We start from the raw sequence: 139384 nt of genomic DNA, 5'->3' as shown, positions 1-139384 counted from the left end.
CGTTCACTAACTTCTCCTGTCATTTCAGATCCTGATGGGCTGAGGGTTAGGGTTTTTCAGACACTGTGACATGACAAAGCAGGAAGACCGCAGATGTAATTAACAGCATCAATAAAGGTTGCACTTCACTTGGCACGCTGACACGGCTCACATCAATAACACCTGCACTTTTACTGCTATTACAAGTTAAAAAAAATATGTGCTGTGTAAAGCTCCCTGTATATATCTGTATTAGGGTCAGTGACAAATAAGGATTGGAAAGATTAGCAATTCAAAAATATCTTTAAAAATGGTCTTAAAAGCAAAATTAGGTTTATTAAAATGTACATTTTGTATTTATGTTGGTTTTATGTCATTTGAAATGACATTTGCACCATTTTTTAACCAACTGTAGGACTGAATGTATTCTCTCAAAATGGATTAAAAGCAGAAATGTTATGCTGGGTCCACAAAAAAAGAATGTGTGCAAGTTATTCATATGCTTATTTTCACATTTGAACCCCTTTAAATTTGACTAAACCACATGGACACAAAAAAAAAACATTACCCATCAGCCATTAAGCCCTTGTTTTCTGCCAGACTGACTGATGCATCAGTGTTCCCACCCTTGTTTTCTTGAATCTGCCTTCCTGTTTTTTTGGATTTTCCAGCCCAGCAAGTTTTTGGACTTTAACATGCCTGCCTGACTCCTTTTGGTTTTGTTCACCACAGCTGAGAGCCTACCTGTTGTCGGCTCAAATCTTGCCTATTGTGTAAAGCCTGCTTTAATCCTACTGTTCCTGTCTGTTGAATCTACATGTGGGTCTCAATCCAGAATTGTTAGAGGAAATAAATGTTGACAGCAACTCCTTCTTCTATGGACACTGAAATAAAGGTCCATCATATAGCATTATTCCTAAAACTTTCTTCACATTTTCAGTAGATGTTGTGCAGCAACAAAAACACTAACCCCCAGCAGCTCCACATAGTGTAAGCTTTATGGGTAGATGGATCAAACAGAGGACAAAAACATTTCCATTTTCAGCCGTGTGTTGACCACTCACCATATGTTTCCAGTTTGAGCGTGTATTGCTGACATGCTGAAAGCCATATCTGAGACCACCCCGTGATGATGTAATTATCCAAGACAGGATGTGTAGCAGGAGGGATCGTGGCCCAGGGGACTCTCCCTCCATGCAGTAATGTAATCACCTGACTGGAGTCATCAGAGTGAACTCTAAATACACTCTGGGAATCCAGTAGAAAAGCTTTGACTGGACGCTCAATTCTTTAGAGACAAGATTGGTTCAAAACTGAAATAATCAATTTATTTTTCATTTTGACAGTATATATTTCTGTACTGTAGTTTATTTGGCCATATTCATGTGTATAGGGTGTATTGACAGCTCTCAAATGTAAAATAAAAAAAATAAAAAATTGGAATTTGAGGCCACAAATTTGGCATTTTGTCCTTCGCCATCCTAAATCTTTGGAGTTAGAGGTGATCAGATGTGACCATATTTAGAACAGAAGGTGGTTCTGACCCTAGCTACCCTTTAGCTTGGTTTGCACTTTGTATTTACGGTCTGTGTTTACTGTAATAATGCTAATGCTAATTTGCTTCCATAAAATGGGCTTAAGACCATTCAAACAAACATAGTTACCAGAAAAACTAAGGACGCTGAACAAGACTTTTAAGGTGACCAAAATTATTTTTATGAACTGAAAACATACTGAAATAGAGACACTACGGCTACATGTATACTCAGTTAATCTGAGGTTACCCATGTTTATGTTACTTAATCAACATTGTCACCATGGTAGCGAATTGTCAATCACAACGTAGCTGCGCCCTAAAGCATACACTATTTTATCATCAACTGAAAATTAATTGGACCATAATTAAGAAAAATGTGAAGATGACTTGAAACTAGCCATTGAGACCATAAACTCATTAGGAAATCTGACGCCCCCTGCTGGCCATAAGAGGGAAATGCAGCTTTAAGGCAGTTCTGCTTTGGCCTGCTTTTGGTGCCATACCCAATGGTAATTCTCCCACTGTCCCTCTTTCCCACAGCTGCAGTTTTCTGAAGCTTACTGAAAGAAATATCTTTTAATGCTTATATAATGTTGAATGTTGTGTAAATGCTCAACTATAGACTTTGTGACCTTATTCCGACTAACTTTCCATCTCATAGGCCTACATATAGCCTACGACTAGATACAAGGTATCTTACAAAAGATAAGAAATGTAGAAATGTACAAGCTTCTATGTGGTTTGCAGAGTTCCAGAGGTGTGGAATGAGCTTGATAACACTATAAAAATGTAATAATCTGTGTCTGCTTTCAAAAAGAGCTTCAGGCAGCAGAAGTAAGAATATCCTGAACGACTGGGGACCTCTGAACCAGTCTGAAATCCCTTTAAATTGTTATTTTCACTTGCCATATGTCTCTATTTGTATCTTACCTATTTAATCAGTATTTAACCTGATGGAATAAATGTACTGGGAACATAGTACTTTTTAGTTTCTTAGGTTAGTCTTAGGTGTTTTAAAGGTTGAAAGTGTTACTGTATGCAGTGTACCTGTATGTCAGTAAATATATATTTTAAATACTATCTGCTTAGTATCTGGACCATTACTCTCAAACTTCAGACAGCTTGTCAGGGTGTCCCATTTCACATATCTCCATTATTGTGGTTGTATTTTACCTGATTTTTGAATAAACTGAAACAGAACAGACCTGTACACTTGAGACTTGAACTCGGGTTAGAATCAAGTCATCAAAATGGCATTTAGACTTGCCTCCTCCTCTGTGTAAAGCAGATTTCAGGCAGGCCTTAAACATGTATGATGTCCTGTCATTGGAAGGCAAAATGCTATATAACTTTAAAGGAAACATAACACTATATAAGGACAATGTTTAGAATGTATTATTTGGAAACCTTTAAAGACGACAATCTTGACTCGAAATGTGCATATTAAGACTTCTGTTGGACTCAACCTCAAAGACTAAAAACATGACAATTGAAGTTATCTCAAAACCCTCAAAAACAGCTTATTGCACTGTAGTGTGTAATGTAAATGAATATAGTGTATGTTATTGCATTTTGACTGAGATTATGTTTTTTAAGCCCAGTAAAAGTGTCAGAAATTGAGAAGAAATCGAGATTAAATTCAAATATAGGCCTAACTGCTGATTATTATAGTATATGATTGAATGAGGAAGACAAAATCCAAATGTCCCACTTTTAATTCAAACTCTCAGTTATGTTGTGAGTCCTGCCACAAATATACACTGTAGCTACAACAACATATTATCTAATTGATCTTGTATGAACAAAAGGAGGAGCAGCAGCCTCGTGGCTCTGAACTGACACTGGTTGGACTAACCAGGGGACTCCAGGGGCCCTCCTCACTTTAACAGGCAGTCTGTGCCTTTTAGGTGACGGGGGGCTGTGTAACATGAGTCGGGATGAAAACTGTGCGCTGGATCCGACAACCAGTGCAGATGCTCTTCGCCAAAGAGAGAGGAGGTGCATGATGGATCCCGTCCCACTGCTGCTCCTCATTGTCACATCTTTGCCATGTTGTTCGGCAGTCTACACCGGGCCTCTCCAAGCGGAGATCTCCAATGGTACTTTCCATCACTTCTATGTCCCGGACGGAGATTACGATGACACTGAGGACCCGGAGAAGTGCCAGATGTTGTTTAAATTTTCAGACGTGTTTCCGTGCGGGTTCAACGAGGAGAGCGACTCCGCGGTGCGGGATGACTTCATCCTCACCAAGCTGCAGGCGGAGGACTCGGCGCGGCTGCTGGAGAGCATCGGCCGGACTGTGGCGCACGACCTGGACGGAGAGGACAGCTACGGCAAGTTCCTCCGGAGGGAGATCGCACAAATCGACGATGCGTTTTCAAATGTGGACAAATCCCTGGTGGAGCTGGAGGTGAAATTTAAACAAAGCCAAGAAACTGAACTGAGAGAGGAGCAACAGCTGAACGGCCATGTGGTGAAACAAGTGGGTGACATCAGGGGCACTCTGAGGGAAACTATGGACATCTCTCTGGGACTTAAAGATAAACATGAGCTGCTGTCTCTCATCATTCGCAGTCATGGTACCAGACTGAGCCGCCTGAAAACAGAGTTTCTTAATGTTGGATTATAGTAGGGTTATGACAGCTTTAGTGTGTATGTGTGTGTATCTGTGTGAGGGAGAGGGAGAGAGAGATGAGACCCTCCAGTTTAACAAACAACTGGAAAGTTCATTGTGGCTTATAATATTACTCTTTAAGTATCTTGAATATCTCTGACCTCTGGTTTTCCCCATTTCTTGGAAATGTGTCATTAAAGGGGCGCTCTAACAAAAACACCAGTACATTCCACTGAGTCAGGAGGGGAAAAGGAAATGTGTTCATAAATTATGTCTGCACAGACCCTTCTGTGCCACCTCTGAGGAAGACATTTATTGAGAAGAGATGATAAAAGTCTTTCCAAGTGGATTTATTGGTCTCTAAATCAATAATAGAGCCACATTTCTGTCTGTTTGATTTAAATTATGTTGTTTGCAGTCATAGGTTATTACAACTGATCAAATAAAAGCTTGATATTCATCTTAATCTTCATTTTGGTTGTCCAATTCATGAATTTTCTGTTTGATAACTTAATATTTGTCCTGAAGCACACAATGTTATACAGCAGCGTTTTGTAAAAGTGCTTCCATTCTTTGAAGTTTGAGGTTTGCAATGAAAACTTTGAAATCTGAACATTTTAAATGTTCAGCGGTGAAAAGTGACCACTCCTCTCTTGTCATGTCTTTAAATCACCATGTTTGTTGTTGTCACTACAAGTGGCAGGCTTGACTGTCCCTTCAAGTGGCCCCGGTTAATTGGCGTCTGAAATATGTCACTGCCTCCCGCTTCCATCTGGTAGTAATCTACTCAAGTATGAAATATGTTTGTCCGAAGGCAGCCACTGTTGGTATTATCTATCCTTTTTCTCTGTCACACTCTCAAAAAATGGTGGTTGATATGAAATGTTGTGTTGAAACTCTCTATTGCTTTGGATGATGTCATTTTACTAAAATTAGATGCATAAAAGCTATACAGCTTGTTTAAATTGCTGTCAAAATACTCCAGTTTGGCTGTTTTTACTGTGTTGAAATACAACATCCTGTGTGAGAAAAGTTGCTTGGAATTCCTTAAAGGCCCTGAAGGGTCACACAAACCAATCTACTGTCAGGCTGTTTTAATTTGTGGTGCCTTGAATTTAATATTTTGAATGCCTGTGATAGTTATCTGTGTATTTACAGTCTTTAACTACAGTTTAAAATGCTCTTGTTCCAGCCAGCGTCTGCAACAACCACAAAAGAACTGCCATAAGCGTGCCCACTCTTTACAGAGATAATGTCTCCGCAGATGTGAAGGAGCCAGATGGGCTGCCTATGGGCGCAACTGGGTGTGATTTCCTCTGTCTGGTTTTCCTCACAGTCCAGCTTCCCCTGAGGGACCCCTTTTTGAAAACAGCTCTGTGTAGCGCAGCGCTGTGTAGGCCAGCCCTGTCAAAAAACCCGGAGCTGCAGGAGCTTCATGTGCACAGAAACCCTATATGTCTATAAGGTCTTAATTTTCAGGGGCACCGCACAGGGTTCCCAAGATCTGATTAAAAGATTTAGTTAAAATTTCCACTGTGGAAGTAAAGGTAGTGAGGCTCACAAAACCTCTCAGTGAGTCCCACCCATCCTACCTAATTTGTGTTTTTTGGCTCAAATCATTAATTCCTCCTATAGAAAAATATTGTTTCTGTGGATGGGATTCAAGGTCTGTTGCTTTGGAAGCAGGAAGTCCTGCTGTTCGAAGAATGAATTTTCCTCATGGACATATTTTAAGGACAAACAAAGAAAGGTCAGGAATGCAGACCAGAGTTGACCTGCGAACACAGTGATCCCTCTCTGTGCACATGCCTGTGTGGAGTTATTATTAGAAAGATCAGCGCTATTTAAATACTACAAATGCTACTAGTTCTATTATTATTATCACTGCATTTATTACTACTATACTACCTTCAGTAACTACTATATATCTGTAACTTTTTATATAAGAGTTGCTAGATTGAAAGACAGAAACTTAAATTTAATAACAACAGAATGACTTTAATCATTGAGCAAACTCCATCTACTGATGAAGATGATAGGATACGGTTGAAAGCTCAGGAAAAGGTACGAACATGCATCAGTTCACATGTAAAGATAATATGAGGCTTCACTCTGAGTTAGTCAAATAAAATTGTTATCTTCCATGTTATAGTTCCATAGTCTTTTTAGTAAATTTCTGTTCAGCTTTTTTTCCTGTTAAGCCAATGTGGAAGGATTGTAACAAAGAGGGGGAAAAAAGCATAACAAAAAAAGATATTGACTTCATTTGACTAGTTTGGATGGCTGAAGCTGTATATTTTTAAATAAACATTTTTACAAAAAAATAAATTTTTGCACAAAAAGAAGCTTGTGGATTTTGGCCCCCATTGCTTTCATTTAAAGTGCATTATGAAGGGATCTTATGATATTTAGTATGAACACGGGGAAAGATTACAGCAAGAAAAACACATGTCAGTGTTCATTTTGGCACCTGATTGTTATTTTATGACAAGCTTGAAAAATTATGAACATGTGCTCAAGTGTAGAGTGAAATGACTTTATATGTTTAACGGTTACTGATGTTACAAAACAACATAATAATATATTAGATTATTTAGTCAGAGATAACAATGGCCAGTTTTGAGGCACTGGCCACTGTTACCTCCCTACATTTCAGAGGAAAATACATACGTTTTACTCCAGTCCTTTTATCTGACAGCTGTAGGCTGTAGTCACTTTAAAGAGTCGGGTTTATGTGCAGAGCATGCAGCGAGCTCATAAAATGTCATTCACTATTTAAGTTCAAACCGTAGACTGTATATAAAGTATTTTATATGCAACCTAGGGTTCGAACTAACCAGGCGTAATTGGTGTAATTAGACCACTTAAAACTATTATAATAAACACATAGTACAGGTGTGTGTGTCATTTGTACCTGTGGATACTTTAATAGGAACCTTTGTGGTGAGTTTTGAACTTTAACTGCAACATTTTTTATGTATCATTTTAAATCCCCCTGCTGTGGTTTTTCCTCAAAAAAATATACATCTATAATGACCACATTAAAATCCTTAAAATCAATATTCTCTTTTCACTCATTGAAAATATGCAAAAAAACAGAATCAGTCAAAGATTTGGACACAGTTTCTCAATCGTTCGTGGGCAGGTGTGTCCAAACTTTATATTTCAGAAGTTTAACTGCTGGATACAAGATGTCTCCCACTTCACTGTAAGGTTTGAATATCAGTGTGTACTGGAGGCCTCATGTTTTCACATCACACTTGTCTAAGTTGAATATTGGACCAGGATTCACTCTAAACTATTTACGATCTCAGAAATCATGCACATAGGTCCACTCAAAATCTTAAAATCTAATCTTTTATGAGAAAAGAGAAACTTTCCACTGTCAGCAGATAAATATGAGTGACTGTAGGAAGAAGGAAAAATATTTGCTATTGGGTTAGTAACTGTGTCCCACAAACATTCAAATAATGAAAGGGTCAAGATGATTATGATGAAAGACAAGTTCTTGACAAAGTGCCTCTCTGCAAGACAGAGCCACAACACTGTATAGTAATGCATGTTAATAATGCATATTCCCAAATGCATTTGCAACTAATTAAATTAACAAACAATTAACACCCCTGAGGCAGTCACCCATTTTGCCTCGCCCAGTGCGTGATTCAGCTTTGCTCCCTCCTCTGCACTGAGTAAAAGTCCTTCATGAGCAGTATGCAGCAGAGATTTACTGCTGCTTTTGCTCAAACAAGAATATCATTGTTTCATTTAAAAGCAGCTCATGTTTCAGCTTGTCAGAGAGTGCATATAATTTCATTATAAAATTTATTATTATGCATTTATAATACACAGCATATAATATCATGAACGTATTATTATTTGCAAAACCAGTCTTCAGTGGCCAATGTGGTTTTGACCAACAATCAGGGTTTCTTTCTTTGCTCCAGCTGCAAATAATAACTGTGAAGAAAATAAATATACTTTGAGTAACACAATAGTAAAGAGGAACTGCTTAGGAAGAGAGAAACTCCAGGAAATGAGTGAAGCCAGCATTTGGATTAGATGTCAGACAGATTTAATTTCTCATAGAAGTTGTGGGAAAGTAATTACAGCCCACAGTGGCTGGTATGCATGCTGTCAAAGGAAAAAATATCATCCTTTTAATATAATCAATCGTAACACAAGTGTAAATCTGTGCTGTTGTCAGAGTGTCTGAAGTGCTTGATCAGAGTTTCAACGTATACGGATTTCATTTCTTTTTTCTGAATCATTGTAGTTCAAAGAGGGGGGTTTTATACTATTGCTTCACTTTTTCCTGTTCTATTTTATTTGGATTGTTTTATTTTTGCCAGTTTTGGTCACTGACTCAAGTTCTGGTCTCTGACTTTTGCACATTTAAGTGTTCAGAAGTGGTGGTATAAAACAGAGGCCTGCAAACAGCTGCCGTTTAAAAACGATGCTGTAAAAGTTTTGCCTCCATTAGCAAACCTCTCTGCCTGCTGACATACCAGCGAATTCAAGTCATCACATGTGAGAAAAGAAGACAACAAACAGGTTTAGATCATTTCTGTTTGGTGGCACACACGGGGGAAAAAATAGTTTTGCATGGCTGTTTTATTTTTCAAAAATATTTCGATGGGGGTACGACCTCAAGAACATCAAAACATTTCCCTCAAACACAGTTTGGTCTTAATGCTCATATTTTTCCCTTGAATAAACACAAATGCATCTGCATACATACAATTCAAAAAGTACATGTACATATCTTGTTTTGAATGAGTACATAATGATACACAGTTGCCCTTTGAAATGTGGCGGTACACATCCAGAGTTTCATCTTCAATATAGATTTCAAAGTTGTGCTATTGATCTTCTGCCAGTGTTTTATTTTTCTCCTTTTTTTTCTCAAACTAGCATATTTTACAGGAAGAAATGTTTACTATTCTCCTCTTGAAGAGCAAGCAATAACACTGAACAGTTCATTCATAAAGAGGGACAGAAAAAAAGCACCAGAGGAACTGAAATCATCTTCAGTCAAACGTCTCCCCTTTTTTCTTTTTCATGTGAGTGAGAGCCAGTGTCCTGTGCTTTCTCTTTGCCAAGCTGTCTGTGTGAAGTCTCTCTCTGCTGAGTCCCTGGATAAAAACTGTCCTCTGAACAGGGCTCGTCACTGTTTCAGGATGAGACAGGTGTCTGTTAGATGTGCGGCAGCCTGTCACACACAGCCGTTCTCCTGCCTGGGCTTGTGCACGACAGGGGTGTGTGGAGGGTAGAGGGAAGGAGCGAGTGTGCACAGGAAGCCAGCCAGCAACGTAAGGCCCAGTCCACCCCACGCGCAAAACATGGACCAGCCGTAACCGTGACTGATGTCATCTGGTATTCCAAACATGTAACGAGGATAGCGGGACAGTTCAAAGTTGATCCCGGCCACACATGTGCAAAGGGAGATTATGCAGCATGTCCCTGCCAGAGAGGAAGAAAAAAAAACAAGTCAGACAACCCAATTGCATCTCCTCTGATGCATCATTAAACCACTCTCATTAACAAAGACCTTACTGCCCCTCTGTGGTGATACAAGGTAGTGCTCTACATGTAAAGTAGCGCTTACCTCCCATGAGGAAGAGCAGTCCAGCGACATACTGCATCAGATCATGCTCCTTACAGCATCCCAGCACACCAATGATCCAGCCGAACAGGATGATGGAAATGGCCATGCCTATGAAGCTGACAGTCATCCTCTGGAGGTCTACAAAGTGCACAGGAGAAGTGGCAGTGTTTTATTGAGGGGGGCCATGCCAAGTTTCACCACATTAAATCATCAGAATATGAAAAAAAAGCGTTTTGGGAACTCACGGAGAGCGTGCCACTCATCCTGCCTTATTGTCTTCGTCAGATTGATTGGCAGATTTCTGGGGAGCGCCGATGATGAGTAGTAGTATTTTATTGGTGTGCAGCGCGGAACCAATCCTGTGGATGTAAACAACACAAAGAGGATGTCACATAAGCATTGAAATCAGATGGAGAGGATATCACCAGGCTCTCTGCTGCCACCCCTCCCAAAAATAAAGCACCCAACCCCCTTCCACCACCACCCACCCATCCATCCACCCACACCACTGTGGAGTATTGTACGCATATCGATGCTTCTGTTACTACAGCTTGCCCTTTTGTGCTGGAAAATACATCACGTCGATTGCATCGTAACAGTACTCCGTGTTAATACTGCGTAGGCCTCGAAGGTCTGTGCGCAGCATCAGCACCTTAGCGCATTCGTGCACAAAGTGTTTATGGATGGCGCCTCACACACACACACACACACACACACACACACACACACACACACACACACACACACACACACACACACACACACACACACACACACACACACACACATACATCACAAATGTCCAAAACAAACAAATTAAGATATAGTAGCACACAAATATGTTTTACATAACCAAACCTTTAAAGATCAAATCCTCTGTCTCCAAGTCAAACCCCCCTCGGTGGCACTTTCTCCACAGTCCCGTGATGGTGGAGTTGAAATGCCGACTGCAGAGGGACTCCATGGCCGGGGCAGGAGGCAAGAAGTGCCGCTTTGCGCGCAGCAGCATTTCCCCGCTGACACTGGAGCCTCTTCTCTCCACATTTTTCTCTTTTGGCAACATGCGAAGTGGAAGGTTGTTGTTGGAGATGTAAATGTAGCCGGGGTCGTTTCTTTTGTTTGAATAATTCTTGCAGCGTTCCCGGTGCCTCCTTGCATCAGTCTCATACCAGTTGTCAGTGCTGATGGCCACTGCAATCAGTCCCAAAGCGCAAAATGCCAAAAAAAGACCTGCCACGGTTAAAGTCCTCATCGCAGCCATGTTCCATGCGTATCTCGCCTCGCTGCCGTGATAATTTCACGGGACAGCAGGAATCTGCTCCTGGCTGCTGCTGTCAGTGTCTGAGGCGGGGAGGAAATTCAGCAATACATGGAAATCTGAGATGCACAGGAATCCCCAAAGCTCTCATTTCTTTGATGTGTCAAGCATCGCCGAAAAGAGCCAAATTCCGAAGCAGAGGATAAATAAATTTGGGGGCCTGGATGAGCTATTTTGGTTATCTTCTCTTGCCTCTGAACTCAGTCTAGCCTAGATACTGGTCACTCCAATATTTATTTCCAGTAGATGGAGACAGAGCAAATATTTGAAGGCACAACAAGCCCCAGGCCTGCCTGCACTTACAGCAAATCATGATCAGCAGGAATGGACTGCCAAAGTTTGACAAACTATAGAGGAAGTATCCACTCTCAGGTGTGTTTTTTTTAACCATCCTCTGTATCTTTCTCGGTTGCTGTTTTCCACAGTGTTAAGCTATGAAACACCAAAAGACAGACCATTTTAAACTGCACAGGGGGGCCTCATTTTTTTTGTCTGGCATACAGGAAACTGTTTCATCACATCCAACAGATTGCCTGTGGTAACTTTCCATCCAAGTGAGGACACACATATCTAGAAATACATGATGGCTGGCTGTGTAATGTCAGGAGGAGCAGTGAGTAAACATGACAAAAGGGGAGCCAAGTGTCAAGCATTGGACTTATTGGACAGGATGAGTGGATCTGTGTGGATCCAAGTTTTTTTTGGAGGAAAGATATTACAAAAGCCAAGTGTCAAGCATTGGACTTATTGGACAGGATGAGTGGATCTGGGTGGATCCAAGTCTTTTTGGGGCAAAGATATTACAAAACCAAACAAGTCACGGGGACACAAACTGGCCATTTCAGTCATGTTTTCACTGGTTTCATTCTCATGGTCAATACTTCCCCAATTTAAACCATAATGCCAAACCAAAAGAGGAACAGGCCAGATTCCATAACTTCACTTTTGGTTTCGGCATCTTTGTTCACTCACTCTTGAAAATTCCTACATGAGTACATATAACTAGGTATTTGTTGTGACTGAAACGTGAAGGAAAGAAATTAGTAAATCACTTTTTTTGCTGCACTGCCAGAACAGCCTGATATTTCTACTTAATCGTAGGGTGTTAAATATTTAATTTAACACCCTACGATCATTTTAATCAAGTTTTTATCTTGTGTTAGGAATGTGGGCACGATTGAGGTTATCGTTGCTCTGAAGTCACATCACAGCAACATTAAAACTGATGGGGTGGTGGGATCATATCATAGATGTATATATGGACACTAGCATATTTTTGGTATAGCTTTAGCATACATACACCTGCTGTTCTTACTTTTTTCCGGAAAGAAGGCTGATTGTGAATTTTTCAAACAATAATACATGCAGGAAACGCACGTCAATATGTCATAAGTGACACTCAGCCTTCAGGAACTAGCTGATCGTATCAATTTAACACGATTGATGCAGACTGTAGGGTCCAGCTTATTTCTCACTTTCAGTTCCTAATTTTTTTGGTGAAGTCAGTGCTCAGCGGCATTGCATGTTTGTCAGTGAAGCAACAAGAATTCATCACGCGCCTCGAGAACCTGGATTCTCATGCTGCCTTGTTTACATGATGGACGGATATGTCATATCATCTGTAAGTGTGACTACTTTACCGTATTATGTTTGAGTTTTTACAGAACAAATGTAATTTCATCATTTTATGACAGTAAATGGATTATTACAGTTTAGGCTGTGTGATTCGACAGCAGTTTCTACTTTTGAATTTGAAATATTACAGTTTAACTGTCAAATAAGACCAAAGTGGGAACATATATATTTATTTTTATTTATTTTAAAGACTTACTTGTAGAGTTTTGTTTGTGTTTAATAAGGATATGTGTATTTATTTCCTATGTGGTCTCTTAGGTAACTTTATCCCATTTACTTTGATATCTTTATGTTCTAGTAAAAACAATAAATATAAAGTTGTAAAAAGTATGTGTAATTTAACATTTAATGGTTATATTTCACCTACGTTTGACTCCATGTGAAAAGGGCCTTAAGATAACCTCTGTTGTAATTTGGCACTAGATATATATAACCAATCAATCAAACTTTATTTATATAGCACAAATCACAACAAAAGTCATCTCAAGGCACTTTACACAAAGAGCAGGTCCAGACCGTACTCTTTAATTTGACTTGATCTATTTTTGGACACATAAAGTGACACAAAACGCATTTCCTCATTGTCAAAAATCTAATATCTCCCCTACGAAGGCTTCAGAGGAAATGATTTCAAATGAGCCAGAGAATTATCGGCCACCCACAGAGCTGTACCCCTACCTCACCAATGTGGGGGAAATCTATGAAGGTGAGATGACTTGATTTAACCGTTAATAAGCTCATGACTACATGGCTGAGTGCCTAAACTTCTGTCGCTCTTCAGACCATAGATGGGCCTTCCACTCAGAGCGTGTCCAGCCGACTGATTTTGACCACTCTCCAGTAAATCACCTCACAGAGCTTCAGGCTGTGTCTCCGCAACTGCTGACGCAACCCTACCGCTTCAGCAGCGAGTCGCTGCCCCTCCACCTGGATCCACCACTCGCACCTCTCTCTGTGTCACCACAAGTGAGTTCATGTGTGAAAATGTACAATGGAGATACTATAAAAAGACAAAATCTCTACTTATGTGATCTAAAAAAATAGATATGCACCCATATTGACTAAGAAGTGTTGAGTATGATTATGTACATATAAAATCCAAACCATCATCCTAAAGCAATCAACAAGGCCAGTTTTGAATCTGATCTCATTTAGCAGCAATAATATTTTGCACTGACGAAAGTGCATTGTGTCAAGAATGACTACACTTACTGTGATTCATTTGCTCACTGTATTTCCCCTTAATCAAGATACATTTACACACTGCAGTCAAGTCTTTATGAGCATAAAATGACTAATACAAGAAAAATGTAAGGTTTTTGTTATTGTTTAAATGTATTTTTAGGTAAAACTTGTGCTGATTTGACACAAGAAAATTAGAATTATCAGTTAGTTTGCTGATTATTTTCTTGATTAATTAAATCAAGTCCATTAAATGTCAGAAAAATTGTGAGAAATGCACGTTACAGTTTTAATAACACTGACATTAACACTTGAATATCTACAGTTTATTATAAGAGAAGATTAAGACGACAAAGAAAATCAGTCAACTGGGCCTTTTTGCTTTAATAAAGGACAAATGATTAATAATTTGAAAATTGTTGATGATTTATGTTATTCTGTGGATTGACTAATCAATGACTAATCAACTAATGTTAGTATATATACATTTGTGGTTATACGTGCTCCAGAGTTGAATACTGTATAAAATAGAAGGAGGAACATATCTAATGATAACACACTATAATTTTTTGAATCACTTTGGATGGATTTAGACCATTTTAAATCTAAAAACAAAGAACAACTTCACCTACACGAGCACAGGGCATGATGTGGACAGTTGGGGACATTTTCGCTAAAATGTCATCCACACCACGCAGCGTTGCTGAGCACTGGGTTCTATTTTGGCAGAGTTAACTTCCTCTTTTAATACAATGACAGTGTTCAAACAAAAATGTCAGACGATGAATAATAACAGACAGGAAAGTTGCAGCTCTTAACACCTCTTTGTGTAAAAATGACCCGTTACAACCTTTTCTCTTAAAGATCCCATATTACACCTCCTCCCTGTGCTACCAATACCAACCCTCTGCCTCGCCTGCACAATACTACTCAGAGGAGGAACAAAGAGGAATTAGCCCCCCGCTTGAGGTATCAGAAGGGGAGGATGACTTTGAAGACCACAGCCACCCCTCCTTAAGGAAAGACACTAGTACGTATTTTTCATTTCAAAATTAAACTGACATGAAATCCTAATGTGCTAAAAGTCATATTGAAGTTTGGAAAAACTGATAACTGCCAGACAAAACTGCTTGACTGAGTCTAATATTTTCAAATCTAGATAACAAGAAGAAAATCCGCTTGTACCAGTTCCTCTTGGACTTGCTTAGAAACGGTGACATGAGTGACAGCATCTGGTGGGTCGACCAGGACAAGGGCATCTTCCAGTTCTCCACAAAACACAAAGAAGTTCTGGCGAACCGCTGGGGTCTTCAGAAAGGAAACCGGAAAAAAATGACCTACCAAAAAATGGCTCGGGCATTGAGGAACTATGGTAAAACTGGAGAGATTAAAAAAGTAAAGAAGAAGCTAACCTACCAGTTCAGTGAGGAAGTTCTGAGGAACATCTATATACGTCAGTATACTCACTGAGGGGGGAAACAAAAAGGCTGTCTCTTGCTACACTGAAAATCACTAAACATGTCAAGATTATGTTTTGCCTGTACATTTGCAATTTAATTTAGTTTTCATACTTATTTATTTGTAATGCCAGTGTGCTTCCTCTGTGGCATTTCTTAACTTCCACATAAATGGCTTCATTTCAGACTTAAGTTTGTGTTTGTATACGAAGATAAAGGAGATTTAAGATCAGTCACACAAAATTCAAATGTTGAACCTTTATGTCATTTATGTTTCGAGACTGTGTAAGTTAAAAATTATTTTTTACTCATTTTATCAAATTACTTCAATGAACTGAATCTATTTTGAAACCAGCACATTAGGGCTGGGAAATATATTGATATGTTGATATTGTGATATTAGACTAGATATTGTTTTAGATTTTGCATATTTTAATATTTTGAGATGGCATAAGTGTTTTTTTCCTGGTTTTGAAGGCTGCATTTCAGTAAAATTATGTAATTCTCAGAACTGACCAGACTGTTCTAGCTGTTCAATTATTTGCTTTTACACACTTAGTCATTATATCCACATTACTGATGATTATTTATCAAAAATCTCATTGTGTCAATATTTTGTGAAAGCACCAATAGTCACCCCTACAATATTGTCCAGTATCAATATCAAGACGTTTGGTCAAAAATAAATGCATTGTGTGTTATGTGAAGAATGATATTTGATTTTGTCTGTATCACCTAGCCCTACAGCACATAGGGCATATGTAAGCACATGACTTTCTTCTAGCTCTGCACGGTACAAAAAAGATGCTTTAAACGTTGTTTAAATAGCTTTACAAAAGGATATTCTATGTCATACACAATTGTAACACACAATTCAGGGAGACTGGCAGGATATGCAACAAAAAAACATTCATTCAGCTCTATGCCCTGGAGGCCTGCAGGATCGACCACACATAGCCTACACACATGCCAAACTCAAGCATACTGTTCACACAAATGGGAGATATCAGGTGCAAAGAGTGAGTGATGCAGTTTGTCATACTTGTAATTAACATGTTATGAGCAATAATTCAGTAAGCAGCTGAAAAATAAGGTCAAAGTAGACAAAAGAAGAAGATACATAGATAGATAGGCTACATACAGTGCAGACATAATTATATACAGTGGTGGAAGAAGTGTTTGTCCTTTACTGAAGTAAAAGTACCGAAAGAGCAATGTAAAAATACTCCATTACAAGTAAAAGTCCTGCATGAAAAATCCTACTTAGGTAAAAGTACATAAGTATTAGCAGTACAATATACTTAAAATATTAATGTTAAAGTACCCATTTCATCCCTCTGGCTGATATATTATTATATATATGACATCATGAGGTTATTAACACTGGAGCATTCCTGTGTAAGCAGCATGTTAATGTACCTGCTGGAGGTGGAGCTAGTTTCAACCACTTTATATGGAGTTAGCTTTCCAGTGGTTCCTAAGCTAGGTTTCAGGCCCCTCCAAACGGTCACCAGATAAATCTGTGGGGTCGTAAGATGATTAATTAGAGAGGAAAGAAGAAAAATCAAAGTTTTGATGCACAAATCTTTGATTTTTCATGAAATATTGGATCAAACATTTATTGAAATTAAACCATGTGAGAAGTTTAGAGGGAAAAATCACTATTTGGTGGAGCTTTTAACAATTCATAGACATATGACCCCGACCACACACTGATTTTGTAAGATGTCAAAAGCCAAAAAGGTTGTAACCACTGGTCTCATTTTAAAAAATGTGTTAAGCTTATTATCATTTGTGTCAAATCTTCATCTGGAAAGTAGCTAAAGCTGTCCAATAAATATAGTGGTGTTTCCCTCTGTAATGCAGTGCAGTGCAAGTATAAAGTAGCATAAAATGGAAATACTCAAGTAAAGTACCTTCAAAATTTTACTTATGTATAGTACTTGAATAAATATACTTAGTTACTTTCCACCACTTCCTACATACAAACATTATCCCATTACTACATTGCATTAAATGTTTAATATTTGTATAATACTAGTATACCCTTATACAACAGTTCATTTCGTAAATGTGTTACACCCTTATTATTTAGTCCGATGAACTGCACATTTAAATTACCTCACAGAAAAGCAGAAGGCAGTAACACATCACACTGACGCCTGTAGTTGCTAAAATGAGAGGAAACTTTGTTGGTGCTTTTAATTCACGTTACGTGCCTCTCCATGGTGATTCGAAGCAATGACGTTCCATACAGGGCGGGGCATATAACTAATGTCTACGCGGCGGGGGGTGTTACGGGTGTTTTAGTTGCCTGGACACAGCACCGCCCTTCCGTTGATGTCACCACACTCAGCCAATCAGAGCCCAGATATTGTTTCGGTGCAAATTTCAAACTCCGTGTTCAACCGACGACCGGGGGTAGCTGATAACTGCAGACACACCAGCATTAATAGTGTGTTTTTAGTCTAAACACAGCTTTCGCGTTAAATAATATTGTTTTTAAATACATCTTGGTGGTCTGCGGTGGCAACATGAGAGCGAGGTTGGTATCTTTTTTTACATTTTTGAATTAATTGGTGCGTTAATTATTAAACCATAACACTTCGGTTGGCACACTGGTTATAAAGCTAACGTAAATTAGCTCCGCTGTGAGTAGACGCAGCTTTGTGCCACGCTTTTGGGGGACGGAGTGAACGCTTGCTTTATGTTGCGATGAGTGATTCTAAGTGGTATTGTTGCTTCTTTTTTTTTTTTTTTAATATCATGCAACGTGTGTGTGCTGTTATTGTTTTTATATAACGTTACAGCTAATGCTACAAGTGACACCAGCGTCGAAAGACGATATAGCGTCAAAGGTTGATGCATTGAAGATAGCTACTAGCACTGGCCTAACCTCACTGAACTTAAAATGATCACGCATGATGAAACTGGTTTGACTGGTATTGGGTGTCTAAAGATAGGTTCACAGCTTTTCAAGTCTGTCTTAAAGCAACAGTCAGATACTATCAAAAGATCAATTTTAAATGTGCTTTCAATGTAAATGGTGGTGGGTGACAAAATCCAGGGTGTGTCCACAGAAAAAATACGCCTTTTAAAAGTTGATCTGAAGCTTATATGAGGCTTCAGCCGTCTGAATTAGTCATATCAAGGGGAAATCTGCCAAGTTCCCTCGGACAGTGTTTCCCTGTGTAGCTGAAGTGGAAGTATAGTTACAAAAAGAGGGAATTTAGCAATAAAAAGGACTAATGTTTAAAGGAATCAACTTCATTCGACTAATTTGGACGACCGAAACTTCATATTAGCTTTATTTAAACTTTTAATACATTTTTGCATAGAAGGAGGCTTGTGGATTTGGCCCCCATCTCTTACATTGAAAGTTCATTACAAGTGGATCTTGTTATGGTCTGTGAAAACAGGAGGACAACAAGAAAAAGATAAACCTATTTCAGTGTTAATTTAGGCACCTGATTGTTGTTCAAAGACAAACTTAAAAAGATGTGACCCTGTCCTTTTAAGACTCCACTCTTGACTAAAACACTTTCTTGTCTTTCAGTGAAGCCCATGCAGCGGAGTCTGTTGCCTACCTCAACAGAGCACTGATCAGGTTGCAGGATATTTGGGAAGAAATAGGGATACCAGAGGAGCAGCGTCTGCAGAGAACCAATGATGTTCACAAACACATCAAAGTGAGTCCCACATCAGCTGCTAAAGAGAGTCTCATGCTAATTGTTGATTTTACAGAGCTAACACATTTTTGATGTCCCTTGTACCGCAGGGTCTGCTGGATCTAATGATTGCTGAGGAGGAGGAGCTCAAAAAGAGATTAATGAAAAACATAGAGTCCTGTCAGGAGGAACTTAATAAATTGTGCAGTGAACTTCAGCTGCCCCCATTTGAGGTACAGTCACATCCAGGAAATGTATATGCTTGCTTTCTTATCCCTGTCTAGACAATTACCTAATTATCTGGATTTTTCTGTAGGAGGAGGAGGGCTGCACCATGCTGCAGGTAGAGAAAAACTGCCGCACACGTCTGCAGGTGATGAGGGGGCACAAGAAGCAAAGAATGGAAGAGCTTAAGGGCCTCACTGCCAAAGACAGTGAGCTGTGTGATATTTTGTGCACCACGCCTTTTTGCATTGACCACGAGTCCATTCCGACACTGAATCAACTTGAGGCATATCGTACCTATCTGGATGATCTGACCAAAGAAAAGGTGCTACTGAATTTGCTTTTATTTTTAGCAACTTACTGAGTTGTCTTCACCCTGGTTGTAACAAACATGTTTCTAACTGTCTCTTCAGGAGCGTCGTCATGATGAATTTGTGAGCATGAAGAGGGAGATCATCTCATGCATGGATGATCTGGAGCGGCACCCAGAGACCAGTTTTGAAGCAGATGTGATGTGTGAGGATGAGGAGGAATTTTGTCTGTCAACTGACAACATTGTTGCACTCAAACTACTCCTCAGTCAGGTGATTTTGTGTGATAGATGAATCTAGACTTTTGTTTAACCATGGCTATGATTTAAAAGCCCATAACACACATACATCAATGTCTTTTATGTCTCATTCCAGTTGCAAGAACGCAAGGCTGAGAATGAGCTCCTTTGCTCAGCACTCCGCACTAAGATCCACGAGCTGTGGGACAGACTTCAGAGTCCCCAAGAGGAGAGGGAAGCTCTCTCTGAGCACATGACAAAGTCAAAGAAGAAAAACATTGAGGCAGTAAGAAATCTATAAGTTAATCTTTGACATTGTAAATAGTTATTTCAGACAAAACAATAGTGTGTTGTTCACTAAGGACTTCTAACCTGTTTACAATGTGTTTTCTGTCTATCCAGCTCCAGGCTGAAGTCAAGCGTTTAGAGGTGCTGAAGATGCAGAGCTTGAAGAGTTTCATTGAGGCCGTCAGAGCTGAGATTGCCCTTTTGTGGGAGAGCTGCTACTACAGCCACGAACAGAAGCATGCTTTTTTGCCATATCATGATGGTGAAAAAATGTTGTTGTTTTTTTTAACTGATAAAACTTTGTCTGCACTGAATATACAGTATGTATAGGTAGGTTACCACAGAGATAATGTTTGTCTCAAGGCCTGTTTCTTTCTGCAGATGATTTCACTGAAGAGCTTCTGAACCGACACGAGGCCGAGGTCAGCACTCTGAAGACGTATTTCGAGGACCACAAAGAACTGTTTCAGGGGGTCACAAAATGGCATGAGAACTGGACCTTGTACTTAGAGCTTGATGTGAGTATTATACTACTGAATTTAATGGGAAAGTGTTGAAAACAAACCTTTTTTGGTGTGCTAACGTTGGTGACTTTATGCACTTTGCATCTCAGAGAAAAGCTAATGACCCCATGAGGTTCAACAACAGAGGTGGGAACCTTCTTAAAGAAGAGAAGCAGCGAACCGACCTGCAGAAAAGTTTGCCTAAGGTACGGAAACGTTTGAAAGTGAATTTTAGTTCTATCTTCTGTCTGCTCAGTAAACACATACAGGATTGGTATCGTTGACAGTTATTGGCTTGTAAAATAAGCTATTAGTAGGGGTTAAAAAATTGGTCAAATGGAATCAATTAGCAAGAAGGCAAATGAGGTCAAGCCAATGGGAGGAGATTGGAAACAGTTGAGGTTGTTGGCGCATTATCAGTTTTGGCCAACAGATGGAGATATTCAAACATTCATTATCTCAGGTAGTGGGGGCTGTTTGATTGTTATGCACCAGATTTGACAAAGGAAGGGAAATATGTAATGACTGATGCTAATTCTTTTTACATGAAATAGTCAAATTAGTGTTTCCTGTTTGTTTCAGCTGGAAAAGAGTCTGAAAGCCCAAATTGATAACTGGGAGGAGGAACATGGCAAAGAGTTCCTGGTGAATGAACAGAAATTTCTTGAGTATGTGCAGCAGCAGTGGGATCACCACCACTCTGAAAAGGAGAAGGAGAAACTGGACAGGGTATGCAAATACAAAAAAAATAAAAATAAAACTAATTCCCCTCTCTCACAAGTGTCTAAATGATTATATTTTTTATTGTTTGAAATAGCAAATGAAGAAGAGTAAACAGATTCAGGAGGACATGTTGTATGGGACCTCAGTGAGGACACCATCCAAAAGGCGGCTGGCAGGAACTACAACACCTGGCAAAGTCAGAAGGGTAAGGTCCTGAAGCAGCTCAGTCAGATTTATCACATTTGTATGTGCCGTGTTCAGTGGGGGAGTGAAATAAAACGTTGAATCACCGTTTTTGTTTTGTTGTTTTTTTCTCTCCCCTCAACATGCAGCTCAATGGCACCTCAACCTTCACCACTCCCACCAGCTTCCTGAGCTCAGGCATGGGGGGAACCATGTGCCAGAAATCAATCCAGAAACCACCTCTGTCTGCCAGCAAGGTAACTCTAGGGTGCTATTATTTTCTCCATTTCTGTTTAACTTGCATATTAAAACACTTGTGAATCATTTTTTTTGTAAGCAGATCATTTGGTTATATTGTCTCCCCCACGTCAACAGTTGCAGTTGAACACTTTAATTTAATATAATACACGACCATTTGTTCAGTTTTATCTTGAGATGCACTGAAATTAGAAGATATGTGAAATATCATAGCCACCATCTTTACAGAGGATTTAATAGAGATATAAGTATTCTAAAAATTAACACAATAACATTGTAACTGTTTTTTTAGAGTCTTGGTGTGAAAACTCCTGGACATGGAAAGACTCCACGTGCACTGGATCGGAACAAGGAAAACCTCTCCCATCTTAACAGAAATACTCCGAGTGGCACACTAAGGTCTCAGGATACTCAAGATCACACCTTTACCATAAACTCTTTTGCTGACTCCTATTCGGAATTTGCGGTAAATGCTGTTTTACATCTGTTTGACCTGAACTTGTTAGCACTAGTCTTCTCTTTTTATATCTAAAGAATGCCCCCCCCCCTTTGTATTGCATCAATACTGAGTTTTGAAACAAAGTAAACAATAAACCCGCTGAAAGACAAAAAGAATTGATGACAAAAATTGATTAAAAATCCTTTAGCTATCTTTAATGATGGTCATACAGTATTAGTCTAGATAATCAAATGGAGCTTGCATACACCTCTTCCAAGGTTTAATTTATTTTAAAGTATATTTTTGTAGATACTGTAAGCATCAAAATACACATAGTGATAAAACATTCATGTAACAGATGTCCATGTAACACTTTTTTATTAAAGTGAAGCAGCTCATGAGAAAAATAGAAAATTTTACATCCTGACAAACCAAAAACTCATTGACTCCAGGGGCCAGTTTCCACCAAATTACCCTAAAATGTGGATGTCATTTTGAATAAGAAATCTTTCCAAAATGAATATAAAATGTAATATTGCTATGAAACATGCTGACACGCTTGTATATTTCAAATATGACATTTTAATGCTGTTACCATGAGCACATACTGACAGTAATGTTTGCTGTTTCCTCACAGAGAGAGCTGTCGAAGGCTTCTAAATCAAATGTGAAGCTGAACTCCACCGTCACTCATCATTGATGGATCAAAAGGAGCCGCTCCGCCACCGAGTCATCCAGTCATCTAGTTTGGCGTTAGGGATAAGAGGGAACTTGAACTTCTTACAAAAAATGTAAATATTTTACACCATGTTGACATTTTGAGACTCACTTGATTCTGTTTTCGTTCAATTTTATTTCAGTGTAAGTGCTCGGGCGGTTTTCTCTGTTGTATATATTTTTATGTTAAGTTAATGATAGGTGATTGTGGCTTCTTATTTGATAATGTTCCTATGAGGATAGTCTTTTTAATTGAAGCTGATCTATAATTCACTACATTTAGATATAGTAATGTAGCAGTTAAAGCATGAATCGATTCATCCAGCTGGAATGACAGCTAAATTTGCTTTTGATAGACTTGCTGCTTTTTTTAAAAGTCAACCTGTAAATAAAAATTTTAAAAGAACATCCTGACTAAGTGTAATTTATTTTTGTCATTTTGAACTATACTGTATACTATATACTTTATTTTCATTGTAGCCTCTATGGTTGCACAGATATCAACGCACAGTCAGAAGGCAGTTTCTGTTTAGTTTCATAAGCAAATTTTTCACACGTACTATAGATGTGTAAATAATCGTTTTCTCCATGTGGACTAGAAATAGAAACATGTTCTGCTTAAGCCATGCGTGTCATGAGTTCTTCAAGAGCCCTCTCACGGTGATTTCCATGAACAAGCAGCACTTCTTTGATTGCACTTTGTTGGAAGCCCATCTCATTAAACTGAGTGAGGAGACGCAGGAACTCGGCAGCCTGAAACAAAAATGTGTGTTAATAAACATCCAGTAAAGATAAGTTAAGTCCTTTATGGCCTTTAGGTGTTATGTATGGCTGTGGTGCTGCTTTTTATATCCGCTGACAAGTAAAATGAGCTGGGATCACCTTGCTCTCACAGTTCTGAAACATCTCCAAGGCCTCCTCTACTTGTGCTTCGTCGTAACCCAGCTGACACAGATGGTCGCTGGCTACCAGGTATTTAAGGATCTGTTGATTTAAAAAAAAAAAAAAAAAAAAAAGAACAAGTCGTTCTGAGGATGACATGCTCGGCCTTAATGAAACATTAACAATGCATTTCCATGTGCAGCACATAGTCTTGACACCTCCTACTTCTCTTAATGCAGGGTTTAAATGTAATGAGTTTATTTGTGGTTAAATTGTGGTGCTTTACAGCTCACTATAAATATGTCACAAAGCATATGTAAGACTTCTAGGCCTACAAACATTGACGTGAAGGATCTGAGGTGTTTGTCCCCTGCAATTTGTCTGACTTCCCTTGTGGAAAACCACTACAGCAAATATGAGTAAACATTTTTAAAGGCAGGTTTGATGAAATGTAGGTTTTAGCTGTCAAGCCTGCTATTAATAAGACAACACAGGTATTTTATTTAGGTGTTATGAGTGCTTGTTAACCATTAAACGGTGATTGACTAACAGCTTATGAAGCTAAATTGGACCTACTTTCTCTGGGCTATGATAGCCTGTCTTCTGCAGTGCCAGAATAGCTGTGCGTAAAGGGTAGCCCTCCTCTGTGATGGTTTCAAGTAGCTCCCTCTCTTCTTGGCTGAGTGCTGACAACAGGTCTGCTGCTGAGTCAAAGAAAACCCCACGGGAGCCACCTGTGCTCAGGGCCTGATGACAGCACAGGAACAGACAAGCAGACTGGGGAATGAGAAGGAAGTAAAGAAGAGGATAAAGGTATGATAGATATTTTACTCAGGCCCAAAACAAACCTTCTGCCTGCGGTTTTTGACAACAGGCCCTGCAGAGGAGGGTCGTTGCTGCTGCAGCCTGGATAGAGATGGACGAACAGCGGATGTGTTTAGGGAGAACTTTCTGCTCACAGTGAACAGTGGGCGCTGCTTCTTCTTGCTGTTCTTCTGCCCTGAAGGAACCGGGCTGCTCTGCTGTGTCCTGTGCTGCTCCTGTGGACGCAGAGACTGTCTGCTGTCCTGCAGAGACAGTAAGCTGCCTCTGAGGCCCGGAGGTGAGTCTGGCCTACAGTGGTGAGGGGAAGAACCACGGTGCATGTCTTTGACTCTGGAGACTCTGTCTCTGGGTGCAGCGCTACGGGGCCGCTCTCTAGTCTTGATGAGGTGACGTGCATATTCAGTGGAGGAGCCTTCATTATCCTCACAATCCCCATCTTCATCATCAGAGTCAGATACGAGGAACTTGACAGTGCGACGGTGCAGACAGCGGGTGTCTGGAGAGTTCAGGCTGTGACTGCGGGGCCGAGGGCTGTGGGCACACGGGTCACTGCCCCTGCGACCAACCCTGTGGCCCACCTGAGGGCTGCTGAACATCAGCCAATAGGGAGGGCAGGATGGGGCCTGGCAGACAGGCTGCTTCCCAGTTACAATCCATTTCTCCTGGTTGAATCCATACTGCAGAAAAAAAAGAATGACTTAAAGCATTTGATCATTTTCACTTGTGTTTTTCTTACTGTGACATGTCAAAAAGTGTCCCATAAAAAAGTAATGTGAGGATAATGTCATTAATTAAATGTGTATCACACATATAAAGGCAATAGCAGTGACCTGTAATCAGATTCATATAACCTGTTCATGCAGCCCTAAAACACTTAACAGCAGGAGTACAATATAGTGTTTTAAAACATGTTGATTGAAATGCATCTTAACAATCAGTCAAATGTAGTTCTGCATATTAGCTGCACTCCAGGAATTGTATTGGGATGAACAATATTGGGCTTATTAGAGACTAGTACAATAAACAATGATTTTTCTAACAAATTAACTGAAGCATGAATATGGGAAGTAAAATAATTAGGTGTTATTGAACAGAGAGTTGCATAAGAGAGCATGTGAGCTATCTCATATTTAAACACATCACTCCTACTGAAAAGCATTTCAAAACAGAAAATATGCATCTGTTCACTTGGAAATGTGACCTCAGTTTCTCGCAGTATCCGTTGGTAGTCTGGTACATTGATGTCTGGAGCAGTCACCAGCTGGACTTCCTCCTCCAGTGGACCCAGCAGGGTCTGAAATGGGACATCTTCCAGCATGCTTATCACACCAAAAAATGTACTGAAGATCCACCTGCATCAGAAGAACCACAAAGAGTTCCTAGGATTTTTACTACAGAACCAGAATTTCATCAAACCTTTACCAGCACTTACCTGTGTCAGGTATTTTCTGTCAGGTCCTCTGAGTGCTGAAGCATTGACAGGTGTGAGAAGTTCATGAGACACACACAGATATTATTACACGTGATAAACCTATTCATCACTAATCCTCTGACATCATCTGAGGAGTTGTTTACAATAACACCTCAGACACCTGCAGTAATCCCGAAGCTACAGTACAAACAATAGAGTATTTAAATAGCCTATGTGAACACCAATTAGACTAAAATAAGAAATTACATTAAAAAAACCTAATAAATATACATATAATAACACACGTCCAATTATTTTATATTTTACTATGATTACATTAATGCAAAATGTATTATTATATTTCAATATTGTATTATTTCTTTAGTTGATAGGAGCTGTATCGTCCTTGTTCAGACACATTTCATACTGTGTGACTTTCAGCGTGGAATCTGGGGGGGGGGGGATTATGGAAACGCTGAGGTATTGGGAAAGGAAGAACAGCACGCTACTTTCCAGAGATTAGCTGATTACATAAAGGTGCAGTGTAGTACAACAGGGTGATGACAGTTGCATTCATGTCTTGTTAGTCTACACTGATTCACGTGTAGCAAACATCTGAGAAAAATTAATTTTATCAAACTGACTTTTGTAACCACATAAATTGAGACCCCTTTTGGTCAAATTCAGAAGTGAAAAAACAACAACAAAACTATTAAAATTCTGTACAGATATACATTTTATTTATATATTTTTAACAATCACAATAAATTTAAAGATTCACAAACATAAGGGTGTTTATAGGTTCTGTAACAGACCTCTGAAAATAGAGAAAAGCCGTTTTGAGAGTGTACTGAAAGAAAAGGAAACTTAAAGCAAAGGGAGAACAGATCTAGTTTAATCTCAGTTTATAGCACAAACAGCTTTTTTTGTTTTTGTTTTAAAGAGTACAGCAGCGTGGTTCATCAGAGAGCATTTAGGTAGAGGCTTGATTACAGACGTGTATTGAGGTACAACTTAGTAACAGGATATTACATCACTAAGGGTGTTTTTTCACTGTTGGAGCGCACGCACACACACACACACACGCACAGGAAATTAAAATAACTGTGTTGTTCTGAGGGGTGTTTACTAAAGCAGGCTTTGAGTGGCAGCCAGCTAACAGTGAAGGAGATTATCTATCTGTTCGATACTGAAATTGAATCTTGGACAATGGAGCTTGTAGGTCAGCTTTAAGGAATACGATTCTGTCAGGTATGATGTGGGTTAGCTGATAAAACATAAAACCTCACTTACACTTTGAAATTCCCTGGGTAACTTGCTATTCCTGCTTTGTGAAACAGACTCCCGATCCAGTCCGGTAACAGAGTGGTCTACAGGTGAACACGTACACATTCCCTAAAGAGTGGGCTAGAGGAAGGAAGCAAAACACTGAAAAATAACCATTTCTGGCTGTTAAAAAAGAGCATTATTCTTCTCTGTTTAGTGTGCTGGTGTCTTACACTTTACAATGTGTTCTCCTAATTAGAGGTCATGTCATACAAACTGCTTACAAGTGCTACCTAAGCAGTGTAGCTCAACATTTACAGTGCTCATGGAATATCATGCCCTTATGATATAAGGCAATACTTGACATGGTAACATCACATCTACACTTTCTCAGCGCCCCATGTTTTCAAGTGTACAGTATGATCCCATAATTTCCATTTGCTTCCCTTGCCGTTACATCCCATCACCACAAAAAGAGAAAACAAATAAACTAGCTACAAATCTGTTCGTGAATAAAATTGCATTATCTTTATATAGATAAAATGTTAACAATCCCCAGAGATTGAAATATTTCATAAAGGTCCACCCTGCGAGTGCACCGCTAGAGAATTAACATCTGATGCACGGGACCGTAGGTTGTTACACTCTCTTAACTTGTTCTTTATGAAAACACTCCTCGGTGAGAACCAGCAGCCTTCATTATATCTGTTACATGTCCACAGCTTAGTTTATCAGGGGCTATAGGAAAACCCAGAGATGGTATCAAAAGGTTCATAGTAATCTAATGATTTCAGACAGCACTGTCTTCAGGTGAAATGAGTGTCGTGGTTCAGTTGTTAGCAGCGTCCGCCTGCCGAGGCCAGTTCTCCTCTTCAATGCCAGAGTCGTACTCCTCCTCTGCAGACTCCTTGGCTGGAGCTCTGAAATTCAAATGGAAACTGATGTTCAGGTTTCGAACTAAACTTGACAAGAGACTCAGTGTGCCGGGCAAACAGGAATCTGATCTCGGACATGCTCTGAGAGAGCAGAGAGACTGACCTGACGTATCTGGGTTGTGATTTTCCTTGGACAACCTCTTTGTTCAACTCAACAGCCATAATGTCGGAGTGCGGCACCTCAAACATTGGCTCTAGCAGGAGCTTTTCCTGTATTAAAAAAAAGACTGGCGTTAGATAAAAAAATTAGGAATAAAAATAAAAGGTTTGATACCACTGGCAAATTAACTTACCATGATGGATCTGAGCCCACGAGCTCCAGTTTTTCTCTCCAAAGCCATCCTAGCTATGGCCCGCAAGGCATCTGTAGTCACATTGAGTTCACACTGAAACAAAAAACATTTCCAGTTCATTTCAGTTTTAAGCATCTATCACTCAGATCAAAATAGTTCTGTAGATAAAATTCTAGAAAATATGTCAAGTGCCTGCATTTTTCATTTCCAACACTGTAAAGAAGACGGCACTGTATCAGTGCTCTTACTTTGTCCATGCTGAACAGAGCCTGGTACTGGGGCACCACAGCGTTGCGTGGTTCAGTCAAGATTCGGACTAGCGTTTCTTCATCCAGGCTGTGCAGAGGGACGACCACAGGAAGTCGGCCGACAAACTCTGGGATCATTCCAAACTCGATCAGGTCCCTGGCCTCGACAAGCTTCAGCAGCCTGTCCTTCTCCTCGATCTCTGCCACTGTGTCCGTCTCACCACTGGTGTTGGCCAGGTCTGCTGCAGCTGCTGCGCGCCGCCCTTGGCCCAGGTTGGAGGGAGTTCCAAAACCCAAATACTGAATAGGAATGAAACATGATAATGAAGTTAGAGGTAGCGATGATAAAGAGGAATCTTGGCTAGAATCTTTACTGAGAAGTCAGTATGTGTGAGCTGCGTTTAAAAAATGACCTTTTCATTCTTTCTTCTGCTAATGATTCTGTCGAGTCCGTTGAAGGCACCAGATGCAACAAACAGGATGTTCGTTGTGTCGACCTGCACCGTCTCTCCTCTCAGCTTCCTGGAGTTTTTCTCAGGAACGTTGACAATTGTTCCCTCCAAAAGTTTAAGCAAACCCTGACAGAGAAGATAACAATACAACAATTACTCAACTGTGGGTCAACCAATATAGGACAAAGGGGGAAAAAACAAAAAAAAACAGGAAACAGGTTTACAGTCAATAAAGTAAAATCTGCTGACATGTTTAATGCTGTTATGACGCATTTTGTGGTTTGAATTTCTCTATGAGTTTTTGATTGCATAATGGGTTTTATTAAGTGTGACAGGGGTTGAATACTGACCTGCTGGACTCCCTCTCCTCCCACATCTCTCAGCTGATGGATGCCAGGCACACTGCCAATCTTATCCACCTCATCCAGAAACACAATACCTGCACATAAAACATAAGCACGGCAGCACTCCAGTCAGTCTTTGACATCTCAATGTTACCTGATAAACATGTTCTTATACATGTACACAACGTTTCCTTTGAGTTTGCCATAAATTACACTGATGTTTACGTTTGTTAATCCCAGTTTGATCCCAATATAGCATGTCAGATAAGATCTAGTCAGAAACACATTTTATACCCATGTAAGGAACGGAAAGTGTAAATGTGATAGAAATGTGCAAATCCAAACAGGGAGTAGCAGAGTAATAAAGTCATTTATATTTAATTAATTATTATTTAGTTAACTATAATATAGATTTAAGTCTTACTCAGTTGTTTTCTACACTTTTGTCAAAAAGACTTTTTGGTGATTTCTTAACTTTTCATCTAGCACAATCATGACAAACTGTCAATCAAAATACTTAAATTTATGACCGAATGCCTGCCAAACTAATGACAATCCCATCAGCTATATCTGTACTTTGTGTTTGGGTCTACTTAGTAAATATTAGCATGCTAACAGGCTATAGTAAACAGCCTGTACACACTGTCACTGTGAGTCAGCAGAATAGTGACATGAACATTTAGCTCAAAGTACCACTGTGGTTAAGTTCAGTCTCACAGAACTGCTAACATGGCTGCAGACAACAGTTAAGTCATCTCGGATAAAGAGGCATATTCATTTCTCTTCAGTATTTCAATTATAAACATCTCCTCTCAGCTGCTTCCAAACAGAGGCCATGATGTTCATACTGACTTCAGATTGTGTGCCTCTCAAAAAATAACATTAACAGCTCTCCTGTGTGTCTTATCTTTCAGCTTCATCTTTTTAATACTTCTTGCAAAACTAACTTTACACACGTCTTGATTTGAGTCATTATGAATGTGTTTGCTGATTTTAGAATTTTCATATGGAAAATAAATGGAAAAAAATACCTAAAAATAAGTAAGTGCTCCATTCCTTAAAGGCCTCTCAAAAGTAATTTGTCCATCTTTGATTGAATGTTAATATTAACACATTTTTTAGTTTTAGTTTTAGTGAAGGGGAGAACAGAGTGGATGCTTTGTGATTTATGCTGGTGTTTCTGCTTGTTAAGAGAAATTGGAAAAGAAAATATGGTATGATTTTAACATGGGCAGTGCTTTTAAATTTAGTCCATCTGCCCACCTTGCTGTGCTTTATCCACTGAGTAGTTGGCATCTTGCAGCAGTTTGGCAATGACTGACTCAATGTCTTCTCCCACATATCCAGCTTGAGTAAGTGTGGTGCAATCACAAATTGCAAATGGGACATCCAGACATCGTGCCAGCGTCTGCGCCAACAGTGTTTTTCCTGTGAAAAATTAGAGGAACCATGATCAAATTTCTTTTGGCAAAACAGATGCTTATTTACAAATGAACTGTGCCTGTTTGGTAATTTAACTTTAATGAGGGTCTCTGTGCCATATAACAATTTAGAACAACGCTGCCAAAACATGTACCTGAGCCAGTTGGACCTAGAAGTATGATGTTGCTCTTCTCCAGTTTAATTTCAGTGTGTGTGGAGTCCAGGACCTCCCCGCCCCTCCTCTCCTGAGGCGCCTGCTGGCTCGTCTGCTGCTGCATTGATGCTCCCAGAGCGTTTCCATGAGGGCTGATCCCTGCAATCTGCAGCAGCTCTGCAACAACAAACAAACCTCAGGGTTAGCTTTGTGATGGACTGCTTCTGTGGCTGAAAATAAGAAACTTATCTGGAAATGTATGTCACAAATCAACACAGAGAAGTGACTGAAGCCTTCCTATTAAACCACAAGGTGTGCTGTGATGTTGTTGACTATTTTAAAAAGGCCATTCATTGATGGTAACAGTTTACATGTACAGGCTAAAAATATGTGTGCTCTAGCCTGCATCAGTGTGGAGTTACTAAGTGGGGATGGCTGTACTGAAAATAGCACAATAAGTACAAATGTGAATGTAGGTTACTGGGCTACCTTATCTGATTGTTTGGCCGGTCAAAAGATTAACACACATAATTTTATTACTACAGTTTACAGTATGTAGCTTATCTGCAGGCAGGGTAAATGAGAAATTAAACACATGATAATCAGTCACTTCTCCAGAGCTGTGTCTCCTCAAAAAAAAAACAACAACCCAAAAACATACACTGTATCACATGGTGTCAAATTACTGGAAAGTTCTGAGTAATTATTATTTAATTAATTAATTATTTAGGTTGAGAATCATAACTCCATTGCTAGAATTATTATTATTATTGTTTAAAGAGCTTAGCAAAGCTCTAACTGAAGAGCCACAGAGGTCTGTACATTTTGGCATTTGTGCAACTGATAAAAAATAAAAAAAATAAAAAAAAAAACGCTGATTAAAGAGATGTGATTTTTTCCCCGCTGATGACGATAACAGTATGTGGGACTGATCACTTACTTGTGAATCTGTATTCATCCTCTCGTCTTCTCATCTCTAGCTCTACAGGGAGAGGATGAAAGTACTCAAATCAATATTATCATTACCATTATGACATTAACAATGCAGCTCTGCAAGGAAGCTTATAAAACTGCGTGAGAAATTATTGAACAAATGCCAAATCATACAGATTAGGATTCAAGACAAGTTTAAGACCACAGCTGCAGCCTCTGCTATCAGTTATTTAGGCTGATTTTTTTCAAGACTAGATGGCTCCTCCCTCTGCAACCTCTTAAATTGTAAAATCATAAGTTATCTAAAGCAAAGCTGAATATTTATAGACAGCGACACTGCAGCGATACTGACCACGAGGTGTCAGGGAGGGCTGTTTTTCCACTTCCACCTGCTGTCGACTCCCAGCAGGGATGTTGTTGTAGATGCGCTTGTAGTGATTGTACACTGCAACCGCTAACACCTTTTTTGCATAGGACTGGCCAACAACGTACTTGTCAAGGTAAGCATATATCTGAAATAAAGAAAAAAAAATATACACATTATAAAAGTATAATACAGTAACTATTGACAGGATGTGTAATGTGTGTTTTTTTTGTTTCCTGCTGCAATTTCTCACCTTCTTGGGGGGAGGTGGAGGTTTCTGTGCAAATGCCAGTTTTACAGCCTCCGCAGCAGATTCTGGCTCTTTGTTCAGACCCTTCTTAGAATCCGTTTCGGACAAAACCACAAAGAAGTGATGGCATTTCTCACATTTGACGAATCGTGTTGATGCTACAAAAAAACACAGTACGTTAAAAACTGAAACATTTCACAAACTGCTTCTAATATCTTCTTCACACATTTTACAGCTCAAGAACTGATCTAGTCTGCAGATCATTACATTGACAAAAATGATTCTTGCAAAATGTGAAAGGGGTTGCTCATAAATCTATAATAGAAACTGCCCAAAATCAACCAATACAAGTTTCTGTTGTAGTTATTTATTGTTTCAAGAATTATTTTGTGGCATTCTGCCTTTACTTGAGAGCCAGCGTAGCGAGACAGGAAACATGAGAAGAGAGAGGGCTGTGGCATGCAGCAGGGATCCCCGGCTGGGAATCGAGCCATTAACATATGGCATGCACCGTAACCATTAGGTCACCAGGGCGCCCCTGTTATAGTAATATCTGAGTTCATTGTCACGATGAAAAGAGTTCAATTAAAAAGGTGGATAGAGATGTCACACCAGTTCGGGTTATACTTGTGACTTCTCTGCTAACTCACTAATGGTGAGTAGGTGACCAGTCACATGGCCAATCACTGGCACTAATTTTATGTGTCAGTTTAATGAAAGTTATAAAAACATAAAAGGGCGTCGTTTATCTGATTGTTTCTGACATTGTAAACATCGCTCAGTTTGAAGCACACAGCTGATTGTTGCAACATCTATAATTTGCCATTTTTGGCATGATTAGATTGTTGTGTACTACCATCACATTTTTACCCCTGAAAGATTTTACAGTTTATTTAAAGCTTTAATGGAAAAGAAACACATTTGTACCCAGAGTCACAGACTAAACTAAACATTTGTTCATCCTCTCTATTAGTAGGCTTTACTTCCCTTTTTTATTCAGCCAAAGCACAAACCACCTCTTCCATTATTTTTTCCTCCTGATCACTGTTGCATGGCATCCAGCAATGACACAACCACATTTCTTCTGCTGGTTATTATCTGTCTGACAATGTGTTTTTATATTCTGGAGACAGAGCCAATCTTGTAACCTTTATTTCCATTTCTTTTATGGTTTTAGTTCAGCCTGAGCTCACATACTTATGACTTCTACCTGCATCAACTCCATTAAGTATTGAGCGTCAAATCAACAAAACATCATTGACAGGCGTGCTTCATTTATTACTTCAATGCCATATTCATATACCTGCACGCCTCTTGATTTCAAAATTTCTACATCACTGTTTACCGAAAATGCAGCTCAGTTGTCCTGGAGAATGTTTGTCCTATACATTCTAGTTTACTTACATACAAATGTCTCTACATGTGTGCAGGGGTCTCCACATTTAGGGCATCGGAGCTGACTTCCTCCCTTGCCTGATCCGCCAGATCCGGAGAGTCTCTTCCCCTCACTGATGCTTTTCTGTGTAAACACGACTGCGTCAGCACATATCAAATGAAATTATTAACACCTCTTCCATGGACACAATGGTGTGGGGTATTAGAGTGGAAGAAACACAAACAGGATTTATCCTCCCAGGAGATTACCTTTCCACCATCACTTCCGCCGTCCTTTGTTGTCCCATCTTTAGAGGCATAGCAGACTGCAGTCTCTGAAAACGACCTCACCCGGACCCGGGGAGGCAAATGAGTTTCGCGAGACCCCTGGCGACTCAGAGAAAACAGCTGAATCCGGGAGCAGGATAATCCTGTAAAGACAGCAGCATCTCTTTTGACTCTTATTAACATTGTTGTTTATGAACAGAAGTTTCAAGTGAATGTTATGTTAGTTAAGTGATGTCGTTTTTTTGTTTATCTACACAACAAATATCACACTGAATAGTAATCACACTAGTAACCAAACAGCATTATAGAAAATGATTCAAATGTTTTATAACTGTCTCTATATGTCATGTAACTATAGCTAAAATGATTAGCCAATTAATCCATTAGTTGATTGACAGAATATCAAACATCAAGTTCATTTTTCAAAACAAACATCTGGTTCCAGCTTTTCCATTGTGAGTATTTACTGCTTTCATTAGTTATATGTATATAATATAATAAATATATGGCGCACGAAGACTGAGTCGGCTGTTCACATATGAAACATAAAAAATCAATGAAACCAGTTACTTGGAGAAAGCTGGGGAGAAGAGAAAATCGAGATAAACAATATGAATGTAATAGTTCTTTGTGTGAAAAGGTCATTAGAATTTTTGGGGATTTGTTTTCCTTTTTTCCCCCAACATGCTTCTGTATAAGCTTTGTAAATGTACATATTTTGTAAAATAGCAGTGTCATGTAATCCAATGTGGGATGGGCCAGATGTTTGACATGTACCTCCCACTCCCACTAAAAAAAGACTGATGCTGTCCTTACTATTATAATCCCAGGAACATTTGCACACATGTATATAATCTCACAAACTTCTGCATATTGCACATTTATTTATTGCAGATTTATTTACACAGAGATTGTACACTGAATATAGTATTGTCTGTATTTATTCTTATCACTCCCACCCTAAGGCTGCTACTTTTTTTCCCACTGAACAGCTGTGCCAATTTGAATTTCTCCCAAGGGGGATCAATAAAGATACATCTTATCTTAAAAATATCAACAAAAAAACATAACAGTAATCTGAATATATCTGGGTTTAGGCAAAACAAGACACCACCTTGGGCTCTTTTTCATTATTTTTTGACATTTCATGGAAAAAAAGATTAATCGAGAAAATAAGCCACTAATTAACTGCTACTGAAATGAATCATTAGTTGCAGCCCTGCGTGTATCTTTGGGGCCATTGTTCTTAAATAGTTTACAACAAATCAGATGACTCAAATAAACAATTTAACGGCCTATAACTACGGTATTATCAGTTTAACACACTGCATGTTATCAACAGAGACAAGCTCAGAGAGAATGTCTGCATGTTGTTGTTTTAGTATACTCTATGTCTGTGAAAGGTGCTATACCAAATAAAACTATTATTATCATTATTATTATTTTTATTAATATGTTTGTTGTAGTGAAGCCACAGTATGTATGTCTTTTTCTTGTTTGCTTTCTTTACTTTGTAACCTTGTGCAACTCTCCTGAAGGCTGACAGATGCAACAACTTTAGCTTAACTTTGTATTTTAACCCTTACATACTGTTCAGGGTCCAATTTGACCCTTTTTCCCCCTTTTTTTTTACATTCGGAAGCTGTTAAAACACCCTATACACATTTATTTTAGCTTGACTTGTCCTCATATAACCTGTGTTTATTTAAAATGAACAAATAAATAAGAAATGTAAAAAAAATCAGCATTCAAACATGTTATATTCATCATATTATATAAAATGTTCACCTGGATCATAAAATAGTGACTGTGAATGCCTTTTTTCTCCCTACAAGATTAATCAAACATTTATTAATGAATGATGGCTGAATGTGAATTGGTGTAGTAGAGACTACTTGTGACTCAGTATATGAACAGTATGCAAGGGTTAATGTGTGTGTATGATATATATCATTTGCTTTTAAAACAACAACAACAACTATGTAACAGGTGTGCAACTATGACATGCAAGTTGATGTAAAAGCTTATAACACTGTTGACTTTTCCACCTGCTGTTGACAGTACACGACATGTCACAACAGTCAGACAGACAGCAATCTGGGTTAGCTGGAGACCTACTTTAAGGCTGTAGCAAATAGCACAATGTCATGCAGGCTTTGAGCCAGCTGGCAGGATGTCCCACTATTCCTCTCTTACCTCTATGAGCAGTGTTTAGGAACAACCTGGCAGCCGAAGTGCATGGACAGGACATAACTCTTCTTTTGGCTCAGAATTCCTGAAAACACACAAAGTTAATCAGGGAGAGAAAGGGACAGAGGGAGAGAGAAAGGGACAGAGGGAGAGAGAGGGAGAGAGAGAGGGAGAGAGAGGGAGAGAGGGGGGTTAAACATTTCATAACTTCAACGTCACGGTTAGCATTAGCACAGTAGGTCATTAACTAGTGAAGGTGGTCATGAAACATATATATATATATATATATATATATATATATATATATTAAACATCAACAGTGTTAAAACCCACCTGATGTATATTGTTTCTGGGCTACACACCTCCAGCTATGTGATGCTAATAATATAATAATGCTAAATAAACAATGTGGCTAGCTAGGTTAGGTAAAGTGTTAGCTAGGCCCGAGCAGGTGTTACGGTTTAACTGGTGGCCGTGTTAACGGGTGACTTTCACGTAGAAATGACTTTAGAGTTTATTATTTTTCATGTGTGTTTTAATATCTAAAGTATCTAACCATTTGTTTAAGTTCAACTGTGTCAAGAAGACTCATTCACCTCTTGTAACGTATCCTAAAAATGTGAGAAATCACCAGATAATACGGTCACCAGATAAACCGTAACACCGGAGCCGAGTGGAAAACAACCACACATTTAACAACCCTGACTGGACAGCAGGAACAATGGTGAATACGTAATTATTATGACATGTATAAGTAGCAGTCTCATGTCTATCTTTAAATATAATTAACAAAGCTAAGACAAAATGTACCAAAAGTGTTAGCTTGCTGTTTTTACTCACGGTGGAGAGGAGGAGGAGGGGGGGTGGGGTAAAGATAAAACCAGTCGCGTCTTGACAAAAACAAATTAAGTCAACGCAGCTCTCTCTCTTTTCTCTTCTGTTAAAGTCTTGACAGGTCAGTGTGTCATGCTAACATCGCAGTGCCTATCATGTGAATTTGGCAGCGCTGTGACTCCTTCAGGCCGATATTTCCCAGGTGGGACACGACCCAAAGTGATGTAACGCCTGCTGTTATGAAGTAGGTCGGCTACCCGGCTAACTGTGGGCCTTCAGTGGGCTAGGAGACGTGACTCCAAACATGTAAACACTGTCGGCAACATGGAGGCTTCGTTTAAGCCTCTGTGGGTCACATCCATCCAGATATTTGGAGATCTAGCAGCTCAGAGGAGGAGCCAGCAGGGATAAATTTCTGATGCGTTCAGGTGCTCCGCGTAATGTGCAGGCTGTCAGTGTTGCGTTTGGGAACTCCTCGTAAACTAATAACTTTGGAATATAAAATAAAGATATTTTATGAAAAAAGTCAAAAGTCTGGCATTGGCTTAATTGTTACTATGGCGCAATCTAGGCCTATGCAAGGACGAAATTTTCATTTCAGAAGTGGGGGGGACACAAGTATTTTTTTAATAAAACTAACTCTTTCAGTTCACTGTTTTCTAGTAGTTCTTCTAGTTTTCTATTGCTACTTGGACGTTTACAGTTCCCTTTTTTGGTTTTACTGGTTGTAAAGCATGTAGCAAAACATTGTCACCCAATTCTGTGTTTCATCTTGTTAGTCACTCCAACTCAGTATCACCAATTTCACACTTTTTTGAATATATGGTAAACAGACCTCATAGAACCACCACAGTGGTGGGCTGGTCAAACTGGCAGGAATATCACTGACATTGAATAAAATGTGCATAATTCAGTGTAAGTAGTCAAGTAATCAATTTTATTCGAACGTAACGAAGAACCATTTTTAGGCAGTTATATGGAAGAACATTTTGATGTAAATGAAAAGCAAATGAAAAATGAACACAGAAGGATCTACTTATTTACATATTCTTATACTCATAGTATATTATTTATTGTATGTAAAATTATTATTATTACTACTACATACTGTGATATACTGCTATTATACTGGCCTTAGTATTATTATTATTATTATTATGATGATGTTATACTATATATATATATATATATATATATATATATATATATATATATATATATATATATATATATATATATATATATAACTGTACTATTATTATATACTATCTATCTATCTAATCAATTCATCCAAAGCTTCCAAACACATGTTGTCGCCGATCATTGGCAGAGATAAATTCCTGGCAGAGTTTCTTCCTGTCCAAGGCATCAACCCTTTCTTGGTGTATGTGACAAACTGCCACATTGTTCAGGCGTTTCTGCTTCATGCAGTTGCGAAGCCAAGTCTTTAACCTCCTCAGTGCACTGAAACTCCTCTCAGCTTCAGCAGATGATGTTGGAACAACCAACAACAGCCTCACAAGGACCTCCACCTGATCAAAAAGACCTCTGACTTCAGGCAGCATGCCTCTCAGGATGTCTGCAGCTTCTGTGCTTGACATGTAGGTGTTCTTTGACTTGAACATGGCTAACTGCACATCCAACATCCTCCTATTAATCTCTGGATACTGGTCCACAATGGCATCACTTTTTCCAGTTACAAGTACATTCTCCAACTTCTGAAGAACTTCAAGGCTTGTTTGATGAAACCGCTCTCTGAATTGTACATCTGCTGTGTCAAGCATCTTATAGAACTCCCTTCTGAAGTAATCAACAGAACCTGCTGGGGCATGTGCTGCAGTTTCACCAGCTAGGCGTTTCGGTGGCCTGCGGATACGAGGCATTTCAATTGGGCTGATATTTAGTGAGGTGACCAGCTCTGTTGCACTGTCAAAGATCTGTTGGAATGTTCCCTCTGTTCTTTTCTCTTGCAGAGCTGTCTTGACACAATGTACTGCAGCCTGCATGCCTGCAAATGTGATGGATCGCTTTTGTAAGGATTTGTTGAGGCATTCCATTACCTCAAGAACTTCCATAGCAAGATGGAGTCCCAGCACTGTGTTCCCTTTCTGGAATCTGTCGAGGAGACCATTTGCCTTTGTAGCTGTTTCTGAGCCACCGGTTGAAGCCATCTCCTCCAAACTGAGCAACACTGCCTCATACTGTTTGAGGACTGAATGGACTGCTGCCACTCGCACAGTCCACCGTGTAGGACACAGTGGCTTCAGAGTGGTAAATGATCCGTGTTCAGATGTGGCAATGTTGCAGAAGATGGTCTTGAACTTTCCTGAAAGTCCAAACAGATGCCCCAATTCATGGACCCACTGCAGTGCATCACGGATGACAGAGGAAGCCGTACAAGTTGCCTGTGTTATCAAATTAACACAGTGAGGACCACAGTGTACGAACAGTGCCAGTGGTTGTGCTTGTGTAAGATAGGCCTGTGCACCAGCATATTTTCCGGACATATTTGCTGCTCCATCATATGTCTGGCCTCGGAGTCCGTCGAGAGACAAATTGAGACGTAGGAGCACATCTTTGGCTACATTTGCTAGGTTTTGTCCAGTTGTGAGCGACACTTCATATAAACCAACAAATAATTCATGAGGAATTAGGTCGTGGTCAACGTAGCGAAGACAGATTGATTCCTGTTCGGCCCCAGTTATGTCCTGTGTTCCATCAATGATGATGGAGTATTGCAACTGTGGTTGTGATCTGATTTCAGTGGCTATATCTCTGACAATATAGTTTGCCATTATGCTCAACATCTCATTTTGGATTTTGGGGCTTGTGTAATCATGAGAACGTGAATTAAGCCACTCGAACAGCATGGAGTCATCATCTGATCTCAACTTGAGTAACTGAGAAAGATTTCCTTCCTTGGATTCATTGCCTCTGAGAGCCAGGCCTTGTCTGCCTAGCAATTGCACACAGCTCATGATCTTCATCAAGCATGCCCTTGCCTTTTGCTGTGATGCTGCCAATGCACTAGAAAGCTGGTTATTAATTGGATTTGCTTTATGACAATGTGTGGTAACTGCAAGCTTATGAGACTTGCTTTTTGTATGATCTGTAAATTTCTCCACAGCCTTTTTCCAATTTCTGAATCCAGCAGAGACAAATGCTGAATCAGTGTTTTTCGCCAGTGAAGACTTGTCAAGTTGAAATGCTTTTACACAGTAAAAGCACAGGACTCCATTCACACTATGACTGTAATGAATCCAAGGAAATTCTTGAAACCATTTCTTTTGGAAATGTAGGGTTCTGTTTGAAAGTTTTTGAACTGCTATCTCTGTTGGATTGGGCTGATACAGCTCAGTTATCTGATCTGGCCCTGCTCTTCCATCTTGTTCTCCTTTACTGCCTAAGCATCCACTGACCCCTGGCTGCTGCTGATGCAACTAAGATAAACATAACAAAAGGTAGAATATCTATGAGCAACTTATAATTTAATTAATTACAATAATGACGAAAAATATTGCCAAATAAACTAGTTTATGTCACTCCCTCCCTACTGAGAGTTCCTGACCCAGCTCATGATCTCACTGCTTAGTTGCTTCAATTTCTTACCAATAAAATAATACATTTACACAGACTTTTTAGTACACAGGCCTCAATATAAAACTGTACCTGGCCAGTTTGCTTCTTTCATCTGACAAAATATATAGATGCATGGTGTTTGAACTTTGAAAGCTCTGATACAGATTATCATCACCCTAACATTTGTCACAGTGTTTAATCTCATGGCTAACATATGTTTATTCTTTCAATCTCACCTGTGAGCCCCCAGCTTCTCCTCCTCTACCTCCCCCAGCCTCTTCTCCTCCATCTCCTCTAGCCTCTCCTGCTCTCCTTCCTTCAGCCTCTTCTCCTCTATCTCCTCCAGCTTCTCCTCCTCTACCTCCTCCAGCCTCTTCTCCTCCATCTCCTCTAGCCTCTCCTGCTCTCCTTCCTCCAGCCTCTTCTCCTCTATCTCCTCCAGCTTCTCCTCTTCTACCTCCTCCAGCCTCTTCTCCTCCATCTCCTCTAGCCTCTCCTGCTCTCCCTCCTCCAGCCTCTTCTCCTATATCTCCTTCTGCATCTCTTATATCCGTCACCTGACAAAAATATATTCATGCATGACATGAACAGTGGGACAGTTTGGGGTGCAACAATCATCAATTTTGATGATACAGTTATAGAGGAAAAACTTTTTTCGCACAATTATCATGAGTATTGATGTATAAAATCACATTTGTAATCCAAGGTTTTATTGTATTTTTCTCTAAATCTTTTATTGTTGGTGTTATTTTAAACAGTTGCTGCCTTTCAACATAAAAATAATACATGGAAATAATCTCTTTGGCACTAAATATAAGCTTTTTTTAAATCACTGCATTGTTGAGGCTCTACAGTTATAATAATAGTAATATAATGATAATAATACATTTTATTTATCAGCGCTTTCAATAAAACTCGTTTGGTAACGGGCCGCACAGAAAAAATAAATAACTTACTTATTATTTCCGTTTTATTTATTATCCGAGTCTAAACAATGTTTTATTTTGAATTCTCTGCGTTACATCCATCTATTCTTGACTCACTCCTGATGCATGTCAAGATGCTTGTCTCGGTGATACATTAACGTTAATATTAATCCCACAAGCTGGCAAAATGAGTAAAAAACAGATGTCTTTGGAATGTTATTTTGCAAAGAGGAAAAGGTCCAGTGAGGAGACAGAAGAAGAGCCTATGACCACTAAGAAAAAGAAAACTGTATTAATTAACAGACAATACCTAGATGTCAGTTAATTTTGAAAACACATAGGCCGCCTATGTGTTTTCAAAATTAACTGACATCTAGATTTATTTTCAAAATATGATAAAATATTGATTTCAAAGAATTAAAAACAGCAATATGTGTATTCAGTAACGTGCTAAATATTAAAATAATTAGGAAAAACCCTCCTCCTGAGTAAAACCTTAAAGGTCTGACTTCAGATGTAACCCCCTTATTAATCATCAACATTTACATAAATATCTGTAATTTAATTACAAAGTTTTTCTCAATAACTGTAACGGATTACAGTTACATATATTTTGAAATTAAATTACATAACACCTATATATAGGCTACGAAATGAGGTCAGGCATGATCTTACCTGTTTACCTCAGTGTCCTGGAGGTGTGCAGGTTTCAGCCAATCCCCCTCTCACCATGTTTTGAGACATATAAAAAACCTCTGCTTGGAATACTAAATTATATCCGACACGTTTTCCACCCAAAGTTTCCACATCACACTTCAGTTGCATACTGGACTGAGATTTGCTTCCAAACTAAACTCCAAACTTGGCTTCCAAATCATGCTCCTATTCACAGCCCTTAAAATCTGAATTTTAATGATTACAGAGAAACTTTCCACTTTGAGTGTGAAAACAGCCTTTTAGTGTCAAACTCTTCTCACATATCATTCTGAAAGGTGAAGCTCAAACATTCAACTGTAGGAATAACAAGAAAAACATTTTTATGTGTAGGGGGGGCTTTAAAATAAAATACTCAGCAGGATCACAGCCGACACCAGTATGCTATCTAATTACCTGACCAACTATAACACGAAGTAGATACTGCTGCCAAGAATACTAGGCTAATCATAAACCACTCATTGGTATCATGAGAGACTGAGAGGTTTTAGAACATCTTTCTCCAATAATAACACAATGCTTTAAGGTTAATTTACTATTGTCTTCTATGTAATGCAGTTTAACAACAGCAGGAGAGAGTGAGCAGTCAGTTTATTCTTCCAGATAACTTCAAATAAGAGTGGAAAAATCATTTCTTGCAGGAGTGCATAATATATCTCATTACAATCCTTTAGGACATATTCTACTCCTTTGAGTTTACTGGTGGCATTCAAAGTTCAATATTGCATTAAAGGGAAACAAAAAGATAATTTCCCTGTGAGCTTTACATACTGTATGTACTCTGTTTCATCTCTAAGATTGCTGGTTTTCTCTTCAAACTTCTCACCTGTCACTTTTCACATTTGAATGACAGACATCTTAAACCTCTGGTTAGATTTCAGCATGCCTCGTTTTTCTGATCTCTGAAGCTCATTGCTTGTTTGCAAAACTGGATCAACTGGAGATAAACAAGTTCAAAACGAGGACGTGACAGCCCTTTGGCTGTGTGATCAGAATGATGAGCAGACTATCTTTGTCCTCTGGATATTGAACCAACTCAACAGCCTTTTCCTTTGTTTAGTGATAACTCGTCTGCTGTTTAATCCATTGAAATAATAAACGATAAAATAATCTTATTTATTTGATCACATTTTAACTATGTTTTAGTTGTAGCAGAGAGATCTTTTTAGTTGGTTGAACTCCTTTTATGTCCACTTCTAAATGTACAGCTGAAGACAACTGAGCCCTCCAAACAAATTAAAGGCATTATCTGTCCCCAAAGACCAGACCTCAGCATTAATTCTTGGGCTTTTACTTTAAACGAATCCTATTCTCTGATGTGTGAAAAAAAGGTAAATTGCACCACTTTTGTAATGGCCAGATTATCCTATCAGAGAGCCCCTACTGACTGCCATCTGTGTATTTATGTGTCACCTTCAAGTTTCCATTACGACAGGCCCTCCTGCCAAGCTAATAATGCAGAACTTTCTATAATTGTTTTCATACTTCAAATTCTCTCACAAATTACCAAAAAACTATTGGCAGATAGTGAAACTTGGGGCTTTTGTGGCTCTGACTTGGTCGCCTGCTTTGCCCAGTCAGTAATCCAGCCTTAGCTTTTGTGCAGGCAGCAGAAACTTATCCATGAGCTCGCGGTATGTCGCCTTCAGCTGAGCCTGCTGCTCATTCTTCTTTATGTTTCCGTGCATCAAATATCTACAATATCACTAAAGTTGGATGAATATGAACAATTTTCTAATAATTATTTGAATAAACATGATGAATTATTTCAACCATTTAATGTGGCAAATTTGGGCTAACAAATGTTATCAAAGCAAACATTTTGTACAAAACTTTAATACAAACACACTCTTTTTAACTAAAAAGGAGTCACAGCTGAGAGAATCCAGATGTCCATATCTCGTACCACCATTTACCATATCACACTTTGTAAATCCTTGGAATCGATACACATACAGTCATCTTGATTTGACTGATGGGTCACATCGTTTACCACCAAAAATTTACTAGAAACTTCCTCCTATGTAGAAATATGGTCATGAAATTTAAGTAAACCAAATGAAACTTAAACATTCTTTTATTACTCATTTATAGAAGGTCTATGATTATGTTTTGGTCTGCTTAAATTGAACTTTGCAGGTTTTCACGCTGCTGTTGTCCCACATGTACAAAAGCTCTTTGTTGGGATAATATGACAGCATAGCCAAGATGCCATTAGCCGGCCTCAGATCAAAACTTGCATCAAGAGGACTCTGTGTCTTTAAATCAAAGGCGTATGTCACTCTTCTGTCTGTGCCATCAGTGATATAGAGCACCCCACATGCAATGAAAGCATTTCCTGCTTTACTTGTGGGGTAGGCCGTGTTAATGATAGACTCCACACTGAATGTCTTTGGGTTTAGCTTCGCCACCATCGTATTGTCGTCTGTGTTTGATGCAAAGATGACCCACAGTCCATTTTCATCCACAGCAAACTTGAAATAAGTCTTTGAGTTGTGGAAAAGATAAGTCAGGTTATTGTATCTGCTGCGTGGCATGATCAGAGTTTTTGTTCTCATGGTGTTTAGGTCAAATCTGTAAAATCAAAATATTAGGCAAGTTAAGAAGATGAGTAAAGAAGTTTTGATAAGTCTTATGTTACAGTAACTTACTTTATGAGTCTGTGTGTTCCTGCGTTGTGGAAGTAAAAGGACCCTTTGTAAATCACATGACCACACCCTTGGTAGAACCTCTTGACATCTGTAGTTTTAATGCCTGTATTTTCAAATGCCGAAATGTTCATGTGCTCCGTCAAAAGACGACCTGGGGAATAAAATGTTCATATGTGAAATCCACAGTAACTCACAAACCTCTGTGATGAATGGTGGACTTGTGGTTGGTGTGTAAGTCACCTGAAAAATGTTCGGCCTGCCAGTATCGACCTTCACTCAGCTGGGATGCATCTGACATCCAGGCTCCAAAAGTGCTTCGCATTTTGGTGACTTCCTCCGAACACTTTATGGTTTTAATGAAGCAGTCTAGATGGAATATGTATTTCAATTAAATATTCAATAGCTAGACAGATAGATAGGACTACATACATACATCATTTTAAGTTAAATTTAAAACTCTCTCACCAGTTTTTGTCCAGTTCTCAATAGTCACATTCATCTGATTGTTGGTCTGGAGTGGATATAGGGAGTCTAAAGTAATAAGAATAAAGATGATTCACATTTTCTAACATTATATTATTAATATATATTATAGTAGTCATCACTTTTATAAAACCTTTTCATAATGTGGCTGTAATAACAGTCAATATTAGCTTCTTACTTGATTTAAACATACAGTAACCAGTGCATGAGGGCGGATTTATATTCTTTTTTTAATGCAAGATCATTATTAATCCTATAGTAATATATTTTATTGAACCTTTGATGAAAATAAATCTTAAAACCATATATTCAAGATGATACTTCAATTCAATACTGACAACAAATATGATAGATATGACAGATTCTTACCACTTTTCATGGGTTTATTAATAATGTTTCCACTGTTATTAAAGGCATCGCTCTTTTGAGTCGAATTTGTAGAAACTGAGTCTGTAAAATCACATAAAACATCATTATTATATATTCAAATGGTGTTTGGTGGAGCATCAGGTACAAGAGATGAAGGGATACATTTACATAGTGACTTTTTATATATATTCACTTAAAACATAATCAACAGTAGTCTGTTACCTGATTTGGACACAAAGAAGCCAGCACATAACAGAGGATGTTTATTCTGTTTGTAGCCAAGCAACATTATGTTTTTTAAAGAAGATTGAAAAATAATAAATAATACCATATTTCTTGTGTTGATTATAAATGTTACAAATGTTAGAGTCCTAATTCAATGTGATGGTAATGTCACTGTGGTATAAGAAATGAATCTCCTAAGCTAGTTGATCTATTGACCTTGTTTCAACCTGAGAGTTGTTTGCTGACCTCTGGGCTTAGCTAAAGATATATTTGCCTTAAGCCTATTGTCTTACAAAACTGTTGCCTTACATGAGGTACCTAGACTGAGCTAAATTTGAAGGATGTCCTTGTTTGAAGTCATTGAGCATCTTACGACCATACTATGTGTTTACTGTACTGCGTGTTTGTAAGAAGGTGTAACAGTTTGAGGAACCTGATTTGTTTGTGTTCACAATCTTTAGAGAAAGGACTGGCTGGACAACATGCTTTCTCTCCAAAAAAACAAGATAATTATGTTTTCGTTTCATGTTTTTGTATGTGGATATTTGTTCAATTGTTACTGATGGTGTAATAGATTGGTCAGTGTCTAAAACTGCTTCACCAAGTAACAATGGTTAATGCTCTCTCATGTTCCTGAGTGAGCTGTGTAAAAACGTCCACGGTACATTACAGCAGCTGATTTCATTGTGTTTCAACCAGAGAAAGAAACAAATGAGTGAAGCCATGACACATGGATGGCCTCAGTACAAGAAGAGAAAACTTTAGAATAAAAACTTGAGTAGATAAGTACAATATGAAGTATAATTCAAGTCTGTGTGTCTAAATGATTCATAAACGGGTCCCAGTGTCGCCTACCTGTTAATATGTTAACTGATACCTCTGTGATATTGTTTGTGTTGGTTTCAGTCAAAGTGTCATTCCTGTAGTTTGAATGAGGTGATCCGAATACTGTACGAAATATCACAGAATAGGAAAAAAAAATTAATCAGGCAGGTTGTAGCCACACAGTCACATTGACAGCTTGTATTAGATTAGATTAGCCATTAAATGTCTGTTACTATTGAGAGCCAATGCAGCTGCAGCCGAGCGTGGCACCGCCACAAGTTTATGAGATTAATTTAGATAAAATCATTCTGATTCTGCCGGTCATAATAACTACTAACCAGATTTCATACTTGTGTCTGAGAGCTAAAGTAATGATACATGAAATGGTCACAACTGATACCAGTGACAGTATACACAATATGACCACCAATTCTTACCACTTTTCTTGAGTGTGTCGAATATGTTTTTGATGCCATTGAAAGCATCACTGAATATGTCTGCAGAAATTGGGCCTGTAGAGTGAAATGAAACATTAATTATGTCTTAAACTTGTGTTCAGTTGCTTTACAGATAATTAACAACACCATATTTCTTACCTGATTTTAATTTTATTGCTGCCTCTGTCACATTTTCTGTGTTGGTATCATTCAAGGTGTCGTGGATGTAGTCTTTATCAAATGACGCAGACTCTGAAAATAAAATAGAGCTGGTTTTAACATGTTCTTTCATATAATCAAAATTCAGTTTATATTCCAGCAAAATCCTGAGCTTTAGTTGCACATAACTTACAATCACTGATGATCTTTCTTTCTTTTTTTTTTTTAAAGATCTGTTTTAGGATTTTCCACAAATGCTGCGCTTCGATCACAGTTTAAGAAAATCTTTTCACTAGCAGTGAAAAATCTGTGCATTTTTATATTAGAGTTACAGATAATATGACACATGGATGGCCTCAATAGAAGAAGAGAAAATTTGAGAAAAAACTTGAGTAGATAAGTACAATATGAAGTTAAATTCAAGTCTGTGTGTCCAAATGATTCATAAATGAGTCCCAGTGTTGCTTACCTGTTAATATGTTAACTGATGCCTCTGTGACACGGTTTGTGTTGGTTTCAGTCAAAGTGTCATTGCTGTAGTCTGGACGAGGTGATACCAACTCTGTGGGAAATAACACAGAATAGGAAAAAACATAAATGTATACTTATTCAGGCAGGTTGTAGCCACACAGTCACATTCACAGTTTTTATTACACAAGTTTATGAGATTAAATGAGATTAAATCATTAAAGAGGTTTGTCAGTGAATTCTGCCACTCAACATAATTGCCAACCAGATTTCATACTTGTGTCTGAGAGCTAAAGTAATCATGCATGAAATGGTCAAAACTGATACCAGTGACAGTATACACAATATGACAGTTTCTTACCACTTTTCATGAGTGTATCAATAGTGGTTTTGATGCCACTGAAAGCATCACTGATTTTGTCTGCAGAAATTGGGCCTGTAGAGTGAAATGAAACATTAATTATGTCTTAAACCTGTGATTAATCACTTTACAGATAATTCACAACACCATATTTCTTACCTGATAATTGTATTGCTGCTTCTGTAACATTTTGTGTGTTGGTATCATTCAAGGTGTCATGACTGTAGTCTTTATCAAATGACACAGACTCTGAAAATAAAAGAGAGCTGATTTTAACATTTTCTTTCATATAATCAAAGTACAGTTTATAACCTCTGCAGCCTGAATTCATCTGAACATTACAGCATCTGATTTCATCAAGTTTCAACCAGAGAAAAAAACTAATCAGTGAAGCCATCGACTGTAATGACTGACAAAGTGAAAATCTGCAAAATCCTGAGCTTCAGTTGCACATAACTGACAATCACTGTTAACCTTTTAAAAAAATAAAAAAAAGATTTGTCTTAGGCTTTTTGTACAAATGCTGCGCTTTGATCACTGCATAAGAAAATCTTTTCACCAGAGTTACAGTTAATATGACACATAGATGGCCTCAGTACAAGAAGAGAAAAGTTGTGAGTCTGAGAGCTAACGTAATGATACATGAAATGGTCAAAACTGATACCAATGACAGTATACACAATATGTAAAGTTTCTTACCACTTTTCATGAGTGTATCAAATATGTGTTTTATGCCACTGAAAGCATCACTGATTTTGTCTGCAGAAATTGGGCCTGTAGAGTGAAATTAAACATTAATTATGTCTTAAACTTGTGATTAATTGCTTTACACATAATTCACAATGCTGCATTTCTTACCTGATAATTTTATTGCTGCTTCTGTAACATTTTGTGTGTTGGTATCATTCAAGGTGTCATGACTGTAGTCTTTATCAAATGACACAGACTCTGAAAATAAAAGAGAGCTGATTTTAACATTTTCTTTCATATAATCAAAGTACAGTTTATAACCTCTGCAGGCTGAATTCATCGGAACATTACAGCATCTGATTTCATCAAGTTTCAACCAGAGAAAAAAACTAATCAGTGAAGTCATCGATTGTAATGACTGACATAGCAAAAACCGGCTACAACCTGAGCTTCAGTTGCACATAATTGACAACCACTGACGATGTTTTTTTCTTTTTTTAATAAGATCTGTTTTAGGATTTTGCACAAATTGCTGTGCTTGGATCACAGTATAAGAAAATCTTTTAACTAGATTTACAGTTAATATGACACATGGATGGCTTCAGTACAAGAAGAGAAAAGTTGTAAGTCTGAGAGCTAACGTAATGATACATGAAATGGTCAAAACTGATACCAGTAACAGTATACACAATATGTAAGGTTTCTTACCACTTTTAATGAGTGTATCAAATATGTTTTTTATGCCACTGAAAGCATCACTGATTTTGTCTGCAGAAATTGGGCCTGTAGAGTGAAATGAAACATGAATTATGTCTTAAACTTGTGATTAATCACTTTACAGATAATTCACAACACCATATTTCTTACCTGATAATTGTATTGCTGCTTCTGTAACATTTTCTGTGTTGGTATCATTCAAGGTGTCATGACTGTAGTCTTTATCAAATGACACAGACTCTGAAAATAAAAGAGAGCTGATTTTAACATTTTCTTTCATATAATCAAAATTCAATTTGAGAAGAAAATTGTACTACTTTTTTTTACTATAATGAAAAATCTGTGCATTTATATATTAAAGTTACATTTAATATGAATTTTACATGATACATAGATGGCTTCAGTACAAGAAGAGAAATCCTTTTGGATTTAAGTGTTTGTGAAAATTTACCATTTATACCAACATAATAAGAACATGTCCTCTTTCATGCATTTCAAATTTCATAACAAAAACATTTCACTATTTGTAAACATAATTGTAATCACTTTTTTATTTCATAACTCTTATTCTGTGTATTGAAGCAGGTCAAGAGTTAATCCCAGACATGTTTTTACAATCCTTTCTAATATTAAAGGTGCAGTGTGTGGAATTTAGTGACATCTAGAAGAACTGACATAACAAAAAAGGTATATAATATTCATAAGTATGTTTTAATTAGTGCATAATCACCTGAAAATAAGAATCATTGTGTTTTCGTTATTTTAGAATGAGCCCTTTATGTCTAAATAGGGAGCAGGTCTGATTCAACAGAGCTCGCCACGTTGCACTGCCATGTTTCTACAGTAGCCCAGAATGGACAAACCAAACACTGGCCCTAGAGAAGGTCTTTCCTGTTTTTGGTGAGTTTTGTGGCCACTACAAGTTCTCCTACATGCTGCAGGGGGGGGGGGGGGGGGGGCGTATTCAGTTGGCTGCAATCTGCAACATCGCCACTAGATGCCACTAAATCTTGCACAATGCTCCATTAAGAGATGTTATTGTTTTACAGAATGTACTAAAAGTAAAAGTAAAGATGTCTGCCTATTAGGTTTCTCTGACACTCAGATGGTTGCTTACCAGTTTCCAAATTTGTGTCTGGAAGTTTTTCAGTCTCAGTAACATTTAAGACATCTCCGGCATCAAGAGCTGGATGCGGTGTTGGTAAAACTATGGAAACAAAGATGAGATTCATGTAGATAAATACAGTATGGAGTACAATTCAAATCTGTGTGTCCAAACGTTTCATACATGAGTCCCAGTGTCGCCTACCTGTTAATATGTTAACTGATGCCTCTGTGACATGGTTTGTGTTGGTTTCAGTCAAAGTGTTGTCTCTGTAGTCGGGACGAGGTGATACCAACTCTGTAGGAAGTAACATAAACATAAAAAAACATACATTTGTACTTATTCAGGCAGGATGTAGCCACACAGTCACATTCACAGCTTTTATTACACAGGTTTATGAGATTACATGAGATTAAATCATTAAAGAGGTCTGTCAGTGAATTTTGCCACTCAACATAATTGCCAACCAGATTTCATACTTGTGTCTGAGAGCTAAAGTAATCATGCATGAAATGGTCACAACGGATACCAGTGACGGTATACACAATATGACAGTTTCTTACCACTTTTCTTGAGTGTGTCGAATATGTTTTTGATGCCATTGAAAGCATCACTGAATATGTCTGCAGAAATTGGGCCTGTAGAGTAAAATGAAACATTAATTATGTCTTAAACTTGTGTTAAGTCGCTTCACAGATAATTCACAACACCATATTTCTTACCTGATAATTTTATCGCCGCTTCTGTAACATTTTCTGTGTTGGTATCATTCAATGTGTCGTGGATGTAGTCTTTATCAAATGACACAGACTCTGAAAGTAAAATAGAGCTGGTTTTAACATGTTCTTTCATGTAATCAAAGTACAGTTTATATTCCAGAAAAATCCTGAGCTTCAGTGGCACATTATTGAGAACCTTTTTTCTTTTTAAGATCTGATTTAGGATTTTATACGAATGCTGAGCTTGTATCAGAGTAGGCCTATAAGAAATGTGTACTTCTTTTCACTGTAATGATAAATATGAGCATTTTTATATTATAGTTATAGTTAATATGAGTCAAACTGTACATGACACATGGATGGCTTCAGTACGAAAAGAGAAAACTTTTTGGATTCAAGTGTTTGTGAAATTCTACCACGATTTAATTCTAATAATACATATCAAAAATTGATACCAACATTATAAAAATGTGTCTTCTTTTTATGCATTTTAAATTTAATATCAAACATGAGTTCGTCATTAATGACACAAATGACAGTACACACAATGACATTTTCTTACCACTTTTCTTGAGTGTATCAGTGATGTTTGTGCTACCATTAAAGATTTCACTGTTTTGAGTCAGATCTGGGGAAGGAGGGGCGAGATATATTTATGTAAATCTTACAGATAACATTTACTTTTACTCATAATTCAAAATGCAAAATATTCTACCTATTAATGATTTTATCTGTTCTTCTGTGACATTGTCTGTGTTGGTATCATTCAAGATGTTGTAGCTGTAGTCTGACTGAAAGGATACTGACTGTATTTAGAGAGACGGATAAATAGATATAGATATAGTTAAATCATTTTTGTCTCACCGGTTTTTGTCCAGTTTTTGGTCACATTCATCAGATTGTCGGTCTGGGATGGATATGAAGAGTCTAAAGTAAAGGGAATAAAGCCAATTTCTCATAGTTATGTTTATGTTCATATTTATATTTAACAAAAACTAAATATGGTATACATATACATTAATAAATATCTTACCACTTTTCATGGATGTATCATTAATATTTCCACTACTATTAAAGGCATAACTCATCTGAGTCTGATCTGTAGAAAACATAGGAACTGGTGAGCACAAAAAGCTAAACTAAAAGATACATGTGAATAAATCCAAAGTGAATCATGTTATCGTCACACTAAATGATGGCTTACCAGATTCAATATTTGTGTCTTTAAGTTTGTCGGAGTGAGTAACATTCAGGACACTTCTCACGCCATCAGCTGGGTGAGGTTTTGGAGATCCTGCAGACAGGAAGATTAATACAACAACGATAACAAATTATACACACATAAAATATTAGGAAATAACATTAAAGAGGAACTCGAGGCCATAACATAAACCAGTGCTTCTCAAAGTGAGGACCCCCAGAGGTTCCCAGCAAGAAGGGGAATAATTTATTTTCACTACAATTTCACTCATAAATTACATAGTGACAGGATGTATGTCTATTCAGATCATGAGTTTCACACACTGTTCTGTAATAAAACATCCTAAAGCTAAATTCTTATCAGATAAGAGACCCTGGGACAATCTTGTCAAATGGGGGTCTGTGGTCTAAATCTTGTCAATTCAGGGGTCCTTCATGTGAAATACATTTAGGAACCCCTGATTTGCACAACATATTTAATTAAAATCATGAACTTGTGTCATTACTGTTTAAAACATCTGCATTATTTCTTACCAGACTCTTTACTCGACCATCGGCTGATGTTTTCTGCTCTGGTTTCATTGACGGCCTCGCTGGTCAGGAACGTAAATAAATCTAAACACATGAAGTAAGAGTAAAAAACATAAAGTTAACTTATAATCATTTTCATATTAATCATAATAATTAGAGATTATATTTAGATTTTTATGGACAGACAAATATCATTTTATATACAAACAGAGACAAAAATTGACTATTAAAATGATGCTAAGCAAATCTCAATTTGACCAGTGTCAGTTTCAATGAATTGACCACAGTGACCGGTACATGAGAGAGGAAAGTATTTAACAAGGAATGTTTGGATGACACTGTCCATACAGACGGACATCAGAGAAGTGGCTTATAGTAGAGGAGGAGTTTGAGAAGATTATGTTATTATGATGCTGTAACACTTATTTGCTGGATAATCCTCAAAGACATTATAACGAGAGGGATTAAACCATGAACTTTTCAACCACCTTACAAATCAAGAGTGTTAGATACTCATTTCACGGGGGTTTTTATTTTATTTTTGACACAGTCTTTTTTTATGTCCTATACCAGTTTTTTCATTTCTGTGGATTTGTGTGGATTCTGGTGAAATGTTCTTACCTATCAATATGTTGGTTTGGTGGGTGCGTTCTCTGATGGTCTTGGTTCCTGTTTTCTTGGGGCACCGAGTGGGACCAGGTGGACCGGATGGGCCTGGTGGGCCAGGTGGACCCCTTGGACCAGGAGGACCTTGAAATACACATACACAAACAACTACAAGTCAGACATAGAAAACTGATCTACTAAACAATACTGCTGATCAATGGCGTGGGCTTTTTCATCCTGATGAAAGATAAACAACAAAACGCTCAATTTGAACCATATTAATTATGAAACACTAACCAAAATTTCACAAGGTTAAGAATACACAAGTGGCAATTTTGCTATTTAAATCATCCTCAGTGCATCAGAGAGCTGGAAAAAGGCTATGGGGTCTTTAAAGTCATGAGTGTGTTCAACACATTTCATGGAAGTAAAAATTGTGGCCTGACGATGGTGAAATGGTCCAGACTGGTCTTTCACCACAAATATAAGAACTTATCCTCTGGAAAACATGAATTCTCTCAGCCAATTTTATGGTAACCAATAGTTTTTGAGATACAGCACATGACTTAACTTGATGGTGGTACAAGACAAAAGGTCAGGGGAATCCTTGCATCCAGGAATATCTATACCAAATTTTGGGCAATCGGCGCTATTTGTTAACATTTATTACTTTAAAATGTTCAACGTACTGATCAATTGAACCAAAGGCAACCAGATGTGGTGATGAAAGCAGTAGATGTCATCTCAAACAGTATGTATGATGGTGAATTTAATATTAATATTTTGATAATAATGAGAAACAGAACAAAAGGAAACACATTTTGTTAAATAAGCTTTTCAGATTGAATCTTGTAGTGTAAATTGAATTATCCATATCAGGTTCAAGTACACTGTCGTCACTAACCCTCAATGAAAATGTCGTTGTTGGTTTCGCCTTTCAGTCGTGGAGGCCCCGGGTCCCCTTTAGGTCCCGGTTCTCCTTTTTCACCAGGGGGTCCTATACATTGACAGGTGTCACATTAGTTTAAATCACTGAGCTGAAAATGGAAATCCATACTAAAGACGAATTAATCATAATATGAGTGTAACTTGTCAACAGATGATTTTTTAAAACATGAACTGGACTGTACTAGTTTTCAAACGTCTGCTGCTGTTAAATATAGTCGTGCAAATGTGTAATATAATTGTGTTTTCTTATACATAGTTGTTAGTATACATGTATTTTTGTATTTTCTGTTTTATTATTTTTAAATATTCTGCACTATTTTTGAGCCAGTGCAACGGAATTTTGTTCTTAATCTGAATGACATTATCTATCTATCTATCTATCTATCTATCTATCTATCTATCTATCTATCTATCTATCTATCTATCTATCTATCTATCTATCTATCTATCTATCTATCTATCTATCTAGATCGAGACGCACTTAAATGTTCCAGTAATTGAGACAAAAAGCACAAAAGGATCAAACTACAACAACATAAAGCAAGATTCAAGTATAATCACTTCAGTTACATTTTCCAACAAAGCCACATATTGTTGAGATGGTCGCTGTAGACCAAGTGTCTCGTAAACAGTGAGTGGGATGCTCATGTTATGTAACCTTTGATGAACAATGAAAGACTGTTTGAACTGAAACTAAAATCTGTCCAAGTGTTTTTTTTCTGGGGCACATTTTTACACACGGTATAATATGGGTTATGAGACTTTGAAGATAAAATTCACCTCTTTTTCCCCGTCTGCCATGTGCTCCTGGTGAACCGTCTCTGCCAGGCAAACCTAGTATGTAAAAACATTGTGAATGTGGTAACAAATTCAGCTCTGTTTATGTAATTAATGACTTAAATTGAAATGTATGTTTTTTACCTGGAGGTCCAACTGGGCCTGGGAAATAAGTAAACATAAATAATTTCACATTATCAAAGCAAATACAGTACAGACACCAGTTATTGTCCCACACACAGTGTTGGAGAAGATAATATTAATGAAGCTTACCAGTTAAACAAATTCCTACAGAGCTGTTACACAGATCTACAAAAGTTTTGATCTGAAATAAAGAAAAACAGAGAGAAACAGAAGGTGAATTGATTGTGAGTACACCTGGACAAACTGTCAATGTAAAATGACTGAAATAATACACTTTGGTCTTTTAATCACTTATTTATTGTGACAATGAGAAATCATCTTAGCCAGCAGAGCACTTCTAAAAAGAGAGATTATATATTCCTTACTCGTTAGTTACTGTATTATTTCAATTATTAGTAATACATATTCATAATTACAAAGTGAAGTTATTGAGGGAAATCCCTATTCGTCATGCTAACAATGAAAGTCAGCTGGTCAAATACTTCAGCATCAAGAAATGTGCTTCCTCCCAGTCAAAACATATGGTAGTGCCCTCTGAGGAAAGGCCAGTTCCCAGAGGATGTGAGTACAGTTAAAGGGAAGAGCAGGCAAATATTTACACTCGACTGCTCAGAGTATTTATCCAGGAAACACTCGAAAGGAAAAGCAGACTGCTTCTTAATCACTGCAACAGACTCTTAGATTCTTTGCATTGCACTAAAAATGCTTCTTATCCCAAAAGGGAAAAGAAGGGAAATCTCTCTATTAATTTAAGATGACAGCATAAATACTGTTCATTCCTCCTGTTCTCCCTCATAGGAATCGGTCATAATTAAATCTCATTCTTTATATTTTCACAGTAGTACAGTCAACAGCCTGTAATATTCACACTTTCATGAAAAGAGCCCACATTTAAGCCTCATGGAGTCTTACAGGGACCATGGAGTATGTCATCAGCAACAGCATATCCTTCTCGTCTTTGTCATGGCTTTGTTTTGTTTCTCCACCCTGACTCCTTCTGCTGCGGAGCGTCTTCAGCTGTCCTGCCTCTTCAAGGTCTGTGTATAGGAATCTTTCCTGCGACAACTCCCGCATCTGGGCGTCCAACCTGACAACTTCCTCCGTCAGCTCCTTGTGCTTGGCCAACAGGAACACCACACCTGCTGAGCTCAGGAGCAGCAGCGCACACATCCCCGTCAGCAGCGCCTTCAACGCAAGACAAACTCCACTCTTCCCCTTCATGTTTCTGCTCTGCTGTCGCCTGCTCTTCTTCTGTAGAGTGATCTGTGCTCTGAAATTCACAAGCACATACAGCACATTTCTGAACACCTGCCAACAGATGACACGTCAGAGGGAAACTACGCTCAAGCTGTTGGTGGGAAATAAACATGTCAAAATCTGCCTGTGACTTTGCAGGGAACCATACAATACATTACGCAATAACAAGCATCTGGGAAACAAGTCAATTCTGTAGCTTTGCTCGATTTAGAAAGAACAAATGGACATATTTCCATAATGACCTATCATGCAGACAGTGTAGTGCCTCTCATCATTCTGGTGTCTTTTCTCTCAATATTGTCACCAGTCTGTCCCACGCAAAATTACATGGAAGTGGGATAAATAAGTTCTTGAACAAGGGGGACATTCTTTGGATTTATAAAGGAGCTTTCAGAAGCAGGGCGAGCGTGGGCGTGAGCATGTTAATGTCAAAATCTCCCTTTTATTTATTTTTTTCATGTTTTTCTTGTTTCTGTTCATCTCGATATGCATCTTCAAACATTGATTTTTTTTTCTCCATGTTCTTAAAAGTTGTAAGTGACAAGTTTCTTCAATTCAAAAAAAGGTTTAATTATCCGGTTTATTCTCTACTACAATAAAGAAAGACGGTTTTTCAGCCAGCGTGGGATAAAAGCCTCCACACAAAGTTCTAAATGTGAGGCCAATATCTTAATCAACAGCATACCAGCTATTCACTGAGCTTGACATGTTCATTTTAAGCACGAAACGTCTGCATGAACTCTTTTTTTAGTTTTGCATCCAACCTTTTCTTACTTCTAATGATGCACCGTGACAACCGCATAGATACAATCTTTAAATTTAATGTAAAATGATAAAAAAAGCCATTTTCTCACTCCCTTATTCCTCCTTTTGAACTGCAGGGAAAACCCCGCTCTCTTTGACACAGGTCAGTCTGACCCAGCTAATTAATTTCCCCTTGAAAAGCCTTCTCAGTTAATGAATTGGACAGTGGGGTTTCTTTCTTTTGAACAGAGCTAAATGTGAGGTAAGCCCATCTGGAAAAAAAATGGTGCAGAGAAAAAAAACAATGAAAGACCTGCAGTTTTTTGCATTCCTTTGAATAAAAACTGTTTTTTCTTTTTTTGGTTCTTTCTGAAGCAGCTTTGTGCTTCAGACGTGTGCTGTTGTCTGGCCTCTTCAGTTTTCTGCCATGTACTGGCACTTGTTACCCTAAAGTGGCAGCGTTCCTAAGCAACCAGCAAAGTGAAAGCTCAACTGAGGATTTATAAACACTTGCATCAACATGATTAATTGAGCAGAAGAATGCCGATCATCTTAAAAGCCAGCAGGTAAAGCTGCATCTCTGCAAACAGCTCTCTAACTCAACAGGAGGAGTAAAGGACCGGAGAAGTGAGTATCGTTCTTTAACCATCTCTTTATGGAGAATTTAAAAGGTAGAATAGCAAAGAAATTACATTTAAAGATGCTTTTATGTTTTAAAGATGTGAAATGAGTCTGAACAAACACTAGTTGACATTTTACTCAATTTAAAAATAGACAAACGATGATTTGGATCCTGTACTGAGACACTGTTTTTGCTATTAAACTGAAGCGAAACAGAAATTTGGATCATAAAATGTAACTGAAACCCAAACTGTAAGAAATATCTCTACTTCTTTTTGGCCATTTTCTGTCCCTGACAAACACTTCTACAAAATATATTATATTCTGTTAGTAAAAGTGTTCAGCTAGTATGAGGGGGAAAATTCATATGATCATTTCTTCTGATTGATGAAATAAGTTTATGCAGTCTTTAATATCAAATTTTGGGGCTAGGGTTGATATCACATCATAGATCTCAAGCAAAGTGCACAGCTGAGTTTTTTTTCAGTTTTGCACTGATATTTCTAAATTTGAAGTCATAGTAACTGACCTTTATTATTCTTTTTACTTTGGCTTCAAAATCCTGATTCCATTAACATGGTCATGTTTTCTGATTTCGAACCAATCATACTCCTTTCAATCCACTGTGATCCACTTTGTATGATTTTAACAGATGCAGTAGCTCAGAAGTGTAAATCTCAAAGGGCAGAATAAGAATGAAAAATATGTCTATAAATATATCTTGAAATATAATATATGTATTGTATTAGCTCATCATAAAGGTTTGCGTGGGTGTGTTTTGGGTGCGTTACATCCCAGCGCTCAAGGACAAGAGTATTATAAAGGATGACAATGAAGGTTGATCACAGATTAAGCTTCCTCTGTTTTGTTTTGACTGATAGGTGAGCTTGTTTTTGGTCTGTTGGTTAACAGACAGAATCCACAGTGAGCCTGCTCAGCTGTGTGTGTATTTGGCTTAAGCTATGAGAAAGATGCTGCCGTTGGAGACGCTCACCGTCTGCCCTATGGTGGTTAATTCAGTGTCTGAAGCCGTCACTCTCCTGCTTCTGCTGCTGCTGCTGCTGCTCCTCACCGCCTGGAGCCGAACAAAGCGGTCACACATACCAGGTGAGAGAGTTCAGCTCTTGTTACTTCAAATGTATAGGTCAATCCTCATGTGCAAGTGACTGTGGGTAGATAAGAGAAACATGTATATTTTTAAAGATTTCTTCCAAAGTAGAGTAAAATGCAGAGCCAGAATAAATGTTTGTGCATCACATTACCAATAAAATGACACAATAGTTGACTGATTGACCGTTTTCCTCTAAAGCATCCAAGTCAGCTTCACGGTGGCCCTGAAGTTGATCTCAATGTGTTCCTTTAAGTAGTTTATCATCTTTCGTCTCTGCCAGGTCCTTCCTTCTTGGCAGGACTCGGACCGATACTCTCCTACAGCAGGTTCATCTGGATGGGGATAGGGACGGCATGCAACTACTACAACAACAAATACGGCAGCATTGTACACGTCTGGATTAACGGCGAGGAGACTCTCATTCTTAGCAAGCAAGTCTTTATCAGATAAAACAGTTAATGCAATCACATGAATATGTAAATCCGTAAAAAAGTCAAAGCCTGGCTTCTCTTACAGGTGCTCTGCAGTGTACCATGTTCTGAGGAGCGCCCACTACACAGCCAGATTTGGGAGCAAAAAGGGGCTGGAGTGTATTGGGATGGAAGGGAGAGGTATTATTTTCAACAGTGATGTGCCACTCTGGAAAAAAGTGAGGACCTATTTTTCTAAAGGTGAGAATTTCTCCTCATTTTCTCCTCAGTTTCCAATTTCTAAGCCATAAAAAAGTCAGATTAAAGTCTGGCAGTAACTGAAATGCTGCTTTATGGTGTTTTGAATGACTGTGGATGTTTCACAGCTTTAACAGGCCCCGGCCTCCAGAGGACAGTGGCAATCTGCGTGAGCTCCACAGCCAAACACCTTGACAGCCTGCAGGAGATGACCGACCCCTCCGGACATGTGGACGCTCTCAGTCTGCTGAGAGCCATAATGGTGGACATCTCCAACAAGTTATTCCTCAGGGTGCCGCTCAACGGTCAGCTGCATGTTCAATGTCTGTATATCCTGTCTTTAAAGTGTGTATTTGATGCCAGTAAAAATTATTCCAGTTCTTGTCCTGAATCATGCAGCTCCTAATTTTATGTTTTTTTTAATAAATCAAGAAAAGGATTTGCTGATGAAAATCCACAACTACTTTGAGACCTGGCAAACAGTTTTGATTAAGCCTGATATATTTTTTAAAGTTGGATGGCTGTACAACAAACATAAAAGAGCAGCGTAAGATCCTCACACACACAGCAATTAATTCAACATCTGTCTCTATGTCTTCAATCTAATCTTTGTTTTTGTTTTTTGTGCCATTAGCCAAGAGCTACAAGATGTGATGGAGCGCCTTCTTGAAATTAAAAGAAAGAAAATTAATGAATCAGAGAAGCTGGATGATGATCGTGACTTTGCAACAGAGCTGATCTTTTCCCAGGTCTGTCACAGAGTTGATGCACTAATGATATAATGTGTTTGCTGCAGTCTGATTCCCTTTTTTGACCGTCTAACAGAACCACGGAGAGCTCTCAGCAGATAACGTCAGGCAGTGCGTGCTGGAGATGGTCATCGCAGCGCCTGACACACTTTCCATCAGCCTCTTTTTCATGCTGATGCTGCTGAAACAGAACCCGGACGTAGAGCTGAAAATAGTAGAGGAGATGAACTCTGTCGTGGGTGAGTGCTTCTGTGCTTTGTTCAGTTTCTCTGTACAACAAACTGAAAACCAAACTATTTAACTGATCTGAGGGTGCTCTATTTTCAATTTCCAGGTGATAAAGGAGGAGAAAACATTGATTATTCAAGCTTGAAAGTGCTGGAGAGTTTCATCAACGAGTGTTTGAGGTTTCATCCTGTGGTTGATTTCACAATGCGAAAAGCTCTGGAGGACGACGACATCGAAGGCACAAAGATTAAGAAAGGAACCAACATCATTCTCAACATTGGTCTTATGCACAAGACTGAATTCTTTCCAAACCCCAAAGAGTTTTGCTTGACAAACTTCGACAAAACAGTAAGCCAGCTGAAGGCTGTGCAACAATATATGGCTGTGAAGAAAAAAAAAAAACCTTCATTCTTTATCTCTTCTCCCTGGCAGGTGCCCAGTCGTTTCTTCCAGCCCTTTGGCTGCGGGCCGCGTTCCTGTGTGGGCAAACACATCGCCATGGTGATGATGAAGGCCATCTTGGTCACTCTGTTGTCTCGTTACACTGTGTGTCCTCGCCGAGGCTGCACCCTCAGCAGCATCAAGCAGACCAACAACCTATCACAGCAGCCGGTGGAGGATGACCACGGCCTGGCCATGCGCTTCATCCCTCGAGCGACACCACCTCAACACACTTAACAGTGACACACAACGGCAGCGTTACACTGAGAACGAAAAACATAAATCCTGGTACTTAGGGTTATTATATATCTAATGTAGATTCTTTAGAGTGACTAAATGGTAAATTTGTGATGTTAAAGAAGAAATTAGGCTTACATTGACATGACTTACCTTTACCTAATACAGTTGGAGGTTTCGGAGTAGCAAACAAATGGTTTTCTCACCCCTGTGGCCCGTTATGGAGAGGCAGGGAGGACATGACTGAAGATTTTTGATTTGTCGTCAGGAGGTCACAATATAATTACACAAAACAAAAACACCAGAAATAATCATGTGCATGTCTTCATGTAGTGACACAGTGTCACATGATTTAGTGGCTCATGTTAAACGGGCCTTGTGGAGTTTTCTTGTAAACAAACAAAAGGTATGCATACATTGAATTGTACTCATCAAAACATACAAACATTTCTAAAGAAGTATATTTTAAATCCTGCATTGTTTACAACAGTTTACTAGCTAGCAGTAAACTGTGTATTATAACATGTGCATCCTCTCGATGGCGTGCGGGACAAACAAGGACCAAACCATTTTTTAAAAAAACAACTGTTCCACTGCTCTACTAGAGGTCAGAAACTCCACATGATACCTTTAATCACAGCTTAACCCTGTTTTGGAAGACACTACTATTATGTCACATATTGCAATATTAAATATTAAGTAACACTATGCTACATTGAGTAGTGTTAGTAAACATCGTGTCATAATATCAGCACACAATAGAAGCTATAAAATATTAGCTACATGTACATCTTTGCTTCTTTTATCTTATTAGACTCTGTGAACTGGCATAGTGTATATTCTTTATAGTGTCTGTTCTTTGCAACATCTTTCTGTGATATATATTGTGTTAAATGCTCTGTTTCTGTTGACTAAATAAAGAAGAGAAAAGAAAACATGGGGGAGAAGAGAAAAACACCAGAAAATATATATTATTTATCATTACAATGTTCCTCTTTCGTAGCCTCTGCTGAATGAATGATCCATGAGTCAAAATCAAGTTCATTTACACGTGTTGAATTTATTCATAAGTTAGCAGAATGTAGTGACAGGCACTCTATGAAACAATGATTTTTCTCTGTACCACAGGCACAAATCAAACACGCCACCTTGGCATTAGAACATAAGGCGTTAGGTTAAAGTTTAGACACATTGTAAGCGTCACGCTGCACTCCAAATCAGGACAAACATAAGACAAACAAAAAGGCGAACTTTCCCTTCAGGTTGAACTAAATAACAGGCTGAGACAAGTCAGACAAACTGAAGACCAAACATGCCACAACACAGTCAAACAGTACACGAAGCACAATGATTTTTTTTCTTTCTTTTAAATGAAACTAATATAAAATATTTTCAGTAAGAATATAAATCCAATAAATAGGTTTTTCTTCAATACTGCATTTATACAAAAATATAATAATTAAACACCACTAAAATCCACCTCTCACCCGACTGACAGACCAGAAACATGAGTGCATAGATAATCATATTACACAGAGTGCAGCCTCAGCAAAACACAAACAACTGAATTTACCACATGACAAATGGACAATATGGACATTAACTTCAGTGTTAGATTCAAGGCAAAATATTCCTAAAATACTAAAACTAAGTCTATAACAGAAGTTTAGTACTCTTAAAGATTTCAATATCTTTTGATCAGTGCTTCTCCAAAAAACATCTGATAATGAACTAATCCAATGTCCGAGTTTGTGTTATTCTTTCCATTTCAAATCAGTAGTAATGAACTTGGAGAGACACTGGTGACAGCAATAAAATGTTTTAAGATGCCAAATGAAAACCTGAGACCAAACTTTATGTCTTAGAAAGCAGGACAAAATCTCCCCTGCTGTGAAAATATAATTACTAATTCATGATTTTCATCAGAATGTAATCTGTAATATTCATTTCACTCACATACAAAACTTTAAATTAAACTTTTCAAGTCATTATGGAGCCCTGTCATCATTTTAAGACATTAGTGTTTCTCTGAAACATCAAACACCACAAGAGTTTCAATACATCATCGTTTGGCCTTAAGATAATAACCAGCCATGACTTTCAAACAATTGTAATCCTGTCAAGTATTTTGTTGAAAATCAATGACTGAGTGGACAAAAAAAACCCACAAAATCCTGCTAAGTAACATATTGTGGAAGTGAAAAAGAAATGGTTAACACTGTGATATAAAGATGAGGACGCACACCGTCAGACGCTCTGTGTACCTTCCTCTTCAGTCTGTTGCTCGTGTTGCTCAGTGGTGTCAGTGCAGGTGTTGCAGTTGGGGCTCAGTGCTCCTGTAAAGCTCTCTGACAGTGGTAGAGCAGGCAGTCGGGCAGATCGGGGACCGGAGAGCGCAGCCACACAGCCAGCGTGTCCGCATGCACGCGACAGTGCATCAGACACGGCTGATCCTGGAGGAGCCGGCAAGCCACGATACCCTCCATCCCTGAGGGGGAAAGTTAGAAATGTTACTCACAAATACTGTAAGGTACAAAGTGTGGGTGAAATGAACACATATCAGCCTGTTGGTCGAACACTGTAACACTGAACCTTTCTTGTGTGCATGTTAAAATTCACAGATGAATTTATCAGATGACCCAAAATACGAGTTGATCAAACAAAAAGCCTGAAAGCTACAGAACAAATAGAACTTACTTCATAAAGTGTTTATAAGTTTGCAACTTAAAGCTTTAGTGATGTGAAATAAATCACTTTATTGATGCCTATAAACCAGCAATAAGGGATTAATCAGAACAAATGGGTTTTCATGTGGTGTTTGTCTATAATTAATTATCTATAAAGCATTAATAACTGATTTATTGGCATAATTCAAGTTAATAGTTACAGCTTTAAAACTTTTAATATATAATTTGTTAGAAATTGGTAACAAAGAATAGAATAATATAATTGTACATTTGTGAAAACTAATGCATACACTTAAAAACAGTAACAGTAAAATGTCCACTTACAAGCTTTTTCTGAAGTTTCAGGCACGTCATGGTCTTCATCAGTTGATATTAATATTCAGCTGATGAAGACCATGATGTGGTTGAAATCTTTGGAAAAAATTGGTCTTGCCTTTAAGTTACTTTTCAACATTGTTTCCAAGGTTTCATAGACTCAACTTTCAGTCTTGATGCACACATAATCTAACACATTACAAAGCAAGGTGTTAATACCAGTACTGGTTTTAATATACTTTTACCATCAAATGATACACTCAGTGATGGATAATTTATTCACCTATGATCTCCACAACATGAAGGTGAAGTTTCTTCTTCAGCACATTCAGCGTGGCTGTGAGAGGTTCATGGACGTCACTTAAGAGCGTCAGGTTCTGCTTCGTATCATTAGAGAAGGTCAGCCACATTGTCCCGTACTCCTCTGTGGACACTGGAAAAGGTCTGCGCCAACACACACACAGGAAAGATGTGAAACTAAGATAAGCAACAAACAGTCTCATGACTCTGTAAAGAAAACAGAAAAAGTTTCACCTGATGAAGTTTGTTAAAGGTAGCTTGTATGAGAACTGCACTGCCTGCGGCGTCCCGACAGGTTCGTGAAAAGACACCGCTCCGACGACTTCAATATGAACTGAAGGCCTCTTCACAGTCAGGGAATACTGACACACTGCCACGCTGTGACTCCTCACCTCCTCCACTGGACTGTCAGACACACAGGATGCCTGAAAAACAAAAGTCATTTAATATGAAAAACTAATAATGATAGTATAAGACTTCATTAATGCTTTTCTGCTCAACAATTCACCTCAAGTTCCTCTGAGTCAAACTGCAATAGTATCTGTTGGATGTCAGAGTCAGAGGAGTTGGTCATAAAAACAACTAGCACTAAAGAATCCTCTTTCTGCACATGACAGGCTGAGAGATCCAGACTTTGGTTGCAGCACAAAGGAGTGATTTCTGAGCAGGAGAGCCCAGAGAACTCTGCAGGAAGATGGGAGCTGAGACACAAGTCTTTAGGTGCAGCTCGGTCTTCATGGGGAGCAGGATCAGCAGTTACCATCCCGTTATCCCTGATGAGAGACGGCTTAGTTTCCTTAATGTCACTGTCGGTCAGCTCTCCTACACCACAGGTGCCGTTAGCAGTGGTGAGGCCCTGAGCGAGTTGGGATGTCTGTTTGGATAAAGAAACTTCTGGTTCTGAGGTGACATTGGAGTCCAGTAGATTGTTACACAGCAAGTTATCCACCGCGGTAGAAGACGTGAAGAGGGAGTTGGATATTTGCTCGTTGGCACCTGCAGACGAACCCTGAGCTTTGGCTTTTCTTCTGAACCTCTGGGGCGTCGGCTCAGACTTTCCCATCTGTGGGAAGGAAAACTGTACGTTATTCCGGACATATTTGTAGTGATATACATTTATCGTTATCACAAGGTGAATTTCAAGAGGAACATAATAAAGGGACGCAATATAACTTCAAAATCACTATAGATTCTTAGAGCCAGTAGATCCTGCCATACTCAAATCTGTCTAGTCCTCCCTCACAATGTTTGAACATAGTCTCAAGTTTTGCACGATTTAGATTTTTCTAATTAAGCAACAAGTGAGACTCTGTGATCAACTCAAAATATTCATGTTTGTCACATGGCTGCAGCTGCTTTGCTGTAAATGACGTCCACGTACCATAAGAAGGCGCTAAAATGGTTATATATTCTATATCATCTCATTTTGTCATTATGATATTCCACACATTTATAACACATGGCATCTTTTGTCAATATTGCGCAGGCTATTTAAAAGTCTTTTTCAGCTCACCAAACACACAGCGCTTTGGGAGCCCAGGCCGACAAACAGCGAAGAGGCCAGCTGCTGTTTCTCCTGCTCCGGCTCAGGAGTCGGTGTTGGAGTTGGGGTCTGGCCATGTGGGCTGTCAGCCTCCCTTTGCTGGCTGGGTGACCGGACAGGAGTGGGAACCTCAACCTGGGCAGTCTCCTCCACAGGTTCCTTCTGGGTCTGGGCCAGATAACCCTCCCTCCCCCACACCCTCTTCACTCCCTCCAGCTTCAGAGTAGTTGAGCTGAAACACAAAGGGCAAACAGCCAGTGTGAGTTCAAAGCAATACAAAGGAACATAATTCAGCCGGCTGAGGCTTGCATGTCGTGTCCACGTACCCTCCTTTGTGCGTGATGTCGGTGCTATCGCCTGATAGACCGGAGCTTATGGACAGCAGTGTAGGAGACTGTCTGTCGGCTATGCTGCAGGAGGACATGCTTATAGGCAGGGACAGGCTGTAGGGCTCCAGACTCAAAGCTGAGAAAAACAACACAATAAATACATCAAAACAAGGCAGTGCACATGCTGCCAAATTTGCCACAGTCAAAATGGTTCAATGGCTTTTACCTTTTGCCTGGGCTAGTTCCTCTTGCCGTTGATGGGGAGGCTTGTATGGAGCAGCGCCAGCTGCCAACGCCTCTGACACAAATCCATCCAGAAATGACAGAGAGGAGTCCACCTGGAAACCAAGATAACAAATGCAAGTTTAGACTTATTATTTAATGGGATTATTTAAAGGCATTTGGAAAAATAATGAGTGTTTGCAAATATACCCGTATCTCATTTTACACTTTAACTACTACATGAAACTTTACACCAGTAGAAGGATCTGTGTGTCTGTATATTATTCTGGTTGTTAACCTGACACTGAATCTGACACTAAGCTGTCCTCTGTGTTAAACTGCACCTCATCAGAATGCTGTAGACGAGCCAAAACAGCTGCTAATGCTTCATTTTTATCATTATAATCGCAGCTGCACCTACAACAGTATTGTTGTGGGTGCAGCTGCGATTGACTATAATGATAATACTGAAGGGCAAGTGCATGCAAGTCATTTCCAAGCATTGGATAATGAGCCGTTCCTCTATCTGAGAAGTGGCATCATTCGTTGTGGTTTCAAGAACTGAATGATTTTGCGATGTTTATTTCATCTGATGCAAAATGTTGACGTGTTTCAACAGAACATTTAAAATCAAATTAAATGACTCATGTTGCCAATATATCAGGTTTCTATGATGACAGACAATGATAGTATCCTGTCAAATGTCATTATCATAATTGTGCGTCCCTGACTGTACGTTACCTCCAGGGGCTCCAGGCGGGCATCTCGGGGCAGCACTCTGACTCGTAGCTCAGAGTTGTGGCTGAGGTGCTGCAGTTCCTGAGCCCTCTGTCTCAGCACCGTGTCCATGGAGCTGCTGTATGTTTCAGAAACCTCCTGAGCCACAGATACACCCGACCCACCCTCACAGAGCTTGGTCATTGCCATGAGGACCCAGCTCTTTGTTTCACTGCTGGTGTGCTTCATGTCCAACAGCTTGGTCAGAAGCGTCAGGACTGCGGCTGGTTCGAGGTCCTCCTTTAAATGGGAGTATTCGCCGAGGACCTGTGCAGAGCAGGGACGGGGTTAAACTTCAGTGTTCCACATGCTGTGTAATGAAGTGACACTTTGAAGAACAGGTGAGGGGATGTACTTTGTCTTTCTTCTTAACAAACTGACTTAACAAATGCTACTGGTCATGTTTAAAACTATCTTATCTTACTCTCACTGCAGGCTGCACTGCACTCTTCAATCCTGCTGAGCTGCCTGAGATCTCCTCAACGAGCGCCTCTGATCCCTCACCAGAGCACACTCAGCTTTTATCTTCTGGATCCCGAGACTATTTAAAGCAGTGGTTCCCAACCTAGACTACCAGCCACAAAGATTGGGAATTAGTATTATAAAGGGCCTACCTGTAAAAACTCATGCCAACTAATTCTTTATGATCTTTTTAAACTATTATTGTTTATTAATGGGAGTTTGCTCTTATTTCCTGTCGTTATTTGTACCAACTTGCATTTAAAAACATGTTCTATTTAACTCCTCACATTTAGTGTTCTTATTTTCTGCATGTTGTAAAGTCATTGGTAAAGTCTGTTCTATGCCATTTGCTTTCTTTTCCTTGTTTTTATTTTAATTTTTCAGACCTTTTCCCTTCTCCATGCACTTTGGAATTGGGTGAAGTTGTGCATACTCTGCTTTAATTTCAATCATGTAAGAATTTACTAACTGTTCCTAAAGCTCATTGTGCAAATAGCTCTCACCCAGCTGATGACTTGTAGGAAGCGCTGTGGCAGTTTGCCCAGCCCTCCTTGCAGCAGAGACACATAAGAATCCACGGCGAACAGCCTCAACTTTCTGTCCTCCTCCACGCTGTCAAATCCTGGGCCAATAAAGAGAAATTAAACATTAGAAGATTGCAACTACAATGGGAAATAAACAAATATCACAACATTTGAGCGTTACTGAATAAGCGTTTGGGTTATCTCACCCTCAGAGAGCAGTTTAAGGAAACTGTTTGGGATGTCAGGCTGCATCGTATCTCCACCTACTGAAAACACTGTGTTCATGGTCTCAATGAACCACTCGTTGTCTGGTGCATACGTAAAATGGCTTATAGGAAAAAAACAACACCATAAACATGAAATTGTGTGACATTTGCAAATTGTGTAATCATAATAAACCTGTTTGTGTTGATTATAAACTTTCCATTTTTAAAAATGATTCAATATTAGTTTAATTTACGATTTTCCTGGTGCAGTTGGTCATCAGAGACATCTCTTGCCTCTGCTATCAACACACATAGAAGGATATTTTTCTGCCAGTTCTGCCACCTTCCCCACCAGGTCAATGGTAGTGTAGTCGTCTTTACTGATGCGCAGAAACTCCAGCATCTTCTCAACAATGACTGTGACATTCTGGGCGTTAGTGATCCGAAAGAGCAACTCCAGCACCTACATGGATATAGAGACTCATGATGATGAAAAAGAAAACAACAACCCCAAAGCCGATCCGATGACACTAAAATCAAGACTACATCATGGTCCATCTCACCTCACGCTTGATGATGAGGTCAGGGTGATCTAGACACTCTATGATGGTCATCTGATGCTGCAGGGCCAGTTTAGGATCCTGCTGGACTACATATGTGAGGGCCTTCAAGCCTGCAGTTACATCAAATTAACAGAATTACTACATTGAATATCTGAAATCTTGATTGGGGAAAAAAAAAGGATGTCTTTCTTACCCAGATATTTGAGATTAATCTTAGGTGATAGCACAAAGTTGCCAATGCACTTTGCAGCTTTTTCCAAAAGTTCAGATTTGGGATGAATTGTGTAAATACATTTTACACACTCGTATAATATTGCTGGAAGTAAAGAGAGATTTTCATTAAGTGGTTGATATTTAAATGATTTCAAACAACTACACTAATAGGAAACAGTATTTTAAATTGAACATACCATAGGTGATATTATGGTTCATCTCTGCTCTTCGTAAAGACTCGTCAAGGACTTCATACATGATCTCACTTGTACTGTCAAAAACAAAGAGCAGACTCAGAAAATCTGCTTGCAAGAAGGGCACAGAGCACAACTACAGACACCCGGTTCATCCGGTGACAGATTAAGATCTAATTACCCTCGATCGTTTTTCCCAAGTAAGGCCAGTATTCTGAGAAGCTGGATTTGAAGCCAGGGAGCAGGAACACTATGATAGTTAAAGTCCATGGGCAGTTTTCCTCCCACTACCTGCTTCAGTATGGTCACAAAACATGCTGCCAGGTCCTTATACCCCTCTGGATTCTCCTATAATGTAAGAATAAGTATGTGACAGGAGTAGATTACACTACAGTAGATCAAACAATGTTCTCTCAGCCTTGACCTTAGAAATAATTACAGGATCCAGAGAAACTAATTACCTTTATCATCTGTAAGTAGATGTGTAGTGAGGCTGTCATAACACCAGGATCCTTGTCGCACAAAGCTTTGCGAAACTTGTTGTGGATGTGTTGAACTTGATTCGGTGCTATTAGGTAAAATTTGTACAGAGCCAGAACAGCTTTTCGCCGTATTATTTCTCTGTAAAATAAATCATTAGAAGCCTCTATAAGTCACAATATTCAGACAGGTCTATTAGTTATGAAAGGCAGAGAGTATGTCTTACTTTGGGTGAGTGAGTTTCTCTTCCACCAGAGGAAGGATTGCAGGTATCATATCTTTGGGGAACATCTGGCTGACAACAGTTAGAGCCATGCACACTTCAATGAGGTTAGTGCTCTGAAGATCCTGAAAACACATAAAACACACTGATGTCCTTTTTTTTCTCATTCAGACTCAAAATGACAAATGCTGTAAAAACTCAAACTAAACACCCACCTTTAATACAGTGTTCACAAGGAGAAGGAGCAGCTCATGACTTTCATTCAGAAACAAGGACACAGCGAGGTAACCTGCAAATCACACAAACTTGAGTCAGTAAAGTTGCTGTGGTGATAAATGACTCACCCTAATTTCACCAATTTTGAAAACTCAGCATTTGATCTTATTCTCTTTTTGATGCAAAAACATCAGTTTAAATAAGTTTTGATGCTTAAATCCCTAAAAATGACGCTGCAATCTGATGTATCTTGTTACAATCATGATTGGGTCTGGGTAACTTTTAAAAAATATGATACAAGTACCAATCCAAGTAACCTTAAAGTTATACTGATACCAATTGAGCACTTAATTCAATGCCCATTACTTATTATGTGCACTTGCTTTTATCTGGTTTAACAGGTGTGTAGTGTAACCACACACATCTTGGCTGCTGAACTGCTAAACGCGCTAACTCAAATTCACCACGACTTCACTACCACAGACTGGTTGTAGCTGCTATGGGCCAATCACATGTCGCATTAAATCGAAGAGTGCTTGCATTGCTTGGCTGTGAGGAAGTCCGTACAAATAGTCATATTTTCTAACTCGGGGTGCAAAAAGGATTGATTGCAGGTATCGTTTCATGGGAGACATTTCGACACTACTTGGTATCGATTTATTTTGGTCAATACCTTAAAAAGGTATTGAGTACAGATACCCAGCCCTAATCATGATGCTTAGATTTGCTGCAAGTGAGGAGTGAGGATAATTAGAGACGAACATACCAACTCTCTTCTCTAGAGCGGTGCCTTGTTGAGCCAGTTTGATGGCGTGAATGTAGCTGAACGCAGCCTCATAACCCAACATTTCACAGTAGATGGCTCTCACCATGAGCTCCTTCATCTGCCTCTGAGGATCACAACACAATAAAGACACTTCAACACACACGTTAACACTTCCAGGCATCAATCAGACTGTACAATTACCAAAAAAATCCAAAGATCCATACCATGGAGGTGTTGGGGGATGACACCTGTTCTTTGATAGATGTCAGTTCACGTTGAATGAGTTTCTCTTCCTCCTGAACGGGACAAACACAGTTAAGGATAATGAGCAACACAGACATTGTGCTCTGAGGAAGATTGGCACTGAATTGCTCTGATTGATGTCATAACCCACATTAATTTAATGACCAAACTTAAAATCTAATGACATGAGATCCTCTTCAGTTACTACTGATCATTTCCAAACACATACGGAGCCAGTACACTGTCAAAATCGGTTTAACTAAGAAATCTATCACAGAGAAAATATTTCCAGCTTGTCACAATTGATTTATTGTTGTGTGGTTAAGCAGATATAATCATTGACAGTTTATGAAGCAGTTCTTGATACATAAGTGTTTTGGGGAAACTAAAACATTCTGACTTGGCTGAGCAGCTGCAAGAATCTCCCAGATTTACTGATCCTTTTCACAGTGTCCACATACAATACTGAACAAAAGTTTTTGGCGAGTTTGCTTCTTATTCATTATGCAACACCATCAGAGTGTCTGATCCATCCCAAATTTATTCTGCAGCATGAAAACAACAACAAACATACAGCCAGAGTCTTAAAGAACTCATTTCAGCAACAAGAAGAACAAGATGTCCCACAACAGATAGTTTGGCCGACACAGAGTGCTGATCTCAACATCATGGAGTCAGTCTGGGATTAAATGAAAAGATTCTAAAAAGATGCAGACAAAAACCAACCTGTCAAGCATTGGCCTACCGAGGAAAACTGGAGCTGTTTTAAAGACAAAGCTGCTCACACCAAGCAGACTTCATTTAGGTTTCTTCTGTTTACTCTTTGTATGAAGTTAACTGATAAATAAAAAGTATTCATGGCATTATATATGAAATCACCTTGTAACTACATTACAAGATCCAGTATATGCAACTTTTGTATGAAATGAACTCCAAACTGTTCACAAACTTGAGTGTTACATTCCCCTTGGACATTTTAAAGCTTTATTATCTTGTGATTTTTGATGATTCGTGTAAGTTGTTTTTAAATCTCTTGTTTAATGTGTAGCTGTGTTGTTTCTGTCTGCTGATAATGTTGTTGACTTATGAATGTTTGTTGTTGTCAAGCTTCTCTTGGAAAACATATCTTAATCTCAGTGTGACTGTCTGATTCAATAAAGATTAAATTAAATAGTAAAAAATAAAAATAGCATATGACTATCCAAGCTTCCCACAAGCACCTAAACGCACCAACAAGGGTAATTGTAGAAAAACGCTAAAAAAAAAATACGCACAAAAACATATTACAAATAAACAAAAGTCAACCTTAAAACTTACTGCAGTATGATAAACACTATTAAACCTGCAGTAAATCATAAATATAAACAAACACATTTTCTGTGAGTTAGCATATTCGTCTTAGCAAGCTACTAGCTAAAACTCAGAAAGGTTGATCTTATTTCTCCTGAGCTCCAACTTAAAAAAGACAAACTCACATGTTTGGACGTGAGCTCAGTGATTCCTCTGATGAGGGTTCCCAGTTTTGAGGTGGAGGACAGTTTAGCAGCTCCAGGTTGTGAGTCTAGAGACAGCAGGCTCGGCAGGGCTGTCAGGGTCTTCTCCACAACATCACTCATTTTAGTTTAGTTTAGTTTGGCTGATTCCTACAAAATACTCTGATTAAATCATCTATCCATCCCAGTTAAACCCGCGCACACAGTTACACTGAAGGTTGTCTGTTAAACACTTAAAAACATGATAAAAGTTGAAGTGCTAGTGAGCCAGTCGGCCATTGTTTTGATTCAGCAGACTGAGCCAGGGCTGATGATGTCACTTCCGCTGCTGGTTGAGAAACTTTATTTAAACCTTCAGAATAGAACAGGTCTTTATTGTCATTGTACAACGTAATTGAGATGCAACCCCTTATTAGTGTACATTATGAAAGTGCAAAGATAAAAACATTAATACTAAGATAAAAAAATAAAAAACAAATACCAAGCACACACCTCACATACATGTCATTGAAGCAATAACAGTCACTGCTGTTTATAAACATCAATAAAGTTGAAGGATGAGGTCACCAGGGTTCATCAGGGTTGGGAAGGTAGGCTACTAGTTACCCTATTTAAAATGTAATAAGTAATGTGACTTTTTCAATTACTTAAAGTAATGTAACGTATGTACAATAAATGTAATGTATATACAATACTCATAATTTCAATTGTGTGCAATATTCATATTATATTTATTTCACTTTAATCTGTGCAATAAGAATATCACCTCTGGTATATTACCACTCAATGCCAATGTTACTCTTGTAAATAATGTCACAATTATTTTTATTACATATTTTTACTATTATTGTTCTTATGTTTTTGTACTTATTTATTGTTCTCTTCTTTTCTTATTGCTGCTCTTATATTCTATTTTGCTGTCCACTGCTGCTGTAACAATGCAAATTTCCCCATTTTGGGACTAATAAAGGAATATCTTATATTACATTTGATTACTTTTCTAATTTTCTAGGGAATGTTTTCAGCTGTTAGGGTAAGTGAAGTCCACTAAAATCTAAGTTTAGGTGTTTTTCATGTATACTGACATGATTTATAAGGGAGATCATTTCTTATGAAGCAAGATTCATCTGTTTGAAAATGTATTCATTACTTCATGTAGATTTTGGAATATAAAATGGATATTTTATGAAAAAAGTCAAACATCTGCCATGGGCTTAATTGGTACTGTGACATCATTTAAGCCCATGTGTGCTCCAAATAAGTCATCATGATTAACAAAATATATGGATTTCAAAGACATATATGCGTTCAGTAACATGTTAAATTTCTTTTTTAACACAGAGGGAAAAATCCTCTTCCTTAGCAAAATCTTAAAGGTTTGACTTCAGATGTAAGATCTTTGTAATCACCAACATTTCCATAATTTACACATTTGTCTCAGTAACTAACAGATTACAGTTACATTTATTTGTAATTACATTATGTAATGCCATTACAACTAGTTACTCCAGAACACTGGGGTTAATCAATTATTCCTCCTGTTCATACTGGCTGTTAAAACCGCCTTCAAATGTGCTTTTAATTTAAGTGATGGGGCAAAAATCCAGTCCACATTTTTTTCATTGTTGAGCTGTGGTGGTAACAAAAAGAGACTTTAGCACTAAAAAGATTGATGTTGAAATATATCTATTTGATTTGACTCATTTGGATCACTGAAGCTTCATATTAGCCAAATTATTAAATAAAATTTTTGCACGTGGCGGGCTAATGGTTTCAGTGTGTCTAGATGTGATGAGAACAACTACACCACCTGAGGAATAAAACCCAGGAAATATTGGTAAATGAAGAGTCAGCATTACCAATAACAAACCCAAAACTAAACAAGGTACGCAGATTTGTTAACCGAGGGACAGAGACGTGATTCTAAATTTAAACGTTTTATTGATAAATTCAAGACTGGAAAAAGACTGGAAAAATAAGCTGAAAGACAAAGTAAATGATTAAGACACAATATTAAGTTAAAATGTAAGTATTATAAAATCAATTTAAAATGCAATGAAAGTCATTTAATACTAAATATACTACAAATAATTCAAAGAACAAAACAACCTATCTGGACCAGGGCTAGCAGGTGGGGTGGCAGGTAACACAGAGGTGTGTCTAGGGGTACTACCATGTAATCATCAGTGCAGCAACCTAAACACACTCACACAACACACAGGTGAAAAACTTGTGCATCCTAGTGCCTTTAAACACAGCAAACAGTGAAGGGACCTCACTCAGGTTGACTAGCCTCCCCCAGCAGACTGATCTACAGCGCCACTAAATTAAAGAAACAAAACTACAAAAAGGATTAAACAAAACCAAACCAGTTGGTCCAATATTTATAAGACTGTACTAAAAAGGGCAGGCAGAAATCACCAGCAGGTGGCAAAAAGAGAGTTTGTCACCTGCATACTCACCATAGTAGGGAAAGGAGTCTATAAGCAGGAGGCACCAAGAGGGAGGCTAAACATAACCAAAGTTAGCCTTCAGATACCATAATTTCTGGCAGTTAAATGTCAGCCTATCTACCTCCATCCAGAGCACATGACAGGAGCAAGAGGAGACAGGTGTTTTAAATAATCTAGCCCTGATTAAGGCAATGGTTAGAGGAGGGGCCAAGCCTGGCGCTGCAAGACCTGGGGGCTCATGTACAAAGATGTGCGTGGATTTCCTACTGAAACATGGCGTACGCTCAAATCCAGAAAACGTCATACGCACAAAAAAATCCAGATGTATGAATCTGTGCGTACGCATGAATCCAAGCACATTTCCTTTGTACATCCCAATCAACGTGGAATTGAGCGCACACCCGACCCCTCCCTGTCCACGCCCCCATTTAAATACGCAAATCATATTTAAATGGGCCCTGCACCTGAGATTCTCCTCTCTGCACGATCAGAAAATTAAAACAAAAGAATGAGTAAGACGGGAAAAAAGAAGAACTTTACAGAAAGCTAATTGGAGACGCTACTCAGTGAAGTGGAGGCGTGCAAAAATGTACTCTTTGGCACGCATTTTGTCCCCCATCACTTACACCAGTGGTCTCCAATCCTGCTCCTGGAGACCTACTGCCCTGCATAGTTTAGGTATCTCCCCACTCTAAAACACCTGATTCTAATAATTAACTCATTAACTCTCATCAAGGGGTCACATTATGATCATAGCCAGCATGAACAGGAGGAATGATTTGTTACTTGTTTCAATGTTCATTTTGGAACCTGACAATTGTTTTAAGCCAATCTGTCCTTTCACAGAATAAATTATTAACAGGTAAGATAACAAGAACAATAATTAGAAACAAAGGAATGATATTCAAAACTCAGTTTATTATGTTGATAATATTCTGATAAACAGTCCCCTTGTATAACTGTACACTAAACTACAATAAAATAATTACAGTAAATATGAAATTACATTGGACAACCGCATGAAAAGGAGTACATTTTACCGATTTAAACGTGTTTTTATATATTAGCATTTGGGTATCTGGTGGGGGACCAAAGGTTCAGGGTGTCTGCAGTGACTGAATGTGCACATCAAGCAGTAAGTGTTTTCCATAGCTGGAAACAAATAGAGATGGAAGGTAAACCTTATCTTCAGACCATGGGGATGATGATTTACCTTTAAATGTGCTTTCTTTACATTGTAATAATACTGGCAGGTCATTGCTTTCAAGAATGGGGATGGCTGGGGGGGGGGGGGGGGGGGGGGGGGGTGTAAAATGAAAATACATCAAATTGCTCTATATCTCCAATTTAAATACACTTCCAGTTTGGACTTTAATCCATATTATTTAATGCCAAAATCCCTTTCCAAGATAGTGTTGTATCTCATTTTCTTCCACAGCCTGCATACTTTTATAATTTGTTGTGCAAAAAAACAAATAAATAAACAAGTAATGTCCTTTATGTGGGCACATACAACACATCACTTTACTGTGTCACGTCTATCCTAGACTGATGCTATTCACTACCAGTGTTATTTTCTGCAATATACATTTTACATCTTAAATTGTCACTATATGTAGTTCTGTGCAATTTTTCTTTCAATCATACCGTTATACACGCGTGCCATTTGGTTTAATTACTCTCTGAAATATGTCAGTCTACCCAGGCCATGAGACTGGAGTATATACAATGCTATTAATATGCCCTATGTACAACCAGAAACTAAGTCTCTATTTCTGTGATTGTACTCTAGCAAACAGAAATGTCCCTGTGTCTTCAGTAGGTCTGTCTACCATTTCCTCTTCTGTGTCTTCATCCTTAAGCCCAGATCTGAAATAAAGAACAGCAATCATTACCAGACATCTGGAGAGAGGAGAGTTGTCAGATCAGACAATAATAACAGACACCTCGTACCCGGAGAGTGTGGTCCCATGAGCCTGAGCAGAAGGCCGTCCCATCTGGGGAAACACGCAGCGTGCTGACGCGGTTCTCGTGTCCAAACAGAATAGACACCCGCGTTCCTTTGAGAACGTCCCAAACGTTTATGGTGTAGTCGTTGTAGCCGCCAAACAGTAGCCGGCCTTCGAAAAACACACACACACACTCAGAGCTTTTTACAGCATGCCTTTTTAATATAAAAGCAGTAATTTTTAACTCTGGAGAAACTGATTGGCTACTAACTGCTGCATGATTGATTAACCAGAATAATATTGGTTTGGACATGTGTGTATATCTTACCACTGAGAGAGAAATCAACACTGGAGACGCCAAATATGATGCTCTCTTTGGAATAAATAGCCACTTCTCTGTCTGCCCTCAAGTCATACAGACGGCACTGTAAAAAAAAAAAATAATAAATAAAATAATAAAAGGTCATTGTTTGAATTTTCAACAGAATATGATGAATATGTTTCCAGTAGCACTTTGTGTATAGCTGCAGGCTCTGCGGTGCCACTGACAGTTAAAATCAGTAAAAAGCTGATTACTTACTGTAGCGTCATCTGAGCCAGATGCAAATGCGTCTCCACTGGGATAGTATCTAAAAAAAAAGAAGAAGAAACAGACAGCCACAGTTAGGAACAATAACGAATGGGTTTCTTAAAGCTTCTGTGTGATCAGAATATTTATGAATTCAAGTGGCAGCAATAAACAAACACTGAGGCTGAGAGTGAATCCACCAAAAACAAAACAGATTGTGCTGATTGCGATACAAACACTTCTGTCATCATAATCATTTGAAAAGTCTTATAATCACATATAAAATCTACACATAGGGTTTTAACACATAAGCACAGTACCTCATTAAATCATAACTGAATCTGTTTATCTATACGCTCGTATTTTGAATCACTTACCGAACACTATTTATGTCTGATTCATGAGTTTCAAAGGACTGAATACACTGTCCCGACCGCATGTCCCACACATTGGCTTTTTTGTCACAGCCCTGTAATAAAAAAAACAATCATATAGAAAAATCATAAAATGATTGAAATAATTCTGTGAAGCTTAAATGGTGATACGCAGTAGTGGGAGCTGCTCTCACCCCTGAAACAAACGTGTTTCCAGTCTCGGAGGGAGCCAGATCCAGACAGAGCACGTCTGCCGCGTGACCATGGAAACTCTGCAACAGCTGCCCACTCTCAACATCCCATAATGCACATGTTCCATCCCCGCTGGATGTCAGGATCTTTAACACGAGCAGATGACGAGGAGGAAGAAAAAGAAGAATGGTTGCTCTGAAGTTCAGACAGAGTCGACACGGACTAACACACTGCTATAAATGGATTGCCTTAGCTGTGTGAAACGTCATGTGACCAGGACATTAAACCAGGAGCAACTGGCTGCTGTGAATTATTAACAAAGCTCTTCTCACTGGGACATTGAGGCAGTGATTTCTGATTAATAACGAGACTGAAATAGCAGAGGAAAAGAGAAGCAGGACTTAAATGGATGGAAAAACTGAAGGAGAGTATGCAACTGTTAACTTATTAACACTTCACTCCATTGTTGTTGGGGTTTTGTTAATATTTCCTTTGTGTGTGTGTGTGTGTCTGTGTATGTGTGTGTCTGTGTATGGTGATTATTCTCACCTGCATATCCGAGTTAGTGAAGCTACAAGCAGACAAGTAGTTTGTGTGCATGGCCACTGATTTCTTCTTCGCAGCCAAATTCTCATTCTTGTCCAGGGACAGAGGATACACGGAGCATTTGTTGTCCAGGCCCCTTTGGACAGAATACAAAGCCATGGCTACTCAAAGAAAAATACATCACCAAAACAGATGACACACCTCACTCGGATCATCACTCACCCACAAGCTACGGCGCAGCCAGAGGGGGCGTAGGCGCAGGCCATTACCCAGGTGCAAGGCATTGTCACAGCGTGCTCCTAATGAAACATCAAAAGACAAAGCTGCATGAAGCGCTGCAGGACAGTGAGATGAATCAAATTAATTTGGCATAATTAGAGCAGAACAGTGAGCTGCAGACTGTTAGGCATTGGACAGTGGATGATACAGTTTGTCCAAAAAAAAAAAAAAAAACTGGAATACTTTTTAAAGGTCAGTCTTCAGCTCTTTACATAAACATTTTCCCTTGACTCATAAAATGGAGACTTGGTAATAGACACTGTAGAAATGCTTCCTCATTTCCTTCATGGCTCATAGATTTGATTTGCATCATTATTCCAGAGTGAAATTATCAATTTGAGACTCCACAGAACTCTTAATGTACGTACATTCCATTTTAAATACACTTATGATGTAAATAAACCACATTTTATAAGCCACACACATATTCGTGTCTTATATCTATCTAATTTCATATTTTTGATTAAGGCACATCAACATTATTGTTGTTATTTGCATCTTATTTAATATAACTTTGATTTAGGCCAGTGATTCTCCCAAATAACCCATTTCTGTTACAAAAATGTTTATTTATATTTCAAGTTTCTTCATTTTTGCTTTTATCTATAGAAATACCAAACATTAAACACTTACTATTATCTTTACAAGCATGATTAAAATCCTTCAAATGAAACAATCTGACATTCTCACATCTTGAAGCATCACAAGCCAAAAAGGTTGAGAACTATGAATTTAGAAAATTATGGATATTCACAATGTTGACGAGTGGAGCACAGATGGAAAACTACTTGGTAACAGGTTTGTGGAGCATTGAGAATGGATTTTAATGTTCAAATATCTGAACATTTTCATTCTCTAATAAAAAAATCTGCATATAGAAAAAGAGGAGTTACCTTGTTGGTAGTGAAAGCATCCCACACAATCACTTTTCCATCCTGCATGAAGAGATTATAACAAGTATAATATTTAAAAAAAAAAAACAAGTACTGTTTTGATCATTTGATTATGTCCAATTACAAACTGACCAAGACAGAAAAAAATAGAGTTAAAAGGAAAAAAACACAGAATCAGGAGCACGAAGTGTGTTACCTGAGAGGAGCTGACGATCCTCCTCTTGTCCTTACACCAATCCATACACAGAACTTTGTTTCCGTGTCCCTTCAGAGTTCTTCGGGTTTTCATGACAAACTGGCCGAGACCATCCACTTTCTCTGCCACCTGATGTACTGCACACACACGCACACACACACACACACACACACACACACAAACACACAGCAAACCATGGTCAATTTTGGGGACATTACATAGACGACAGAGACTTACCTTAACCCATCACCACTGACTCAAAAATCTATTTTTTTCCTAACTGGGGACGCAACTTTTTTTCCCCCAATTGGATAAACTGTCCCAAATTAACTGTTCCTAAATCTGAAATTTGTCCCTGAAAGTAACCTATGACAGAAAACACACACACACACACACACACACACACACACACACACACACACACACACACACACACACACACACACACAATGTACATTACATTAAACCTCCTACTGTATACACCCTTGATTAATATTCCCAGCAGCAGTAAGGATTAAACTACAGTAAGGCTGCTGTAAATCGAGGAATATATTGACTCATCTTAATCGGTCGTTCTTTAAACAGATGTTAAAAAACATGATGCATTACAAATATCCCGTTTCAATTTTTTTTTCCTCCCATGTTTCTATTTATAATATTGCCACATTGCTGAAACATGATTGGACATTTATCAGCACATAGTAGAAATTGGGATGGGAGCACCGAGCTGTAAAATGGGGAAGCAAACAAACAGCCTGCTCAAGTCGCCTGTAAAATCTGAGGTAACATCAGGACAAACAAGTCAATCATCTGCTCCGACTAATTTGCATCTCTGTAAAAGTGGCAATCTACGACCTCTCACGGAAATACATAAAACCATAAAAACACATTTGATGCCATTTGTCCCGTCAGTCTGAAGACGCAGGAGTGAATGGAGGCCTCTCCATTTTCAGCACTCACGTTCGACATCGTGCAGCTTCGCTCTTTCCTCCTCCAGCTTCGTCTTCAGCGTCTCCGATTCCGTTTTGAGATGGGCCAGGGTCTCATTCAGCTGTACCTCCTGTGTCGCCATTTCAGGGATTAGAGGGGATCTCATATATTTGCTTTGTGCAGGCAGCGATCGGCAGCGAAAAGGCTTAAAGCAGAGCTAACAGCTGATGCTGATGTCATGACGTCAGAGAGGGGAGAAGATGCTCCTCCAGTTTCCAGGGAGGAGGATCCTGCATCCTGGTGATCCTGCATCCTGGTGATGCTGCATCCTCAGCAACACCCGGCCTGAACACACCACGGCTTCATGATGCATTTTCATTACATTGCCGACAAGCAAAACAAACACATCACTGTTTGATTGCTCTGATCAAACAGAGCAGATTAATGTGGCGCACTGCAGCATTTTTTCCACATATAAAAAACATTTATTTTTAAATGAAATTATTTATCAAGCAAACATGTTTAGACATAAAAATACATTTTTAACATATTAAACCATACATTGCCTCTAAATACTGTTGAATTTAACACATATATTGAAGCTACATTCGCATTTTAACAGCTTTCCAGGTATTTTCAAGTGTAGGAAGTTGGTGGTGGATTAAATCAACAGTATTTGAGTATTAAATTGTGGGATATGCCAGATTTTCATGCGTTGTACATATAAATCTGACTACTTTGGAGACAACAACATAAAAAACTAAATTAAAAAAAGAGATATAGATTTCCTAGAAGTGTAAAATATTCAGTTCTTGATACTGGAAAATAAAATTTAGGCTGCAACTAACTGGTATTATAATGATCAGTTAACATGCTGATTATTTTCTTGGATAATCATTTAATTATTTGGTCCACATACTAAAAGGAAGAGGCAACCCTGTCTTCACTTGCTTTTAATATTCATTTGTATATATTAAATGATCTTTATTGAGCAAGTGACTTCCTCCTTTTAATATGTGGCTACTCCACCAAAGTACCTGTCACAAAGATAACTCACATGTGCAAGAGATTATTTGGTCCACAAAGTGTCAGAAAATACGGAAAATATTTGTTTATATATATATACTGTATGCCCATCCTTCTTTCCCAGAGTTTGAACTGAAGCCTTCAGATGTCTTGTTTTGTCCGACCAGTCGTCCAAAACTCAGATATTCAGTTTATGATGAAGATGAAACCAGAGGACAGTTAACATTTTTATTTAAGGTTAATTTAACCAGGAGAGTCTCACTGAGGTTAAGAATCTCTTTTTCAAGGGAGACCCGGCCAAGAGAGGCAGCAGCACAAATAAAAACACAATGTTACTGACAGAAAACCTGAAATTTTAAAAAGACAATAAAAACAAGTTTTCGATTGGAAAATGGTTGCACATAAATGTTTTGTCGGGTGAATAATCAGTGATTTTCCTGCTCTATTAAGATTTACAAAAATACTGAAAATTCAAGTAATTGAATAAGACTTCCCTTACGGAGCATAATTTCCTCACAGAGCAGTCAGGAAACATGACCTCGGTATCTTCCCTGAATACAGCCTGGCATTTATTTAAAAAAACATTGTTTATTAAAAGTGTTTACATATTTATAAAAACATAACATATAGCCATAAAAACTACGGACTACGAGTCAGGAATAAGGAGCGTAAGGTCAAAGGCCAACTGTGTCAGATTCTGGTGAGGAAGCCCAGATGAAGGCTGCCCGGGAGCTGCAGCAGCTCCAGAGTCTGCGAGGATGAGCAGAAAGGAAACATGACCTGGAAACGATAATCTGTGTCCAGCATCAGCTGTGTGGACCCGTCACGATCTTGTAGAAGTGACTGAAACAAGGAGCCGATTGAGGCTTATTTAGTGAAGTACAAATATGGCACTTATTTTGCAACATTACACAGTATTTTAAATTGGCAAAGTCCAGTTACATTCATCAATAGAGCTTACCTGAACTTTGCGGACAAATGATGAAGCCACCCGTTTCTCGAAGTCATCGATGGGTGTGTACGAATTCAAAATCTTGACAATCTATAAATTGAAATGTGAGTTTTGTTTTACTTTAATGTGAAGCCGGAGTTTCTTAAATTGAAAAGTGCACAGTGTAGTGTATGACTGGGCAATTTATCAATATTATATCGATATCATGATTTGAGACTAGATATCATCTTAGACTTTGGATATCATAATATCCTAATATAAGTATAAGTATCCTAATATAATCTTTTCCTGGTTTTAAAAGCTGCATTACAGTAAAAAAAATCATTTTCTGAATTTACCAGACTATTATTTACGTTTACCCACTTAGTCAGTGTATCAACATTGCTGATGAATATTTATCAAGAATCTCATTCTGTACATTTTTTGTGAAAGCACAAATAGTCATCCCTACAATATTGTTGCAATATTGGTATTGAGGTATTTGGTAAAGAATATTATATTATTTGATTTTGTCCATATCGCTCAGCTCTAATACGGCGCTTAATAAAGTACCTGAACGGGGTTGAGTTCAGTGCATTTTTCTGTGATCTCCTTGGCGTCATCATCAGTGGACTTGTTGACTTGCAGGAGCCAAGCAGCCTGAGACAACGGCTTTAGAGTATCTATGGCGTTAGTGCTTTGAAGGTCCTTCTCCTTCAGCCATTCCTCCAGGTAACTGATGTTACATCTAAACGGACAAAAAAAGCTGTGAGACAAACCTTTTTTTTTTTTTTGTTATTCATTCAAATATCACAAAACAACCACACACACACACACACCTGATCTGCATCCCTTTCCTGCAGGAGCACATGTCTTTGCGGAGCATGATATTGTTGAGGGTGACTGCACCGATGAGGAAGAACAGCTGCTTGATAACCTGTTTGACGAGACCTTGCTCCATGCCGTGCTGGCTCATGGTGGAGTGAAAGTGACTGAGCTGCTGAACGATGAAGGAGATGGTGTAGGCCTCTGAGTCCTCGTAGACGCTGTTGGAACGCTTCCTGAATCCTGTTGGCTTCATGCTGGAAATCCCTTGTAGACTCTCGTGCTCCAGCATGCCGGGTACTGTTGATCAGGAAAGTTAAGAGTCACATTTTAAGGAACATATAAAAGTAAAACACAATCAAAATCATTTGTCATGTCACAGTAATGAGCTCTGTCTTATACCGATGGCAGGAGTGAGGGTTTTTTCCATGATAGTGATAAACTGGTGGTAGACGTGGATGGCGAGGTCGCTGAGAATCTGCCGGTGTTCGGACAAATCGAAATTCTGCAAGCAGTTCTTCTTCTGACGAGGAGTACTTTGTTTCATGAACTCCTTTTGTAAACAACAGCAAAACAACAGGATGTCAAAATATGCCTGCTACTTTATATCATCAACAGAAGCACCACGGTGGGTAAATGAAGTCAATCCACACCTCTTCCCCGCTGTACTGCTTCAGACAGTTGAGCATCTGGTACGTGTTGGACAGCCAGAACGACAGTAACTCAAAGTCTTTGTGGTAAGTCTGAAACGAGAGCATGTGGTTGCGTAATGAAATTTAGTTTAAACTGATTTTAGAGGTGACATTTTATTGGCTGCATTAATAGTGCAAGTTTACTTTACTGCAGGCCTTTAATCTTTTTTAGATCATTAATATCTTCAACTTCAAATTTAATATCTAAAGTAAACTAAACTCCTGCCAACATACAGGCTACAGTCCACACTCTTAGACATTGTCATGAGTAATTGCTTTTTTATTATATTGATTCGTCATTTAGCAGCTCTACAGTAGCGATAAAGGCAAATAAACTTAGAATTAACCTCACCATGATGACCTTTTTGATAGCAATTATAATTGCATTCATAAGAGATTTGAGTTTGGCGTCATCGTTCAGGTAGTCGGCATGGCGGACACACATGAAGAGGATGTAAGCTGGCAGACCCGGGATCATGTTGACCACCACACCTTTAGGCTTCAGATCTGTGGGCAGATTGTGACGCATTTGCAAGAGAATATAACAACATTTATTCAGTTACCTCAGCTATTACAGCACTAAGAGAAAAGCAGAAATGAAAGGGCTCAATGTGACTATAATAGACTCATAAAAAGAAAAGAAAAAAAATACCCAGAATGATGTTCTGAATGAGCTTGGATTCATCCACTCTCTTGTACTCCAACATGCCGAGGTAATCTTTGGGAGTAGCAGGCGTAGACGTATGTTTGGCTATGTGAGAGATAATAAAGTGATGAACATGGAGAAGTTATGTTTTTTTGGTTTTTTGCAATTAACATGTACAAGCCACAACTCTACCTTTGTGAGATGTTTCAAGACTCTTTATTTGATTCTGGAGTTTCTTTATTAATCTGTCCTTGTGGTCGAGCTGCTCTTCAAAGTCCTAAAAGAAAAAAAAGAATCTGTTACCGTCTTTATTACAGACACATGTATAAACTTGTACTATAACCCTTCTCGTCTTTAAATCCACACAAACCATATTCTCAGCAGATAACTGTGAAGCCTCTTGTCTCAGTCTGCTCTTAGCCTCGCTTTCCATCATGTTCTGTCTTCTCAAGTGATCATTCTCCTCTTGCAGCTCCTCTACGTTGCCTTGAAGGTCCCTCTTCAGTTCCTCCAGCACTTCAGCTTTCTCCTCAAAGTGCCTAAAAATCAAAACAAATCAGGCCAACTGAGAGCAATATCTGAACAAATCAGGAAAACTTCAGAAAAGACCAGAAAAGACCATTGCATTCATAATCAAGAAAGAGAGTTCTATTTGAGTATTTTACCTGCGCTGTGAATTCTCTTCTTTAATCTTCTGCTGAAGGACGTTGGTGATCTCTTCTGTTTTTTCTATCAAATGACGTAGATTTTTTTTTTTTTAAACATGCAAATGAAGAAAAATACCTACAAAAGTGATTTTTATAGCAAATAAATGATGAAAAAAAGTACCCAGAGCGAAACTTACCCACTAACTCTCTGTTCTGCTCCTCTACATGGACCTCAAGCTCTTGTTTTTGTCTTTGCAGCTCTGAAACCTGCAGTTTCAGCTCAGGTAGAATCTGTAGATCGCATTAAACAAGGGAAAGCATTCAGCATCCATCCCAGCTAGGAATAAAAAATACAACAACAAGAATGCAACACAGTACCGAGTTCTCGCTCCTCAGCCTGGACACCTCTTGGAGTATTTTCTCATTGACATTACTTTTCTCCTGGAACAGGTTTTGCAGCTTGCTGTTCTCATTTTGAATATGGTCCACTTTTAATTTTAAGCCCTCCACTTGGGTCTCATAGCTTTCCCTTTGCTCCCTCTGGTGGTTTTCCAGTATTCTGCCGACAAAGATGGAACAGTGTCAAACAGGATCAAGTAGGTTTGTCACACTAGTACAAAACCGATATTAAGGCTGTGAAAGGCTTGTTATGATCCTCAGGAATAAAAAGACCTGGTAGCTTTCTGCACGTCATCAAATACTGTCAGAAAATCTTCAACTTCACACATCTTCTCAGAGTCGTCTTGAGTTAACCTTTAGAAAAACAACGTGAGATAATGAATTCTTCAATGAGATGAATAGCAATTAAGAGAGAAAAAAAGAAAACCTGAAATATGTGGATTACCCCAAAAGAACTTCCTGTTCAACAACACCGCCGAGAAGGTGTCTCGTTATCTCCTTCATTTTAGCTGTAGAAAAAAGAAATAATGGAGGTTCATCATCTACTATCCTTATTTATGTAGTAACATAAAAAACTGAAGTTACATCAGGAATCGTCTGTACCTCTTGCTTGTTCTGACTGTTCCTTCATCTTACGGTCCATGTTATTATTCTGATTTTGCAGATTATTCAGATCTCTGCGTAGTTCTGGAATAACCTTGACATGCTTGCTGAGCTGGATGACCTGTTCCTGCAGGTCAGAGTTCACCTGGCCCCCCTCCTCCATCTTTCTCCGCAGACTCACTCTCTCTTCTTTCAATTTCTTTATCTCATCTTTCAGAGTCTCCACCTCTTTCTCGTGGTCCTGCCTCTGGATCTCAATGTTGTTCTCTGCGATACTGCAAAGAACGATCTCATCAGAAACCTGAATTCAACGAAGCAAGCTGAGCAACAATGAATGAAAATATTTGCTTCACGCTGTGGAAGAAGTCGCATTTTTGTTACTTACTTTCTAAGTCTTGCTTCATTTTCTTTCTCTTCTAGAAGATTCATCTTTATTTGATCGAAGCTCTCTGAAAGAGTGCATGGGCCAATCACAATTTTGGTACAAATTACAATAATGGTTGCATAAATAATAATGTAGATTCCGATTACCTTTTGCTTCTTTGGTGGAAGCTTCAAACTTTTTCTCCAAGTTCTGCTTTTCAAGGGTTAGTGCATGTATCCCACTTTGAAGCTGGGCGATTGCCTAGAGTGAGAATAAAAATACATTTTGCACTCATGAATGATAAATGGACTGCATTTCTATATAACCTTTATTGTCTTCAGACCACTCAAAGCACTTTATAATACTGTAATGAATGACTTGCTTGCTTGTGTATCGTGTTAGTTTAGTTACGCAGTTGAGTAGTAAGATCAGCCAATCAGCACGCTTGTTATTACTTCATCTGCAAACACTTTAATGAGCTGGCTGTCTACACACACATACCCGTACAACCTGTTATGAGAAATAAACACTAATGGAGATAACATCCCAGCATCCCTGCACATACTCCCAACCTCTTACAGTTACTGTTCGAGCTCTCCATCCTACATTACAAATACACACACACACACACACACACACACACACACACACACACACACACACTAATAGCAGAGGCAGCCTTGCATCTAATGTACATTCACACACCACTGGCAAAGCAATTTGGGGTTCAGTATCTTGCCCAAGACACTTTAACATGCAGACCTGAGGAGCTGAGGATCAAACTGCTGATCATTCAATTACCCAATCTACTTCCTGAACCACACAACCGTGAAAGTCTACTTTTTCAACAAATAACAAGCTGTAAAGACAAACACAACCGTATCAGCATTAACTACAACACTAACCACACTAGCATCTTCTTTCCCTTTCTTCTCTCTTGCTTCCAAAGACGCCTTCTGGTTGTATGATTTTTCCAGCTGTGCCTCCAGACCCTGAAGTTTGTCCACGGTTTGAGAATGGGAGTTGCGCAAGCTTGTCAGTCTTTCCATCAACCCACGGTTCTCTTTATTCTGTAAGGAAACAGGGATTTATTTACAGGTAGTATGTTTTCTACCAGCCACAGTTGAAGTAACTTTGGAAGCATCTTTACCTGCTCGTCAATCTTCTTTCTGAGCTGTTGAACCCTGAAGGAAAGCTGAACATTAATCACCAGGCGACGCATGGTTTGAAATCGCCGCCGTGCCAGCCATGCTCTGGCATACTTCTGTAAAACCAAAGCTTTCTGCTCCTCCATCATCTGAGAGGTAACAAAGAGATAACAGGACATTAATTAGATGAAGTTATATGTTGTATTTCAACAAACTAAATTACACAAGCGATTTAACAATACAGACCTTCTTGTAGCATTTACGGGCCATCCAACCTCGTGTGAAAGCCTGGATGGTGATGGAGGCCACGCGGACTACCTTATAGATCTGTCTCATACGGTAACCTCTCCAATATCTCTGGATCACAAGTGTAGCCCAGCCCTGCTTCAGTGTTGCAGCGCTCACTGTTTTACTACAGTTTTACAAACAAAACAGGTGTAAATGACAAATTCTAACAGATGCAACTAAGGACGCATGACAACAAAATTGTTAGCAAATGCCTCTAACCGTATTGTCCTCTTCCCTCGGATGTACTGTTGGATGATGATGGCTGCCTGTCTCATGCGCATGAACTTCCTCCTCTGGCTCCACCCGCGGACGTGTTTCTGGATGGTTACGCAGGCTCCTCTGAGTCGGTCCAGACGTAGCTTCTCTAGATAAGCTACCTGACCAGCTCGGAAGAAGATCTTTGTACGACCAAACTTGTACTGGTTGGAGTCCTGGAGGTCGAAAAAGGGGGGCAAAAGTAACACAAAGAGATAAAGTGCATGATAATGAATCACAAAGTTGTAGTAAGAGGCTGACAAAGATGCTGCTTACATGAATCAACCTCTGCAGCACATCCTTGCAGGTTTGCTTCTTGTCATTGAGGCCTGCCTCCTGATGAGTCATTAGGATACTGTATCGGCTGTAAAACTCAATGTATGTCCACCTGCAAACACAAAACATGTTATCCAGTGCGACATGAGCATAGGCAGATAGAAATATTGCAGTATGTTGTCATGTTAAATCTAGTAATAGAGGGTGACCTGGATGGGTAGCTCTGAGCACTGATACGAATAGTTTCAAGGACTCCACAGGCTCGTAGCTGCTGCACCACCCTCCTGGAGTCATATCTAAAAACACGCAAACAAACACTCACTTAGACCAAAAACACAAAGCTGTGAATATCATTCTGGCAAACACAGAATGGCTCATGTTAATCTGTCAATAACAAGTTTCATTAGTACTCACTCAAACGGGAGCTTTTCATCGTTAGGCTTAATGCAGCGAACGTAGTGAGGGGTGGTAGCATTCAGCGTTTCCATCAGTAAGGAGAGGGAGTTGCAGAACTGCATTTAAGCAAGAGATTAATGAGTACAGATAAAAATACAGAATACTAACATAGTTCTGTCCAATACAAACGGCTAAATATATTCTGGAAAGTTCTATCTCGAGTAGAAAGAGAGAGAGTAAACATGTTCACCTTATCTCCAACAGAGCTTCTCTGCTGTTTATTGGTTGGTTTCACTCCCGGCCTTGCAGCCCTCACCTTGACACCTTTAAAGCTCAGAGGGTTTTGCTCCTCCTCTTGGAAAAAGTTGGCCAGAAAAGGAAACTGATTGCAAGCAGGAAAAATATGTTAAAATGGGGAAAAAACTATGCTACATGGAGTATCTTTTATAACACTGACACCTTTTATCTGTTTTTTGTGACCAATGTGATTATCTCTATTCTTCGGGTATCTTATTGTTATTCTATTGTATTTCTTATTTCTTAATTTTGTCGCTCCAACCAAGACAAAATTCCTTGCGCCAATGCATTTGGTGAATAAAACTCTGTTAGTTTAAAAGATTCAATAAATGATGGCCTTTGATTACCTTACTGGCCCTCATAATGTCAATCAGTTCTTCATAGAGAGCATCTCGGTTCTTCTCAAGAAAACCTTTGCATTGATACTCCACCTGTTGAGCAAAGAGATTGACAACATTAGAAAAAAAGACCAGAAATCAAAAGCATTAATAGTTACAGGAGTAATTCTGGTGCAGGTGACTGGAATTTGAAGGTTTTTGTGCTATATTTAGCATGAAGTTAGATTAGAAAAATTATCTGACTCCACCTTGTCTGCAAAGTGTTGTATCACAAACGCCTCATTTGATAACCTGGGTTTCTCAAACAGAGGATTGCCGTCTAGGTAGTTGTACAGCTTTTGCAGCCAGCTTTGATCAGTGCCTTGAGGAAACTGTGACGTAAAAGGACATATGTACAGTACAGGAGTGACAGCGATCATAAAAACGTCATCAAGAGCATATAAAAACAGAATTGAATTGTAAAAATCCAAATCACGTCCCATTCAGACTCACCAAACATTCTTCATCAAGCAAGTCCAGGATCCCCATCTTTGCTTCGATCAAGTCGATGACGGGTTGATTGTCATAGAAATCTATCAGCGTCCATGGGATGTCTTCTTTCATGTACTCCTCTTGTTCCAGCTTGAACACATGCTGAGTGACAATAAGAAACAACAGAATAACCCTGTGAGTCGATGAAGAGGTGCACCCAGTGTTTTTCAATGATTTGGGACACTGGAGGTGCATACCAGGTTAAACTGCTGTTGAAGCTTTTCATTTGCATAGTTGATACAAAACTGCTCAAAGCTGTTGATGTCAAAGGTTTCAAAGCTGAGGAAAAAAAAACACAGAAATGAGTTCAGGTAAAAAATGGCAGCGAAAGTAAAATAATATCAGAAATATATCAATTAGCATTAGAGAAAAATCTGCAATACCCATAAATGTCCAGAACACCTATGAAAGCATGTTGCTTTCCTGGGACCTGCAGCGCTGTGTTTATCCTGTTGATAATACAGTCGAACAGGTGAGCGTAGATCTGCTTGGCGAGGGCATCTCTGGCGTTTACCGCCCGGTGTTTGGGAACTGGCTTCACCACCGTCTCAACCACCAGAACAATCCTCCGATGGCACAGCCAACGCACCAACCCCGCTGCGCTCACACCCAACAACTCACAGAAGACTGCCAGGTGTGGATCACTGGACTGAAAGATTTGCAAATCAAGTTTTGTAGTCAACCAGGTTAATGTTTTAAGGTCTAAAGAAAACACTAAATTCATTAATTCAATTCTTTGAGAGTTACTACTCACAGGAACTGATGATTTGTCATCTCCAGAGTTCTTGATCTCCACATTACCCAAATGTAGAATGGCTGCCAAAACTTTAAAGACATCAGACTGGAAGTCTTCCTTCAGCCCTGGAGAATCAAAGAGAAGACGTCAATATGAACACAAGAAGTCACCCTAAAAGCAGGTTATAGTGTAACCGCTGAAACACCCTTTACCCAGCAGCGAGAAGGTCCGTTGAGTCTCTTCCATCTCTTTCTTGTCATCTATGCCTTCGATAGCGATCTCACCACCCAAGCAGGTGTACCGAAACTCATCTGCCCTCACTGCAGACAAAAGGAACAACTTCCAATAAAATATTCACATAGTGAATTAGATTAAACACAGCAGCAGTGGAACAGTGGCGGCTCTGTGTCAAACCTGCAGGATAGATCCTCAGTACTAAAACTCACACAGTCTTAGGTTCTCGAACTCTGGCAGCTGTGCACAGGAGCACATCTGGTAGAAAATGTGGTAATTCCTCTCGTTGTCTGCCTGAAAACAACAGAATCTCATGAGAAAAGATTAAAAAGATGTTAGTAAAATAAAACTCAAAAACATCCTCATCTTATACACCACCTGAAAAACGACTCTGGATTTCTCTAACAGGTAAGTCCTCATATTTGCACCAATAATCCGGTGCCTCCTGTCAAAGCTGATCTCGGTGTATTTCCCAAAACGGCTGCTGTTGTCATTCCTGGTTGTCTTTGCGTTTCCTATTGCCTGAGAAAAAAAATCAAGTTATAAGGTCTCTCTAAGTAATGCTAATAGTGCATAAAGTAGTTGGATTTTTTTGGTCAAACTGTTTAAATGTCTAAATGAAACATTAACAGTCTTTAAAAGCTACTGTATGTATTTCCTTGTGAGCAGGGCAGTGAAAATGAGAGAGGCCGCCCCTCTTTTTTCTCGTTGACCGGTAAAATCATACCTCTGTTATTGGATTGGATGCCAGGACTTTGTCCTCAACTCGAGTCTTACTGCCAGACTTGCTCACAACAGCAAAGTATCTCATTGCATACCGAGCAGACACTGTTTTACCAGCTCCAGATTCACCACTGACAATGATGGACTGGTTCTTGTTGTTTCTGGGAAAGAAAAAGGAGCGTAACACAACTACATTAGAGCTGCAATGAGTCGATTAATCGAAATAAATCTCCACCTATTTTAATAATCAGTCATATGTTAAGAAAAAAAAGCCAAAATTCTCTGATTCCAGCTTCTTAAATGTGAATATTTTCCTCGTTTCCTTAGTCCGCTATGATAGAAATCTGAATATCTTTGGGTTGTGGACTGTTGATTGGTAGAATGCAAGACATGTCAGGTGCATCTTGGGCTTTGGGAAACATTTTTCGCCACTTTTTATAGACCAAACAATTTATCAAATAATCCTGAAAATCATCGACATATACAACTGCATTGTATATGCCATGTGGTTATCTGAGCTTTTATTTACCTGGCCATCTGTTTGTAGGCCTCCTCCGCCACTGCAAATATGTGAGGGTCCATGTCTCCCATGTTCTGGCCCGAGTACGCATGAATGATTGCATCTCCATAGATAGGGAGCTGTTTGTAGGGATTTACAGCCACCAGTATAATACCTAAAAAAGAGGAAACAGCACAGTCTTAGGTGAGAGCACACACACACCACCACCACCACCTCAGTGCTTACAAGCTGCTAGACAGTCAAACAGTACCACAGTAGGTATAGATGATTCTGGACTCCACGAATCGCACTTTGAGATTGTGCAGGACTGCAGGTTCATGCAGGTAGCTGAGAGCTGTGAGGTCATTCTCCCCCACCAAGATGTCCGGGTTGCGGAGAGGAGGGAGTTGTGGTTTTGACGGTTCAATGGGATAGTAGTGCTCCTTCAAAAGTGACAGGTTATGTAAAAGAATGAGGTCAGCTGCTGCGTCTTTGTCATCATTAATCTATTACGGCTGCATGTGAAAGTTTTCTTAGTATCTTTTTTTTTATTTTTACTTACAGTGCCATCTTCCAGTAGCAATTCAAGAGTATTATCCCCAAAGTGGAAGTCTCTCATAATCTCTGCTGATATCCACACATGTTCTGCATCTGGGATCCACACCCTGTTGAACTGTGGGAGTAGATCAGAAGGGACGCAGGTTAACAATTTACCAGTGTTTACTCTACTAAACTCATTAAAACATGATTAACTTTATAAATGTGAGACAATATCCTGTGTGAACAATTGCTTACTGCAGTACACTTTGTGCTCCAAGTTTAGATCTTATCGTACTGTATGTTATGAAATCATGGACATCTAAATTTTAAAAGTTGTGTGAGAGTAAACAACTTAACATTTAACTTTAAATTCATATGGATCCAACCTCCATTACATCCCTACACCTGACATGAGCCTTGACAAAGTTTCCATATGTCTCTGTAAACCAACATTATGAGAATTTTCTTTACTATGATTAAAACATATTCAAAAACATGGAGTTTTTCTCTTACCTCTGTGTACAGTTCCAATAAAGCCATGTTTATGCATTATTGTTCTAACTTCTCCAGTCAGTATGTTTTGTTTGTATCACTCTACTTTCCAGGTTACCAATAAAGTTCCTGCCTGGCTCACACAGCTCTGCCAGAGTCAAGCTCCCATCAGCACATTCCCATTTCCTGTCACAGTTTTCAAAGTAACACTTCCATAATTCCAAGTCTTTTGGAAAACACTTAAGCAAAAGTTTCAGTAAATAGATTACACTTTAAAAGGTGTCAGTTTGACTTGAGTTAGTTTTTTACTGATTTACCCCACAAGTTACTTTCTTCTTACTGTTGTTATACTATATATTATATGCTGTTGTGTTGTAATGTTCTTATTTTCTTAGTTATGTGTGTTAAAATGTTGATTGTGTTTTTGTTTGATGAAAACGATCAGTCAAATAATCCTATAATTTCAAAATCTCTGTAAAATACTTTGGTCACCGTCTATTCATTTTAAATGTGCTCTATAAATAAATTGACTTGTGTTCTATATACATTTTTATTTATTTTTGTACTTTATTCATGACCCTGAAGCTCTTCTTATATATTTAAATACAGATTATAATTTTTGTTATTACTGATCTGTAATGCATACAGTGCCAAGATGAATGTAAGGGGGTCACAAGAGGATTAAATGAATGAGAAAATACATTAATACACAGTTCTGTTGCACAATGTTGTTCAGTTTCTGTGGCTTTCCTGCAATATTTCCTATGAAACACTGGATGCTTTCACATCTTAATGCCTTCTAAATATGATTCAGGCTAATCCATTGGAAAGAGAAAATCACTCTTTGGTTGAATGTCTCATGATTCACATGCTCATTACAGTATTTAGTAATTAACTAGTTATTTCATTACAGTAATAGCCCGTTGATTTCAAAGCATCTGAATGCCTAAAGGACGTCCTGTTTTTATTCTGAAGGGCTCACACTCATCCTGCAGGTTGGTTTTGTCTCTTCCTGGTTGGCTTGTCGTGTGCGCGCGTGCCGCTCACCTGTTGTGGACTTTGACTGCTGACTCCGCCCCTCTGTCTTGTGACAGGGTGGGTGTGCTCGTTTGAACAAGGATTCAGACAACAAAAGAAACCGGATACAAATTTAAACCATATGTGAACGCATTTTAAGCCAATGCTTCACCGCAAGAGTTAGATGACAATGATAAAAAAGGCAAATATTTCAGCATCTTAAACTTTATCTGACCCACTTGAGCAAAAGTGGGAAAAACGGGAAAAACTGGCATGATAAATTATAATAAGAGGAAACACACCCCTACATTCCTTGGGCACACAGCTGAAAAAACTTTAAACCAAGAGGTTAATCATTTGTGAATTTTAGCCATTTTCATATCTCAAGTTCACAAATACAAAGTAATAATGAAGAAGATGGATAAAAGTTAATCTTCCCCCTACCTGTGCTATGCTGCATGTAGGAGGATGGCTGGGACATACTTTAATTTCATATTAAATAACTGAGGGGGAAAAATTAGTTACATCAGTCCACGACTTGGATTCATAAATTCAACACCTCTGAATGTCAAGGACTCCTGAATAAATAAGAATCAGAGTGCCTGTTTGATTACATTTGCTTGAGGATGTCTGCTGTTAAATCTAATTGTACACCTCATTACATAACTGCCTAACAGTGAGTGTATCAGCCTCTAAAGAGAAATACAAAGTGCAAATGAAATATACCACATTTACTTTCCTTTGTGCGGAAATATTAAAGAACTTCACGCCATCTTACTGAAAAGCCAGCCTTTAATATGAACGACAATATTAAGACTGGTTAAATACATCATTAATAATAATTATAATAATAATATTTGTTTTCCTTCACCTTCATCCTGACATAAATACCATCACCTGATAGATTAGTCGTTACAGAAATAAAACAGTGCTCCCAAATTTCATCACAACACATTTTCAGCAGTTAAATCAGTGTCTTTAAATGCACATTAATACTTTATCGCTCCTGGTCATGAATTTTTAAAAACCGTGCCCACTGACACAAGTCATCAGAGTATGTTTATATATCCTAGATATCAGAAACATGTCACTTATAGATTTTGTGTTGTCAAAAGGTCTAATGTTGTTATTAAGATTGCAGGAAAACTACCAATCTATCTGTCCGCACATGTTAAGTGATACATACATTTGGTGTAGCAAGAAATTACCTTTAAAAGACTGTTTTTGCATATTCACTGCTCATTAAGTTATTACTCTTTGGTTTCACAGTGTTAAAAATACAGATGCATGTAAACGACATTTCCTTATTCTGTTGTAGAATTACAATATTCACCTATCATGAAACATTAGATACAAACTTTGGTGTTTTTACTCTGGTAAAATGAAGTCAGAGAACGAGGTGCGAATTTTGAAAGCTGGTCTAGATGCGAGTCAGGAAGCTCAGATTAAGGCTAGCGGGGATCTGGACGGTCTCCAAAGCCACAGCGGAGGATGTGAAGGGAAGCATGACAGAGAAGATCTTCTTGGCGTCCATCATCAGCGTGGGTGACTCAACTCTGTCTTTCAAAAGGTCCTAAAATGTGAAAAAAAAGACAGTTAAAGATTGATAGCTTGACTGAGTTTACTGTAGAAGCATCCTTACCCACAGTTTAATAACTCACTTTCATGGTTTCGATGAAGCTGGTTGTCACTCGCTCTTCAAATTCAATCACTGGGGTGTACAATGTCAACACTTTTAAAATCTGAGAGGAAGAAAAACAAAGAAGTGTTCAAAGCAGAGAAAAATATTATGTCTACAGATTAAAAAAGGCTGAACGTCCGCTGATGACTGACCTGTGCCGTGGTGAGGGCAGTGCACATGGTGCAGATAGCCTGGGCGTCTGCCTCAGTCTTCTTCTTGATCTGCAGAAGCTGTGCGGCCTGTACGAGAGGCTCCAGAGTCTCCTTGGCACCGCAGTCTGCCAGGTCTCTCTCCGTCAGCCACTCCTCCAACTGCCAAACATTGTACCTGCAGACGGAGGCATGGAGAAAATGAATCAGATTAAATCAGATACTAATAAGATACTGCCTAGGCAGGTTAAACCTATCACCCTAAAGTTAATGTGTTTTAATGACTAAAAAAATCACCATTGTTAATGTCTGTGAAGCAATGAATGTTTTAAGTGTGTCAGAGCTTTGAATCTGCAGAAAAAGTGAAAGTGGTTGAGATTCAAAACTAAAAACAAGCCAACACATGATGAATCATCACTGGACTCAATCATTTAGTATGGGTCAGCACAAAATATGGTCTTCCTGTATTTGTAAATATCACACAGACACCACTTAATGGCCTGACGGAAAAATAATTTTAGTTTTACAACTCAGATAAAAAAAGTTGTCTAAAATGATGCTTGTGTTTTGAGGGTTTATTGTAGACCCCTCCATCAGGCCAACATGTGACATCTTAAGGCCTCCGTCTGCTTTTTAGAATGTCAAATAGTCTGAAGCGTTTTTGTAACTTTCTGAATGTGACACTCAGACAAGCATGTCCACCTCACACAGGAAGTGGCCAGGTTTGCAGCGGTGAGATGCTAAGCAGAATTTAAACTTCTCGCTCAAGTTCTATTGTTCATTCTTCACACAACCACTTCCTCTCACCTTTCGTAAGTGCACACTAGTGAAGCCTCATAAACCCTCTCTGATAAACAACCAAAAGTATGAGAGTGTGCATTTTTATCCCCATTTGAACAACTGTTATGTCTCAGCCTTTTCTAATCCGCTAGGGTTTTTGTTCAAACATCTATTAACAGATTCGTCTTGAGCTCATCTCAGTTTTTACACCTCTTCAGTACCACTAATCTACAGTATGAGTAGGTCATGTATTAACAAATGCAGATTCTGCAGTCGTGCATTGTGCAGGTTCATTGAAAGTTTGAAATTCAGACATTTGATTACACACACCCTTTTTTTTAAATGCTATGATACTGTAAACACACATTATTCCTGTATGTTTTGTAACAAATAAAACCAATGTTGCCTGAGGCTTGCTTGATGTAAGCAATGACCGACAAATTCCAATCCCTCCCTCTAATCGAACAGCAAAAACTATGATATCCACAGGTCGATGGTGTTCCCTGCTGTACCTGATCTGCAGGCCTTTACTCCAGGAGCACATGTCTTTCCGCAGCAGCAGGTGGTTCAACGTGGAAGCGCAGATGATGTAAAACATCTGTTTGACGACCTGTTTGATGAGGTCTGAGTCCATCGCATGCTGACTCATGGTGGTGTGGAAAAGGCTAAGACGCTGCAGGAGGACTTCCACTGTAACAGCCTCCTCCTCCGGGAAACTGGAGCTTCTTTTCCTCAGGCCAGTAGGTTTAGAGCCCAGAACGCCCTGGATTGCTTCGTGCTCCAGCATGCTTGCAACTACACATGTAAAACACACAGAGGGAAAACATTTCATGTTCTGGTAATGGTCAGAGACTTCTGAAGAACATAGTGTGTGTATTTATTTATAGTTAGATTATGTCTCCTCACCTATCAGAGGCTGCAGTACGTCCTCTATACATTTGATGAGCTGGCGGTAAATTTGGATGGACAGATCACCAAAAACTTGCTGATACTCTGACAGTTCAAAGTTGGTCAGGCAGTGCTCATTCTGCTTGACAGTGTTGTGCGTGATGAACACCTGTATAGAAGTTGTGCAGACATACAAAGTTAATAATGGGGTCATGAGCAGCTGTAAACTTGACTCTGGCATCTAAACAATCTCGTGCTTACCTCATCTCCACTGTACTGCTTCAGACAGTTCAGTAACCGGCATGTGTTGGCCAGCCAGAAAGAAACCACTTCAAAATCATTTCCTCTCCTCTATTAAAACATCACAAAAACACATTAAAAACATATTGGTCACTTTATTGACTCTGATCTAAGCTACTGCATGTATAATGTACTGCACCTTAATGACCCCTTTGATGCTGCTGATGGTGGAGTTGAGCAGAGTGCTGACTCTCTGATCATCGTTAACACTGTCAGCGTATCGTAGGCACATGAAGATGATGTATGCTGGAAGCCCAGGGATGAGGCTGACTGCTACACCACGGGACTTCAGATCTGAGAAGATGACATTACAGAGAAAAATAAATAAATAGTGTGTCCTCCATCAATGACAAAAAATATTTAATTAAAATGATTTGCTTGTGTAAAACAGGTTTGACATACCTATGACCAGATTCTTAAGTAGGCGGCTCTCGTCTCCCTCTCTGTACTCCAACATGCCCTGGTACTCTTTCTCCTTGCGGGTGATGTGCACTGCTCTGACAGGAGCGTTCATCATGGAGTCTTTATTCTTTTGCTGAGCGCTCGCTAAACATAGCAAGGAAACAATATAAGGATTTACAGGATTAATAATGTGGCATTTCATTAGAGGAAACACACTGTATGAATACTGTCAATGCTGTGTGATTACCTTCATAATCTTCTACTTTTTTCATGAACACTTTAAGTTGTTTCTTCAACTTGCGTATCGTTTTGTCTTGTTTCTCCTGCTGCTCCATGTGTTCCTAAATTTATGCAGATATATGAGGTAAGTGTGAAGAAAAACAAAACTTTCATATTCAGCACAATGTTTATGTTTTTAAACTGTTAAGTAAGTACTAAAAAGCCAATATGATAAATACTTCTGTCCAGTTCACACTCTTAAATCTTATAAATAAACTTCTAAATAAGCACTTTCCTTACTCTTACTCTTTATATTAATGTAAACATGCTTATATGTCATTCTTTGCTATACCATAATATCTCCTTAAGTAACAATAAATTATATATAGAAAATTATGAGAGGTTCAGATCCAATGCTAGAAAGTCATCTATTTATTTTAAGGGAGGTCTGCATTGTGAAACTAATCACACAGTCATAGTAACTGATAAGAGGCAGAGTGACAGATCTGGACAGCAAGTGAGCCGACTCACCAGGTTCTCATTGGTGAGCCGAGTGATCTCATGCTTCAGGATGAACTCAACGCGAGCATCTTCAGGCAAGAGGAGACTCTGAGACAACAGCTTCTGCTGCTGCTCCTTTTCTTCTTTCAGCTGGTTCACCTCCTGCAGCAGCTTCTTATACTTCTCACTGTGAAAAGATTCCTGCTCCTGCATCTGGCACTCAAGAAGCCTGAACGACGACAGGACAGCATTCATTTCCATATGGCGTGAACTTGCTTGAATGCCCTAATAAGTGACACAATATTACTTCATTACCTGTTGGTCTCCTTCAAACCTTCATAGGCCAGCCACAGCTCTCCATCTTCATTCAGTGTGTGGATGGGAGTTGCCCTAAGTAACATCAGACAACGTTAATAACACTTCACTGTGCCTGCTGATGGATTTAAGCAAGACTGGGAGCCAAGTGGTCTCACCTGTTGACATCTTGAAACGAGGGGACATCACTCAGGTCTAATTTCACACCTTCTCCCAATGCAGAGTCCTAGAGGCGTCAATTTAAAAAGGGATACGTGATTTTTAGGTAAAGTATTCATAACATCCAATAAAAAATAGCAAAGATTTAAATAATCCTAAAATAAAAAAACAGATGTAATTTACAGTCACCTTATGTTTAAGAGCCTCTTGACGGACTATATGTGATCTAAGAAGCAGCACTTCCTCTTTCCGCATGTCCAGCTCCTCATTGGAAGAGGTGAGTTGATCCACCAGTATGTCGTAGGGCATCGTGCCAGGGGCAGGGGGCATCAAAGCACTATTCTCATTGGTCAGAGACTTCCGCAGAACATTTAGATCCTGCTTCAACTTTTTGTTCTCCGACTCCAGTTCTTGCCGCTGGATTAAATTAAAAAAATACAACTTCAACAAATGTAATTTTGCTTCTATTCTTATTTAAGGATTTAAATACATCAGCAAGCTATTACTTATACGTTATAATAATGGGATGACTCCTTGTGAACGCTGTCCTTTTGGGGTGTTTGTAGTAGTTTTGTTGTTTTTCTTACTTAAAAGTCAAAAATTATTACTGGATCCCATTTTATGTACCTGAATAAGTCATACCTTAAGTGTTTCCAAGTCCAGTTCTGCTCTGCCAACAGTTTTCTCCTCCTCTACCTCCTTTTTTGATAAACATACACATCATGTAAATGTCGACCACAAATATCAACCAAACATAACTTATAGGCGTTATTCTTCCAAAACTGATATTTCTTTAAGTAACAAAACCAGTGTTTCAGTGCATACTTTTGCTTTTTCTTGTTGGGCTTCTTCTTTGTTATCCAGCTGCTGCCATAGTGACTGGTTTTCCTGCTCCAGATCCTTCACTCTTCTCTGAAACTTCAGAAGGACTGGCAGGTCCACTGTGGGCTGGGTCTCCTCCTAACAAAACACAGCAATCATTGGCTGATGAGTCTCTTCACAGTCCGACTAGAATGCTGCACTAATGGGATTATATCATAGACAAGTCCAGTTATCTTCTTTACTGTAGTAAATCACTTACCTGTCTCAACTGCAACCCAAATATCAAATAATGTCAGTTCAGGTTACTGGTGAAATCTAATGTCACGGTTCATGGTAATCAAGCCTGTCAACATTGTGACTTTCCCCTCAGTCAAGCGGCTAATTTTGGTGGTTTAATCTGACCAAAGACACGCTTCAGTGCTCTGGGGAGAGCAGCCCAACATGAGGGCAGTGCCTTTGGTCATATTTTTTTTACAAAACTATGAGCACTGGAAACAAATCATGTCAACTTTGAAATATCTTGTAACTCACTGTGTCCATACCAGACAGCTGCAGTTCATTATTATCTACACATGTAAAGCATGTGTAGTTAATAATGAATACACAAATGTTTTACAGCCACCTTCAAGTCTACACCAGGTAAGGATTTTACTCAAAAAAACAAAACAAATAAAAAACATTACTCAAAAAGATAGATTTTGGGTGGAACGTTACTTCAAAACAATCGTGATTATGCACCATGATATTGTGTTGTACATTACCTCTGTTTGTATAGAGCCTTCCTCTCCATCAGTAGAGCCTAAACTCTGACTGAACTCAGATGAGTTACTGCTGTAGTTGGAGTCAGTCCTACGGTGACTAGGTTTGCTTGAACTCTGAGGGGAGCAAAATATGTTACAGATTGAATAAGTAATCACACCAAAACATGTTGCATAAACAAAAACACTTGTTTGTGCATGTAATTTGTACACCGGATATGAGACATCACACTCTATAAAATGTATGATGTAAAAGGTCAACTGTACAACTACTGAACTCCACTGTTTAAGTGATTGTGGTTCGTGACAGTGTCTTGAAACTCATAACACATGACATGTAAAGCTGCAGGTAATTACAGTGACGCAAAATGAAGTGTTCCTCACAATGCTGACATTCATCTCCTCCTTCAGGTCTCTGTGCCGCTCCTCCAGATGCAGGTGCTCACTGAGCAGACTTTGGTAGCGGGAGCGTTCTTCAGTTAAGTCTTTCTCCAGCTGTTTGGCGTTTTCCATGTTTTGGGTTTTAGTCTCTGAAAGCAACAATATTGTTTAGTTTGTTTTAGGTGTTTCCATCACAGGAGGACTGTGGAGGTTTGAAGTGAACTGCTCAGTACCTGTTAACTGTTGGGTTTGTTCCATGATCAGCTTGTTGAGTTCATCTTTCTCATTGTTCAACAAGCTGTTTTTCATATTTAGCTCCTCGACCACCTAAATGTGAGACAAAGAAAATTACAGGCATTATTCCTATTCATGATAGCAGCCAGGCTTTAAAAAACAAAAGCAGAGCAAAAAAACCTTCCAGTTCTACAAAGTTTGGTATTTTTGTCCAACATAGACCACCACTGTTGATTTGTGAAGACATAAAACCTAAATATAGGACTGCTCCACTTTTTCCTGAACGTTTCAGGCAAACATATTTTTCTCCATCATAAAACAAATGAACATGTAACCTAAAGAAACAGAAAATGGTGGCATCACACAACAGTAGTAGCAAATGCAGACCCAACATGAATGTCTGGGATTACAAAAAACAAACAAACAAAACAACAAATGTATGAAAGTTTAAGCAATGAAGGATGAGCAGACTATTAACAAAGACTAAAGACTACATGGAAATTACTGTTGATCTTGTCAGCCAGTAAAGTTGGTTAAATTTAGATGAAGTGGAGTAGACCAACCTGATGTGTCTCCTCCATGTAGACCTTTGCCTGGACTTCCAGGTCATCTCTCTCTCTGCGGGTATTCTTAAGCTCCTTTTGAAGGAAGGAGAGCTGCTCCAGCAGCGAGGGGAGCCTCTCAACTTTAACTCTGGCCTCCTGCTCTGATCTACGTAGGTTTTCAATCTCTTTGCCGAGTCTCTCTCTCTCAGTAGACTGGGTCCTTCCCACAACATTTAGCTTCTCACTGAGCTCTCTGTTTTCTTTATGCTGCAGGGGAGTAAACACACGCATGCTGTGCATGTGATATGACAACTCCCAATGACCCAAATTCTCATCAGCAGCATTTTTTGTTATGGTCAATTACAGAGTCAACAAGTATCTGACACAGACAGCACCAGATGTCCATAGCGACTAACATTATACTCACCTGCTCATTTATCTTGTGTTGCAACTGCATAATCTTGTTCTCCATGCCAATGTTGAGACTCTTGAAGTGCTCCACAGAGCGTGCTTCCACTTTCAGCTTCTTTAATTGCTTCTTGGCCACCATGCGACGTACATAACTCTGCAGCAGGACAATGTCTGCCAGGGCTCGTCTGTAACGCTGCCGGGCTAGCCAGCCTTTTACCCACTTCTGGATGATCACAGCCTTTTGCTCATACATCAACTGTGAAAACAAGAACAGACATATGTTATGTGAAGTGGTAGTAAGTGTTGAAAATCCTGTGGCACTATGTACAAAATACAGGATTCTTTCTTTAACAAGATTACTTACACATTAAAAAGTGTTAATGCATTTTTATACAATAAATTGCATTAACACTGTGTGCCTCAGCCTTGCATTCCCATTTCACACTTTCAAAACATAAACCTTCAAATATGTTCCAGTTCATTTCTTATTGCAGTGTGTGAATGACATCAGCTTACAGGAAGTAAAAAGGGCCCAAGCCGTTGCCTAGCAATGAAATTCTTACTGAAACTGTCTGTACTTTATAATTTCTAAACCACATTTCAAGGAGGAGTAGTCAGCAACATTTATATGAATGTTGTCAGTCTCTATTCATGTGAATCAGTGATTAATGATTACATCAAACAATACACTGAAAAACAATCCTGCGTTCAAGGCTTTACTCCCTCAACAATGTTATTACAGGAACCTGGCACATCTGGGCTTCCTTAGAGCCGGGAACTTTTCCACATTATGCTCAACAGGCATTCTTGTTTTCTTTGTGCAACCTATTAAATCCAAGTTTGCCTATTGTAATATTCAACTATTATGCTCCACAAAAAATCCTTTTAAAAACCCCTCAAGACTCCAGTAAACAAACTCAAAAATACAAAACAGGAAAGCTAAAATGATCTGAAATTAAGTCAGTAAAATATAATCTGACTACAGAACTTTCCAGTTAAGGAGACTTTGAAGTGTGAAGTGTTTAATCAAAACTCTCCAGGCTTTCACATTTTCAACAAGCATGACATTACCTTATAGTACTGTGTTTTAGCCACGTAGGCCCTCAAGTAGCACTGAATTTTGATAGCTGCAGAGCGCTGCTGTCGGTAACGTCTCCTGGTCGTCCACATACGCACGTTCCTCTGAATGACAACAGCTGCTCTGGTTCTTCGCAGGAAGTTAACATAACTGACAGGAAAAAAAACGTGTTAGAATACGCTGCAAATATCTCTATATCAAATTCTTATTCTGCTGTTGTTGCACTGTTCTACTCACCAGCGTGCCTGGTGACCTCGCACGTATCTCTGTATGGTCATGGCAGATTCCCTCATCCTCAGGTACTTTCTGCGTGCCAGCCAGCAGCGGATCGTTTTCTGGATGCGGACACAAGCCATTCGCAGTTTGTCTGAGCGCAGCTTCTCCAAGTAAGCCACCTGGCCAGCTCTGAAGAAGATCTTGTTTTTGCCAAACTGATACTTATCCTGGTCCTAAGAACAAAACACAGTAAAGCACATGTAACTTATCATGTATTTTAGTGGGTCTGTGGAAGTTGCACATATTTGCGCAGGAACTCTTCAACAATTAATAAACAAACCTCAATGAGTTTTTCCAGGAGTTTCTTGCAGGTCTGTTTTCTATCAGGAAGTATATCCTTTTGCTTCATAAGGACCCGGTAACGATTAAAAAATTCCGGATAGGTCCATCTGTAATATTCGTATTAATAACAAACATTTATATAAGTCTATATATTGCACACATACAGTTGTGTGTATAAAATGCCCATGGTCATATGCTCTGTACCAGGTGCTGCTGGTGATATGCTACCTAGATGGGAAGCCTGCTGCTGAGATCCGGATTGTTTCGAGGATGCCACATGCTCGGAGCTGCTGCACTGCTCTCACAGGGTCCAGGCTTTAGAAAAGATGACACGCATTACTAGAATTAGTATACTACTCTTTCGTCTGTGCATGTTGTAGATAATCATCTGAAACAGACAAGTGAAATAATCCTGCTCACGTGAATGATTCCTTATGGTCATTTGGCTTGATGCAGCGTACATAGTGAGGAGTAGTCGCATTAAGTGTGTCCATCAGCAAATGTAGAGACTGTCGAAACTGAGTGAGGAGACAACACCGAGTGAATCCTTAATGAAGACACAGTTTAAATATCTAAAATCACATTTTGTCTTACTATAACAATCACTTAGAAATTATCTAAACATACATTTTCGGTGGCAACTAAATCTACCAGCCAAACCCAATACTGACAAGATCATCAGACAAAATCATCAGTAACTATCAAACTATCATATACCACCAAATGTCATGTGACCTCCTCCTCTATATGGCCTCACCTGCAGTCCAACAGTCTTCTTATTATCCCTCTGACCAGGCCTTCCAGTGTTAGTGGGCTTGTTTGTGGAACTTGGTGCCTTCTCATCTTCTTCAAACAGCTTCAGCAGCAAATCAAACTGGAAAGATACATTTTCAGACATCAAATCAACAGAAAAAACAAGCTTGTCATTGAACAGCAGATGGCAGTGTTTTCAATCTAAAATTCATAAATGGGTGTATTTCCTTCAATAGTTAAGGTTGAACAATTCCAGGGTGTGTGTGTTCAGCCACTTGCAACACAAAATGTACTTCATAGTCATTTGTTTTTAGTTGAAGAGATGTCGACACTGAATTCCAGTGGATACATGTCTTACATCTATAAAGGACTGACTAATTAGAAAGGACTTCAAATTAAGATATCATAAACAACTGGAAACAAATTATTTCACCTTGCTGTTTTTCAGCACATTTATCTGTTCCTCGTTGACTGTGTCCTTGTTTTTCTCCAGGAAGCCCAAACACTGATACTCCACCTAGGCACAAAGGACCAGGTCACACAGTGTTCTTGGACTAAAAGAGCAAAAGTCATATACATCATCCAGAGTCTGAAGTACACTGATTAGTACTGCTCTAATATATATAAAATCATCAAACATTTGTGATGAAGGCACAGGATTCCGACTCTGAGACAAAGTAATTACAATTTCACATTCGACTCTCTTAGTGGTCAGAATTAGAAAACATGAGTCATCCATCCATCCGTCTATTTTTCCACACACTGTTTGTTCTGTAAAAGGGTAGAAGGGTTGGGGTGGGGGGCTGAAGCCTATCCCAGCACACACTGGTGAGAGGCGGGTTATACCCTGTAAAGGTTGCCAGTCTGTCACAGGGCAAACACATTCACAGATACTGGCAACTTAAAAGGTATGTTACAGCTTTAGTGACCTCTAGTAGTGATATGGAGCAGATTTTTTTTATGTATTTATCCCTGTTTTATTTGGCTAATAAACTTGCACAAGGATGCACGTGCACACAAAGATGCACGCGCACGTCCAAGTAGGTGGGGAGAAACACAGTCCAATGGTTTCACAATATTCCAATTACCTACAGGTGGCTGTAATTCTCCGAGAAATGCAGCAATGCGCCAACACAGACAGGGAAGAAGAAGACTGCAAGCTTAAACAATACAGGATTTAAAATATTTTTACAGGATTTAAAAAAACTGCTTTGCAAATGTTTTATCAGAAAGGAAATGCATCATCAAGGTAACACACAATGCATTTAAGTGAGTAACACTCAATATAAACGTGACACCACAGGGCACCTCTCAGATTACCCAATTCCTCTAACCTAACCCTTAAGAAAGCCCCCGTCCCTTTCTGTGGTGAACTCTTTTTACTGTGAGGCATGCGAACCACCGACCTCAGCATGAGACATACGACTGTATATGTTTTACCTTGTCTGCAAAGTGGTGGATGATGAAGGCTCTGTTTGATAACCTGGGTTTCTCAAAGTGTGCATTCTGCTTCAAGAGGGTGTTGTACAGTTTCTGGGCCCATGTGTCATCCGAGCCTTTGGGCATCTACGGAAAGAAGAAGAGCTGACACATCAGTTAGTCATGGCCTTACTCATAACCTCCAAACATAGCACAGTGGACATTCCTTCAATGGATTGAAGCCGACTTTAAGTGAAAATAACAGCATTTTACTTTGCACTCCTCATCCAGAAGGTCGAGGACACCCAGCCTGGCCTCAATCAGATTTATGCACGGCTGGTTATCATAGAAGTCGATCAGGGTCCACGGTATCTGCTCTTTCATGTACTCCTCTTGCTCCAGTTTGAAGACATGCTGGAGGGAGAAATGGGTGAAAATGATTTATGTGTACGTTTTGACTAGAAAATGACCATGTTCATGTCGTGGAAATCCACAAACCAGGTTGAACTGTTGTTGAAGCTTCTCGTTGGCATAATTGATGCAAAACTGTTCGAAGCTGTTGACATCAAATGTTTCAAACCTGAAGAAAAATATATATTTCAATTAAAATGAAATATCTGGCAATCTAAAACTAAATGTAAAAACTACAAACCCGGAGTTAAAAACATACCCGTAAATGTCAAGCACACCAATGAATGAACGTTGTTTCACAGCAGATTTTAACGCATTGTTAATTTTGCCAACAATCCAGCTGAAGATTCTGGCATAGATGTGTTTGGCTAGAGCATCTCGCCCATTGACCGCATCCATCTTGGAGAAGGACTTGACATAGGTTTCTGTGGTTGTCTTGATTTTCCTGTGACATAACCAGTGGGCCATTTCTTCACAGGGGACCCCCATCAACTCACAAAACACCAGCAAGTGGGCGTTGTCTGGCTGAAAATACATCAACAATAATGATGTAGTACGCTGATTGGTAAAGATCCACACATCCTCAATCCAAAATTCAGACATAAAATTAATAGACACACACACGACAAAATACTGAGCTTCCTTGTTTTGTTCAGGCTTAATCAGTATTTACCGAGATGCTGCTTCTGTCTGTTGATTGGTCTTTCACCTCCACGTTGCTCAGATGCAGAATAGCCGCCAGAATTTGGTAAATTGCCATTTGAACACTTTCAACGATTCCTACAATGAAAACAAAACAAAGTACAATAAATCCCTCAGAAACAAAGAATTTATATGTACAGTACTGTAATTAATTATGTGATATAGTACAATTATTAACACTCACCTAAAAGTGAGAAAGCCCTCCTGGTGTTGTGCATCTCTTTGGCATCATCCACTCTATCTATGACTGGGCTGTGACCCTGGTTAGTAAAGTGGAAGTCATCTGCGCAACCTTCAAATATTAAATCACATAAAATATTACTTAGTAGTAACATAGACCCCCTGTTAAAACTGGTACTGCTACTCCAAATGTTTTAAAACCAACATAACCACACATCAGTGTTATTATAAAAGCTTTTACAACAAATACATTTTTATGCATATCACATTAAGACATTTCATTCATATTTTCCAAAATCCTGCTAAAGGGATTTTTTTTTAAAAACTCACACATACCTAATTTGAAGGCTTTGAACTCTGGTAAATGTGAAGATGCACACAGCTGGTAGAATATGTGATAGTTCCTTTCTCCATGAGCCTTAAAAGTAGTGTAGACAGACCAGGTTAATGTCACAAGTACAGCAAAATTCTTTCGACGTTATATGCATGCCTGAAGTGCAAAAACAGTGCTAAACTCAGGTTAAAACTGAAATCATCCAATTTTATCTTAAAAACCATTCACCATGCTTAATAAAACCCAACATGTTGCCAACTTTCTGAGTCAAGGGCCAGTCAGGCTTAACCGTGTGATGTTTATGCCGCTTGTTGATCGGTTGCTAAGATATAGACATGTTGCATGCCCATGACAGTGTTTCAAATCAATTGACTGCTGGCAGAAACACGAGAAGACAGAGATAAGAAGAACCACATTCAGACACTGAAGGTTTTCACCTAAATACGTGCAAGTTCAATTCATACAGATGATTTTACCTGAAACACAACTCTAGACTTTTCTAGCAGATAGGTCCTCATATTTGCCCCAATTATGCAAAGCTTCTTGTCAAACCCAATCTCGATGTACTTCCCAAAACGACTGCTGTTGTCATTCCTTGTTGTCTTGGCATTTCCAAGGGCCTAGATGATACACACAAAAAGGCTCTCAGTAACCTTCTTTTCATCATTTATTTTCATTTTCCTGCAGTGTTGTGTGTTACCTCCATGATGGGACTGGAGGCCAGGACTCTCTCTTCAACATTGGCCTCACCAGAGGAGCAGCTGACTGTGGCGAAGTAGCGCATAGCGTACTTAGCAGAGACGGTTTTACCAGCTCCAGACTCACCACTCACTATTATGGACTGGTTTCTTTCATCCCTGTGGTAAAAAAGATATGATGACATGTAGATCAGGTGTAAGCTAAAACCGGTTTACAGTATCAGCATAAGAGGATGTGAACGTTTCACTTGCTTTAAAAAAAGTAAAATGGAATATATTTAGAAGTGTTATAACCTGGCCATCTGTTTGTATGCTTCTTCTGCTACTGCGAATATATGAGGGTCCATGTCTCCCATGTTCTGCCCACTGTAGGCATTGATGATGTCAGCTTCATAGATAGGCAGGCTCTCATATGGATTGACGGCGACCAGGACAATGCCTGAATACCACAAGTAAAAACAATGTTAATGAGTCTGTATAAAAACATTATAAACGTATTTTATAGATGTATTCATCCAAAATGAATATAATACAATTTAGTGCATGTTCCTTTAAGAGCAAACTGTACCACAATTATCAGCATAATGTAGATTATGTCAGAGCGCACAGTCAGCAGAGCTCCAAAGTCTACAGTGACTGTGACTAGTGTGAGTCAAAGGAGATGAAGCTCATTACCACAATATGTGTAAATTGTCTTGGAGTCAATGAAGCGCACTTTGATGTTATGTAGAACTGCTGGCTCATGGAGGTAGCTGAGAGCTGTGAGGTCATTTTCCCCCACCAGGATGTTTGGGTTTCTTAGTGGTGGAAGATTGTTTGTTTTTGGGTCTATTTTGTAGTTCACCTCCTACAAACAAAACACAATAAGTTAGCTAGTAGACACAGTAGTTCATTGCATTTCAGACAACCAGTGGACAAATACACAGATCAATCAAAAATATACGATTAAACACAAAATATTGGAATAATGTAATATCAATTGTACTTCATTTCAAAGCTACTTAGAAACTAATATTCTTAACTTGTTCATGTTCACTCATGATTATACCTGGGCCTTATTTCCCCACCTTAAGTGCATGCCCAAACTCGACATAACAGCTGCAGGTAGAAACAGCACTGACTGAAAAAATGTTTAACCTTGCTGTTTATGCCTCACTCCATGTATGTTTTAAGCCCTGAACATCACACAGACTTCTTGTGTTTACTTTGGCAAGAGTTGTCAATCAAGCCAAAAAACCCAAAACAAGGGTATTTGTCTCTTATGGGGAATATTTGTGCATTTACCAACCATCACAGCTGCCTTGAATAATCCCTACAGCGCACATAGAGATTTATGAGCCAGTGTTCTTGCACAGAAATGTGTGCATGGCTCTCTGACAGAGCACCACACACACATCCATTTCCACCCCAGTGCTCTCTTATCCCACTATGTGTGTGTGTATGTGACTATGTGGGTATTTTGCCTGTCTCACCGTGCCATCTTCCAGCTGCAGAAACAGCGTCTGGTCACCAGGAGTGTAATCTTTGATAAGCTCCGCTGACTTCCACACTTCTGCTGCATCTGGAAGCCATACACGGGCATACTTGATGGACAAGGACAGAAGAGGAAACAGGGTCAAAGCCAACCAACTCAACCACACATTCAGTAAAACTTCACAAAACTTTCCAGCAGTGACAAGTTTCCACCTTGGTTAAATGGCAGAGTATGGCTAACTTGGAGTCAGCAGACTGCAGTCATGCGTATAATGTGGATGGATACAGAGTATTTTAAGTGGCAGACATATAAAAATGAAAGGAAAAAACATTTATATAGCTAAAAAAAAAAAAAAAAAAAAAAAAAGCTCCTCAGAAAACACATATACGTGACTGGTGAAAGTAAAATCACATATTCTTGACAGATAAAGTTACAGCTAACATTAGAGTAAACCGTTGAGCCGGTTAATTTAAAGGATATTTAACTTTAACTTACTTTGGAGTAAAGTTCAGAGGCTGCCATGACTTTCAGTGAGATCACTGAGCTCCCAATAACTCTTTGTGCCGGCAGAGAGGAGGTTGAAACATTTTACTGAGTCGTACCGAAAAAGGAAAACATCAACTTTTCCGAGCTCGTCTCCAAACCGGACTCCGTGTAGCTGGAAGGAGAGTTCAGATCAACTGTTGCTGCTGCTGCTGCCTCAACAGTCAGTCAGTCAGTCAGAGAGAGAGACACGTTTTACTGCCGGGAGTCTATTGTGCCTCCCAGCGGCCAACAAGCTAAAATCATCTCTACCACAAGAGGAGGAGGAAGAGGAGGAGGAGGTGGTGGTGGTGGTGGAGGAGAAGAAGAAGAAGAAGAAAGAGGAGGAGGACGTGGAAGAAGAAGAAGAAGAAGAAGAAGAAGAAGAAGAAGAAGAAGAAGGAGAAGGAGGAGGAAGAGGAAGAGGAGGAGGAGGAAGAGGAGGCGGTCGTGAACACTGCTGCCACATGCCGATGTCAAATTCAGATGGTATGGAGAACCCATTTCCGCCAATGTGAAACTATCCCAAAATAATGACTAGTATATCAAAATAATGACTTATGACTTATTAGTATCTCATCATTTTAAGATAGTAACTCAAAACAATGAGAAACTAAGTCATTATTTTGAAATAATAAGTCATTATTTTGAGAAAGTTTCTCATTATATTGACTTACGGGATTTCTTTTCACATTGGCGGAAATGGGCTTCGATTATATGGTAACCCTAGTTTTCATTCTTGTCTGTTTTATGATGTGACAAAGCTGTAATTTATGTCTGGTTAGGTTTAGGCACAAAACCCACTTAGATGAGGGTTAGGGAAACATCTTGGTTTGGGTTAAAATGATCAATTTGAAACATGGTGGGGGTTAAAGTTGCATTAGTTAAAGCACTTAAGTGATGGGGGACACAATCTACAAGCCTCCTTCTTCTGTGCAAAAATGTATTTAAAAATATATGCCCAAATGAGTCTTTTTATTGTTCAAGTCCCTCTTTTTGTTTATATACTTCCACCACAGCTCAACAGGGAAACACTGTCCCGATGAAATGTAAGTGTAGCAGATATCTACTTGATATCACTAACTCAGACTGCTGAAACCTCATAAGCTTCAGAACCTTCAAACGCATTTTTGTAAAAAAAAAAAAAAAAAAAAAAAGGAGGAGAAAAAAAGAAATAAAAAGACTGTGGATGCACTGTTAGATCCAGAGGAATGATAACAGCGAGGAAAACTTACTTCAGTGTTTATTGAGCACCTGGCTGTTTAAAAAAAAAAAAAAAAAAGACAAACTTGAAATAACCTTCAAGTTTGAAAATAAATGCAAGGACACATTCAATTCAATCAAATAAAAGTACTAATAAGATATTATGCAAAACTATTTTATTTACAAAACAAATGGCACAGTGTGACTGCACAGTATATGCACATGCACACTCCAAACATGTCTCGGGAGGTTCTTTCCATAAAATCTTAAATGATTCCAGTCAAACAGTGACAGACATTTCAGGCAAGATTCACAACTAAGATTCTCACTGAGAGAGCAAATATTGCTCAAGAGGAACAACGGTTCATTACTTTTAAGGCCATTTTAGAGGTCAGGATGAGATGGAGACCAGCAGCAAGTGTTTGCAAACTAATGTCACTAAAATGAACTAAAATACAACTGGCTACAAAGTGTATGTGATCCAATCGTGAGTACTTTGAAAGCACATAATCAAACAGCTTTACAGAGAGAGGGGATAAAAAAATAAAGGATTACAAAACAAAAAAAACAAAATAACAAGGATTACTTCACTTTTCACTATTTAAACAGACATGCCTCCATGTGAGCAAGTGTCCTTAAAGTTAACATTCAAAACTGTTTCAAACTCAAAAGGCATATCTGTAAATCACACTTCTACACCACACATACAACATCAATGCAAACTTTGCTTATATTTTCTGTCTGTAGTCATAAAGTATTTGCCTCCTTGAAACAATTAGTAACTGAGGACTGAAAACAGATCCTCTGCAAAGGCTGTTCTCAAAATGTTAGATAGGCCATTAGTATGGAGGCATATATCCTTAAAAGTGAAAACCTTGATTAATATGCTAATATGCCAAAACATGATAGCACTAACATCCATTCATATTTCCATGTCTGATATTAATTACAGCAATCAATCACTATTCAGTCTTTTTTTAAATTTGTTTTAAAGATCTTCAGAAACATTTTCATCTACTTATTTGTTGGATTTAACTTACTGATAATTCAGTGCTTGCAAGTGACAGTTTTTTGGCTTGGTACATAACTTGTTTTTAGAGAATATATACGAAGGAGGGGGGAAAAAAAAAACAGAAATGTAAAAGGCAGGTAGATATGAATTAGGAGCTGGAATGGTAACAAAACAGTAAACATAAAACCATCAACCAGCCAGTTTGCTGGCCACAATTGAAGTCTTTCTTTGAGGGAGGTCCTGAGGTGTTGGGATGTGGCCCCCTGTGATCTCGGTCTTCTCTGCCGGGGCTGATGGCAACTGTTTATTCTTCATTTTTGCCTTTGCCATGTTGTAGTCACCAGAATCAAAATACTTTTGCTGGATAAACAAGAACGCACACAGTGAGGATACTGTAAGATTAGACATGTTTAAATAAGTAGCTGGCCTGGTGTAAGTCTGAAACATACCCCCTTCTGAAGCCTCTTCCTGAGCAGGTCTGAGCCCCCAGGTTTGGCCCCCAGGTTAGGATACCTGGACTTCAGCTTGGCCTCCTCAGCTTTCTCTGGACTGATTACTTTGTCCTCCATTTCCTGATGAAAAAGCACAGAGCGTATGGACGTCAGACGTTCAACCCAGCTTATTTGATGGATGATAAATGCTTTTCAGCGTGTATATGACATTAGTAATAAACTATATACTTCTGCATGATATATTTTGACAGCAGAGGCAGACACAGCTAGCTATGGCTGCTTAGTAATCTCATAATATACAGGCGGCGCCATGAGGGAAACTGTCTGCATTAGCATTAGTCTAACACTTTAATTTAGCAGGATTAGCTACAGGATTAACAAGGTTAACTAAATCATCAGTCTGTTTACTAATGACTGTGCTACCCTGCTGGTTCTAGGTTGTGTAGAAACAACAAACTGCGGAAGCTAATTAGCTCATTACTTGGTAGCATCCTCGGCGACATTAGCCTAAAGTAGCTAGTGGCTAACTAGCTTCGGTGCTAACCAGCCGCTAATTAACCTGTAACTGGTTCAATTTGCAGTTCAGGACATCAAAATGTACCTGCTGTTCATCCGCCGTCCTCGTTCCTTCAACCTCCTCGGACATAGCTGTGTTGAATCCCTGATCTGCTGCTCACAGGTCTGTGGGTGTCGCCGTCCAGGCAGCAGCTCTGTGTGAGAGGAAAAGCAGCAGCAGCCTGTCCAGCAACAGGCCGCAGAGTCGATCACAGAGACGGGCCGCAGAGTCGATCACAGAGACGCTGATGGGAGAGGCTGAGGCCATGCATACAGTCATGATGATCAGTGTTGGGGAGTCACTAGTTACATTTGACAGCCTTACATGATTAAATTACTAAATAAATGTAATTGTAATACGTTAGTTACTGAGAAAAAATGTGTAGTTAAATTACAGTTACTTGTGAAAATGTTGATGATTACAAAGGAGGTTACACCTGAAGTCAGACATTTAAGATTTTGCTCAGGAGGGTTATTTGTATCATAACAGTCTTGCAGCTAAAAAAAAGTTTTTGAAAATACAAAAATGTGTTCATGGTAGCTTTTTTTTTCTCTTTACATGTTATTGAATGAATGACATGGACCTTATCTGGAGCACACAAGGGCTTAAATGGTGTCACAGTACCAATTAAGCCCATGTCAGACTTTTGACTTCTTTCATAAAATATCTTTATTTTATTTTCTCATAATTTCTCTTAAACTTATGGCTGTGATTACAGACACTGGTTTGAATACTTGTGCTTGATGAGTGTCAAAATGGAAATGAGGAAAATAGGCGTAATTGATGCTGACTGATGAAGATGCAAGTGGAGTACTCATGAGGGAGGTAAAGAAATCTTATTCTTTGATGTTCTTACATGAAATATACACTTGAGAGCACTGCAGCACAGAACATTACACCTTCCTTTCCTCCATACAAAAAACACTTAAATTGTGTGTTAAAAAGCAAAAAATAACAAGTGAGATATAAAAGGGTTTATGACTTCTTACACTTCCAACCAACAGTATTCAAGTGATTATTTGTTTTACCACCAATTTATGCTACAGTGGGGTCAAACTTCACAGTGAAAAATAAACACAACAGCAGCAATTTCCAAAAAATGCTATTTATTTGTCGGTAACGTTTGAACATTTTCTGCACGACTAATACGTCATGTTATGCACCAGTATAGAGTCAATTGTTAACAGCCCCAAATACCACGCACACACTAAAAAACTCTTCTGAGGCTTATCTTCATCAGGTGAATGCTTCCAGCTTTTTCTTAATGGCAATTTGAAACTGAATACATTTCGTTGTCCATCATCAACCATTTGGAAATTTTATAAATTCCACAACACAAGTACAATATAATACAAGGTCAAATTGAGTTTCATCACACAAGCAAAACCCAATGGGGACAGGATTAATTATCCTCATCGCCCATTTCCACGTCTTCTTGTAACTTCTGCACCATTTTGTCTTCCATTTTCTTGGCTTTTCCTGTAATAAAAAGAAAAAAGGGGGGGAAAAATAGACAAATTAGTTTGTTTGTCCAGTGTATTGAGCTGTGATGTCTCTTTAACATCAAATAGATCTTGTGCAGTTTCCCCAAAATGTCCTGTTATGTCTGCAACAGTCACGCTTGATTATACCTCAGTGAATCAAACAGCTTGTACATGATTTATGTGATCCTTGTATAAAACTTCTTACCTGCATGTGGTGCTTTGATGAGGTGAATATTTTTCTTGACTTCGTTGATGGCCTCTTCTTTCTCCAGTTGTTTGCCCTTCTTTAATCTACAAAGTAAAGACAAAAATAACAGTTAAATGGAGGCAGACACTGCTTTCAAAATCCTGTCAACGCCATGTTCGATGTATAAAAACTATTTAACAGAAGATAACAGTTGTAATGTGCAAAAAGATGAAAAAAAATGTCTTTATTGCTCACCTGTTCATGATAAATCTCGCCTGTCGTTTCAGTTTTATTACTTCCACCCTCTTCATTGCCTCCACTGTGGAGATTAAAACACGATGCATGACTCAAGTTGAAAAAATCCATCATCAAACCACAAAACATTTTCATAGCAGAGATAAATGTGTAGAATACCTGTCTTGTCCCACAGCTCCCTGTTGTATTTGATGGGGATGTTTCTGCGTTTCTCAAACTCCAAAGAGTTATCCTGAAAGACAGTTTGTATGTTGTGTGAGTCACAGAAAAACACTTAAGGTGATTTTGTCAATCAACAGATTAAATCAATATCTCACCACTGTCAACTCCTTTCCAGATGCCTTCCTGAAAGCCTTGGTCCATCTTGTCTTTCTGGGGTTACGCTTCTTCTTGAAGTTCTTTAGGCATTTTGATTTGCAGAATCTGAATGTCTTTTTATTTCGGAAAAACAGAAAAACAATATTTTAAGGCTTAATTTAATAAAACAAAACACAACACTCTAAATGGATATGAACGAGCAAAGACCTTCAGCGGTTTTCTAGCTTGGAAGACTTTTGTGATCTTAAAATTGCAAATTTCTATAGATTGCATGTGAATTTTAGCATCCGATTTTGACATTACATCCACCAACAGTTACATGCTTTTTATCTTTATACAATATACATGTATTTTATCTGAATGTTGCCCAATATATCAGTTGATATTGCAATATCACAGATAAATAGGTGTTAACTTACATGTCACACAATTAGGAAATGGCAATACAGACTAACAAGCTTGTTTTTCCAACACTAAATGTATTACTCAGTACATGTTTGTCACAATAATAACTAAGTTTAATGGATTGGTTAATATTAAAAAAAGAAGAAAATGTGCCTATTTATTATAATCAGTTTTTAAACCCTCAGATTTAAATATCAATATTGAATTCAAAAATTGAGTAATTCATTAGAAGTATGACCATGCTGTGATTACTAATACAGTAGTGCGAACGCTCGCAGCAGGTTTATACCATGAGTATAATTTATGAATGAAAGACATGAATGGCTTGAATTACAATAAAACCTAAATTTATAGCATCATCCCGTTCTTTTGCCAGACCCGTCAGATCTGCTGACCAATCACTGCTCTTCATTCCACGCTCTCCGTTAAAATCCAGGTGATCGGGCATTTTCCATTGTTGGCCCTAAACTGTGGATCAGTTTGCCTCTCATTATATTATATCCTCCAGTTTCATTTATATTTTTAACACCAATCATCTCTTTAATCATCATCATGAAGACATGAATGGTTACACGGTTTTTTCCCCCCTTTCTCTGCATTTTTTATTGGCTCTCTGTGCAATGCTGTTGTATTTTTAGGAATTAATCAAATTTTATTCTAAACTTGTATTAAATTCCCCCACTTGATCGTAATAACTATTTCTGTTTAATTTAATTGTAGTTCTCAGTCTTTGTAAAGGACTTCTGTTGTTTGTAAAAGTGTTCTATAAATAAATTGACCTGAATAACAATAAAGAAGGCTAACATTAAGATTAAACTGAAGTCTTAAAATTAAAGATTATAAAGTCAAAATAAGGTTGAAAAAAACCCCCCATAGTGCTCCAAAACAGTGTATAGTCCAGAGCTGCAACATTTAATCGATTAGCTGCCAACTTTTAAACCAGTCACCAAGTATTGTGATAATCAATTAATCACTTGTAATCATTTTTTAAGAAGAAAATATCCAAATTCTCTGATTCTGACTTTTTTAGTCCCCTGTGATAATAAACTAAACGTCTTTACTTTGAAGACTGTTGGTTTGGACAAAATGAGACACATGAAAACATCACATTGAACTTTGACAAACATTGGTCAACATTTTTCACCATTCTCTGATATTTTATAGATAAAACAACTAATTAATTAATGATAGATTGATTGACAGACAGACAGCAATAAGAGATAGAAAGCATTGGTGATTGTGACTGCTGTGGGAAAGAAGCTGTTGATGTGAGCAGGGATATTATAGTTAACAAAAACTAAAACTAGCAGTGAAAAAATCAATTAGTTAACGAGAATAAAAATAAAAACTACAATTAACAATGCAAAACGAACTAAAATGAAGGATAAAATCAGCTTTGTTTTCATTGTCATTAATAGTAAAAGAATGAAATAATAAAATGGCATGGCACAATATGGTACCTTTAATAAACTCTGACTTGGTAAATCACATTTGATGTCACATCATTTTTCATCCTTTCCTCTCAATACATGAAAACTAAAACTAACACTAGTCAATTCCTCAAAATAAACATGAAACTACTTAAACTAACTAAACTGAACTGAAATTTAAAAAACAACAACTGAAAACTAATGAACATTTAAAAACTATAATAACCCTAAGGTGAGGATGTTCTATAATGACCAACACTTGATTTTGGACATCATACTCTCAGCTAAGTGAGAAGTTCAGTCTCCTAACCAATTACAACAAGAAATATTAATACATAGTTAAATGGTCCACTATAGTGTATGGTAATGATGGTCCAGAATAAACAATCAGATCAAATCAGATTCTACAGAGGGGACTCTAAGATAGTTAATGAACCCCGAGGAAAAGATTATATAATAATGACAGAACTATCCAAAGTACATAAAATCTGTAGCATAAGTGTTTGTCCCATCTCTAACAGACAAGCAGAATAATTGAAGATGTATAAAAAAAACTGAAAGGTGTTCATGATAACAGCATGTCCACAGTCAGTTTGTGATCTCTCAGCACACCTTTAGAGGGCGCCACGAGACCAAACTAAACCCTAAAATCGGCCTTATGTCTTGTTAAATGTCCCGATCGCTTTGATCCTCATCATGTCACAGTCCAAAAGGCAACGTTTCATCAACATTTTAACTAATACTTGGACGTATTGTGTTTCAAATCCTCTCTCTCTATGAATAAAGCTTATTTACTTTAATTAAACACTGAAGCCTCGTTGTGATCCCACGTGAGGGACTCCAGCACGTTACATTAGCCCCGCAGCTAACAGACACTAAAACACGAGCGTTATCTACATTTACTTCATTATTCAGACAGACAGACAGCTCCATACCTTACAGTCGTTCCGTACAAACATCTGCCCATGCCCGGGATACACGGGTCCCGAGCAGAAATAGCATTTTTCGATACGCATTTTAGCAGCGTAAGTGCTACGTGTGAGCACCGATAAAAACAAGACCGTCCACTTCCTGATCCGGTCAACATGGCAAACACAGATCTCGCGAGAGTGGTAATTATAACCCAAACCATGATCTCTCCTCAATTCCAGCTAAGTGGGGGGTTGTTGTGATTAAACCTAACTAGACCTTAACACACAAGGTTGTAACATCATAAAACATCATTATTTTGTACAACACGCAGAATGAATAAACAACATGTGCAAATCTCGCGAGAGGTTGTCAAATCTAAACAAGATTCTCCTCCTCATGCTCCTCCTCCTCCTCGTCCTCTTCCTCCTCTGTCTTCTTCTGAAGTGTCAGTGGTGCAGATGTGCTGCCCCCTGCTGCACCCTCTGCTACACTTTCACACAATTTTCTAGTATTTCAAAATTAATCTTATTTACATACAGAAAGATTCAGTTTAAACTTGTAATGGAAATTCTGAAATTAACCACTCAAGTGTTAACAGTTAACAGTACATTTACTCAAGTACTGTACTTTCCTTGAGTATTTCCATTGTCAACTACTCTATACTTCCACTCCATTTCATAGCAGTAGTACTCCACTACAGAGGGATTAATAATTAACACAACTGATAATATAACAAGCTTTTAAAAATACAACACATTGTTAAAGATGAAACCAATGGTTCCCAAACTTTTTGGCTTCTGACATCTTACAAAAAGCAGTGTGTAGTCAGAGTCACATTTCAGATGTCTTTGAGTTGTTAACTTCTCCACCAAATAGTGATTTTTCCCTCTAAACTTCTCACATGGTTTCATTTCAATAAATGTTCAAATGATCCAATATTTCACTAAAAATCTAAGAAAATATCAAAAAACTAAAAGAAAAATTCTTCATCCCTCTCCAACTGTAGTGTAAACAAGCTCCACCTCCAGCAGCTACAACAGTAACATGCTGCTCTAACACTGATGCTTCAGTATTAATAATATAATGATGTTATATATAATAATATATCAGTCAGAGGGACCAAACCACTACTTTTACTGTAATACTGCATTTTGCTACTAAAACTTAAATTCAATTAACTAGGATTTATCATGCAGGACCTTTATTTGTAATGGAATATTTGACATTGCTATTGATTCTGTTACTTAAGTAAAGCACCTGAATACCTGTATCACTGACAGTATATTGGAACCCCATCACAACATTTCTGGATTGCCAAAAATCAGTTTACTATCTGTCATCTGGTTTGTGGTTAATTAATTAAAATGTGTTTTTTGGGGAATATTAACCACAAAAGCACAGTACCAACTGATATGAAGAGGGCCCTGTGGGTCCTGTTTTATTACCTGACCTGAACAGCCTGTGCTGTTATTCCAGTTTAACTTGATAACTGATAAACCTAAGGAAACACAGTACGACAAAAACAGTTTTTTTCCAAGAACAATTTTATTATCTAGTATTTGTGATCATCTTGAGGATATCAAAAAAAATCTGTTGCAACATTTCAACACTTAAAATAATTTTTTTGCTCACTTGGGATTCAAATTTGTATTTCGGTATTTAAAAGCAGAAATATCAGAAAACCATAACTTAAATAATAACAGTTAAGTCTACACTCTAAATCTACATTGGCACCGGAGTTAAGTCGGCAAAAATTACATGTGGCATTCAAATTATAATTTTTCATCAATGCATTACACAGACATGAAACCAGTCATATTAATTTAGGAAAATGTCACATTAAAATTGGGAAATGATTTTGTTTACAACATCATGTTAAAAAGGTCATCTAAATTTAAAAAATGTCAATGAAACCTAATTATCATTCAGGTGAAATTTCATGATGATAAAATGACAGCAGAACAGTTTTTGACATCTCAAGCTTAAAAAAATGAACTATGTGAAAAAGAAAAAGAAAAGCCTTTCTAGCAATCAAAACCATTGGAAATCATAGCACATTTAAAATGCAAATATTGTAAATGAACCCAAAGAAAATCACTAAATAACAGAGACCTCAAGTTTCTTTGGTTAGGATTATTTGTATTACAAAGGTATAAAAATTGATTATGTTGCTCTTCACACATTGGGTTTCAATTTTGATAGTCAGAATCCTTCATTGTCACACCTAGACAGGAAATATTACGAGAGAAGAGAAACAGAAAGCTCTTCCCCATGCAGCAATATTTTGGTGATCGGTGACAGATGATTCTCCAAACAAAGAATAAATATCATCATCTATCACTGGCAGGACACACCGGATCTTTGGTCATGTGTCAATAATTTCCACCAAATCGTACCAAGGATCAACTGAATGAAAAGCCGTACCCATCTGAGGAAGCAGACAACTCTTTGGATAATAGCATCGGCATCACCGCTGCATTTAGCAATGGTCTTGAAGGCAAATGTGGCACAAGCCAGGGAGACTTGTGCTAAAGCTTTCACCTGAATAAAGCGTCAATAAAATTTTTGCGAAAAAGCATTCAAACCACTATTCTGAGAGAAATTTACATCATTGGCAAAGACAATATTTTGGCAAAAGCACCCTTAATGTACATCCACTATATTATTTGGTTGCTTTAGAATATCTTCTGTATTATCAAAAACTCTTCGGGTACATTTTGTTTGTGTCTTTGGATCTAATCTTCTTTAGTATGCAAAGCCCTTTTGATATTAAGGCCATTTTAAAGCTTTGAGTTCAGTGCACTGAAAATGCCAAACAGCATGGTATGATATAGCTCCAATCGTCTGACAATATCTAATGCACTTGTTTTTTTTCACAACATACATCATTCAAAAACAACGTGAAACAAAAGCTCTTTCAACCGTGAAATTAAAAGTTGAGAGGATTAAAAAAAAAAGAAATGAAGACCTCTGGATAATATCGTCCCAACTGAGGTATCAAGACATGGCAATGAAGTGGTTTCACCTTGTCCCCTGAGTCTGAGATAATACTGCACATAAGTGGTGAAAGGGAGGTAGTAATGTAGAAACAAGAACAGAACACTGAGGTAGATAATCAGTCCAAAGGGCTCAACCCTCTGCTCCAGTGGAAACAAATTAAATATAATGAAAATGTATCTCAATACATTTTTGACATTCTTTTAAACATTCATCATGGGTGAGCTCTGGTTTAGGACAGACAACGCCAAACACAGACAAACAGGTAGAAAGTTTAAAAAATGGAAATAAAATGTTGTAACGAACATTCATACAAAATCCTGAGGTAGATCCGAAGTAAACGCTCATCTCCTCCATCGCAGCGGCTCGCTTCCTGATCCCTTAGGAAATAACTGAGGGGCTCGACTCGGGAAGCAAACGATGTAGAGGTGGAGAATCTTCGGTCGCTGGAGAGCAGGTCCGGGCCGGGAGGTGTCAGGAGCCGACTGCTTGGGACGAGTTCTGGGAAGGATGAGAGCCATCCGAGGTGCAGCAGAGGCAGCTGGCATCAGGGGCGGAGTCACGGAGGCAAAGACACTCCTCATTTTCCACTTTGAAAGACTGCTTCAGCTCAGCGACAGCAGCGCCGTCGTCCGTCCCGAAAGATTCAGGTCTGGAGCTTCGGCTGGACGACGGATTGCTCATCTCTTCGTTGCTTTCTTCGTTGGAGTAGTGTCCAGAGTCTCCAGTCTCCTGGCTGCCCTCACTGGTGTGAGAGCTCTCCGAGTGAAACGGTCCATAGATGATCTCGCGAGACGAAGGCGGCAGGGGTGGTGAGCCTAAATGCTCATCATACCTCAGAACAGTTTTGCCAGGCTCATACAAACTAGCCCTCCTCTCAGCCTAAGGACATAGAAAAGATAATAGAAAATTAAGATAAACATTTTAAAAACAGAAATGTGCTTGAAAAGACAGCCAATTAACAATGTCATGTCACTTACATCACTTTCAGTTTGATTGCTGATTTCCCTCCTGAAGAGCAGCCACTTGTTGCTTTGATTCTTGCTGTTGAGTGGACCGGCAGTATTTATGACCACATTAGTTCCACCCTGGAACAAATGAGGACATTTGTCAGAATTCAGCTTTTTAATAGTCGTATGTTGTTTTTTAACATTCATTATGTAACGGTGGCACTTCAATTAGCAATTACAGTCATTTTACTTATTTTTCTGAAACCAACAATCATTAAAGGCTCATTCAGTCTTTGTTAGTCTCACCTCGACATCTAGAAAGTGAGCACTTATCATGGGTATCAGGGCCTCAGCGTTCTCTGCATGCAGTTCACTGGGGAGGGTCAAACCAGCATGTGGGCCTTCACCAGTTGCCACAGCAATGACTTTGTGACTGGAAGATTTTCTAGAAGTCATACAATAGAAATAATAATAATGTCAATGAAGTATCTTCAATCAATCTTTCAAGCTGTATATCATGCTTGTGAATCATTGTTCATTATTCCAAAGAGTTATAATCAGTACCTTGGTCTGCCCTTGCTGATGAGGATCAAAGCACACATAACAATACAGGCCAAGGCGATGCTCACACCAACAATGATCCCTGTCATGGACCTCTGGTCTATGTGGTAGAGACCATCAGAGAACACTGGAAGATAAACAACAAAGTGATTTATACAAATAATCACACATACATGACAATTCAAGGTACAAAGTGGAGATAATAGTGAAGGAAAGCAGGAATTAATACTTTCATCCAAGAAACCAGCATACTCAGTAAGACTTAACATTCATGATTGTTGTTTGCAGTTCATGATTATTATTCTGTGCAGGACTTGAAGTACATTAGCTTTTGTCAAAACACTGGAGTTAAATGAATAAATACACTAAAAATAAAACAAAAACAACAAGAAAATAAATGCATGGACCTAAAAAACAAACTTAAACAGATAGAAATAGCATAATAATATGCAATAGAAATAATAATAGAAATTAAGTCCAAAAATAAATAAAATATAAAACTAATATTCCTATTTTGAACAGATTGTAGCTCAATATGTATAGGATAAGATTTATAACTGAGCCATCATTTTATATATTCATTGATGAGGTAAAGTACTGCTGACATACGCCCTCTAGTGGTTCTTTTACTCTCTTTTTTTCCACAAATAATTATGAATCCATAGTGTCAAAATCGTTTTTTAAATATTCACAGCAATAAATAACAAAAAAAAGGTTTAACACCTCACTGTAAGAACATACCTTTGTCTATTTCTGCATGACGATGTAAGATTAAGTGAAGGTGGACTCAAATTAAGTCAAGCCTAAGTGGCATTAATACCCAAATATCACACTATGACCTAAAAAACGCTTTTTGAAAAGTTCCATATAGCAAATGCCAGCAATTTCACTTCAAGCTAAGACCACTAACACCAGAATATAGCATTATTCTTATATAATGATAAACTTAATGCCACATAACTACCATCTTAATGCAATAAATGAATCAATCGTTTGTTTCAGTGTTTTAAGGTACTGACCTGTTGTGTCATGAAAGTTGTCAGAGTGTCTGGGATTCTTGCTGCGGTGAACCGTTCCTCGCTTTAGTGCCAGTTCTACAATGTTAGAGAAAGGTCCGTCCCCGGCCTGGTTGGAGGCAGAAATCTTCACCAGGTAGACGTTTCCTGCCTCCAGCTTCTCCAGCAGGGCCATTGTATGGCTCCCTGTAAATGGTGTCAGAAATTATAAGGTTGAAATGTTTCTCCTTGTACATGGTTTAGCACAACAAAACTAAAGTGATTTTGTTGTACTCAATGTTAAGTTTATTTCACCTATTATAATTGAGTCATTTTCATTGTTTTAGTTGTGCTTGTGCACTGCTGACTTTACAAAAAAACCTGATCCAGTAAACTACTCACCCTCTCTCTGTATTATTTGCCAGTGTCCAGACATCCACGATTTGTGGGAAGCGTACAAGATGGTATAGTGTGTGATCACCATATTTGGCTCTGTGGACTCCTTCCAGGACACCAATGCAGTGTCGTCCTCAATCAGAGTTACTCGCACTCCTGCAGGTGGTTGGCTGGGCGCTGCAGACAGAGAAATCACATGAAATCATAGTAATAAACATTAAAGGACGTGAATTTACTGAGAAATATTGTGATTAGAGTCTGCACAGTGCACAGCTAGAAACACAGAGAGCAACCCTGTCACAACAAACTGAAGTTACAGTTATGTACAATTTATTACCTGCTAGTGGGGTCCGATGGTAAACAACAGAACTCCAGGGACTCGACATCTGGTCCACATGAAGACGCACCACTAACTCATAGCGAGTGTTTGAATCCAAATTCTGAACAACCACACTCTGTTTGGTACTGAAGACAAACAACATTGTTAAAATACGAGCAATAATTGACAGTCACATCATGAATCATGTACTGTAACATAATAACAAAAAAACCTATTTAACAAATCAAAAGGATCTTTTGCCAGTGGATAAAATGCTGAAAACTTTGAATGTCAGCTTACGTTTGTATGTAGCGTATAGCGGAGGCGTTGTGTGTGTCCACAGGTGTACAGCGGACAGTATAGCTGACAGCCTTTCCTGAGGTGAAGGCAGGTCTGCTCCAACGCAGCGACACCGCAGATGAATTAGTGGCCAAGGCAGTCACATGATCTGGAGGTGGAGGGGTTGCTGCTGGTTGGTCTCTGGCCGCTGAATGATGATAACAAAATGAATATTCAAGTCATATTTTTTTCATATTCTTATTTGGTTATACACAGTTCAAGTTCAGGGATTGTATTTCATTTTAACCTGTAAGACTTTTGAAGTAAACAATAAAACAATGTACTTACACACACATCCAGGAGTACTAATTGTTTGGTCTGCCTGATAGCCATCTCCTTCTTGACTGACAGCCAGGATCTTGACATGATACTTTCTCCTTGGATCTGGAATGCAAATAATCAATTTTCAGACATTTCTTCCCGTGTTGCAAAAACCAGACGGAAGTCTGGTCCAGCCAACATTACAATAACTTCATATAGCAGCTATTTTTCATGTTAATGATCACATTTTGTTATAATAATGCCAAAGCCTGAAAGATCATCATTAAAATACCACAGCTGATCGTTAATTTAAAAAAAGTAGCACATAATTCAGAACAAGGCAAAGAAATAAATTGACAATAGCTGCAGGAGGTGAAGTTTGTGGGTCATAACTGGCCACCCCCCATGCATGGACAATGCATGGTCTCCTGAGTCACCCCAACCTCTACTTTATCATGTGTTGTCACGTGTAAGGAGCATGAGAAAGATCATCCAGACCCAAGGCCCAGTAAATATGCTAACATGATCATTAAGCCCAATGAGAAGAAGTATTAAGAATTTCAGTTTTCAGAATTTTAGAAATTGATGTCTTTTTTCTTATGAAAACCTATAAATATTTACAACTATACAACCCTTGTAGCACAAAGTTGTGCTACAAAACAGAATAAAACAAATCACTATCTCTGAAGAAAACAAAAGAGGCAGAGGAGGTGAAATGTGGTCTTATTTGTACTGTACATTAAAAAATGCATGAATTATAAGACATACTATGTTCAAACCACTAGCTAAAACATATGGAAAATATCAGTGAGGTCTGGGGATGGAAAGCTTTAACCTGAAAATATACAACCGAATTCTGTGTTTTAACTTAAAAATGTACCATTGCGTCAGCTCCTAAATCAGGACATTTTTAGGGAGTGTTAAGATTTGTTTTATGCCTTGAGTGTTAAAGGTCAGCCTATGAGTATTGACCAGTGAAGGCGGTGTGTCCGGGCCCGTTGTGGGGGCTGGGTCAGGGGCAGCGTTCAGCTGCTGGGAGCCTAGGCCCATGGGACTGGGGGGGTTTGACTGGGGTCACCGGGTCAGGCCAAGATAGAACAGAAGGAATCTGGGCGCAGGACTGTGGGATAGGAGCGGGGCCCCTTTTGTTTACCCTTTCACGTTCTTCCCACTGCCCTTGTGTTATAGCCTTCAACTTGGAGCAAACATGGCTCCACAGCAGAAGTTATATTGAGATCAGTGTTATTATGGCAGTATGACATTTTAAGAAGCAAATGACAGCAACTTTTTTTAAAAATAGGACTAAACTGAAGGCTTTCACATTACTTTTCTTCTTTTGAGTTATTATTGCAGATACATTAAAAGTAGAAACAGTTACTAACAATCTACTAATTTCCATTTTAACATACTGATTATGAACTGAGTAGGAGCCAAACGACTAAACTGGCCCACTTCCCATCAGGCAAAATAATACTGGTGACAGTTTTGATCAGTATGGCCCTGGTTCATATTGCATATAGATTGTTGTTGGTTATTTACATGGACAGCACACACAACCAGTGGGGGCAGGGTCCTAATCCAAGACTGCTGTCTCACGGCTAGAGGTCAGTGGGCCGGTCCAGCTTTGGCCAATCCCAAGGGTTGTTGTCTGTGTGCTCTAGTGTCCAGCTAAAGTGGGGACTGGCCAGGGTCTTGCAGGGCAGGTCTGGCCGTGGACGTAACACAATGGCCTGGGGTAATTATGCAAGACACGGGATGGGAAAGGTGGTGGGAGGGACATCTGGACCCTGACCTGTAACCCTGGGAGCCTGATCTCACACAATGCCGCAGCCAGACTGGAGAGGGCTGCTGGTTAGGGAAGAGTTGTCAGCCCATATTGATCAGGACAGAGGGTGAAAATGCAAATGCAGCATCCAACTGCCCACTGAATTAAATTAAGCAATAATACAAGATACCTTTTTGAGTGAGAACCTATTGGTCACACTCATCTCTTCTAGATAATGCAAACACACTAAAATGCTTTCCATCCACTCCACTATCCTCCACGATCTCACAACTGGACAGCTGCAAGAACAGGAGTAAATAACTCACCAAGGCCACTGATGGTGTAGGTGTAGGTTTGAGCCTGCAGCTGGATGACGGGCTGCTCTGGTTGGCTTTCCTCGTGGTAACACAGCCGGTAACCCTGGGCAGGCACAGATTCTGGGGAGGTTTGCCAGCGTGCTACAATGGAGGTGCAGTTAAGCGGTTCAAGTTGAAGAATTGGGGCTGAAGGCACTGAAAGGGCAGACACAGCAGGCATTAGATCAATACACACTCATATTTGGATATCACTGAGCACAAAGGGATACTACACCTTTGAACAACACATAGCAACAGCAGGATACTGGGTATAGAAAAAGGATGGATGAATGACCATCTCATTGAAGCAATGGCTTCTCAGAAATGCCAATTCAAATTGGGTGTGAAAGTTATAAATTAAGCAACATATTGGCTTCCAATGTGCAGCTGGATGTAAATAAATAAACTGGACTGATTCACTTGCATTCCTACTACATCTTGTTCTCAAGTCAAAAATGTGTAATTCTGTCTGTTATGCAGCTCTATATCGAACAAATATTTAGCTAAACATTTGAAAACAAGAAATTCAGCCGTAGTGGACAAACAGCCTCCCCCAACACACCAGGCCCTGAAAAGAAGCTATTCTTTCCACCACATAGACGCCTGAGGCCCTCTCTTTATGACCCGTGACTGAGGCCGCTCTAACATCACTGACAGCGGAGGGCAAAGGTTCCTGGGTAACCAATACAAAGACTGTGGGACAATGCTACAAGAGAAAACTCTGGTCATAAGCTGGTCACCCTGCATGAGCTCTAGAGATCCTCGTGGTATTCTAGAGCAGAAAAACACTGATGTGACAAAAGCAAAAGCTTACATGTTTCCACTAGGTGATACTACTTCCATAACACTTACTTGTTTGCTTATTAAACTGAAGATGTCTGCTTTTGACCTTAAGAATTAGTTTGATCATGCATGGAAAACACTGACAATGTGAAAATTAGTGATAAAAAATGCTCCTACTGTACAACTACATGATCTTGTACAAAGCTCTCAAAACTATGTTTCATTTCCTATTCAGCCTTTTGCAGGTTTACCTTTGCTGCTTGTAATCTTAGGTGTACGGTGGGATGTCCACGCTGAAGGCTCACACCATCCCACACGGGTGGCTGCAGCCATGCGGAGCAGGTAGATGGTGTCAGGCTGCAGGCCCTCCAGGAGATATTCAGTGCTGTTCTGAGGTATCTCCACAGAGATGACTGTGTTGTCTGCAGCTGTACGATAGGAAAGTCTGTATGCAGACAACCGACCACGGCTTAACTTGGCAGGCAGCGGCTGCCAGCTCACCTGGATATCTGTTGAGCTTTGACTGGTCAGACTTAGTTCTGGAGTACGCAGAGGCACTGCAAAAAACACATAGACAACACAAATATACTTGATACTCATGTGGTGATGGATCCGAAAATAAACATGCTGAAGGAAAGTGAAACTGATATATTGCTATTTATTATTCCCACTATCCTATTGCTACATAAAATAAAACAGTTCTAACAACAGCAATGCCCTTCCCCCTTATTTCCACTCAAAATGTGCTCTGTACACAGATCACTTGCATGCATGTTAGCTTAACTACCAGAGTGATTTATTGCAAGGAATGCTGGGAGTCTCAATGCTCTATGCTTACCATCCTCCAGGGTATGTTGACTGACTTGGTCGGACATACGACTGGCTCCCATTGGCATATAAGCCACAATGTAAAAGCTGTAGTTTCGAGCTGGCTCCAGGTCATCAATGATATAACTGGTCGTGTCGTTGCCAATAACAACTTGGTATTCCTCATTGTTTAGACCTGACATGCAACAGAGAAGAGAGTAGGTTAAGAAATAGGTTAGAGTAATCCAAAAAAGAGGAAACTTCCTTAAAAGGTTTCCAAACATGTAACATGCAAACAGTCTGTGTTTTGAAGGGTTTGATGCTTCTAGTTTTTGAATGTCACTCAACTTCTATATCAACATTTGTAATGCAAGGCACTGCCACATACCTTACTCCAGGCCTCTTAAAGCAAACCTAACTAAACATTTAAAAAGTGTTTACTACAAACACAAATGTAACCTAATTTACCTAAATGTCAATTTAACTGTTATAGTTCAATATCCCCTTATAATACTGGACTGCAAGAGGATTTTAAAAAGATACACTGTCCCTTTAACTGCGAGCAGAATGAAACTCAGACTGGACAATGGGCTGGCTAAGCCTGTTGTTATTTCAGTGAAGTTGCCATTCTGAGTTCTCCTTGACCTCTGCTCTGTGCAGCAACAACAGATGGCCTTCGCTGAGGAAAGTTAATCACAAGTGAAACAGTGAGATTGTCATGGTTGACTGTCATCTTGCCGTGTTTTTACACCATCATTCCTTCTGGTTCAGGATTGTTTTTGTTTTAGTCAAGATGATAAGAAAAACCTGAAACATCATCTACTGTGTTGTTCTCTTGGTCTCACCTTCAGCTTTCATATAATGGATGGAGTAGGCAATGACTTTGTCTGCATTGTAGAGGGGTCTCTCCCAGGCCAGTAAGATGGCGGAGCTTGAGATGGTCTCTGCGTGAACATTTCTTGGTGCACTGGGCCTGTCCTCTGACATGACAACAATAAGGCGAGCCAGGGACAGCACAGAACCCTGCTCACTCTCAGCAATGCACTGATAGATGGCATCATCCTCAGGGATGATCTGGGTAATCACCAATTTACTGTGAAATATGAAAAAAAAATAACAATCAACACACACCATGATTAAGCATGTTTTTTTCACCAGTAAATACATACGTTTAATTATGACAAAAAGTCAGTGATACATACCTGTTGTACATCTTAATCCGACCATTTAAATGAACCTCTTCTCCATTCTTGAGCCAGCTAATGCGAGGTGGAGGCACTCCCTCTGCTTGGCACATAAAACGGGCAGTGCCGGCCCTTGGACGGGTCTGGCTCTCGGGCCTCTCGACAATGGATGGTGGCACTGAAACAGAGATGGAAAAGAAAAGTGTTGAAATAAACAAACTTTCTCTATACATTATCTGCATCTTCAATCATCATGCTGCAGAGTAAGCCGAATTATAAAGCAGACTTTATTTCAGACAATGATTAGGTCCCACATAAAGTGATGCATCTTAGGTCACACTAATCCAATAAAGGAACAGGTAGATGATAACTTATTTGCTGGAGTACAAGAACCATCTTCAGAACCGTCTGCAGTATAACTTATTAAGAGCTTACCTAAAACCGTGAGGTTAGCAGCAGCAATCGTGTAGTTGCGGGTTCCAGGGGTGGTGGCCCTGCAGAGGTAGATTCCACTGTGTTTGGAATTGACATCAGTAATAACCAGGTTCCCATTGCCCAACACTTTGGCATTGTACACATCAATGGGTTTACTGTCAGCGCGGCTCCAGGAGATGATTGGCCATGGGCTTCCTGTGGCTACACACTCCAGCACCACAGTTTGGTGGAGGGAAACTGTGATGTTCTGAGGTCCGGCTATGATTCTGGGCCTCTGACGAGGTTTGGGGTCCACCCCTTCACAAGAAAAAGGAAGATGTTAAAAATAAAGTAAGCATTACTTACAGTATATAATAAGATGGTTTAATGCTCATTCATGAAATCCATTTAATGCAGTTTCCGCACCTTGGTTGACTGTCAATGTTGCCTCTTTACTCTTCAAACGGCTACCGATGTTAGTTGCCACACATCGATACTCTCCAGCATCTTCCAGTTGTACGGTGTGGATCTGAAGAACTCCGTTGGGTAAAACTGTAATTCTGAGAACAAATAAAAGCAACATTAGGGTCAAAAGCAAAATAATTACAAATACGTGACACAAATAAATTATTTATGAGGACTACTGTACGGAGGTGTCGAAAATGACTCTAGGCCTGCAGCAGGTACCTGTCTGTCTGTACGGGTAATGTGCTTTGGTTGAGCTCCCAGGTGATGGTGGCAGGAGGGCTGGAGGTGACTGCACAGGAGAATCGTGCCACTGAGCCCTCAGTCACCACCATAGGCACAGGATGCACCACAAACTCGGAGATACCTGGATGAAAAAAATATGAGCTATCAGTAATAGAAAATCTCAACAAACAAAAAAGTATTACTTTGCTATGAAATGAATTGGTATTTGTTTTAGTAGTGGGCTGATACTTTATGTGATTATTACCATTATTAGTATGGATTTAATTAGCAATGTTTTGCACACTGTTCTAAATACAGCATTTTCATTCACTTTTACTCAAACATGAGCCATTATGCATGCAAATCCACTGACTTTGATGAATGTTAACTGATTCTATGAGAGGAATTGATCTTTGTAAGACACCGTGATCTTGCTTTTGTGCAGATGAGGAGCTATCAGGTCCCCATACTGACCAGCTGGTGCAATCAATGGATCAATTGAAGAATGACAATGAATGATGCATTGTTATTGATAAAAACTAATCAATTCACTTTGCATTAGGAGGGGTTGTGAACAATTACTAATAAGGGAAAAAATTATATTTAAAAAAATTGGATAAATATAAGTAAACTTGTTTCTTGCAGAGGTTGTAAGTGATGCACTAGATATAGACAAAATATGCCATTGTTATTTCAAAATCACACATTTTACAGTTATGCATGTGACAATTCTACTTTGACACTGATGTAAACAAACTGATTGGGTATACGTACTTGACTAAAACTTTTGCTGAGTCATATTCTGTTCATGTGGATTCAAAAGATCTATCAATAATCTCCATCAACAGGCAACCTCTGATCTGCATTAATCTGAAGCACACTCTTTAAAATATAACCAATGACGATGGCGATCACTCTCTCCCCTCCCCCTCACTCACAGGAAGGAAGTCAATATCATGTTAAAGAAAATCAATACCCTGTTCTCCCACTGAAACTGAACATTTAAATCCTGAGCTTTGGGAGATCCAAATTAAGAAGCAATTCTTTCATTTAAGACCTAATCCCATCAATATTACACTAATAAACTATTAACCCTGTTTCCGTGAGATGCATTAGGGGGTTCAAGCTAAAACTGATGATGATACTTGATGGTATATTTGTGAGATGTTATTCTGTATTGACAGTAGGTCTGACAAAATACCCTGATTTATTTTCCTGAAAGTCAGCTGTTTCATCAGGTCTGGAATTAGTCACATCTTCTGTCTCCATAAAACATGGCTGACTGGTGAGCATCATGAAAAGTGAGCAGCACCTGGTAAAAAGTTGAAATCTATCTATCTATCCATCTATCTACTGTAGATAACAGACTGTCTTCTCTCCTGCTGAAATCAGTGATGTAGATAGTGGAGGGTGTTGCCTGCGCAGACTGATCTGCTAATATGGTCACCTCTGTTGTAAAGAACAAATCAATGTCTAGGTCAAACAGCACAAAGGTTTCCCTAAAGAGGGCAAAGTTCACCTCAACCCCCTGTCCATTCAATTTTATCCCAAAATCTGGGCCAGATCGAAGTCAGTTTGCCATTAGTCTACAAAAGAGAACCTTGTTATTCTCATGTTGTCTTTATCTTATATCAAATGATGTAGTAGAAACACATGTGATTGCAAAGCTCATACCTATTTATTTGTAGGTTTGTGACACATAATGCATCTCTGACACCTTCTGAATATCTGCAGGGTTCTGAAAGTGGTGATGTTGTCTGATGACTACCAGTAAAATACTTCCTGCATGTAAACATGTTTTGAAAGAGCCGTCTCTATTTACTGGGGAGTATCAGGCTCGTTCATTCACATGACAAACTGGCCGATCTGTAACAAAAGGGCTCTGCTTGACAGGGCAACAGCGGGGTCGGTCCAGTGAAAGGGATTGTGTGCTGGGAGAAAGAACAGCAGGCCAGCCCCGTCAGAACAGGCCTGTGACATCACAAAGCCTTTCCCTGCTGACCCCTGACCCCCAGGACCTCTGGACAGAAGGGGAGCACAGCAGAGGAGGCCCATCCTCCACTCCCCGCCTACAGCTGACCGAAACCTTTAACCCTTTCACTGACAAAGACTGGACGTCGGATCAAACTTGACTTTTTGGGTTTTTTTTCTGATGTGGCCTTCTTTTGGAGAGCTGTGATAGCAATTTTAGTTGCTCTGTAATAGATCGACAACAATCACAAACATCATCAGAGCAAAGCTAGTGTGTTCTGCTTGTAACTTTCCAGTTTAGATTCCCATACATAAGTCTCTTCCTTCATGATAGTGATAACTTTCTATCCTCATTGTCAATGTCAAAATCAATATATTTCAGAAGGCCACGCTAGTTTCCATGACACGTCATCATTGGATATCCCTTCTAAGACCTGTGAAAAGTGTCCATGGTAGACCAGGCCTATTGAATGGAAACAGCTGCCCTGTCCACTGATATGTGGACAAACAAATGCCCTGAAAACCTACTCTTTTCTTCTGGGGCGGTCAGGGGAACTCCAAACAAAGGCTAAAAGGCAAATGGCCTTTCAGAGATTCCTCTGTGTAGCAGACCATTCAGCAATTACACAGAGCCACAGTCTGCAGTGACAATGTAGTCACACTAAAGTGAAGAGAGACATGGCTAATTTCTAACTTTTTTTTGCTAATGTTTCCTGAGCACTTTCATAAATATGCAGGTGGCACTCTTCCTAAAAACATGGAGAAAATAGTGCACTCAGACTCAGGACTGCCTATTTATGGAGTATTTATGAGCTTTTAGATGGACTCCATCTATCCTTAACTGTCTCTTAAAATGATCCCATAACTGGACTCACAGCTTTAAACTCAAGCATGGCCCAGTCTGTACAACTTCCAGTGACATGGAAACCCACACTTTAGAGGTTTTTCCTTAATAAAGCAAAAACTGAGGGGTGGGATACATCTGCTTCCCATCTCCAGGTTAATAACCCATGAACTTGCCATTCTGATCCCTGCATGTTGACACCACCAAGAAGTCTGAACCACCGTCACCTTTGTCTTGGTGGAAAAACAGGAATATAGTTGTTAGCCCCAGAGAATTTCTATAACTTAGAGCTCCATACTTACTTGCGATAGTCAGACGTGATCTTTGGCTTAGGATAGCTCCATATTTGTTTTGCGAGAGGCACTGGTAGAATCCTTCATCTGAATCCTCATTGGTATGTTTTATCTTTGGTATGTACAAGGAGCCATTGGGCAGAAACTGTATGTGCTCACTTTCTGCCAAGCGAACTCCATTTTTTAGCCACTTGATGTGGACTGGAGGCTGCCCATGAGCCTGACAGTCCAAGACCGCAGGGTCCTTTGGTAGAACAGTTACATCACTGGGCTCTGTGATGAAGGACAACTCACTGAAACTTAAAACACCTGGAGGAAGAGAAGAAGGACATTAGTAGGGGGTAGATTAGGATTTTCAGTGAGAGTGGACTACACAACTACAGCCTGACAGACCATATGTACTGTATTATGTACACATAATGTAATACAGCTCAGGTATATTATACAACAATAATAGGATAGAGCTGGGTGATATAGATAAGATCAAATATCACAATATTTTTGACCAAATACCTCAATATAACAACAATATTGTAGGGATGACTATTGGTGCTTTCACAAAATATTACACTATGAGATGTTTCATAAATAATCATCAGTAATTTGGATATAATGACAAAGTGGGTAAAATCAAATAATACAACAGCTAGATCAGTCTGGTAAGTTTGGAAAATTAAATCATTTCACTGTAATGCAGCCTTTAAAACCAGGAAAAGATAACGCTTATATATTGCCCAGCCCTACTACAAAAAAAGATAAAAAGGTACCAGAATAATTTGATGGCAAAAACAAATGTTCAGCACAGCAGACCCACTTAGTCTATTATAAAAACTGCTGCTTACTGTTATTTAAAACGTGATATTAACCTACATAAGTGATGTGCTATTCTGATAAATGTATAATATTTTGTTTTCATAATTGCTATGACAGATATTAGAGGTAAGGTGAGCATCCTAACCATTATATTAGCGAAGAAGAGACGATGGACAACGATGTTACGTATCCAGTTAGTAAGTTAAGCAATATGTCATATTATCTACTCTTCATCAGGGACATTCAAAACACAACCTTATCTTTCAACTACATTTATATTTTGTCGCCAGCAGATAACCTAGTTTAACTTGTCTATTATTGCAAACAGTCAATCGCCCATCCGCGGACCAAAAATCGGGTCAACATACCGACAAAAATCAATAACAAAAACCACTTACTTGACAAAGGAAGAAACAAAACAAAAAGCAGCCAAAGCTGGCAGACTTTCATCTTAAACTTGGCCATTTATCCAGACTGTTGTGTCATTTTCCCCGCACCGCGACCCGCCGCTGTCCTGCGTGCTGCTCGTCGGTCCCCAAATCACTTCTGCCAGCTGCGGAGGGCCACCGGCTCTACAGGGATGCCGGGGCCCCCCCATCCCGCCTTCTCACGCATGCGCAGACAGCATGCGACAGGAGCGAGCGTGTCCTGTGTGTGTTTGTGTGTGTTTGTTATCTCACTGGGACCTTTTCCGGTATAAACACCGTCCTTGTTGGGACCGGTTGGGACCAGTGGATCTCATGGGGACCAAAACCTGGTCCTAAGGGTTGGGAAGGTTACTTTGGAAATGTAATAGGTTACAGATTACTAGTTACCCTATTTAAAATGTAATAAGTAATGTAGCTATTTCAATGATTTAATGAAAGTAATGTAACTTATTACATTTGATTACTTTTCTAGTTTTCTAACCAATGCATTAAACTGTTAGGATAATTGTACCTATTAAGCACCAAAATCTAAGTTCAGGTGTTTTTCATGGATACTGACATGATTTATAAGGGAGATCAATTTCTTATAAAGCAAGATTTATCTCTCAGTTTAAAATGTCTTCATTACTTTATGTAGATTTTGGAATATAAAATAAAGATATTTTATGAAAAACATGGGCTTAATGTATTCAGTAACATGTTTAACAAATATTAAAAATGAGGAAAAAACCCTCCTGAGCAAAATCTTAAAGGTCTGACTTCAGATGTAACCCCGCTCAACATTTTAATAAGTAGTCTAACTATAATTTAATTACACATTTTTTCTCAGTAACTGTAACGGATTACAGGTTATTAATAGGTGACTGTAAAAACGTGTTGAATGTCTAGGGTATTTTTCTGCCATGATGTGGGTCTTTTAAGTGCAAACAAAGTTATTCTGAGTGATCGCCTTCATCCTCCAAAGATCTTGCATGTGGGGCCCCTCGAATGGTTAAATTAGTATGAAGACGATAAGAATCATATGTAGTATGTGTAGTGGCCTTTATACACCAGCTCTCAACGCAGCTGAACATGTATAGGAGATTTCTAATGAATGTACGCTTTAGGCCCCACTTAAAAACAAGATTTTACATATATATATATATATATATATATATATATATATATATATATATATATATATATATATATATATATATATATATATATATATATATATATATATATATATATATATATATGTATATATGAT

At 38.9% G+C, this 139384-nt stretch overlaps 15 protein-coding genes across 17 annotated transcripts; 4 read left to right on the top strand and 11 right to left on the bottom strand.

Annotated features, from left to right (window-relative positions):
- The first annotated feature begins 3512 nt into the window (after positions 1-3512).
- Positions 3513-4534, top strand: fibina (fin bud initiation factor a). Its single transcript, XM_062421217.1, has one exon. It carries the CDS (start codon positions 3519-3521, stop codon positions 4146-4148), a length of 630 nt encoding a protein of 209 aa, XP_062277201.1. The 5' UTR covers positions 3513-3518; the 3' UTR covers positions 4149-4534.
- A 4192-nt stretch (positions 4535-8726) lies between these two features.
- Positions 8727-11228, bottom strand: tmem276a (transmembrane protein 276a). The gene is made up of 4 exons (XM_062421210.1): positions 10597-11228; positions 9984-10097; positions 9739-9876; positions 8727-9593 (listed from the first exon to the last, which is right to left on the bottom strand). Exons 1-4 carry the CDS (start codon positions 10997-10999, stop codon positions 9346-9348), a joined length of 903 nt encoding a protein of 300 aa, XP_062277194.1. The 5' UTR covers positions 11000-11228; the 3' UTR covers positions 8727-9345.
- Positions 11229-12586: 1358 nt separating this feature from the next.
- On the top strand, positions 12587-16029 carry spi1a (Spi-1 proto-oncogene a). The gene is made up of 5 exons (XM_062421211.1): positions 12587-12677; positions 13304-13397; positions 13473-13657; positions 14738-14903; positions 15033-16029. The coding sequence occupies exons 1-5, from the start codon at positions 12651-12653 to the stop codon at positions 15341-15343; spliced, it is 783 nt and encodes a 260-aa protein (XP_062277195.1). The 5' UTR covers positions 12587-12650; the 3' UTR covers positions 15344-16029.
- Positions 16030-17760: 1731 nt separating this feature from the next.
- LOC133982230 (protein regulator of cytokinesis 1-like) lies at positions 17761-23272 on the top strand. Its single transcript, XM_062421192.1, has 14 exons — positions 17761-17875; positions 18887-19019; positions 19109-19231; positions 19315-19548; positions 19637-19807; positions 19910-20059; positions 20176-20323; positions 20443-20579; positions 20675-20770; positions 21147-21293; positions 21382-21492; positions 21620-21727; positions 22021-22194; positions 22805-23272. Exons 1-14 carry the CDS (start codon positions 17865-17867, stop codon positions 22865-22867), a joined length of 1806 nt encoding a protein of 601 aa, XP_062277176.1. The 5' UTR covers positions 17761-17864; the 3' UTR covers positions 22868-23272.
- Positions 23273-23502: 230 nt separating this feature from the next.
- LOC133982493 (ubiquitin-associated protein 1-like) lies at positions 23503-28043 on the bottom strand. Its single transcript, XM_062421548.1, has 7 exons — positions 27981-28043; positions 27296-27372; positions 25793-25943; positions 24615-25268; positions 24343-24513; positions 23767-23868; positions 23503-23637 (listed from the first exon to the last, which is right to left on the bottom strand). Exons 1-7 carry the CDS (start codon positions 28041-28043, stop codon positions 23503-23505), a joined length of 1353 nt encoding a protein of 450 aa, XP_062277532.1.
- Positions 26721-37615, bottom strand: clpxb (caseinolytic mitochondrial matrix peptidase chaperone subunit Xb). 2 transcript variants are annotated; one of them, XM_062421190.1, is made up of 15 exons: positions 37356-37615; positions 36522-36600; positions 34308-34468; positions 34068-34182; positions 32667-32821; positions 32402-32561; positions 32057-32098; positions 31117-31293; positions 30804-30968; positions 29547-29635; positions 29158-29322; positions 28745-29044; positions 28497-28589; positions 28307-28413; positions 26721-28188 (listed from the first exon to the last, which is right to left on the bottom strand). In XM_062421190.1, exons 2-15 carry the CDS (start codon positions 36574-36576, stop codon positions 28098-28100), a joined length of 1875 nt encoding a protein of 624 aa, XP_062277174.1. In that variant the 5' UTR covers positions 36577-36600; positions 37356-37615; the 3' UTR covers positions 26721-28097. The 2 variants fall into 2 exon arrangements, with proteins under 2 accessions (XP_062277174.1, XP_062277175.1); XM_062421191.1 differs by lacking the exon at positions 32057-32098.
- Positions 37616-44343: 6728 nt separating this feature from the next.
- LOC133982492 (uncharacterized) lies at positions 44344-57204 on the bottom strand. Its single transcript, XM_062421547.1, has 30 exons — positions 56896-57204; positions 56113-56164; positions 55984-56001; positions 55843-55896; positions 55019-55111; positions 54130-54258; positions 53512-53592; positions 52982-53071; positions 52811-52876; positions 52642-52704; positions 52340-52405; positions 51781-51870; positions 51622-51696; positions 51263-51355; positions 51071-51160; positions 50104-50193; positions 49945-50019; positions 49405-49494; positions 49246-49320; positions 48706-48795; positions 48547-48621; positions 48187-48279; positions 47718-47810; positions 47559-47633; positions 47152-47244; positions 46072-46152; positions 45685-45750; positions 45460-45585; positions 45220-45370; positions 44344-45142 (listed from the first exon to the last, which is right to left on the bottom strand). Exons 1-30 carry the CDS (start codon positions 57202-57204, stop codon positions 44674-44676), a joined length of 3111 nt encoding a protein of 1036 aa, XP_062277531.1. The 3' UTR covers positions 44344-44673.
- A 2357-nt stretch (positions 57205-59561) lies between these two features.
- Positions 59562-62053, top strand: LOC133982238 (aromatase). Of its 2 annotated transcripts, none has more exons than XM_062421204.1 (9): positions 59562-59712; positions 59997-60147; positions 60233-60387; positions 60513-60689; positions 60817-60931; positions 61019-61133; positions 61210-61372; positions 61468-61709; positions 61794-62053. In XM_062421204.1, exons 1-9 carry the CDS (start codon positions 59568-59570, stop codon positions 62037-62039), a joined length of 1509 nt encoding a protein of 502 aa, XP_062277188.1. In that variant the 5' UTR covers positions 59562-59567; the 3' UTR covers positions 62040-62053. The 2 variants fall into 2 exon arrangements, with proteins under 2 accessions (XP_062277188.1, XP_062277187.1); XM_062421203.1 differs by having other exon boundaries at positions 59568-59712; positions 61477-61709.
- Positions 62054-63079: 1026 nt separating this feature from the next.
- Positions 63080-74070, bottom strand: ap4e1 (adaptor related protein complex 4 subunit epsilon 1). The gene is made up of 21 exons (XM_062421219.1): positions 73778-74070; positions 72284-72355; positions 72060-72183; positions 71293-71366; positions 71081-71202; positions 70836-70995; positions 70556-70722; positions 70378-70451; positions 70161-70283; positions 69968-70077; positions 69728-69867; positions 69405-69517; positions 69178-69296; positions 68177-68479; positions 67440-67551; positions 67211-67349; positions 66855-67116; positions 65850-66404; positions 65576-65766; positions 65325-65485; positions 63080-64527 (listed from the first exon to the last, which is right to left on the bottom strand). Exons 1-21 carry the CDS (start codon positions 73916-73918, stop codon positions 64367-64369), a joined length of 3423 nt encoding a protein of 1140 aa, XP_062277203.1. The 5' UTR covers positions 73919-74070; the 3' UTR covers positions 63080-64366.
- Positions 74071-78105: 4035 nt separating this feature from the next.
- gnb5a (guanine nucleotide binding protein (G protein), beta 5a) lies at positions 78106-82356 on the bottom strand. Its single transcript, XM_062421546.1, has 11 exons — positions 82206-82356; positions 81246-81382; positions 81050-81091; positions 80100-80176; positions 79881-80013; positions 79334-79477; positions 79143-79234; positions 78778-78826; positions 78526-78622; positions 78202-78368; positions 78106-78117 (listed from the first exon to the last, which is right to left on the bottom strand). Exons 1-11 carry the CDS (start codon positions 82339-82341, stop codon positions 78106-78108), a joined length of 1086 nt encoding a protein of 361 aa, XP_062277530.1. The 5' UTR covers positions 82342-82356.
- A 1011-nt stretch (positions 82357-83367) lies between these two features.
- myo5c (myosin VC) lies at positions 83368-95146 on the bottom strand. The gene is made up of 40 exons (XM_062421220.1): positions 95083-95146; positions 94592-94702; positions 94301-94472; positions 94060-94204; positions 93535-93691; positions 93186-93329; positions 93020-93101; positions 92786-92893; positions 92592-92698; positions 92221-92486; positions 92035-92116; positions 91799-91939; positions 91555-91677; positions 91316-91399; positions 90922-91053; positions 90690-90787; positions 90485-90571; positions 90276-90387; positions 89964-90175; positions 89703-89868; positions 89459-89605; positions 89214-89378; positions 88476-88569; positions 88330-88393; positions 87945-88219; positions 87787-87850; positions 87615-87695; positions 87321-87501; positions 87140-87233; positions 86961-87024; positions 86666-86834; positions 86488-86572; positions 86302-86400; positions 86002-86156; positions 85611-85700; positions 85360-85510; positions 84972-85257; positions 84706-84880; positions 84163-84243; positions 83368-84044 (listed from the first exon to the last, which is right to left on the bottom strand). The coding sequence occupies exons 1-40, from the start codon at positions 95107-95109 to the stop codon at positions 83892-83894; spliced, it is 5229 nt and encodes a 1742-aa protein (XP_062277204.1). The 5' UTR covers positions 95110-95146; the 3' UTR covers positions 83368-83891.
- Positions 95147-96903: 1757 nt separating this feature from the next.
- On the bottom strand, positions 96904-112752 carry LOC133982249 (unconventional myosin-Va-like). The gene is made up of 40 exons (XM_062421218.1): positions 112726-112752; positions 112229-112339; positions 111432-111603; positions 111051-111195; positions 110759-110915; positions 110535-110678; positions 110061-110142; positions 109729-109836; positions 109516-109622; positions 109102-109367; positions 108930-109011; positions 108705-108845; positions 108453-108578; positions 107446-107529; positions 107017-107133; positions 106680-106777; positions 106488-106574; positions 106258-106366; positions 105939-106150; positions 105695-105851; positions 104640-104879; positions 104231-104479; positions 103667-103760; positions 103437-103582; positions 103056-103169; positions 102298-102432; positions 102115-102168; positions 101662-101889; positions 101472-101539; positions 101314-101388; positions 101029-101227; positions 100506-100619; positions 100279-100405; positions 100016-100170; positions 99838-99927; positions 99595-99745; positions 99201-99483; positions 97912-98086; positions 97740-97820; positions 96904-97651 (listed from the first exon to the last, which is right to left on the bottom strand). Exons 1-40 carry the CDS (start codon positions 112750-112752, stop codon positions 97499-97501), a joined length of 5463 nt encoding a protein of 1820 aa, XP_062277202.1. The 3' UTR covers positions 96904-97498.
- A 1362-nt stretch (positions 112753-114114) lies between these two features.
- Positions 114115-116156, bottom strand: arpp19b (cAMP-regulated phosphoprotein 19b). Its single transcript, XM_062421215.1, has 3 exons — positions 116021-116156; positions 115417-115539; positions 114115-115327 (listed from the first exon to the last, which is right to left on the bottom strand). The coding sequence occupies exons 1-3, from the start codon at positions 116063-116065 to the stop codon at positions 115157-115159; spliced, it is 339 nt and encodes a 112-aa protein (XP_062277199.1). The 5' UTR covers positions 116066-116156; the 3' UTR covers positions 114115-115156.
- A 908-nt stretch (positions 116157-117064) lies between these two features.
- On the bottom strand, positions 117065-121114 carry rsl24d1 (ribosomal L24 domain containing 1). The gene is made up of 6 exons (XM_062421213.1): positions 120990-121114; positions 118219-118332; positions 118061-118133; positions 117902-117965; positions 117665-117750; positions 117065-117454 (listed from the first exon to the last, which is right to left on the bottom strand). The coding sequence occupies exons 1-6, from the start codon at positions 121068-121070 to the stop codon at positions 117378-117380; spliced, it is 495 nt and encodes a 164-aa protein (XP_062277197.1). The 5' UTR covers positions 121071-121114; the 3' UTR covers positions 117065-117377.
- Positions 121115-124437: 3323 nt separating this feature from the next.
- Positions 124438-138169, bottom strand: LOC133982490 (protogenin B-like). The gene is made up of 19 exons (XM_062421545.1): positions 138103-138169; positions 136901-137200; positions 133781-133925; positions 133520-133653; positions 133115-133411; positions 132698-132857; positions 132341-132588; positions 131527-131691; positions 130940-131245; positions 129876-130061; positions 127812-127907; positions 127485-127671; positions 127203-127330; positions 126872-127042; positions 126494-126676; positions 125478-125601; positions 125220-125358; positions 124944-125051; positions 124438-124845 (listed from the first exon to the last, which is right to left on the bottom strand). Exons 1-19 carry the CDS (start codon positions 138167-138169, stop codon positions 124438-124440), a joined length of 3552 nt encoding a protein of 1183 aa, XP_062277529.1.
- Between the last annotated feature and the right edge of the window lie 1215 nt (positions 138170-139384).

The sequence above is a fragment of the Scomber scombrus genome, chromosome 6 (genome assembly GCF_963691925.1).
Source record: "Scomber scombrus chromosome 6, fScoSco1.1, whole genome shotgun sequence".
Taxonomy (NCBI): Eukaryota; Metazoa; Chordata; class Actinopteri; order Scombriformes; family Scombridae; genus Scomber; species Scomber scombrus.
This window is presented reverse-complemented; position numbering and strand designations above follow the sequence as displayed.

Bases quoted from the DNA above. Each gene is read 5' to 3' on its own strand.
- fibina (XM_062421217.1), top strand. From the start codon at position 3,519: ATGATGGATCCCGTCCCACTGCTGCTCCTCATTGTCACATCTTTGCCA.
- tmem276a (XM_062421210.1), bottom strand. From the start codon at position 10,999: ATGGCTGCGATGAGGACTTTAACCGTGGCAGGTCTTTTTTTGGCATTT. The intron at 9,877-9,983 runs GTGAGTTCCCAA...TGCACTTTGTAG, and splicing joins GGATGAGTGGCACGCTCTCC to ACCTCCAGAGGATGACTGTC. The intron at 9,594-9,738 runs GTAAGCGCTACT...CCTCTCTGGCAG, and splicing joins ACTGCTCTTCCTCATGGGAG to GGACATGCTGCATAATCTCC.
- spi1a (XM_062421211.1), top strand. From the start codon at position 12,651: ATGATGGACGGATATGTCATATCATCT. The intron at 13,658-14,737 runs GTGAGTTCATGT...TTTCTCTTAAAG, and splicing joins CTCTCTCTGTGTCACCACAA to ATCCCATATTACACCTCCTC. The intron at 14,904-15,032 runs GTACGTATTTTT...TTTCAAATCTAG, and splicing joins CTCCTTAAGGAAAGACACTA to ATAACAAGAAGAAAATCCGC.
- LOC133982230 (XM_062421192.1), top strand. The intron at 19,549-19,636 runs GTGCTACTGAAT...CTGTCTCTTCAG, and splicing joins ATGATCTGACCAAAGAAAAG to GAGCGTCGTCATGATGAATT. The intron at 21,728-22,020 runs GTAACTCTAGGG...CTGTTTTTTTAG, and splicing joins CACCTCTGTCTGCCAGCAAG to AGTCTTGGTGTGAAAACTCC.
- LOC133982493 (XM_062421548.1), bottom strand. From the start codon at position 28,043: ATGAACCTTTTGATACCATCTCTGGGTTTTCCTATAGCCCCTGATAAA. The intron at 25,944-27,295 runs GTAAGTGAGGTT...CTTCTGATGCAG, and splicing joins TACCCAGGGAATTTCAAAGT to GTGGATCTTCAGTACATTTT. The intron at 23,638-23,766 runs GTGATCCCAGCT...TTTTTGTTTCAG, and splicing joins TTCAGAACTGTGAGAGCAAG to GCTGCCGAGTTCCTGCGTCT.
- clpxb (XM_062421190.1), bottom strand. From the start codon at position 36,576: ATGTCCTGTCCATGCACTTCGGCTGCCAGGTTGTTCCTAAACACTGCT. The intron at 28,590-28,744 runs GTAAGAGCACTG...TTTTTGTTTCAG, and splicing joins CTCTGTTCAGCATGGACAAA to TGTGAACTCAATGTGACTAC. The intron at 28,414-28,496 runs GTAAGTTAATTT...TTTTTAATACAG, and splicing joins GTGGGCTCAGATCCATCATG to GAAAAGCTCCTGCTAGAGCC.
- LOC133982492 (XM_062421547.1), bottom strand. From the start codon at position 57,204: ATGAAGGGGAAGAGTGGAGTTTGTCTTGCGTTGAAGGCGCTGCTGACG. The intron at 47,634-47,717 runs GTAAGAAATATG...TTCACTCTACAG, and splicing joins AGCAATAAAATTAAAATCAG to GCCCAATTTCTGCAGACATA. The intron at 46,153-47,151 runs GTAGGCGACACT...GTGATTTTACAG, and splicing joins ATCAGTTAACATATTAACAG to ACTCAGTTTCTACAAATTCG.
- LOC133982238 (XM_062421204.1), top strand. From the start codon at position 59,568: ATGAGAAAGATGCTGCCGTTGGAGACGCTCACCGTCTGCCCTATGGTG. The intron at 60,388-60,512 runs GTGAGAATTTCT...GATGTTTCACAG, and splicing joins GAGGACCTATTTTTCTAAAG to CTTTAACAGGCCCCGGCCTC. The intron at 61,710-61,793 runs GTAAGCCAGCTG...TCTCCCTGGCAG, and splicing joins TGACAAACTTCGACAAAACA to GTGCCCAGTCGTTTCTTCCA.
- ap4e1 (XM_062421219.1), bottom strand. From the start codon at position 73,918: ATGAGTGATGTTGTGGAGAAGACCCTGACAGCCCTGCCGAGCCTGCTG. The intron at 72,356-73,777 runs GTGAGTTTGTCT...TGTCCCGTTCAG, and splicing joins CTGAGCTCACGTCCAAACAT to GAGGAAGAGAAACTCATTCA. The intron at 68,480-69,177 runs GTGAGAGCTATT...TGCTCTGCACAG, and splicing joins TCCTACAAGTCATCAGCTGG to GTCCTCGGCGAATACTCCCA.
- gnb5a (XM_062421546.1), bottom strand. From the start codon at position 82,341: ATGAGATCCCCTCTAATCCCTGAAATGGCGACACAGGAGGTACAGCTG. The intron at 80,177-81,049 runs GTAACTCCTCTT...ATGTTTCATTAG, and splicing joins ATGCTTTCACTACCAACAAG to GAGCACGCTGTGACAATGCC. The intron at 79,478-79,880 runs GTGAGAATAATC...CTCGTGTTAAAG, and splicing joins TCACTAACTCGGATATGCAG to ATCCTGACATCCAGCGGGGA.
- myo5c (XM_062421220.1), bottom strand. From the start codon at position 95,109: ATGGCTTTATTGGAACTGTACACAGAG. The intron at 88,394-88,475 runs GTAATCGGAATC...GCACTCTTTCAG, and splicing joins TTCCACCAAAGAAGCAAAAG to AGAGCTTCGATCAAATAAAG. The intron at 85,511-85,610 runs GTGTGGATTGAC...TGTTTACAAAAG, and splicing joins AGCAGTACAGCGGGGAAGAG to GAGTTCATGAAACAAAGTAC.
- LOC133982249 (XM_062421218.1), bottom strand. From the start codon at position 112,752: ATGGCAGCCTCTGAACTTTACTCCAAA. The intron at 108,579-108,704 runs GTAAAATGCTGT...TTCTTTCCGTAG, and splicing joins TTCTGGATGAGGAGTGCAAA to ATGCCCAAAGGCTCGGATGA. The intron at 102,433-103,055 runs GTAATGTACAAC...GTGTTTTGTTAG, and splicing joins AAGGCTCTATACAAACAGAG to GAGGAGACCCAGCCCACAGT.
- arpp19b (XM_062421215.1), bottom strand. From the start codon at position 116,065: ATGTCCGAGGAGGTTGAAGGAACGAGGACGGCGGATGAACAGCAG. The intron at 115,540-116,020 runs GTACATTTTGAT...CTTTTTCATCAG, and splicing joins GGACGGCGGATGAACAGCAG to GAAATGGAGGACAAAGTAAT. The intron at 115,328-115,416 runs GTATGTTTCAGA...TTGTTTATCCAG, and splicing joins GGAAGAGGCTTCAGAAGGGG to CAAAAGTATTTTGATTCTGG.
- rsl24d1 (XM_062421213.1), bottom strand. From the start codon at position 121,070: ATGCGTATCGAAAAATGCTATTTCTGCTCGGGACCCGTGTATCCCGGG. The intron at 118,134-118,218 runs GTGAGATATTGA...ACTGTCTTTCAG, and splicing joins CTGGAAAGGAGTTGACAGTG to GATAACTCTTTGGAGTTTGA. The intron at 117,455-117,664 runs GTAAGAAGTTTT...TTTTTATTACAG, and splicing joins CATCAAAGCACCACATGCAG to GAAAAGCCAAGAAAATGGAA.
- LOC133982490 (XM_062421545.1), bottom strand. From the start codon at position 138,169: ATGGCCAAGTTTAAGATGAAAGTCTGCCAGCTTTGGCTGCTTTTTGTT. The intron at 125,359-125,477 runs GTACTGATTATA...TATGACTTCTAG, and splicing joins ATCAGCAAGGGCAGACCAAG to AAAATCTTCCAGTCACAAAG. The intron at 124,846-124,943 runs GTAAGTGACATG...CTATGTCCTTAG, and splicing joins GCAATCAAACTGAAAGTGAT to GCTGAGAGGAGGGCTAGTTT.